The sequence below is a fragment of the Equus caballus genome, chromosome 28 (assembly GCF_041296265.1).
Source record: "Equus caballus isolate H_3958 breed thoroughbred chromosome 28, TB-T2T, whole genome shotgun sequence".
In the NCBI taxonomy this organism is placed as follows: domain Eukaryota; kingdom Metazoa; phylum Chordata; class Mammalia; order Perissodactyla; family Equidae; genus Equus; species Equus caballus.
This window is the reverse complement of record NC_091711.1, coordinates 22,994,046-23,138,224: the sequence shown is the minus strand read 5'-3', so window position 1 is coordinate 23,138,224 and position 144,179 is coordinate 22,994,046. Positions and strand designations below refer to the sequence as shown.

The window sequence follows — 144,179 nt, the reverse complement described above, 5'->3', positions numbered from 1 at the left end:
CCTCTTTGTTTGGGGTGTTTGGTTACGCAGCGCAGTTAAGTGGCATGATGGCCTTCTGGACACAGAGCTTGAATTCAGATAAATGGTTCTGGTTTAAGTTCTCCCCAGAAGAAGGTAGTTGAGATATTATGGGTGTGGCGTGGGCTCTGCTACCCCTTGCATATTTCTGAGCTGCTTCTTACTTAACAAAAAGGGGAGGCGTTTAGCTTGTATTATGCTTTATTTTACTGATGACAGAAAGATGTGCACAATGATGACAGGAAATGCTAAGTTTAGAAACTAAAACTCAAGGTAACATACATGCATAGTCTTTTACTAAAGGAAGCATAAAAGACAGAGCTAAGAGCTGAAACCAGAAAAGAAAATGAATGCTTGAGTCCTGGTTTTGCCACATGCGTATGTTATCTTGAGCCTCGGTCTTCTTGGCCATCAGGTATAACGATAGCTGCCAGCCGCCCTTCAAAGGTGGCCATGAGAATGAACAGCTGTAGTAAATACAAAGATGCTCTGTCAAGTAGGAAGTGGTTTATAAATCTTCCTTCTTTTGAACATTATACTCAATTTATTTTGTTTTCACATACTAGTATCTAGTAATCATTGAGAAGTCATAGCTCCCTTTATAAGTATAATAACAACTACCATATGTACATTTTACAGTTTTCAAATTGCTTTTGAATAAATAATTTCAGTTAAATTTTCCAGTGGTGCCTTGAAATGCATTTCTTTATCTTCTCATTTTGCAGGTGAGGAACCTCTGCTGTCTTCTAAACGGAGGTATTTATAAAGCTGAGATAATGAATGAGTTTTGCTAAGATAGGAACTCCACCATATTGGAATTTTCTTTAAAAGAGTCAAACTTGGTGAATAAATCAGATCTTTGGCTTTTATTATCTAGCATTACAATTTTTCATAACAGCTATTGTCTGTGAGGTTTCGTAGAGCCTATGTCTATAAGCTGTTTCATAACAGCTATTGTCTATTCTTTTTCTCCCCAAGACATTTTAAAATGAGATTAGGATAATGGTCACTTTGAAATTACATCTTGGCCTAGTATTTATGTTTCTAAACCATCAGATTGTCTATTTGATGATGATAATGGATTAAACACATAATTAAATTATCATCAGTGCTTAAGCCGTGAATTTTTAGTTTTGATTATATAGTTGCCTCGGCTGATAATGCAGGTTCTGGGCTCAGGCAATTGCTGTCTTAACTATGTACAATGGCCTAAGTATATGGTGAGTATTGCTTGGCCCCTGACCCAACAATTTAAGCTCCAGTCAATGGTTATAGTGAGTCTTACAAGGCAGAGCATTTCCTGTGTTCTACTTAATTTTAAGTGCTATACTTATTTTGACCACATCTTATAACTGTTCCAGTTGGGTCACATTTTGATAGTGTGAAAGATAGTTGCTAGCGTGAGAACATTATAATAGCTCCCATTTATTGAGAGCTTACTATGTAAGAACCAACACACTCAGTGTTTTACTTGGTTTAACTCATTTAATCCTCACAACAGCCCATTGAGATGAGATCTATTATTATCCCCATTTTACAGACAAGGGAACTGACGCACAGAAAGGTTAAGTAAATTGCCCAGAGTCATATAGCTAGTAAGAGAGCTGGATTTTTAGCTCTCTTCATTTGAATAGTAAATTCCTATACTATTCACTATTATATTTCTTGCACTATAAGCCTTTCTTTAAGTCAGATACCGAGAAAAATTAAATGTATCAGTCTAGTCATAGCAGTGCTCCATCGTCAAAAATCGTATGTGTTTACAAGCAGTCTATGTATTACGAACTCCCTTCAAGAAATATTCTAGTAATCAGTCTTCAGCAGCATGTTTCCCAGCCTGCTAGACGTGTTGAGGATGTGAAAGAAGTAGAAGAAATACTCCCTCTTACTGGACCTGAAGATTTGTAGGAGGAGATGATCTTTTTGGAGGGTTGGGAGGATACAGTTGATTCTGTAAGATCTGAAGGTCATAGCGGGGAGGCAATTGATAGAAGCCTTTGAAATTACTTCATTTCAAGACACTGTCATCCGGATTTCAACTGGGACTGCCAGTCCTTGAAACGTAGGCAGGCTTTACTCTAACCCCAATCCCTCAAACCAAGAAAGCACTACGTCACTCCAAAATTTCTTTGCACAGTCCTATTTTCCACATCTCGTGGTTTCTATTTACTTTTGTGTCATCCCAGATGTAGAGGTCAAATCCTTCACAGGTTTCCACAAGAAAGTCAATCCATAGCAGTTACGGGTTAAACTGTGTACTGCAAAAATTCATATGTCGAAGTCCTAACCCCCAATACCTCAGAATTGTGACCTTATTTGGAAATAGAGTTGTTGCAAATGCATTTAAATTATGATGAGGTCATACAGGGGTGGGTGGACCCCTAATCCAATATGACTGGTGTCCTTAGAAAAGGAGGAAATTTGGATGCCGATACAGACACAGGGGGAACGCTTTGTGAAGATGAAGGCCGAGGTCAGGGTGATGCTCCCACACACCGAGGAACGCCAAAGATTGCCAACAAACCACCAGAAATGAGGGAAGAGGCGCGGAACAGATCTTTCCCTCACAGCCCTCCGAGGAAGCAACCCCGCTGACATTTGGATCTGGGAAATCTAGCCTCCAGGACCATGATAATAAATTTCTGGTTTTTTAGCCCCTTGGTCTGTGGTCCTTTGTTATGGCAGCCCTGGCAGATGAACACACCATCAAGCATTTCCTGAGCTGGGTAGATTTTACTGAAGATATTTGAAGGGAGGCATGTCACAGGGAGGAATTACATCACATGGCCCACAGCCCACAGCATCCCCCCAATTAAATTGCCTCATCTCTCTCTCCACCCTCTCTTTCTCAGCTCCTCCATACCAGGTTAATCTAAATACCCAGCTTCAAATTTGTCCTGCTGTCTTTTTAGAGTAGATTTTCCTTTCCTCTCAAGTTGCGGCAACAACCAACATCTAGGTTCTAGGCTCGGCTTCTAGGCCAACCATTAGTCAAAGGACTTGTCAAACACAGACAGTCCATTCACTCAGAGACATTCCAATGACATATGTTACAGTAAGAATATTTTCTACATGGCCTGGTTTCAAATATTGCCTCTACCACTTACTAGCTGTGTGACCTTGAGCAAGTTACTTCACCTCTATAAAATGAGGATAAGAATAACAATACTCCAAAGTGTCTGTCTTAAGTTTAGTAGCCCCCCAGATAGACTATGAGGTGGACATGTGTGTACAGGTGGTTCCCTGGGGAGGGCTGTCAGGAATAGTACTGTCAGGGAGTGAGCGGAACAGGATGGGGCAGAGAGAGGTTGACCTGTGATCCAAGAGTCCCTGAGGGCTCACCTCATCCTGAGGCAGCTGGATGGCCCTTCAGAGCGGTTTCATATCAAGGCAAGGGGGGTTGAGCCTTTGTCACCTCTCACCACAACAACTAGTCATAGGAAGTGGGCTAGCCCCCGGCGAGCGGTCATAACCTTCAGTGAAGAGGCAGACTGTCTTGCAGGCAGTTTTCAGGTGACACATCACAACATTTACTATAGGATTATTATGAGCCTGAGTTAAGTTATTAGACAAAATGTGCTCAGAGCAGTACCTGGTGTGTGACAAGTGCTGCACCAATGAGAGCTGTAACTTACTCAAGGTTCACGTTAGCAATTCTTAGGCTTATGTAGTTACATACAATGTACAAGATAGTTCCACTTGGATTCTGATTTTTATAGAGGCCCGTAGGTGAGTGAAGTAGATATTTGATCTAAAATGTTTTCTATGAGGAAATTGAAGCTCAGAGCAGTTAAATGTCTTGCCCAATGCCACTGAGTTAGTGGGGACCTAGTCCTCCCTGTTTTAAATTTCCTCCTCCCTGTTAGCCCCACAGCTCATTTTTGAAGCCACAAGAAGCCACGCAGAGGCTCAGCCTCACCAACTCTAATCTTAGGACAGTCCCTTATAATGACTTACAATGCCCTAGTCTAACATCAGGATTCAGTATAAGCATCTTGTGGCTGGCTTGGCCTTCCCTGGAGCTATGATGACGTCGCAAAGATGGCTGACGGGGATGAAGGTATTTCACCAGGGGAGGTTGCCCAGCTGGCTGTCAGAGCCCTTGTGAGGTGGCCTGTATCTTAGTGGGCTCTCTGTGTTGTTGTATATGTCTAACCTTCCACTGCAAAGTCCTGATTGTGTGTTATCTGTGAGTAGAGACGGCTTTCAGAGGAAGATTATACCAAATAAATACAGAAAAAGACTGGTGTTTAAGTCAGAATCCTACTTTTTAAACTTACCCAAAATACTCAGATCCCCAGAACAACACACTTTTCTCCCCAGAGGCACACTGATCAAACGTTTGCTAGGTGAGCATGGCAGCAGAGCAAAGGAAGTTGGTCAATCTTAAGAAATAGACTTCAACTGAGGTATCTGGGGGCCTTTTTCTCTTCTACGGGAGTACCAGCCTGGCCTGCATGAACGTTTTTGTCTGGTGGCCAAAGGCCCTCTCCCCTGGTTAGAGTCATACATGCACTGATAGTCTTTGTCTCTGGGACCCTCATTTTTCCGTGTTCTATGGTTGACCAACTCCCCTTTTAACATCATCACATTAATAACTCTAATGAGTTTACAGGGAAAGCCTGCTCTAGCCAGATGGCCATTCTTTCTCCTTGGAGAGATTTTGCATCTCTCTGTGCTGATTTCATAGCTTAACTCTCAGAGGGTGATACCCTACCCTTTAGAGAGGCAGTGGAGAAAGTAGAGTGTTTAGACCTCAGGCTTTGAAATTGGTTTCCTGGGCTTACATCCCAGCTTGCCTTTTGCGAACAGTGTGACCTGGGACACGTTGCTTTCTCTCCGTGTGCCTCAGGTCCCTCATCTACATAACAGAGATGATGATAGTACAGACTTCATACGGTTGTTTAAGGATTTAATGGAGTAATTCATATAAAGCACTTGGAAGGGTAACTGGCAAAAAGTAATGGCTAATTAAATCTTAATTAATGATATGTATCTTCCATACTGATAATCAGAGCGAGCATTTATTGACTGCTTATATAATCTAGGCACTGTTATAAGCCTTTTACCTGAATGTCATTTAAATCTGCCAAAACTCAGCAGGATGGAAAATATTTTGAGTCTATTTTATAGATATAAGGAAGTGGAGACAGTGAGGTTAGAAACCACAACCAAGAGGTGGAGTAGGTGACCCAGGGTAATAAAGATTATCATCTCTGTGCGTCACCTACGTGTTCCAATCCTGCAAATGAACTTCAACGTTGCCCCCTGTGCTGGAGTCTTTTACTTGGTAACATGGTACCTCAAACTAGTGCCCTCCAGTGCTTCCTCCAATCCCACAAGGGAAGAGCTAGATCTTTCACGTCTCCAGGAAGCTGGAGCTCTACTACCTACTGATCTACTGCTCTGTTTTCCCAGCTTTCCCATCTCACTATCTGAGCAGTACTCAGATGCCTCTTATCCCAGGCTGCCCAGCCTCCTGGGCCTCTCTCACTCTGTGTTGAAGTCCCCTGATGGCCACTGCTACATAAGCCTTCCCCTGCTCCCTGTGGCAGCTCCTTAGGGTACCATATTCTGCCTGCTCAACTGGACTTCCGTTAAGCACAGGCAATTGGGGTCCCTCTTCTTGGGTCTCAGGGCCTGCCACACTCCAAAGTGAAGGATGGTCTTGCATTGTCTCTTGTGTAGTTCTTAACAGGGGAAAACCCTTATAAGCCTTAGGATATAAGTATAAGAGATGTAACTGGAATTGAACCCTTGTCGCCTGACTCTACATTCTTCATTGCAGCTGGGGTTAGTTGTTTGGGTATAGACTGCATGGATGGAGGTAGGCCCTGGAGTCTGAGGCCTGAAGCTCCAGCCGGATGCTTCTGCCCAACGTAGTAAAGGATCCTGAGAGCCAAATGACTAAACCAAGGTCCCCTTAAAGTAAAGGAGGCCCAAATCCCGGTGGTGGCTTATAAGACTGCGGGGTCAGAGAAGCAAGAGGTAGGTGGTGAGAATGAATTATGCAGGGAGAATTCAGAGTTAGCCGAAGACAGTTCAGAGGGCAAGCAGGTCAAGAATGGGCAAGAGGGAGTTCCTGATGACTCTCAGTTATCGTGATTCTTTGTAACTCCCATCTCTCAGATGTGTGCTGCATGGCTTGGGGAGGTCAAGCAAGCTTAAAAGGCTTCTAATCAGCGGGGCAGGCTCAGACTCTTTCTCTTTGCCCACCCTCCATCACATCATCTTAAGTCTTAAGAGCAGATATGATATTTAGCTATAGAAAAGACTCTTCGAGAGCTTCTCAAGCTGTTAAATATTACTGAGTCTTGTTGTTGAAGAGAGAAGATAGCATCTTCTTTTTGTGATTGGTGAAAGCATGTTACAAGGCTCTGATATCGCTGGGCTTTGATACTGCTCTTGGGCAGCTTTGGAGGATGGGGCACTCTGTATTGTGGCCTCAGGTCCCACATTCAGTAATGCTTATAAAGCATTGAGGGGCCAGCCCAGTGGTGTAGTGGTTAAACTCGCACACTCCACTTTGGTGGCCTAGGATTTGCGGGTTCAGATCCTGGGCGTGGACCTACACACCACTCACCAAGCCATACTGTGGCAGCACCGCATATACAAAAAATAGAAGAGGGTTGGCACAGATGTTAGCTAAGGGACAATCTTCCTCAAGCAAAAAGAGGAAGGTTGGCAACAGATGTTAGCTCAGGGCCAATCTTCCTCACCAAAAAAAAAAAAAAGCATTGAATTGCTTCATGACTATGCACTTTTGTCTACACTATCCCCTCTTTAAGTTGCACCCTTCTCTCTCTTTAAGACACAGCTGGATCATTCTCTGCCTTTGTGCTTCCTTGTATTGTGAAGATGCCTCTATTGTAATAATAATGCCTGATATTTACTGAACGCTAATTACACATCAGGCACAACTAATTTATGAGCTAAGTAATTATTGCTATCTCCATGTAACAGATGAAAACTAAGACTTCAGGTAAGTTAGTAATTCTCCCAAGGTTATCTGTGTAAACAAAATTCAAACCCAGATGTCTGACTTCACAACCTAAGTTTTAACCACTGTGTAAGCTGCCTGCAGCTCATGCATTCATCCGTTTATCCATCTTGCAAATATTCATTGAGAGCTTCCTATATCCCAGGAAACTCACAGCCCTGGGAATACAACAGTGAACAAAACAGATAAAATTACTACCTTTACAGAGCTTGCCTTCTGCTGGGGGAGACTGACAATAAACAAATGCATAAATATGTAATGTAATTCCAGGAAGTTGAAACTGCAGTGAAGAAAAATAATACAGAAGAAGAGAAGAGGACATCAGGGAGTTGCTATTTTAAGTGGCAGAGTGATGGAAGGCTGCTCTGAGGAGGGGACATATGGGCAGAGACCTGATTAAATGACATTATTTTCTGCACCACAAAAAATGTGATCTCTTTTAAAAGACAGGGCTTGGCTTATTTATGTCTCCCCAACATGCTTCCGGATTTACAGTACCCAAAAGATGGTTGTATGATGAAAAGAGGAATATGAGTAGGAACGCCAAACAATGCACTAGAAAGTCATATCTGAAGTGACAAGTGATTAATGGGAGCATTTTCCTGTGGGTTTAATTGGAAGGGACTGCAGTGAACAAATTTTTCTCTTAACTCCTTGCATTTCAAGGCACAGTGACTTCCCGGCCAAGAAATACAAGCTATCCCCTCTCTCCAGTGTTTTCTGTGGGTTGCATTTTCCTTGGCTAAATATATTTCAATACACACTCCACAGCAGGGAGCCCGGTCTGCTTTCTCTTCCTTCAGGAACTTTACAGATAGGAATGACTGCATCTGTCTACTGAATATTCCTGTAAGTGCCTACAGCACCACAGATCTCGAAAGCTGAAATAATCCAACGGGGATTGAATTCTGAAATGGTCCTTTACTGGTCAAGGTAGCATGTCTGAGACTTACGTCCGGACACCTCAGTGATTTCATCCTCTCACACCAACTCCTAGAAAGAATTTGCTTCTATTTGTGAATGCCAAATAAGGGGCAGAGGCTCTTGCAGTTTCCTGGTCATTGGAAGGGCATGGAGGGCTTGGACAGTCGTTCAGCTTTCCTTTTATATTCTTTGTCTCCTGGGTGTTAGGATACTGCAAACAAATAACCCAGCCTCTGTCCAAACCAATGTGAAAGCTAAAGGCTAACCCTGCAAATGTAGGGAGTTTCAGAAAAGGAAACCCAAGTTGGAGGGACCTAATGAAATGACAGGAGGGAAAAAATAAGAGTATTTTTATTTTTTTGCAATTTTTATTTAATGACACTGTTTGCCGTTTCAATGTTAATGTAGGAACTTCACACGGAGCCTCTGTAGATTCAACCCAGGTCAAAGTGAATTGGAGAGAGTTGAGGGACAGAAGGCAGGGACAGATGTGGGAAGGGAAGAGCGTCATGCTAAACACTGGGACTGGCCAGCAGGGTTGAACTTTGATGTGGCAACACCCATGTCAGATGCTGCCATTATTTAGCAAACACACTTCTAAATATCCTGATCGGTCTTGAAGGACAATCTTTTCCCTTCTTTTTTCTGTTTCCCAACATCTCTGCTTTCCGGCCGCATATCCTGAAACACACCAGTCAGATGCCAGACTGGGGCTGTCTCGGGCTCTAAAATTACCCCATGTGCCATTGATTAAAACCATCACTGGGAGCCCATCCTGAGGTCTACCTCAGGGAGTTAGAAATAAGTATGTGATTCTCTTTATAGACTGCCATGTAAATTATGAATTTGCCTTTTAATGAAAGACATTTTAATATTTTATTTCTTAGTCTGGCAAGATATAAAACCTTCGGGATGGGAAATAAGTGTCCCTCCCCCCTCTGAAGCCATGACAGACATTGTTAATCAATCTCTGCACTCCTTGTCTTTGGTCCTGGTCTTGGCCTCAGAATACTTTATAAAATAGCGCTCCAGGAGGCAACCACCACTCTGTGGGAGTAGGATTGTAATTGAAACCTCCTTACCATGTGGTATTCTGTTTTACGTTACTACTATATATGTGTGTGTGTATGTATATACATATGTATATGTGTATATGTATATACATACACATATATGTATATATATAGTATTAATATAACAGAATGTTATATACATATATATGTATTAATATAACAGAATGTTATATACATATATATATATATGTATATAACAGCAGGAGGTTTTCACACCTTGCCCTATATATATCATATGCCTTAAAAAATAATATATTTAAAACTAAAAAAAATGTCAAGTCTGCATAGTTAAATAAGACTGCAAAGTTATCATTGGTTGGATTACCCAGTGTTAAAATGCACCATTTAATTTATTCCAGAAACGTCCGTATTAGAATAGATATCAGCCAAATCCCTTTAATGTTGAGGACTACCGTTTTATTGTATTCAGAAAATGCTAACTAACTAGCTTGGAGTTTGGCAAGGACAATGGGTAGGTCTAAAATACAAAAATGTTTAAACAAAGAATGGAGGAGGAGGGAGTGCAGAGAGAAGCATGAGAGACTAAATGAAACAGTTCTGTCCTCCCTGGTGGGCCCCTTTTGCGCCCTCTTTCTGCTCTCTCTTACACACACACACACACATAAACAATCATATTTAGTATTTATGACCACGAAATATGCATTGCATATGGGGCGAGTCTTCACTCATCAGTTTTATTTGTGTCAAATTGTTTTGAGGTTTTCCTGAAAAAGGCAGAATGGGAAAGTTGAAAAGGATTTTGGAATCAAAGGCCTTTTGTGTGAATCTTGGTGTGCCATTGGTGCTAGCCTGTAGAAATGTGGGAAAATAATTTACCATATCAAAGTCTTGGTTTCTTCAGGAAAGTGGCTGGCATGATAATAATATTTATCTTTTAAGGTTTTTATTAGGATTAAATGAGTGAACTTCTCTGACAAGACTTTGAAACCGTCATGCACTGACAAATATGGGCTATTTTTGATAAATGGTATGTGGAGTACTTATAAAAATGTAAAACACAGTCAATATCTATCACTATTCATCAATAGTGTTGTGACCCTTCAATTTCAATTTTGAATTAAAGTTTTAAAATACAGAGCTTTCTGTGCACTGTTTCTTATAGAAGCAATATCATTGACCTTAGGTAATGATTTATAATATTTCTATTTTCTCTTAATTTTCTGACTTTTGATAACTTTATGTACAAATCAGCGTAGATTCAGCAGCGGCTTCTTCTAGACTTTTACTCACAGGTTTGAGAAGCACCCTGGTCCCCAGTGGTTGGCCCATGTGTGGGTCAGTTATAGGCAACATTCAGTGAACTTGCGGAAACTAAGTAGTGTCATGTCTTCATGCTTGTCTAAAATTAGATTTGGATTTCAACTCAGTGCTTTTGTGGTTTAGCAACAGCCAAATAAACTGCAATCAGTTTATTTAATGTTTAGTCTACACTCGTGGGCTGAATGGACTAAACCACTCAAGACGCTCCCACAGAAAGATGGGGTCCTTCCCTGCGCTCTTTCTCAGTTATTCTTCCTTTAGAATATTTGTTAACACAACTAGCTTTCTCTGTCTGTACTAATGAAAGCAGAGTTTAGGTGTGGGTTACTGAAGTGAATGCGATCCGTCGTGAAAAGTTACTTTAAAGTGCAAAGCAGTAGAATTGAGAACCCCTAAAAAAAGATCCTCACCAAAATGTTCTTTCCCTGAGAACTAAGGAGGACCGTTCTCTTGAGTCTCCACCTGGGTCTTCATTTCTTTTGTGGATGGATCCTGACTCTACTCACATCCGTCACTGAGGCCAACATTTGTTTTTTTCTGTGATTTTTGTGGTTTGCCTGCTAACACTCTGGCTGCACTCCTTAACCACACTAGGTCATTACCCGACTGGCTTTAGACTAGTGCTGCCCAGGAATGACCTCTGTTGCATTATCCCATGTCCCAATAGTGGCAAGAGTGGGTTAGAGCATTCAAATGGATTGTGCTGGTACCACAAGATAAGGAAGCACTTCGAGTCTTTGTCCTCCTCTGTAGATTTCTCCTGGAAGGAAATCTTGGATGACTAGGAATTGCTGCTTTGTGAGAAGTCACTGGTTGCCATCAAGACTATGTTCAAGGCTTACTGCCACTTATTGAAGGAGACCAATGTCCATGGCTGACCTCAGCCTTGATGGTCACCTTCTGCTCTTTGAGTGCTGGAGCCACTGCACCCCACTTTGTGGACCTAGATTAACAGAGAATGACTGAGCTAACGTAAGAACTGCAAAGGAGAAAATTAGAAAGAGGAGAAGTGGCGGAACTGTGCACTTCTTTCTTCCATCCCCTCCTTCAGTTTCTTCCTTGCACCCAAGTGCATGATGGGAATGGAAAACGTTATTTCCCATGTCGGTACCTTAGGGTTCAGCTGCTCCTCCTCACACTGAGTGTGTGGATTTACATCTGTCTTAGGCAAAGAGGCAACTGATTTGGACGAGTATCTAGTTATTTTCATTTTGTTTTAATAAATGTTTACTATTTACAAACTGTACATAGGTAAGTAACTACTTCCTCCTGGCACCAAAGCCATTAGCTAAGCGTGACAATAGCAATAGGAATTTGCTGTGAAGATTTGTGTCTATGTGGAAAATACAAGTACAAACTTGTATGGATGGAGAGGGAGAGTTCAACACCGTGAACAGTTGGTAAATTGCATATGTCATCACATGCTGCACAAGTAACTGGATTGCTCTAAATTTTGCCAGGTCTTCTTGCTGATCCCCAAATGTGCCAAACAGACTCTTGTATCAGGCCCTCCTCCCTGCCCTTCCCTCTATCTGGAATACTTTCCATCCAGTTATTTTTCTGAATAACTCCTCCTTTCCTTTTTCCAGATTTCTGTTCAAATGTTATGTCAGTAAATCAGCTGCTTCTAAGCACCCTTATAAAATAGAATCTTCCTATCCCTAATTATTCTCTTTCCCTCTTACAATTTATTTTTCTTCTTGGCATAGATTGCCACCTGGGATATTATACATGCATTGGCCTATCGATTTGCTGTCTCTTCTTACTAGAATGAACTCTTTTGTTCTTTGCTGAATTCCAAGAGTCTAGAACAGTGCCTGGTTCATCACAGGCACTGAGCTGAACGAATGAATAAATGTAGTCTGGAAGCATTCTCTCTCAACCTCACAAGACAAGATTTATCTATGGCACGGCTCCAGGTCTCCCAAGATTTTTGAAGGAAATTAGTAGCAGCCATAGCTACAATTTATTGAATGCCTGTCATTTTCTGGTCACTTGTTACATGGTGTCATTTTATCCTTATTGGAATCCTATGATAGGAGTTTTACCCCAATTGAGAGATGAGTCAAAGGCAGCTCAGAGATGTCTAACAACCTGGTCAAGGCCACACAGCTAGTAAGAGGGGAAACCATGACACCAAATTGCATCCGTGTGACTCCAAAGCCAAGGCTATGCCATTTCACCAGGCTGATTTTCAGAGTAGGAGCTGGCATAGCAAGATGCTGCACTAATTAGTGAGCAGAGCTCAGCTCAATGAGCACTAGCTAAGTGCTAGCTTAGCTAACTAGCTGGCAAAGACCTCACTTTGAATTCTAGCTCTGCCTCTGAAAAGAATAAGGCATCAAGCTGTCTCTCTCTTTAAAAAAATCAACTTTATTTAGGTATAACTAATGCACAATAAAACATATCCCTTTTTTTCCTTTGTTGAGGAAGATTAGCCCTGAGCTAACATCTGATGACAATCCTGCTCTTTTTGCTGAGGAAGACTGGCCCTGAGCTAACTTCCATGCCTGTCTTCCTCTGCTTTATATGTGTGACACCTGCCACAGCATGGCTTGATAAGCAGTGCGTAGGTCCCCACCAGGATCCGAACTTGTGAACCCCGGGCCTTGGAATTGAGCACATGAACTTAACAACTACGCCACTGGGCGGGACCCTGAACATGCCCATTTTAAGTATACAGTTTTAATGAGTTTTAACAAAGTTACACGCTGTGTAACCACAGCACAATCAAGATTGAAAATATTTTATAAAAGATAGAAAATATTTCCATCACCCCAAAAGGTTCCCTTGTGTCCCTTCATAGTGAAACCTCGAGATCCTTGCACCTCCAAGCCCCAGACAACTACTGATATGCTTTGGATCTCTTTAGATTAGTTTGTATTTTCTAGAACTTCATATAAATAAAATCAAGCAGTAGTACTGTTTTGTACTGCTGCTTCTGCTCAGCAAAACGTTTTTTGAGATCCATCCATGTTGTTGTGTGTACCAGTAGAGTTCATTCTTTTTTGTTGCTGAATGCGAAATTTATTTATACATTCTCCTGTTTGTTTCCATTTTGGGCTGTTTGGAATAAAGCTGCTGTGAACATTTATGTGCACATCTTTGTGTGGACATAAGTTTTTATTTCTCTTGGGTAAATAGGAATGGTTTTATAGGTTGTCCATGTAAGTCCACGTTGAGCGTCATAAAAAACTGCCAAAATGATTTCAAATGTAATTGTACCACGGAGAAATTTCTGAATGTTGCGTTGCTCATTTGTAAAACGATGTTTGACCAGATGGTCTCTAAATTCTTTTTCAATGTTTTTTGACTGTAAGACGTACTGTGTGAGATTTCTGATTCCTCCCTTTCTTGAGGCACTAGAATTTGTCATTCCTCCCTTTTCTTTGGCATATCTTACTTTATATGCATTTATTGTATTTTTGTTAGTGTGGATGATGATGATAAGGACAAGAGTGATGAGAGAAAGCTATAATCTTTTTAGAAATTTTATGTGTCAGGCGCAGTGCTAAGAATTTTACCTGACTTTTCTCATTTCGTCCTCACATAATCATTTGCAGTAGATACTATTCTTATTTACTTATTTAGATACCATTTTTGTAATCTGTCTTTGTGATCAGGAAACTGAATCTCAGAGAAGTTAAGTAACTTATCCAAGTTACCAAAGCTATTCAATGGTAGGGTTGGGAAGCCAAATTGGGTCCGCCTTGATCCCTTCCAAATTACTACTTTCTTAGCCCTTATTCTGATTTTGTGATTCGTACTTCTTCATCTTTTGTATGATCCTACAATCTCCCTGGCTGCATTCTGGACCTCTTCTCCTTCTCAGTGTTGTTTACTAGTTTTTCTTCCACACCCTGTCATGACATCAGTGTTCAATGACCCAGCCACTTTCCAGAAGGCAAGAAAAAAAGCAATTTAGAGAGTGAGGCAGGCTCAAGATCATCTTACTATGTCAGCTCCATTAGGTTTTCATTAACAGTCAGAGTGGGGTTTCTCGAATCAGCATAATGCCAGGAAGCATTGCTTTGAAAAAAGAAATGCTTAACTAATAAGATATCTTGTCTTCATTTTATCTGAATCCAGAGAGTCCAGTCATTTCAAAGCATCATAGAGGTCATTGCCAATTTTGCAATGGACAATTAACATCCTCCTTCTCATCAAGTGGTGAAATTACCATGTTAGCTCTTTGCAGGAATCAGAATGTATTATTGGCTCTTCATGCTTTTCTATGCAGTCATCATTAGGCATGACACGGACTCAGATCTTGAGTATTATCATTTAGATTAGTAAAGTAGTGTGTGAACAGCCTAAGCATTTCCCATTCAATTATTTTTCAGTATAGCTTTATGAGGCAAAAGCCAAGACTATCTCAATCTCGTTCTTCACGTGCCCATGTAACGTCTATGCTATGTTATGTGGCTTGTGAGTACACCATTTCTCACCTCCACATTATTTATAGTGCTAATCAACAATACTATTTAAAAAAAACATTTAGGGGCTGGCCCCATGGCCAAGTGGTTAAGTTCGTGTGCTCCACTTCCGTCGCCCAGGGTTTCGCAGGTTTGGATCCTGGGCACGGACATGGCACCACTCAACAGGCCATCCTGAGGCGGCATCCCACATAGCACAACCAGAGGTGCTTGCAACTAGAATATACAACTATGTACTGGGGAGCTTTGGGGAGAAGAAGAAAAAAAACAAAACCAACAAAAGATTGGCAACGCATGTTAGCTCAGGTGCCAATCTTTGGAAAACAAGCAAACATTTATTGACTTAAAGAGTCCTGAAATTGCTTTTCCTGAAATGACCTCTGCTCTACTCTTTGTCTAGTGACGCGAGGAGTCAACTCAAATCCCAACTCCTCCGTGAGCCTACTCCGACTATTTTATTTTCACTCTTCTCATTCTTTGAATTTCTAGATCATTTGTAGTCACCCCTGGAAATTTTAAAATTTAATTATATGTGGGATTTTATCACTTGTGTCTCACTCATCGAGAGGCACTGTGGCATACAAGAAAGAGTATGAAGGCTAACTTCAGACAAATACTGGCTTTACTACTTAAAAACGATGTGACTCTCGGCAAGTTCCATTTCCTCTGTGGGCCTCAGTTTCCTCCTCTGGAAAAGCAGATAGTAGTGCTCACAAATTATGGCAATAATGGCTGTCTCATGAGTCCTTGTAAGCAAGATCTGATGTAATGTACGATAATGGGCATGTGGTAAATGCTAAACAAATGGTAGTCTCTCATCCTTCTTTACCTTACGTAGATTTTTTTTGTAATAGCATAACATCAGTTTATGATATTATACAAATTTCAGGTGTATATCATTATATTTTGATTTCTACATCATGTTCACCACCCAAAGACTAATTACCATCCATCACTGTACGTGTGCACCCAGTCACCCCTTTCACCCTCCTCCCTCCCCCTTCCCCTCTGGTAACTACCAATCTATACTCTGAGCCTATGTGTTTGTTGTTGTTTTTATCTTCGCTGTATGATTTCACTCACACAGCATTTGACTTTATCCATCTGACTTATTTCCCTTAGCATAATACCCTCAAGGTCCAGCCATGTTGTCACAAATGGCAAGATTTCATCTTTTTTATGGCTGAGTAGTATTCTATTGTGTATATATACCACATCTTCTTTATCCATTCATCCCTTAATGGGCACTTAGGTTGCTTCCAAGTCTTGGCTATTGTGCATAATGCTGCAGTGAACATAGGAGTGCGTGTATCTTTTCACACTCATGTTTTTGTGTTCTTTGGATAAAAACCCAGCAGTGGAATAGCTGGATCATATGGTAGTTCTACTTTTCATTTTTTGAGGAATCTCTGTATTATTTGCCATAGTGGCTGCTCCATTTTACATTCCCACCAGCAGTGTATGACAGTTCCCTTTTCTCCATACCTTCTCCAACACCTATTTCTTGTCTTATTAATTATAGTCATTCTGATGGGCAGAGGTGATATCTCATTGTAGTCTTGATTTGCATTTCCTTGATAATTAGTGATGTTGAACATCTTTTCATGTACCCTCTTGGCCATCTGTATATCTTCTTTGGAAAAACATATGTTCAGATCCTTTGCCCATTTTTTATTTGGGCTGTTTCTTTGTTGTTGAGTTGTATGAGTTCTTTATATATTTTGGATATAAATCCCTTATCAGATATATGATTGGCAAATATATTCTCATGATTGTTAGATTGCCTTTTTGTTTTTTTGATGATTTCATTTGTTCCGCAGAAGCTTTTTAGTTTGATACAGCCCCATTTGTTCATTTTTTCTTTTCTTTCTCTTGCCTGATGGGACATGGGTTTCAAGATGCTGCTAAGACCAATGTCAAAGCACATACTGTATATGTCTTCTTCTAGAAGTTCTTTGGTTTCAGGTCTTACATTCAAGTGTTTAATCCATTTTGAGTTAATTTTTGTGTATGGTGTAAGATAATAGTCTGCTTTCCTTCTTTTGCATGTGGCTGTCCAGTTTTCCCAACATGATTTATTGAGGAGGCTTTCCTTTCTCCATTGTATGTTCTTGGCTCCCTTGTTGAAAATTAGCTGTCCATAGATGTGTGAGTTTATTCCTGGGCTCTTGATTCTGTTCCATTGATCTCTGTGTGTGTGTTTTTGTGCCAGTACCATGCTGTTTTGATTACTATAGCATTATAGTATATTTTGAAATCAGGGAGTGTGATACTTCCAGCTTCGTTCTTTTTCCTCAGGACTTTTTTGGCTATTCAGGGTCTTTTGTTATTCTACATAAATTTTAGGATTTTCTATTCTATTTCTGTGAAAAAAGTTATTGAGACTTTGATAGGGATTGTATTGAATCTGCAGATTGCTTTAGGAAGTATGGACATTCTAACTATGTTGATTCTTCCCATCTATGAAGATAGAGTATCTTTCCATTTCTTTGTGTCTTCTTCTATTTTTTTTGACAATGTTTTATAGTTCTCAGTGTACAGGACTTTTACCTCTTGGTTAAATTTATTCCTAGTATCTTATTCTTTTTTATTGTGATTGTAAGTGGAATTGTATTCTTAATTTCTCTTTCTGCTACTTCATTGTTAGTGTCAAGAAATGGAATTGATTTTTTACGTTGATTTAGTACTGTGCAACTTTAGTTTGTTTATTATTTCTAATAGTTTTTTGGTGTATTCTTTAGGGTTTTCTATATATAAAATCTTGTTATCCACAAATAGTGACAGTTTCACTTCTTCTTTTCCAGTTTGCATCCCTTTTATTTCTTTTTCTTGCCTCATTGCTCTGGCTAAGGCTTCCAATTCTATGTTAAATAAGAGTTGTGAAAGTGGGCATCCTTGCCTTATTCCTGTTCTTAAAGGGATAGCTTTCAGTTTTTCACCATTGAGAAAGTTATTAGCTGTGGGTTTGTCATATATGGCCTTTATTACATGGAGGTACTTTGCCTCCAAACCCATTTTATTGAGAGTTTTTACCATAAATAGATGCTGTATCTTGTCTAATGCTTCTCTGAATCTATTGACATGACCATGTGATTCTTATTCTTCATTTTGTTAATGTGGTGTATCACGTTGATTGATTTGTAGATGTTGAACCATCCCTGCATCCCTGGAATAAATTCCACGTGATTGTGGAGAATGATCCTTTTAGTGTATTGCTGTACTCAATTTGCTGGAATTTTGCTGAGGATCTTTACGTATATGTTCATCAGTGATAACGACCTGTAATTTTGTTTTTTTTGGTGTTGCCTTTACTGGGTTTTGGAATCAGAGTAATGTTGGCATTGTAAAATCAGTTAGGAAGCATCCCATCCTCTTCAATTTTTTGGAAGAGTTTGAGAAGGACAGGTATTAAGCCTTCTTTGAATGTCTGGTAGAATTCACCAGGGAATCTTCTTAGTCCTGGACTTTTATTTTTTGGGAAGTTTCTGATTACTGTTTCAATCTCCTTACTAGTGATCAGTGTATTCAGATTCTCTGCTTCTTCTTGATTCAGTTTTGGAAGGTTGTATAATTGTAAGAATTTATCTATTTATTCCAGATTATCCAATTTGTTGTTGTATAGCTTTTTATAGTGCTTATTCTCTCACAATCCTTTTTATTCTTGTGGAGTCCATTGTAATTTCTCCTCTTTTGTTTCTGATTTTATTTATTTGAACCTCCTCACTTCTTTTCTTGATGAATCTAGCTAAAGGTTTGTCAGTTTTATTTATCTTTTCAAAGAACCAGCTCTTAATTTCATTGATTTTTTTCTCTTTGTTTAGTGTCTATTTCATTTATTTCCACTCTGATTTTTATTATTTCCTTCCTTCTACTGATTTTGAGCTTTGCATTCTTTTTCTAGTTGTTTTGGGTGTACTATTAGATTGTTCATTTGAGATTTTTCTTCTTTGTTGATGTAGGCTTGTATTACTACAAACTTCTATCTTAGTACTGCTTTTGCCATATCCCATAAAGTTTGCTATGTTGTATTTTCATTTTCATTTGTCTCTACGTATTTTTTTATTTTTCCTTTGATTTCTTCATTGACTCAATTGTTGTTCAGTAGTATTTTTTAAATCTCTACATATTTGTGGCTTTTCCAGTTTTCTTCTTGAGGTTTATTTCTAGTTCATACCATTGTGGTTAGGAAAGATGCTTGGTGTTATTTCAATCTTCTTAAATTTATTGAGACTTGTTTTGTGGCCTACTATGTGATCTATCCTGGAGAATGTTCCATGTGCATTTGAAAATAATGTGTATTCTGCAGTTTTTGGACTTTTGGATTTGCAGTTTGTGTATATTGCCTAAGTACATCCGGTCTGATGTGTCATTTAAGGCCAATATTTCCTTATTGGCCTTCTGTTTGGATTTTCTTTCTTGACGCAAGTGGAGTGTTAAAGTCTCCTACTATTAGTGTTACTGTCAACTTTATGTCTGTTAATAATTGCTCTGTATATTTAGGTGCTCCTATTTTGGGTGCATAGATATTTACAAGTGTTATGTCCTTTTGTTGGATTGTTCACTTTATCACTGTGTAGTGCCCTTCTTTGTCTCTTGTTACAGTTTTCATTTTAAAGTCTATTTTATTTTTTGAGGAAGATTAGCCCTGAGCTAACATCTGCTGCCAATCCTCCTCTTTTTGCTGAGGAAGACTGGCCCTGAGCTAACATCTGTGCCCATCTTCCTCTATTTTATATGTTTGACACCTGCCACAGCATGGCTTGACAAGCGGTGCATAGGTCTGCACCTGGGATCTGAACTGGCGAACTTCAGGCTGCCAAAAAGGAGCATGCAAACTTAGCCACTGTGCCACCAGGCTGGCCCCTATTTTAAAGTCTGTTTTGTCTGATATAAGTATTACTACTCCATCTTTCTTTTCGTTCCCTTTTACATGGAGTACCTTTTTCCATCACTTCACTTTCACTTTGTGAGTGTCTTTAGGTCTGAATTGTGTCTCTTATATGCAGCATATATATGGGTCTTTCTTTAAATCCATTCAGCCATCCTATGTCTCTTGATTGGAGCATTTAGTTCATTGATATTTAAAGTAGCTATTATAAGTGTGTTCGTATTGCTATGTTGTTACTTTTTTTCTGGGTGTTTTAGTAGTTCTTTTTTCCTTTCTTATTCTCTTGCTTTCTTCTCTTGTGACCTGATGGTTTTCTGTAGTATTATGTTTGGTGCCCTTTCTCTTTACTTTTTGTATATTTATTATAGGTTTCTGGTTTGTGATCACCATGAGCTTCAGATATAATAACCTATGTAAATAGTAATCTATATTAAATTGGTGGTCTATTAAGTTTGATCTCTTACAAAAAGCCCTACATTTTTACTCTCCCCACCCTACATTTTTACGTTTTTGATATCATATTTAACCTCTTTTGTTTGTGTGTGTATCCCTTAACCTCTTATCATGGAGATAGATATTTTTAGTACTTTTGTCTTTTGACCTTCATACTAGGTTTATAGGTGTTTGATCCACTATCTTTGCTGGATGTTTGCCTTTACCAGTGATTTTTTTTGATAATTTTCTTATTCTTATTTATGGTCTTTTATTTTCCACCTAAATAAATCCCTTTAAAATGTCTCATAAGACTAGTTTAGTGGTGATAAAGCCCTACAGTCTTTGCTTGTCTGGAAACCTCTTTTTCTCTCTTTCCTTTCTAAACGATAACTTTGCCAGGTAGAGTATTCTTGGCTGTAGGTTTTTTTCTTTTCAGTGCTTTGAATATATTGTGCCAATCCCTTCTAGCCTGTAAGGTTTCTGCTGAGAAGTCAGCTGATAGCCTTATGGGGTTTCCTTTGTATGTAACTTGTTGGCTTTCTCTTGTAGCTTAGGGTTCTCTCTTTATCTTTAATTCTTACATTTTAATTATAATGTCTTGATGTGGGCCTCTTTGGGTTCATCTTGTTTGGTGCTCTCTGTGTTTCCTGTATCTGGATGTCTGTTTCCTTCCTCAGGTCAGGAAAGTTTTCAGCTATCATTTCTTCAAGTAGGCTTTCTGCCCCTTTGTCTCTCTCTTTTCTTTCTACGTCACCTATAACACAGATGTTAGTATGCTTCATGTTGTCCCAAAGGTCACTTGGACTGTCCTCATTTAAAAACATTTTTTTTCTTTGCAGCTTGGGTGATTTCCTCTACTCTTCATCCAGATCACTGATCTGTTTTTCTGTGTCATCTACTCCACTGTTGATTCCCTCCAGTGAACTTTTCATTTCCTTATTGTATTCTTCAGTTCTGATCGTTTCTTTTTATATTTTTCAATTGTTCATTGAAGTTCTCACTGTGTTCATCTATTCTTCCAAGATTAGTGAGCATCTTTCTGACTATTAGTTTGTACTCTTTATCCAATAGATTGTTTATCTCTGTTTTGTTTCATTCTTCTTCTGAAAATTTGTCCTGTTCCTTTATTTGGAACATGTTCCTTTGTCTTCTCATTTTGCCAATTTCTCTGTACTTGTATCTATGTATTAGGTGAATCAGCTATGTCTCCCAATCTTGGAAATGTGGCCTTAAGTAAATGATGTCTTACGGGGCCCAGCAGTGTGCTTCCCTCTAGTCACCTGTTCCAAATGTTCCAGGAGTCTACCCTGTGTGGGCTACGTGTGCTCTTCTGTTGTCGCTGGGCACATGGGGAGGCTAGACTGACCCCTGGGCCAGCTGATTGTAAGAGCCAGTCATGTGTGGCTGCTATGATCACCTTATTGGGTGGGACAAGTCCTGGCACAGCTGCTTGATAGGTTTAATAGCACACAACTATTGTTGTTTTACTGTTAAGTGAGTAATGTACCCAGAGTGACTGGTTGCTAGGCTCAGAGGCTCACAGTTGCTGCAATGCAACTTTGATGTAGCTCTCTGCAGTGTGCAGCTATTGTCGGCTCTTTCCAGAGCATAGATGGGTGGGACGCCTTAGGCATAGCAGCACATAATCGTTTCAGGTATTGGAAGGCAGTGCAGTTGCCCTGTGTTGCTCTTTGAAAGGGCCAGGGCAAAAAGTCTGCTGCAGCTGGCATGCCTCACCTCCTGCAGGCCCACATACTCTGCCAACAAGGGCTCACCCATACATACGCCCTGCCAAGGCAGACCCACATGCCCCACTGCAGAGGCCCCACATACCCCACCTATGTAGGCCCACATGTTCACTGCAGGCTTGCTGGTGGACAGGGCTGATCCCTCAGGTGGGCTGCACACCCTGGCTGCACTTGATTAAACTGGTGCTCTAGTGTGTGGGGCAAACCCCTGTGCTACCAGGCTTGAGGAAGGAATGTAATGGCATCTTTCAGCATACATGTCAGCACAACTGAACCAGGTCACAATAATGGCTCTTCGCTGTGTCTCAGTCCCTGTGGGGCTGGGCCCAGCCATCTCTCACCTGTCTGAGATGCACTCAGAGCTTCAAAAGTGAGTCTCTTTTGCCAATGGACTTTGCACTTTTCTGGTGTTTTTGTGTTGGTTTCTGGAATGGGGGAATCTGTGCATGGGCCCTTTAAGAGCAGGTTTTTCTTTCTCTGAAGTTTGATGGTTTTTCTGGGGGTATTTCCCATTGGTTTTCAAAGCCAGCAAAGCCATGTATTATGAGATCTCATCTCAACTATGCTGAATTCAAAGGTTGTGATGTCTGTTGTGGCATAAATCTACTGCTCAGACCCTCGCTCCTCTGGGAAAAGCTTCCCACCTTTAACATTGCTCCTGCTTGTGAAGCGCTGCAGTTGGATGTGTTCTTCTCCTCAGCATATATCCTCAGGTATGTTTATGCCTCTTCCGCCCCTGTCAGTGCTGTCCTTGTTGTGGGGTTCTTTTTGTACAGTTTCCAGATCTCTCTCAGAGGAAATTGCTCCACAGGTAGTTGCAGATTTGTTGTGTCTATGGGAGATGCGTTCAGTCCTCCTATGCTGCTATCTTTCCAGAATCTTCCACCCTATGTATATTTTGAATTCCCTGAGGCAGAGCCAGGTCTCATGCCTCTGGACACACTGCATCCACTCATTCATTTATTAAAAATTTATTTAGCACCTACTATAGACTAGGCAATGAACTCAGGATTGTGAATAGAGTCATGCACAAACCAACCATGCCTTTCCTTGTGGACTTATGGTCTAGCCAAGAATGTAGACATATTGTAAATGAAAACATAATTGCCTAGTTTCACAAACATTTGGAACATCAAGGCATGCTCCACACTATTAATAAAATCAAGGATGCAAAGTAATTTATTCCTAAACTCTTGCTGGAGAACAGAAAAATCATACTTCTGATGATGCCTCCTTTCACTCCGTGACCTTCAAATTTGTACTTATTTCTTTTATATTTGCCTCATAAATATTTTGGAATTGACTAAATAGAGGCATATTATAGACAGAGTCTAGATTTTCTCCTTTTTTCCAAACGTGTTACAATCATAATCATTTCAAAGTATTCTACTGTAAGAAATGTCATTTTTAAAGTCTGTATTTCAGAACTTTTATAGTTATTTGGCCACTTTTGCAATTTGAAGCTTTCTGATTGGCTGAGATCGTCATTACTGTCTTTATAATTTCTATTAAATATAATTTGAGTGTCTACCATGGTTGAGCACCGTGTTGGGTACCTAGAATGATTTTGCATTGAAGGAACGTATGATTTAGATCTGAAATCAACACACATGCATTTAACTGAAAAGATAAATTGTAATGCACAGCAAATCTATTTCTAGTAAAGGAAGGCTAAAAACAATGAAAATTACTAGATAAAATACAAAATCCTTTCAAAAAAACATTGAGGATCTAACATGGAAGAGTAAGGAGTTAGTTAAGAGCTAGGATTTAGAGAGGTGAGCAGACCACCTCTTTGGCCCTGAGGATATTTGCCAATCTGGTTTGCATCAAGCTGTCAAACACAGCTGTGGGTTTGAAGGGCTCAGTATAAAGGGAAAAGGAAGTGGAAGTAAAGAGACTGCCAAAAACTTGCCAAATCCACAGTTAATGTGGTAGCATCTGGTTCCTTTCCCAGGGCACCAGATCTGGTCACCACCACATATGATAGAGCTCAGATGGGTCAGTAGAAGCCAAGTGAAGTCAGAGACCACGCAGCCTAAACTAAACATCAGTGTTTGGTGTAGGGAGAGAAGGAAAGCTAAGTGTGAGGCAGTGGACGAGACCAAGTGCTCAGACCAGAGGGAGCTGGTTCAGAATGGAGAGTGGGAGGCAGAACCTAGATTTTGTTTTGAGGAAGATTGGCCCTGAGCTAACATCTGTGCCAATCTCCTTCTATTTTATATGTGGGATGCCTGCCACAGCATGGCTTGATAAGTGGTGTATAGGTCCGTGCCCAGGATTCAAACCAGAGAACCCTGGGCCGCCAACGTGGAGCATGCGAACTTAACTGCTACACCACCAGACCAGCCCCAGAACCCAGATTTTTACAGTTGGGGTTGGAGCAACCGGATTTTTTAAGGCCAGTGAGCAAGGCTGAACACATAATATAAATCAATAATGAAGAAGATTATTCAATATATAGGGCTTGAATTATAAGCAATGTTTGATAAAAAATTAAATTTTGGCCTCCTTCCCCCTCCTCCAATTCAAGCTATACTAAAAAGCTAAATTTAAAACTCCAGCTAGTACCACAAAAAAAAGGAAAAACACTTCAAATAAACATGTTACCATGTGTTTCTGGAACAGGGAAGATTTTCCATATCTGAAAACAATGGTAAATACCAAGAAGAGAAGATTAAGAGAAGTAACTCTATTAAAAGCAAAACAATAATTATTATGCTGAAAAGGAAAAAAATATTGAGAATGTATTTGCAGCAAATATAACAGAGGGTTAATATTTTAATACACAAAGAACATACTAAATCTGAATTGAAATGTTAAGATCCCAATAGGAAGCAAACATGAAGAGATATTTCTAAAAAATGAAGATAATTATATAATAAATGAAAAGGATGTGATAATGTAATAATATTAGATAATATTTATCGAACATTTACTATATGCTAGACACCATGCTGTATACTTAGTGCATATTATTTCATTTAATTCCCACAATCCTTTAAACTAGATTCTATTAAGAGTCTTAGTTTATGGATGAGTAAACAGGCAGAGAGAGGCCAGGTGACCTTGGGGCTGAGGTTTTGTCTGAATTCCTTTTGCATTCACTCATAGCCTGTTGTTATTCTCATTATCTTGATCAAGGAGAGAGTCAGTAAACATTTATTGTTTATGATAATATATAGGAACAGTTTCAGAATCATTGCACTTAGACAGCGTTACCTTTAGCAGACCCTAGCATATTAGAGATAACGTGAGCAAATAAAGAGATATTTCAAATGATTGAATTAGAATACAGTACTATAAAAATGGCAAGCTTTTCTATGTAATCTATAGGATCTGATAAAAAAAAAATCCTACAGGATCCTAGGACTGGAACCTCAAAATTTGTTTGGAACCTTAGGCAAAGATATTTGGAAACAATTTTAGAGAGGATGCAAGAAGACAAAATTTTTTTCGTGTGTTTGTGTGTGGTTCTTTGTTTGTTTGAGTTTTTTGCGGGATACTCTTCTGCATTTTTTTAAAGCCTCCTCTGCCTTTTTGAAAAATTATCTTTCTTTTTAGCTCCTAAGGTCAAGAGTTTAATTTTCAATTAACTTTATAGAGGTCTATACACACTGCAAGGATTTGGTAAATGTATTTGACAGAAGATAATTTAAGAAGATTTTGTTTATTGAAGCTGACAAAAAAAGAATAAGACTTGCAAAGCAATTGATTCCAACATCTGTCATATTTGGACAGACTGTTTAAACCACAGTTTGAATACAAATTGAGTTTTGGCTGGCAAACAGGTTCATATTTCAGAAATCGTTTACCTCAAGAACATTTTGAGGATAAATGTTTTTTACCTTTTCCAAACATTTATGCTAATTCGAGCATGGCCAAGGTTAGAAGCAGGGAGGAGAATGCTCTTGGAGGGGAGGAATTGAAGATACTGGTGAGAAAATTGTACCGCTATTATCCCAGTGTGAAGCCTTGCATATCTGATTTCTCCTTACCCTTCGTCTCTCTTATCAAATCAGTCAACCAGTCTTATAAATTCTTTCTCTACAATGTCTCCCAAATTATTCCCTTTTTCCCCCCATTTGCATTGCTAGCATCCTAATTTAGGCCTCAACCCCCTTACTCCTAGGCTATTATAATAATTTAATATTTTGAGGCTTGCCTGGTAGCATAGTGGTTAAGTGTGCATGCTCTGCTTCGGTGGCCCGGGGTTTGCAGGTTTGGATCTCAGGTGCAGACCTACACACCACTCATCAAGCCATGCTGTGGCGGTGTCCCGCATACAAAATAGAGGAAAATTGGCACAGATGTTAACTCAGAGACAATCTTCCTCAAGCAAAAAGAAGCAGATTGGCAATGGATGTCAGCTCAGGGCCCATCTTCCTCACACACACACACACACACACACACACACACAGACTTTAATATTTTATTTCCTTGAGTCTGGTCTTTCTTACCTTCAATCTGTCTTGACTAGGCCACCAGACACATTTTTGTAAAGGACTACCTTCTCCATATCACTCTCCTGCACAGAATTTTTATTGCTTTCTCCCAGCGTCTAAGTTTGAGCTCCTTAGCCGACTTTGGAGATTCCCACATCTGATTGGTGACTCTGCACATCTGGTCTAATTTGTCTATTTTTCTGGCATTGTTTCCAAAATTCCTGGATGGTGAGACATTCTCACTTACTGCCTGCTTATTACTCTCCAAGCGTATTTTACATTTTCCTGGCTGTGTGGTTTTGTTCAGGTAATTACCAGTTTTCTCAAACTTGGTTTTCCATTTTTACAATATATTTTAGGAAGATATAGGGTTTGTCATAAAATTTGTCTAGATTCTTAGGCCTAAGTGTTACATTTTTCCCCCTTTTAAATAGACTTTATTTTTCAGGGAAGTTTTTGGTTCAAAGCAAAATTGAATGGAAATTACATAGAGTTCCCACACAGCCCTCATTCTCACATGCACAGCCTTCCCCACCATAAACATCCTGAATGAGAGCTGTACATTTGTTATAATTGATAAACCTACACTCATACATCATTATCACCCAAAGTCCATTAGGGTTTACATTAGGGTTCACTCCTGGTGTGGAACATTCTATGGGTTTAGACAAATGTAGAATGGGGTGTATCTACCATTATATTATCATGCAAAGTAGTTGCACTGCCCTATAAATCCTCTGTGCTATTTATCCCTCCCTCCCCATGATCTCTAGCAACCTTGGTCTTTTTACTGTATCCATGGTTTTTCCTTTTCCAGTATGTCATATAGTTGGAATCCTATAGTATGTAGCCTTTTCAGATTGGTTTCTTTCACTTAGTAATAGGCATTTATGTTTCCTTCAGGCCTTTTCATGGCTCAATAGCTCATTTCTTTTTAGCATTGAATACTATTCCACTGTCTGGAATATTTATATTTATCCATTAACCTCCTGAAGGGTGTTTCTTCCAAGTTTTGGCAATTATGAATAAAGCTTCTATGAACATCTGTGTGCAGAAGAAGAGCCTTGCCCATTTGCAGGCATAAGTAATATTTACCTGTTACTCCTGTCCTTCATACAATGTGTAGTTTTCAACTAAAAATTATGAGATAGACACAAAAAAGCAAAAAAAAAAAAAAAAAAAAAGAAAGAAAAAAATCCCACTGATTATCAAGAGGCAAAGCAACTACAGAACACAGGTATGACCAAGATGTTGGAATTATCAGACAGGGAATGTAGAATTACTATGATTATTATGTAAAAGGATCTAGTGGAAAAGATGAGTAAAAATCATAGACAGCTGGGGAATTTCACCAGAGAGATGGAAAACTATAAAAAAGAATCAAATCAAAATCGTAGGAAAAACCACGGTGACAGATAGGATGATCACCCTTGACTGGGTTATCAGGAGGCTAGATGTAGACGAGGAAAGAATCAGTGAACTTGAAGATAGGTCAATGGAAATCACCCAAAGTGAAACACAAAGAGAGAAGAGTAAAATATAAAATTAAAGAAAACATCGAACATCTCAGAGTTCTGGGAAATGTCAGATGACAAGAAATGTGCAGTGGAAATCTAGAAGGAGAAAGGGAGAGAATGTGGAAGAAAAACTTGAAGAGTAAGAGTCACAGTGGGCTTCTCATCAGAAGCTACATAATGCAGAAGACTATGAAGTGACATCTTTAAAGTGCTGAGGAAAAAAAAATCAATTCAGAATTCTTTACCCAGCAAAATATTCTTTTTTTTTTTTTTAAAGATTTTTTTTTTTTATTTTTTTTCCTTTTTCTCCCCAAAGCCCCCTGGTACATAGTTGTATATTCTTCATTGTGGGTCCTTCTAGTTGTGGTATGTGGGACGCTGCCTCAGCGTGGTTTGATGAGCAGTGTCATGTCCGCGCCCAGGATTCGAACCAACGAAACACTGGGCCGCCTGCAGCGGAGCGTGTGAACTTAACCACTCGGCCACGGGGCCAGCCCCCCAGCAAAATATTCTTAAAAAAATAGATGAGAATTAGGGACTTTTGCAGACAAAGAAAGACTGAATTTATTTCCAGGATAACTGTATTACAGGAAGTATTAAGGGAATGTCTTCAGAAGAAGGACTATGATACTGCATAGAAACTTGCGTCTTCAGAGAGACGAAGAGTGCTGAAAATGCAGTTTAAATATAAGTATTATTTTCATTATTCTAATTACTAAGAAATCAACACTCGTCCAAAGCAAAAATAGTGGCAATTGATTCTGGGTTTGTAAAAGTGAAAGGTATGACAATAATAGCACAAAGAATGAGAGGGAAGAATTGGTAATCTACTATTATAAGGTGCTTACACTACAGGTTGGGGTGTTATAATATTATTTGAAGGTGGACTCTGATCAATTAAAGAGTAACATTTTAAGCCTTAGGACAACATGTAAAGAACTTTTAAAAAAAGATATAATTAATAATTGGATAAGAAATATCCTCTTTCTGGTCATTTCACTCAATTCAGTATAAAATGTTTATCATTCTGCTTTTTTAATTTGCTTTTCATTTATGGACGATTTTTCTTTCAATAGCCTCTTCTTAGATCTGCCCGCAGTAGTTTCATATTATAGTGATTTTTAAGGACTATGTACCTTGACATTCTGTACAAATGAAATGCAGATTTACATTTGAAGAAAAATAAAATAGGATTGGGGCTGGCCCCACGGCCTAGTGGTTAAGGTCGGCACACTCAGCTTTGGCACCCTGGGTTTAGTTCCCGGGTGTGGACTTACACCACTTGTTTGCAGACATGCTGGTGGCTGCAACCCACATACAAGCTAGTGGGAGATTGGCACAGATGTTGGCTCAGGGAGAATCTTCCTCAAGTGAAAAGAGGAAGATTGGCAATAGATGTTAGCTCAGGGCAAATGTTCCTCAGCAGAAAAAAAATAATAAAGAAAAATAAAATAGGACAAAAACAGAGGCAAAAAGCCTGTTTTAAGCATCTAACTTGAAAAATGATAATGCCAGTGGGAAAATATCTTTGCAATATTCCCTTTCTGTGAGTACATGTACAAATTTGATTTGCAGTATAAGCAGCAGACCTTTTGAACAAGGAAAGAAATTAGTATATGTAAATGCATGATCTATGATACATCAGAGAATGGAAAAACTACATGTTTGTTCTAATAAAACAGAGAACCAATATAAAATAAGAGGTGATTATTGACAATCCCAGTCCAGAAAGAGATGAGAGCAATTCTCAAATAAGGTTTTCATTTGGCCTTTCTACATCCATATTCATCATGCCTCATTTTTAATAAAGTACACATAAAGAGTAGGGCCAAAATTTGGCAATTAAATATCCAGCATTCAATTATTTGTCCCTCTGGGTCGAATTACGACGGTCTGTTGTTTTGATGGCCAACAGGAAACACTCAAGTTTAACTGCACTTGGCAAATACATGTACAGGATTTGGAATTAGACTGGATTTGAAAGTAGACTTGTGCAAGTTGCTACATGCTCTTGAACCTCAGCTTCAAATGGGGAAAACGTTTAGAGATTTTGCTGGATTCGTTAGTAAACACAGGTGGAACCACTAGCAACACGTGATAGGGGTTAATCTTATCCAAGACAACAATAGGGTGGAAATAACCTGGATGGGGAGCGTGGACACAGCTTCTCTGGTCCTGATTGGAGGATTGACTTCTGAGGGATTTTAGGTGGTTTGTGCCACCTTTCTGGCCTTCAATTTCCTCATCGCTAATATGAGGAAGTTGAAATAGATCAGCTATTTAAACCTTTTTATAGCAACCAAACCATTTGTTTAAATGAATCCTAGACAAAAGGTCAGTGTTTGAAAGTGATAGAAGCAGAGCTGCTGGGGTTGAACTGAGAGTGGAGCAGGCACCATGCCCTCAGCCCCCCAGGGCTGTCCGAGGCCCCTCCTAGGATGCTTTGGAACAAGTGTTTCTGCTTTATTGATGTTGGTCAGTGTACCAGTTTTTATTAAACCAGTTGTTTTTGTGTCTCTCTCAGAATGGGCCCGAACCATAGTCCTTGTTTATAAACAAAAGTGATAGACTGACATAATTCGTTTTATTACAAATTTAGTGACCTAATCTGTTGCTCAGAACTCATTCTATTAACGAATGAATCAATACACCATAACAGTTTGATATATACAGAAGCTTCAAATCAGGCCCCAGACAACCATAGCTATCATAGCTGGTAATGTGAAGACATGATATATATCTATATATTTATTTCTTTATTTTTATTTCTTTTGCTGAGGAAGATTATCCCTGAGTGAATATCTGTTGCCAATCCTCTTCATTTTTTGCTTGAGGAAGATTAGCCCTGAGCTAATGTCTGTAGCAATCTTCCTCCACTTTATACAGGGGTCACCGCCACAGCATGGCAGATGAGTGTTGTAGGTCTGTGCCCGAGAGCTGAACCCATGAACCAGGGCCGCTGAAGCAGAGCATGCTGACACTTCACCACTATGCCATGGGCTGGCCCCAATATATATATATTTTTAACCTGTCTCTTCATTTCCATCAGAAAGGTGACATCAGCTTTATACAGGTCAAAACAGAATTCCCAAAGTGAATAAGGTTAATTAAAGTTTTTGTGGCAAACCTTCAATTCTAAATAAAATTTAATTAACTGTGTGCTAGACTTTCTTCTCATTTTAGCTTCAAACAACCTTTTGTAAGAGGTGCCATTATTGTCATTTTATAGAAGTGCAAAATGTAACTCATCTTGAAAGAATTTATCTGAAGTCCCATTGGCTATTAAGTGACAAGGCCAATATTTGAGCCCAGACTTCTTGATTCTATATCCAGTCCTCTTTTTACTAAGCCACAGAGCCAGTGAAAATTGAGGCAGAACAATACACAAGCTTTCTTTATGGAGAACGTGTTACTGTTCTGCTCAAGAATTCCAAGTGGCTCAGAGAAGCTCTCTGAATCATCTGATGACACACAGTTCATAAGTATTCAGGGCATCCTGGATTTTTCAAAGGCCTAATGGGTAAATACCCTTCATGTTTCAAATTATAGTGCAAACATTTGCCATCTGACATTAATATTTATTGATTTTTTTGAGGTTCAGTGAATAGTTCTCATGATAATTCCTAAATCTTTAGAAAAAGCTTGCATTCATAAATAACAAATTGTGTTATTATCCACATCTGTTCTCATTTTCTATAGGCTTAAAAATTCTCTATTCTGGGAGCCAAAGGAAATGCCTACCCACCAGTGTCTCTATCGAATTCTGGCCCATTTTCTCACTTAATGCTTTATTTGTGAGTGAAATGCTTATCCAAAATAAATAAGGGACCTACAAAACTGCAGTGATTAACATGCAATGAGTCTCAGATTCCATTTACTTATGGAAATCGAGTAAAAGCCGACACTTTAGTAATACTGTTGTGATGTCAGCTGCCCGATTAGGCTGTTAGAACTGCAGGAGTGACTACTTTAATATCACATTAGCACATCATTAACTTGAACCATGCCAAAGCAGTATGAAAATGAGCAATTTTCATTCTTTAAAAGAGACAATGTGAACTTTTCCTGCTGCTTAAATGTGTTTTATGTGTGTGTGTCAGAGTGGGGGTGGTAAGCGGACATGTAGAGTGGAGTGATATTTTAAATTAATCACAAGTTGCTTTTGCAAAGTGTTTGCATATTTAGAAGTTAAAGCTAAGTATATTTTTAAAGTAGAAAAAACAAAATGGATTCTTTTATATTAAATTTTTTTTGCATACCCTTGCTAGCTGCCTGAAAATCTTTTCTGGAATGAAATCGGTTAGAAATTAGCAAACAAATGATTAAGTGAAATACTCCTACTTTATAATTTCAAATTATATTTACTTATGGAAGCCGTATTAAATGTATGTTTTGAATAGATGAATAAAAAATGCTATTTTCTATTAACTATGCAGCCAAATTGCCTTTTTAAAATTTGGCACACATATTCTATTTTATTTTTATTATAATTTCAAACTGTAGAATACTTTAACATTTCTAATGGACTTTAACATGTGTTAGCATTATTTCATTTCACATAATCTTGTAATATGCTCAGAACAACTATCTATATCTTCATTTCATAGATGAGGAAATTGGATTTTGCCACTTTAATGCTAAAAGATCTTCCTTAGGTAACACAAATTCATTTGACCACACATCTATATGACCTTGGAAAAATTACTACTCTATGCCTCAGTTTTGATATCTGTAAAACAGGTTAAGTAGATACATTTTGTAAGATCATTGTGAGTAATAAGTGAGACTATCCATAAAAAATGGTAAGCAGCTCAGAATGCCAATGACATTCTTCACAGAAATAGAACAAAGAATCCTAAAATTTATATGGAACAATGAAAGACCCTGAATAGCCAAAACAATCCTGAGGCAAAAAAAAAAAAAGTTGGAGGAGTCACACCCCCTGAATTCAAATTATACTGCAAATCTATAGTAATCAAAACACGATGGTGGGGCCAGCCCCGTGGCCGAGTGGTTAAGTTCATGTGCTCCGCTGCAGGTGGCCCAGTGTTTCATTGGTTCAAATCCTGGGTGTGGATGTGGTACCACTCATCGAGCCACGCTGAGGTGGCATCCCACATGCCAAAACTAAAAGGACCCACAACTAAGAATATACAACTATGTACTGGGGGGCTTTGAGGAGAAAGAGGGAAAAAAAGTAAATTAAAAAAATCTTTAAAAAAAACAACAACATGGTATTGGCACAAAAAAATACGCATGGATTGATGCAACAGAATTGAGAGTCCAGAAATAAACCCATGCATCCATAGACAGCTAATTTTCAACAAGGGAGCCAAGAACATACAATGGAGAAAGGAAAGTCTCTTCAATAAATGGTGTTGGAAATATTGGACAGTCACATGCAAAAGAATGAAAATAAGCTATTATCTTATACCATACACAAAAATTAACTCAAAATGGATTAAAGACTTGAATGTAAGACCTGAAAACATAGAAACTCCTAGAAGAAAATATAGGCAGTACAATCTTTGACATTGGTCTTATTGCTATCTTTTTGAATAACATGTCTACTGAGGCAAGGGAAACAATATAAAAAATAAAAAAGTGGGACTACATCAGATTAAAAAACTTCTGTGAAGAAAAGGAAATCATCAACAAAATGAAAAGACAACCCACCAACTGGGAGAAAATATTTGTAAATCATATATCCAACAAAGGATTAATTTCCAAAATACATAAAGAACTCATACAACTCCACAAGGAAAGAATGAACAAACCTATCTAAATGGGCAGAGGATCTGAACAGACCTTTCTCCAAAGAAGATATACAGATGGTCAACAGACACATAAAAAGATGTTGAACATCACTAATTGTTAGGGAAATGCAAATCAAAACTACAATGAGATATCACCTCCACCTGTCAGAATGGCTATAATTAATAAGACAAGAAATAACTTTTGGAGATGATGTGGAAAAAAAAGGGAACCTTCATACACACTGGTGAGAATGCAAACTGGTGGAGCCACCATGGAAAACAGTATGGAGATTTCTCAAAAACTGAAAATAGAAATACCATATGATTGAGCCAGTCCACTGCTGGGTATTTATCCAAAGAATATGAAATCAACAATTCAACAATTTTGATGCACCCCTATGTTCATTGAAGCATTATTCACAATAGCCAAGACTTGGAAGCAACACAAATGCTCACCAACAGATGAATGGATAAAGAAGATGTGGTATATATATACACAATGGAATACTACTCAGACATAAAAAAGACAAAATTGTGCCATTTGCCACAATATGGATGGAAATTGAGGGTATTACGCTGAGTGAAATAAGTCAGACAGAGAAAGACACATACTGTATGATTTCACTCATATGTGACAGATAAACAAACACAAAGATAAGGAAAACTAATCAGTGAATATCAGAGGAAAAGGGGGTGGGGGAGTGTGAAAGGCTTAAAGGGGCATATGTGTATGGTGACAGATAAAAACCAGACTATCTGGGGGATTGTCCCAGTGGCATAGTCGTGAGGTTGCTGCACTCTGCTTTGCTAGCCTGGGGTTCACAGACTCAGATCCTGGGCGCGGACCTACACATGACTCATCAAGCCATGCTGTGGCAGTATCCCACATACAAGATAGAGGAAGATTGGCGTGGATGTTATCTCAGGGACAATCTTCTTCAAGCAGAAAGAGGAAGATTGGCAGTAGTTGCTAGCTCAGGGACAATCTTCCTCACCACCAACAAACAAACAAACAAACAAAAAACTAGACTATTGATGATGAACATGATGCAATCTATACAGAAACTGAAATATAATAAAATACACCTGAAATTTACACAATGTTAAAAGCCTATATGACCTCAGTAAAATGAAAATAAAAAAACCAAACTCAAAAAAAGTGGTAAGCAGCTGTAAATATTAACTGTTGCTGTTATTATTGCTTTTGAAAAAAACAAATTGTAAAGATAATTATATTACAGAAATACAGAAAAGTTTTGAAACTGCTGCAATATATATATCATGAAAACCTGTATAATGTTAAATGTCAATATATTTTCTTTTTTTAAGAAAGACTAATATTATATTTTGTTTTCTTATTAATTTTATTTTTTTACATTGTGTTAACATTGGTTTCTAACATTATATAAATTTCAGGTGTACATCATTATATTTTCATTTCTGTGTAGATTACATCACGTTCATCACCCAAAGACTAATCACCATCCATCACCACACACATGTGCCCCCTCATCTCTTTCACTCTCCTCCCTCCTCCCTTCCCCTCTGGTAACCACCAATCCAATCTCAGTCTCTGTTTGTTGTTTTTATCTTCTATTTATGAGTGAGATCATACAGTATTTGACTTTCTCCATCTGACTTATTTCTCTTAGCGTAATACCTTCAAGGTCCATCTATGTTGTCACAAATGGCCAGATTTCCCCATTTTTTAATGGCTTAGTAGAATTCCATTGTGTTTAGATACCACATCTTCTTTATCCATTTGTCCCTTGATGGGTACCCAGGTTGCTTCCAAGTCTTGGCTATTGTAAATAATGCTGCAATTAACATCAGGGTGCATATACCTTTATGCATTCAAGTTTTCGTGTTCCTTGAATAAATACCCAGCAGTGGAATAGCTGGATGGTATGGTAGTTCTACTGTTAATTTCTGGAGGAATATCCATACTGTTTTCCATAGTGGCTGCACCAGTTTGCACTCCTACTAGCAGTGTATGAGAGTTCACTTTTCTCCACATCCTCTCCAACACTTATTTCCTGTCTTGTTAATTATAGCCATTCTGATGTGCGTGAGGTGACATCTCATTGTAGTTGCGATTTGCATTTCCAAATAATTAGTGATGTTGAACATCTTTTCATGTGTCTGTTGGCCATCTGTATATCTTCTTTGGAGAAAGGTCTGTTCAAATCTTTTGCCCATCTTTTTTGGGTTGTTAGCTTTTTTGTTGTTGAGATGTGTGAGTTCCTTGTATATTTTGGAGATTAACCCTTATCAGATATATGGTTTGCAAATATAGTCTCTCAATTGTTATGTTGTCTTTTTGTTTTGTTGATGGTTTCCTCTTCTGTGCAGAAGCTCTTAATTTGATGTAGTCCCATTTGTTTATTTTTTCTATTGTTTTCCTTGCCCAGTCAGACACGGTACTTGAATATATGCTGCTAAGACCGATGTCAAAGAGTGTACTGCCTATGTTTTCTTCTAGAAATTTTATGTTTTCAGGTCTTACCTTCAAGTTGTTTATCCATTTTGAGTTAATTTTTGTGTGTGGTGTAAGATAATGGTCTACTTTCTTTTGCATGTGGCTGTCCAGTTTTTCCAATACCGTTTATTGAGGAGACTTTCCATTCTCCATTGTATGTTCTTGGCTCCCTTGTCGAAAATTAGCTGTCCGTAGATGTGTGGGTTTATTTCTTTGCTCTTCGTTCTGTTCCGTTGATCTGTGTGTCTGTTTCTATGCCAGTGCCATGCTGTTTTGGTTACTATAGCTTTTTAGCATATTTTGAAATCAGGGAGTGTGATACCTCCAGCTTTGTTTTTTTCTCTCAGTAGTGTTTTGGCTATTCAGGGTCTTTCACTGTTCCACATAAATTTTAAGGTTCTTTTTTCTATTTCTGTGAAAAATGTCATTGGAACTTTGATAGGGATTGCATTGAATCTGTAGATTGCTTTAAGAAGTATGGACATTTGAATGGGGCTAATTCTTCCAATCCAAGAGCACATAATATCTTGCCATTTCTTTATGTCTTCTTCAATTTCTTTCAATGTTTTATAGTTTTCAGTGTACAGTTCTTTCACCTCTTTGGCTAAATTTATTCCTAGGTATTTTATTTTTCTTGTTGAAATTGTAGATGAGATTGCATTCTTAATTTCTCTTCCTGCTACTTTGCTGTTAGTGTGTAGAAACACAACTGATTTTTGTGTGTTGATTTTGTATCCTGCAACTTTACTATATTCATTTATTATTTATAAACCTTCGTTGGTGTTTTCTTTAAGGTTTTCTATATATAAAATCATGTTGTCTATGAATAGTGACAATTTCACTTCTTTCTTTCCAATTTGGATCCCTTTTATTTCTTTCTCTTGCCTGATTGCTCTGTCTAGAACTTCCAATACTATGTTAAATAAGAGTGGTGAAAGTGGGCATCTTTGTCTGGTTCCTGTTCTTAGAGGGATAGCTTTCAGTTTTTGTCCATTGAGAATGATATTAGCTGAAGGTTTGTCATATATGTGCCTTATTATGTTCAGGTACTTTCCTTATATACTCATTTTATTGAGAGTTTTTATCATAAATGGATGCTGTATCTTGTCAAATGCTTTTTCTGCATCTATTGAGATGATCGTGTGATTTTTATTCTTCATTTTGTTAATGTGGTGTATCATGTTGATTGGTTTGCAAGTGTTGAACCATCCATACATCCCTGGAATAAATCCCACTTGATCATGGTGTATGATCTTTTTAATATATTGTATTCAATTTGCTAGTATTTTGTTGAGGATTTTTGCACCTATGATCACCAGTGATATTGGCTTGCCAGTGTCTTTTTTTTGTGTTGTCCTTGTCTGACTTTGGTATCAGGGTAATGTTGGCTTCATAGGATGAGTTAGGAAGCTTCCCCTCCTCTTCAATTTTTTGGAAGAGTTTGAGAAGGATAGATATTAAGTCTTCTTTGAATGTTTGGTAGAATTCACCAGGGAAGCCATCTGGTCCTGGCTCTTATTTTTTTGGAGGTTTTTGATTACTGTTTTAATCTCCTTACTGGTGATGAGTATATTCAAATTTTCTACTTCTTCATGATTCAGTTTTGGAAGGTTGTTTGATTCTAAAAATGTATCAATTTTGTTGGTTGTATAGCTTTTTGTAGTATTCTCGTATAATCTTTTGCATTTCTGAGGTGTTCTTTGTAATTTCTCCTCTTTTCTTTCTGATTTTATTTATTTGAGCCTTCTCTCTTTTGTTTTTGGTGAGTCTAGCTAAAGGTTTGTCAATTTTGTTTATCTTTTCAAAGAACCACCTCTTAGTTTCATTGATTTTTTTTCTACTGTGTTTTTAGTGTCTATTTTATTTATTTCTGCTCTGATTTTTATTATTTCCCTCTTTCTACTGATCTTTGGCTTTGTTCTTTTTCCAGTTCCTTTAGGTGCACTGTTAGATTGTTTATTTGTGATTTTTCTTGTTTGTTGCAGTAGGCCTGTATTGCTATAAACTGCTCTTAGAACCGTTTTTAAGGTATCCCATAAATTTTGGCATGTTGTATTTTCATTTTCATCTGTCTCCAGGTATTTTTTTGATTTCTCCTTTGATTTCTTCATTGGTCCAATCGTTGTTCAGTAGCATTTTTGTTTCAATCTCCACATATTTGTAGCTTTTCCAATTTTCTTCCTGTAGTTGATTTCTAATTTCATGCCTTTGTGTTCAGAAAAGATGCTTGGTGTTATTTCAATGTTCCTAAATTTATTGAGACTTGTTTTATGGCCTAATATGTGATCTATCCTGGAGAAGGTTCCATGTGCATTTGAAAAGAATGTGTATTCGCAGTTTTTGGATGGAATGTTGTATATGTATCTACTAAGTGTGTCTGGTCTAATGTGTCATTTAAGGCCAATGTTTCCTTATTGGTCTTCTGTTTGGATGATGTATCTATTGATGTAAATGGAGTGTTAAAGTCCCCTACTATTATTGTGTTACTGTCTATTTCTCCTTTTAGGTCTGTTAATAATTGCTTTATATATTTAGGTAGTCCTATGTTGGGTGCATAGATATTTACAAGTCTTATAGGCTCTTGTTGGATTGTTCAGTTTATCATTACATAGTACTGCTTTTTCTCTCTTGTTGCAGTTTTTATTGTAAAGTCTATTTTGTCTAAGATAAGTACTACTACCCACTTTCTTTTCATTGCCATTTGTATGGAGTATCCTTTTCCATCCCTTCACTTTCAGTTTGTGAGTGTCTTTAGATCTGAAGTGTATCTCCTGTAAGTAGCATATATATGGATCTTGTTTGTTCTATGCAATAGGTCACAATATGCCCTTTTTTTTCTTTTGAGGAAGATTAGCCCTGAGCTAACACCTGCCACCACGCTTCCTCTTTTTGCTGAGGAAGACTGGCCCTGAGCTAACATCCATGCCCATTTTCCTCTACTTTATATGTGGGATGCCTACCACAGAATGGCTTGCCAAGTGGTGCCATGTCTGCACCTGAGATCCAAACTGGCAAATCCCGGGCCACTGAAGCAGAACATGTGAACTTAACTGCTGCGCCACCAGGCTGGCCCCCACCCTATGCCTTTTTTATTGGAGGATGTAGTCCATTGACATTTAAAGTACCAATTGAGAAGAATGTAGTTATTGCCATTTTGTTACTTTTTCCTTGGTGTTTTAATAGTTCTTCTCTGTTCCTTTCTTCTCCTCTTGCTCTCTTCCCTTGTGGTTTGATGGCTTTCTTTAGTATTATCTTGGGGATCCTTTCTCTTAGTTTTTTTGTGTATGTATTATAGGTTTCTTGTTTCTGTTTACCATGAGGTTCATATATAATAACCTATGTATATAGCAATCTATATTAAGTTGATGGTCTTTTTAATTTGACCTCTTGCTAAAAGCTCTACTGTTTTACTCTCCTCCTCCCACATTTTGTGTTTTTGATGTCATATGTAACCTCTTTGTTTGTGCATCTATTTCCATTACCCTCTTATCATGGAAATAGATAATTTTAGCACTTTTGTCATTTGACCTTCATATTAGCTTCATCAGTGGTTGGTCTGTACATTTTCTGTATATTTGCATTTGCCAGTGATTTTATTGCTTTTTATAAAAAATACTTTTCTTATTCCTGTTTGTGGTCTTCTCTTTTCCACTTAAATAATTTCCTTTAGCATTTTTCCTAAGGCTGCTTTTTTGGTGATAAACTCCTTTAGTCTTTGCTTTTCTGGGAAACTCTTTTTCTTTCCTTCCACTCTGAATGATAACCTTGCCTGATAGAGTATTCTTGGCTGTAGGTTTTTTGCTTTCAAAATTTTAAATATATTGGGCTATTCCCTTCTAGCCTGTAAGGCTTCTGCTGAGAAGTCAGCTGATAGCCTTATGGGGTTCCTTTGTATGTGACTTATTGCCTTTCTCTTGTGGCTTTTAGGATTCTATCTTCATCTTTAATTCTTGACATTTTACTTATAATGTGTATTGTCATGGATCTCTTTGAGTTTATCTTGTTTGTGCTCTCTGTGCTTCCTGCACATGGATGTCTGTTTTCTTCCTTAGGTTAGGAAAGTTTTCAGCTATTATTTCTTAAAATAGATTCTTTGCCTCTTTGTCTCATTCATCTCCTTCTTGGACACCTATAATATGGATGTTAGTGTGTTTGATGTTGTCCCAGTGGTCCCTGAGACTGTCCTTATCCTTTTAAATTCTTTTTTCTTTTATCTGTTCAGCCTGGGTGATTTCTTCTAGTCTTCCATCCAACTCACTGATCTGTTCTTCTGTATGATTTACTCTGCTATTGAATCCCTGTAGAGAATTTTTTATTTTCAATAATGAATTCTTCATTTCTGATTGGTTATTTTTTATATTTTCCAATTCTTTATTGACATTCTCACTGAGTTCATCCATTCTCCTCCCAAGATCAGTGGCATCCTTATGACTGCTCTAGTGGGTGGAGCAGACTCCTGGGCTAACAGGCCAGGGGAAGAACTCCAATGGCTTTTGCCTGCGTCTGTGTCAGCACATCTGTATTAGGTCACAATTATGGCTGCCATCAATGTCTCAGTCCCTGGAGAGGTCTCACCTCTCACCAAGATGCATCCAGATCCTGTCAAGTGAGTCTCTTTTCATCAAAGGGGTGTGCACCTTCCTTTCTGGTGATTTTAGGTTGCTTTCCAAAACAGATGAACTTGTACATGGGCCCTTTATGAACAGGCTTTTTTTCCTCCTTATGTCCAATAGCTTTTCTGGGGGTATTTCCTATGGTAGTTAACAGCCAGAAAATCCAGATATTATGACACTTGTCTCAGTTGTGCTGAGTCCAAAAGCTGCTTCTTGTGGTAATGCTCCCCAGTTCAGATCCCCCACTCCTCCAGGGAAGGCTTTGAACCTTAGCATTGCTCCTGGCTGGCTGTGAAGCACCACAGCTCAAAGGTGGCTTTTTTCTCTCCAGAGAGGAATTTCTGCCTCTTTCACCTCAGTCAACACTGTCCTTTGTTGTGGGGGTTCTTTTTATTCAGCTTTCAGTTGTCTCTCAGGGGTAATTATTCCAAGAATAGTTGTAACATGGTTGTGTTTGTGGGAGGAGGTGAATTCAGAGTCCACCTACATCACCATCTTGACACCATTTCTTCTTTAGAGTGATTTGTTTGCTGATAATTGCTTCCTGTACCCTTTACTCAGGGGGTTGATTTTCTTTCTTGCCAATGTGCATCCCTCAGTAGTTCTTTCATGCGGGCCTGTGAGGAGTAAAGTTGTTGATATTTTGTGCATATGAGAAACTCTCTATTTTTCCTTTCATTCCTAAATGATGGCTTAGCTGGGGGGAGACTCTCTTACAAGTAAGAGAGCTGATGCCCTTCTGATTGTCATTCCTTTGTTGACCATCTGTCTTTTCTCTCCAGTAGCTTTTAGGATCCTCTCTTATCCTTGCTGTTCTGTATTTCACTATTATGCATTGATGTAGGGATTTACCTTTTTTTATTATGTTTGATATTAGGCAACCACTTCGAATTAGATACTCACATATAAATTGAAGTTAATGTCACTCAAAATATTCTTTTCCACCATTTCCTCTATTCTCCTCTTCTGGAACTCCTATTAAGTATATGTTAGAACTTCTCATTCTATACCTCATGTCTCAAATTCTCAATAATCTTTTTCCATCACTTAGTTTTTCAGTTAAATATTTCACCTGCCTCCTGGGTGATTTTCTCAGATCTATTTTTTTTTTTAAAGATTGGCACCTGAGCTAACAACTGTTGCCAATCTTCTTTTTTTTTTTTCCTGCTTTACCTTCCCAACCCCCCCATACATAGTTGTATATCCTAGTTGCAGGTCCTTCCAGTTGTGGGATGTGGGATGCGCCTCAATGTGGCCTGATGAGCGGTGCCATGTCCGTGCCCAGGATGTGAACCTTGGACCGCTGCAGCGGAGCACACAAACTTAACCACTGGGCCATGGAGCCAGCCCCTCAGATCTATTTTAATGTATTCTTTCTTTAGCTGTGCCTAGTCTAATTTTTATTTCTAGAATTTTTTGTTTGGTTCTTTTTAAAAGCTTCCTATACTTCTTCTTCTTCTTTTTTTGGTGAGGAAGATTGGCCCTGAGCTAACATCTCTTGCCAATCTTCCTCTTTTTGCTTGAGGAGGATTGTCCCTGAGCTAACATCTGTGGCAGTCTTCTTCTATTTTGTAGGTAGGTCACTGCCACAGCATAGAATGATGAGCAGTGTATAGGTCCATGCCTGCAAACCCTGGGCCACTGAAGTGGAGAGCACAAACTTAACCAGTATGTTACCAGGCTAGCTTCTTTTTTTTTAAATTACTCTTTTTACTTTCTGTTCCTTTCTTTATCTCCTTGAATATTTAAATATACTCCTTTTAAAAACTCATTTTAAAAGCATTGTTTGTTCTATTCTGAAGTTCCATGGGTGTGATTTGTTTCTTTCTTCTTCTGATTTTTTTCCATTTGGTTTCCTTTGGGCACAGTAGGTTTTGACTGTGAGCACATTTTGGCATGGATAATGCTACATTAGCATCCCATGTATGCCCTAAGTTGTGTAGAGTTTCTGTCGGAGCAATGTCATAAGTGCTTTTGTGCAGCCCTGGGGAAGACCATAGTCTCAGACCAGCATTAGCTCAAGTTCTGGGCTTGGAATTTCCATCCTCTTTGGGTCATCAATTCAGGTCCTGTAGGTGGTACAGGCTCAAGGCTGCAGAGTCTGGTGACGTACTCTGTTTTTATCTATGGCCTTGAATGGGCCTTGGTCCTGCTTTCTATGGGGAAGTTTGCTTGGTGTGGTGTACTGAATCAATGCTAGTATAGTGTCTCACACAGAATAGGTGCCAAATAAGTGCTTGTTGAATAAAAGTTTGCAGAATCAGGTTTCATGAACACCACTTTCATAGGCCAGAAACTCTTCAGAACTTACTGGCCTTAGTTGTTTCTTATGATTATTTATATTCCATGTGTTCTTTAAAAATTATATTTGTTTATATGAAAGTTTCTTGATAATGAAGTTATATCCTTTGTTAAATTATTTGTAAATTAAAAAATTAAAGCTGACACCTGACACTCTAGAAATTAATGTCTAAAGGCCTTTTTGCTAATTCTTCTTCTTACCTATCCCCAACCATTTAAAAACAGTTTGAAAGTTTTAAGAACCATGATGTTTGCTGTTTTTAAGCCATCTGGTTAGACAGTTCAAATATGTAGCATTGTTTTATGCCAAATTACTAAAAATCAGGCCTGATCTTGAGTTAGAAAATATGGTAAATAGTCTGTAAAAATAGCCTGAATATCTCGACTAACTTTTAGTAATAGTTTGTTGAAACTTATGAAGGAACAGAATAAGGAGGTTGATTTTATCAAAGGACATTACACACAGAAACTTATTTTCATTGAGGGCAAGCTTAATAATGTTTCAACATAATTATGGCTGCTAGTACAGGGTATAGGTAAAAAGCAGCTGAAAAGAAAAAAGCCAGCATAACTACAGGAAATTTAGTTAGTCTATTAATGTAGCTGTCCCAATGCTCTCTTTAAGCTTACAGAATTTGCCTTCTGATATAAAAGCATACTCAGCAACAAACAAATAGTTTTGAGTTCCATGCTTGGTGGTGTAAAAATACAACAGCCCTTGTCTTTAAAGAGTATAACAACATCTTCATTAGCTGCATCATTATTAATCAAGTGGAATTAGTGATGTGCCATTAACTATTTATTTTCATTGAGTTCTGATAGATATAGGTCATCAACCCTACACCAAACAGCTAAGGAATACAGGGAAAAGCTAGAACTTACCAATGTAAGAATCAAATTCTTGCCTCAGTTTTACCAGTTGGAGGCTGTAAGAGATTGGGTGTTAAAGCTCTTTATTCCTCTGCTTCCTTTCTTGAAAAATGGAGCTAAAAAGGCCTCTCCTACAGAGTGATAGTAGGGGTTAAATGAGGTCATATCTCTGAAGATGCTTCTCCAACTCTAAAGCAATGGATTTCAAAAAGGTCTCTGGATCAGCAGCATGGGCATCACCTGGGGACTTGTTAGAAATGCAAATTCTTGACTTACTCCGGGTCCTGGTTCCAGTTCCTTCCTGAAGCCCTACTTCTTAGGACCCCCTTATGTCTCTGTGATAAATTCCCTTTTCCACTTAAGTTAGGCTTAAATGGTTTTCAGTTGGTTGCAATCAATCCAATCAATCACAGAACCCCCCCCCCCCCCCAACTGGTTGATGGAAAACATCTGCAGGCAACTCAGCAGCTCTCACTTAAGATAGCTGTACTCATGACCACTTTCTCTGGCTGCCCAGGGTCCTCTTGTGTCCTATCAACTCTATTTCCCCATCCTTTCCTCTGTAGGAAACTTGGTTGTTTGGATGCTCAATTAGATATCTCCTTACCTCTTCACCCGCTCTCTCCATCTCTACACACCCGCACATAACCCACTCTCCCATGCATGCTGTGCAGGTCTCATCAATAGCATTTTTTTTTTTTTCTGATGAGGAAGATTTGCCCTGAGCTAACATTTGCCAATCTTCCTATTTTTTTTGCTTGAGAAAGATTAGCCCTGAGCTAACATCTGTGCCAATCTTCCTCTATTTCATATATGGGATGCCTCCATAGCATGGCTGATGAGTGCACTAAGTCCACACCCTGGATCCAAACCCATGAATCCAGGCTGCCAAAGCACAGTGTGTGGAACTTTAACCCCTCAGCCACCAGGTCAGCCCCCTCAACGAGCTATTATTCTTACATTTGTGACGTTCCAGGTCCTGACAAGCTTCCAGTCATCCTTCTCAAACATCATTACTGCAGGTTGAAATTCATTGCTCTGAAACAGTAAATTACTTTTTCAGTGGCTCACGCAGTTAAACCAAATGTAAAATTCAGTGCTACATCTCTATAATGTAAACCTTAAACATTCCACTTTCATCTGTTTTTGTTCCAATGCATTCAACATCCCACTGGATACCAAAACTGATACACACCATATCTCATCCCATAACCTCTCAAGGATAGGTAAACAATATTTAAAAACAGAATTATGGAAACAGATTTGGAAGATATCCAACTTTTTCCAAATGCAAGTGTCCCTGCTACAACATTCCTGTTTTTTGCTCATCTAACCTCTTACACACTGTCAGTGATGGAGAGTTGCACAGCTTTATTAATGAGTGTTTGCTTCTCTTAAAATAAAACCTACCTCTTTGCCATATACCAATTCTGCTCAGTGGAGCGCTTGAGAGCAAATATACTCCCTGTGCTCTATGATAGCTTCATCTCTAAATTTTCTTTTCTTAGGATAAATAATATCAACCTCTTTTAACTGTAAACCCATTACAGAGTTAGAATTACTTAATATCCCTCTTTTGAACATGACCTGATTTCACAATGTCTTTCTTTAATGTTGCCCTTCAAAATTGAACATAATAATTGGAACGCAACCTGGACATCTATCTCTGTGGAAGCATATTAGGACCATATTTATTTTCCTAACGTTTCTGTCACCCTATTGGCTTTTAAGATCTTTTTCACATGTTATATTTTCTAGTCAGGACTCCTGAATCTTGTATTAGGGGATTAAAACAAGAAAAGAAATGTAGGACTGAGGTTGGCCCCGTGGCGTGGTGGTTAAGTTTGTACATTCTGCTTTGGTGGCCCAGGGTTCACTGGTTCGGATCCCAGGCATGGACCCATGCATTGCTTATCAAGCCATGATGTGGTAGACATCCCACATATAAAGTAGAGGATGATGGGCACAGATTTTAGCTCAGGGCCAATTTTTCTCAGCAAAAAGAGGAGAATTGGCAGTGGATGTTAGCTCAGGGCTAATCTTCCTCAAAAAAAAAGAAATAATAATAAAAAAGAAATATAGGAATTATATAACTACCCCTACAACAATAATATATCATTGAGAAAATTGGTCACCTCTAACTTTCCATACGCCCTTAACCCATCAACTTAGCCACAACCTACCCTGATATCCGCTCCATTTTTTACAGGATAAGATGACCTTTCTTTTTTTTAAAATCAAAACTAATCTCTCTACCCATGTAATTCATTCTTTTCTTCTCCCTGTGATCTTGTCTTATCTCTTTTTTTCTTCTTTTCTCTTTTACTTGCTCTGCCACCTACTGTATCGAAATCTCTTCCATTACAAATGCAACAGCATCTCTCTTGTAGCTGCTACCTTACCGCTCTCCTTCCTTTTATTACCAAGCTTCTTTTTTTTCTTTTGAGGAAGATTAGCCCTGAGCTAACTACTGCCAATCCTCCTTTCTTTGCTGAGGAACACTGGCCCTGAGCTAACATCCATGTCCATATTTCTCTACTTTATATGTGGGACGCCTACTACAGCATGGCTTTTGCCAAGCGGTGCCATGTCTGCACTGGGATCCAAAACAGCAAACCCCGAGCTGCTGAGAAGCGGAATGTGTGAACTTAACTGCTGCAATACTGGGCCGGCCCCCCAAGCTTCTTAAAGAAAGTGCATGCTACACTTACTCACCTCTCATTTATTTTTTAAAATGCAGTTTAATTTGTCTTTCATCTCCACCACTCTACTGAAATTGTTCCTATTAAGTCTAACAATTGGTCTGACTGTGAAATTTGGTCATTTTAAAGTCCTTCTCTTATGGGTGGTATTTGATACTGTAAATCACTTCTTCCTTCTTGAAATTCTATTTCCATGGCTTCCATGACCCACGACTCTTGTAGCTTTCCCTGTATCTCTCTGAAATAAGAAAAAGAGAAATCTTCTCTTATTTCTCTATGGATTTCTGTTTCTCTTTCTGGCTCTTAAAGCCTGGAGGGCACACAGTAACAATGGACTAATTAAAGTCTTTGACTTCTCTCACCAGGGTCTGGGCCTCCAGTCTTCCCCCCTTCCTCTTTCCTTCCTTCCTCCCCGATCACAATCATCCTCCATGTGTCCTCATGAGTGATCCACGTGAAATACAAGTCTGAACATGTACCCATCTGGTTAAATCTCTGCTTTAGCTCTTCGTGCCTACGTGATCAAGTCCAGGTCCTTTACATGACTTAGTGTCCCCGTGGCTCACTCTGCTTCTCTAGTCTCATCTCTCACCATTTCTTGCTCTGCATTTTAGTGCTCAAAATTTTCTGCATACACCGTACTAGTTTTCAGCTGTGTGTCTTTATCATATTGTGTCCTCTGGCTGGAATAAAACCCCTCTCAGCTCAAGAGCCTATTTCACTGGGACACTTGCCTTTTTATCTTTTCACTCTCCGCTGGATGACTTAGCTATTACTTCTCTGTGCTTGTATGAACGTGCCTATCACTGCACTGTTTTGTGTGTGTGTGTGTGCTTCTCTCTCAAATATACTGAATATTGTGAGGAACTGGGATAAAATATTTTTTTAAATTATTTTGCATCTATATCTCCTAGCAGAAGACCTGGATGAATGCTTAACCTCTATATGGAAATTTGCTATTTACATCATTCTACATTTTCCTGAATATCATTCTACATTTCTCTTTTATTATAGCTAGTTTGTTTTAATCCAACATTCCAGGCTGTCCTGCTCTTTTTAGTTATCCAGTTGACCATCAATGCTATTCATTATCTTGCCATTCTCTAACTGGCAGATTAGATATTCACACCACCTTAGTCTCTAGCCAAATCATTAACAGAAAATGTTGAAGAGGATGAATCTTATGCTAGAATTCTAGAGCTGATGAGTGGTATCCTAGCACCTAATGTCTCATTATTCTTTTTTTTTTTTCACAAATTGTCAAAATAAAGTCATCTTTGCCAAATAGCTCAGTTGCAGATGGAACTTATACATCTGACTCCAGCTACTGTCTTTGATCTCCTCCCTCACAAATGTTTTACCTAATGTCTTCATTAAAAAGCAATGTAAAGTAAATATTTAACTAAACCTCATGTTCCAGCATCAGGCTTATTCTTTCATCATTGAACACCCAGCAAAGAATTATCAGGAGAAAGGGTTAAATGGGTTAAATATATTTCATTTTTTAATGAGGAATATAAGAACATTGCCACTTTCCACTGGATATACCAGAGCCTGTGTATTAATAATCACAAGACACAATTTTTATTTATTATTACTCCAAGGAAAAATATTCCATTATTTGTATTGAAAAAGTACACCATCACATCTTCTAGAATCTCATAAAACATGGTTTTAATGTTGATTGTAGAAAACTAAATATTGATAATTAATATTAGTTGAGTCCTTACATGTACCAGGTATTTTTTAAGGTGTTTTATATATATTATTTATTCCTTAGAAAAACCATATGAAGGGGGTATAATTTATCTGTTTTGTAGATAAGACACTGAATCAGACAGGTTAAGTAACTTGTGTAAGGTTATACAGTTAGTAAATTGTAAGGCTTATCTGGCTTGGTTCTAGAAAATTCGCAAGGATTTGAGACAAAGTTCTCACTCTTGTTGCCACGAATTCTAACCATCACTGTCCTATCTAACATATAGCCATATTCTTTTTAAAAAGGATCATTATCTCCTTCAATACAATGCACCCAATTCTCTTTGTGTGCATTTCTGTGGGTGAGTGGGCAGAGTTCCTGGGCTCGAAGTATAAATTATGGAAACCCCAGTGGGTGGAGAGGCAAAAAAAAAATAATGCTCTCTGCCCATCTTGCTGTAATCTAATTTGTTTCTGATAGGCTTAGAGGGAATTGGGGATGGAAAAAGGGACATCATTATCTTCTTTATTATAGTCATCATTATCATCTTCATTGTGGTAGGAAATGTTCTGCCCCCTCCCTTGGCCCAAAAATAGGTACTTGGCCTTCTTGACTGTACTAGGAAGATAACACGGGTGTTTCCCTCCACCACCGCTCACCCCCAGATTCACTCCTCCTTGCCCGGGGAGGAGTGAATCATATGCCTGAAGGATGGCCGACCCAGTGGAGAGTCCCGTGGGACTTGCCCTTCTTTAATTTGAGATCTTGTGTATTCTATGTCCTAATATTATTGCCATGCAATAGGTGACTTAGTTAGTCATGGCTTCTCCATCCTGCCCTTGGGTGGGTAACACTATTTTAGGGTGAAAGTAATACAGAATTCCTTTTATTCAGGGGTCTAAGCTGAATTTCTAAATTTAAAATTAAAAGTGGTGCTATGACCCATTTGACTCCTTGAGTATCAGCTGTGTGCCATACATTATTCTGGGTGCTAAGGATTCCACAATGAAGAAAACTGGCAATCACCAGTGACCCTGCCCCCAAGAAGCTTGAATTCTAGTCAGAGGAGACAAACAAAAAAGTACATAATATCTCAGATAGTGATGAAGGATAGGAAGAAAAGCAAAGCAGGCGAAGGAGAATAGAGTGTGCCTAGTGTGGTGGGATGGTGCCATTTCATGTAGGGGTCAAGGAATGCCCCGATCATGTGGCATTTGAGCAGAGTGAGGAAGTGAGACGTGAGGCTACCTCAGGAAAGAGTTTTCTACATAGAGGGAAGAACAAGCTCAAGGGCCTTGTGGCAGGCCTATGCCTGCCATTTTCTGGAGAGCTACAGGGAGGCCAGGGTGGCTGGAGCAGAGTGATTGAAAGGGGAAAATGTAGGAGATGAGTTCAAAGAGGAGGCAGGAAACAAATACATTTAGGTCCTCAAAAGCCAAGGTAAGGAATTTGAATTTTACTTTGTAAGAGATGGGAAATCAGAGGGTTTTGCGCAGTAGAATAACGTGATCTGACTTGTGTATTAATAAGACGGTTCTGAGTTTAGTGTGGAATATTTACACCATGGGGAAACTGCGGATGTGGGGCAGATTATTAGAAAGCTACTGTAATAGTCCAATGGAGCGATGAAGGTAGCTTAATTCTGGGAGGTAGCAGTGGAGGGGTAAGGATTGATGTTATCTGGACGTATTTTCAAGTTGGAGGCAACAGAATATGCTGTTGGATTGAGTATGGGGCTGGATATTATCTATGTGGTAATTGACTTTTTACTAAGTAGTTCTTGTAAAATTTATTCTGAAAATTTAAATATCACATAATTAGAGAGAGTAGTAAAATGAATTCCCATATACCCCTCACACGGAGTCCCACTTATCACATTTTTGAGACATTTGTTTTAATCTGCTTTTGATTCATTTTTGTATTTGCTAAATTATTTTAAAGCAATCTAGATATCATATCATTTCACCCATATATACTTCAGTAAGTATTTCTAAATATTATGAACATGTTCTTACATAAGGCTATCCTCATACTCCAATAAAATTAATAGGAATAATTCTTTGGTATCAAGTAATATCAAGAGGATATTCAAATTTCCCTGAATATTCTTTTCTTAACTGAGATAAAGTTTCCTTAGAGTGAAACACATCAATCTTAAAGGTACAATATAGAGACTTTTGAAAAAAAAATCTTTAAAATCAATGCCCTAACCAAACATATAGGATACTTCCGTTACCCTAGAAAGTTATCTTGCACACACTTCGAGTCAAATCCTACTTCTCTAGGCAACCACTACTCTGATTCCTATCAACATAGATTAACTTTCCCTGTTTATGAAATTCATAGAAATGAAATCATCCAGTGTGTGCTCTTTCATGTTTGGCTTGTTTCCTCAAGAAAATGTTTTTGCAATTCATCTATGTTGTTTACATGTATCACTAGTTCATTCTTTTATTTCTGGGTATTATTCCATTTTATGAATATAAAATGGAAACTATTAAAAATATTTCCATACTTTAAATTATTTTCCATATTTCATCAATAACATATGTACCACACTTTGAGAATCACTGCTCAATATTACCTCTCTTTGGACCACCTTAATCAAGGACAAGTATAGAAACATCACGAATGGAATGGAGGTCATTTGTTGACCATGACTATACTGGGTATTATGAAAAATACAAAGATGAGTGGAACGTGGTTTCTCAATGCACATACATACCCATGGGGAAGCAGACAGGTAAGTAGTCACTTGTGACAGAAAGCAAAAGTAAAAATATTTTATGCAAGTATGGAAGTGATGAATTCTGAGGGTGGGTGGAGTATAGGGCGGGGAATCTGAGAAGCTCCTCTGCAGGAAGTGGACTATGACTCAAGCTTTGAAAGAGGGCTGGAGGGCCTACGGGAGGTAAATGGGGAATAGAAGTTCAGTCCGAAGGAAGGGCTTACAAAGTCACAATGGTGTAAGGGTGTCTGATCTTGGTCCACCCAATCCGCGTGGGGCAAGAACCCTTGGGATTCTCTTCAACTCTGCCTCACCCTCACTCCTATGACATCTGTCACTAAATCTATTGGTCACACTTTTACAAAGTCTCTTCAATCATCCACTCTCTTCTACTCCCATTGCCACTTTACCTTGTTTCTTTTTTCTCAGACAATTGCAACTGACTTCTGACTTCTCTGCTTCTGATCTATCTTCCTTCTAATTGCTCTGTAGACACTGCCATTAGAATCGTCTTTGCCAAACCCAAAGCTGATCGTGGTATTTCTTAGAACCTTGATTCTAGAATGCAGTTTACATTCCTCTGTCTGCTCCTCAACACCCTTCAACAACTCATCTCAACACCCTTTCTACTCTAATGTCTGTCTTTATGCTCTCTGAGTCACCAGGAATTTTACGCATAATAAACAATTTTGCACCCTAAATATGTCTTCTTTTTTCCCGACTCAGCGTCTTAGTTGAATTACCAATCTCAGTCTTCAGGGTTTTTTCCCTTCTCTCTGCTTAATTGATCCTCTGAGGCCAAATTCAATGGTCCTTCCTTCTGGGAGCTTTTCTCAACCTCCACCCTGTCAAAATTAATCAATCTTTAGACATTGCTTTTGCCATGTAGCCCATGCTTTTTATCATAATGATTTATATTCGTTCCCATTTCTCCACTGGACTGTAACCTCATTGGAAAAAAAGGCCATGTTTTGGTTACTCTTGGCCCAGCAGAGTGCCCTTTCCACTTCTGGCTCTCATTATTATTGTGTAAAATCATTCTCTTTTACTTATAAGGTACACTGTTTCCTGGAAGCAAACTTCAATAAATTTTAAACCATCCTTGTCAAGACATATAGTCTGACACAGTGCTGAAAGTCCCTGAACATGGCTAATTATATGATGAGTTATAAAAATTAGGTCCTAGTTATAAAAATTAGGCCCAAGCAGGTAGCTAGTTTATCATTTGGGAAATTCATAGCCTCGACTTACTTGTAGACGCGCAAGATTGTTTTCTCCTTTTTTGCTACATCTATTTTTGAAAATGTTTTCCTTTATAACTTGAGGGAAGTATGTCATACTTAAGAATAAATTATCTGACTCAGGTGAAAATACAAGATTAGGCTAAAGATATTTTCAGCATCCAGAAATAGGACACGCTGAGGTCTTGGGAACTGTAACATTCAATTGCGGTGGAGATATATTAAATAGACTGAGAAATCATGTCTTATAAATGAGTGCATATCTAGTATCTGGTCCTATGAAGCACTCAGCCTGGCTAAGATTCTCATTATAGCTTAACTGTAATAATGAACTAATGCTGAATGAGGGGCGGGTGAGTAAATCATCGTGTCCCCAGCTTTGGCCTGAGTCATTCAGCTCCTGGGAGCTCCCTCCCTTTGTCATTAAGAGAAAATAATAATTGAACGTTCCTTCTGTGAACAAGGAGACTGATAATGAAATCATTAGCTACTTCAGTCATGTGACTTCATGCTCTGAATGACTTTCTTAAAACATACTTTGTTGTAACTCATGGTATGAAATGTATAAAATATTTAAATAAGCATTGAAACTGAAATCAGATCCAAGTTTGTGCTTTAAAAGTCATATGAATTTTGACAGATGAAAATTCTCAACCTTTTTCTATATTCATGTTAAGAAATACTTATGCAATTTTCATGTACACCTCCATCTCTCCTCCCTGATCCAGCCCCCAAACTAGTCACATGCCAGAGCAGATATTAAACACTGTAGCAGAGATATTTACTTCCATTGAAGGAATATGTACACTTATTCAGAGTACACTTCTTCAACCATTAAAAGTTGCTTTGAACAAATAAATATCTAAAGGCACAGAAGGATATCTATAGAGATGTTCTACTCAAAAGTCAGAATTACTTTGGTTGCAGAAAAAAACATGATTTTTTTCATTAATGGTAGCACAGAGCAGGGTTTGCTTTTTATAATAAAAGTATAAGTTATGGAAGTATTTCAGGTAATGCAAGAGTATATTTGTATGTAAAAAATGAATTACATTGTCATCCATTATGTGGATGTTCTTTATTTATAAAGTGATGCTCTCAGAAATGTACTCAATCCTAATTTTTTGAATTTTCTCTTGCGTATGTAAAGATGACAAAACTTTTCTTCATTATTTACTGGGAATAGAACAAAAGAACAAAACATAGTTTAGAACCTTATATCAAAAATATCAAGGGGGCTGGCTCCATGGCCTAGTGGTTAAGTTCAGCATGCTCTGCTTTGGCGGCCCAGGTTTGCTTCTTGGGCATGGTCAGCAGCCATGCTGTGGCGGTGACCCACATACAAAATAGAGGAAGATTGGCAACAGATGTTAGCTCAGGGTGAATCTTCCTCAGGAAAAAAAAAAAATCAAGAATAAATGAAGAGTTTTTTGGTGGCAAATGCTCAATCTATTTATTTCCTAATTAATAGCTACATAAATTAAACTAATTTTTATCGATAGACTATATATTAACATATAACATGGAAAGTAAATAAAAAGAAAGGTAAATTTTGCTTTAAAAGTTATGTTGTGTATAAATGAGAAGCTAGGAGGAGTTACTTCTAGAAATCTTGTCAGACGAGGACTAGATAAAGGAACTTGGAATTTTGTTCTGAAAAAAAGAGGACTATAGAGAGAGAGAGAGATAAAAGTTTTGAATATTTTAAACTTCCCTGGAAAAGCCAAATAGGGCTGTTTTGGACTATGCAGACTGGCTCCTGAATGGTGCGGTTACTCAGCCCACCTCTTCCGGCTAACATCTGGATTTTCTGGGGGAAGCCCAGTCTGGGGGAGGAAGACAGAGTTACCAGGCAGATGGCTGAGGGCTGTGAAACCACATCAAGATTATTAGTGATGGCCTTGCCTTTTATTCCAGTGCTTCTACAGAATCTTATTCGCAGCAGTTTTGGTAACAATAATAACGGGATGTAATCGCTTTATCCTCCTATGTATTTGATAGATCATATGTATTTTAGAATAAGCGTACCATGGCAATAAAGCGGCAGCCATTCTTCAATTATTTTTACTTATCCATTTTAAAATAACTTACCTACAAATGCAAATATATTTTTAAATGAAAAGAAAGGCAATTCTAAGGTACTGATGGAATTGGAATGACTCACAGTCTTTGAAATAAAGGTACGACTTCAGAGAATAAATAGGGCTCTATTGAGACAAGTATAAATTGAATCTCACAAATAAGTTGAGATTTTAATGGGCTTCATTATATCGTTCAACTGAAATTAAAAATCTGAGAAGTTCTTTGAATCTCCTATCATTATTTCCTCCCTGTTTTGTCTTTCTCATTAGAACTGTTCGTTCTTTCGACACGCCATACCCTCTCCTGAGTTAGCGTGATATGTGAAGCTGAGTACATTCTTGGCTGCATTGTGTTTGACACAATGTAAGAAGAGGTACAAAGCAATAAATATATTTTTAAATGAACCTGGAATTATATATATAATTTGCTTTTGGAGCAAAATATTCAATGGTGGCAATGATAATACAATTCTTCACAATACTGGTCTCATGGAAGTTGGCTGTAAATCAAAGTATATAAAAAATCATAAATCATTTCGAGGAAGATCTCAGTTAGTCCCAATTGATTTCTCCAGAGACCGTTACTTATGAATGCTCTTAGTTTGTATCAAAAGCAAAACTTGTAAAGTTTCCATTATTTTCTGATAAAGGCTTTGGAGTTGTTCATGCAAAGGTCCTGTCCAATGTTGCAACTGAATTCTTGCTAGAGTTTGTTCTTGCTAGCAAATGTGTCAATGTATGTTGACACATTTATTAAAATCATTTGTATTTGATCTCTCTCTCCCTCTATCCTACCACCATTCTCTCTACCCTACAAGCAAGCAGCAAATCCTTCTTTCTCTTCCTTTCTTTTTTTCCTCGATATTTCTGTATGGAATTACATTTCTGAGATCAATTGTTTATTGATATTTTACTATGGGTGAAGACTCTGCTGCATAGTTCGGGGAATTCAGTGAAGAACAGGACCTGCCAAGAAACACACCATTTTGAAGGATGGTTGTGATGTACATGTACACACAAGTACACATTTGACTGTAACACACTGTTTAACATGGCATAAGGAAAGTGCTGTAAGAATTAGATAAAGTAGTACTTATTTCTGATACTTGTGATTATGAAAGTCTTTATGAAGGTTATATTTTGGCTCAGCCTTGAAGTATGGATCGTCTGTCAAAAGGAAATGCTAGGAAGGAGAAAATAATAAAATTTTTTTCTAGATTTATTATTTAGTTTTCATCATTAGCTGTATGGTCCATCACAAATTTTTGTGTGTGGTATAAATTAAAAGTTAATATTTATTTTTTGCATATATCTATCTAGTCATTCTAGAACAACTTGTTGACTAGGCTTTCTTGTATCCATTGAATTGTCTTGACTTCCTTCTCAAAAATCAACTGATCTGGTGCCATGTCGGCACCTGGGATCTGAACCAGCAAACCCCAGGCCACTGAAGCAGAACATGTGAACTTAATCGCTGTGCCACCAGACATGGCACCACTTGTCAAGCCATGCTGTGGCAGGCATCCCACATACAAAGTAGAGGAAGATGGGCATGGATGTTAGCTCAGGGCCAGTCTTCCTCAGCAAGAAGAGGAGGATTGGCAGCAGATGTTAGCTCAGGGCTAATCTTCCTCAAAATAAATAAATAAATAAATATAAAAATCAACTGATCTTATTTGTGTGGGTTTATTTCTGGACTCTGCTCTCCTCCATGGATCTATTAGTCTACCTCACACACATACCACACCACTGTCTTGATTACTGTTGTTAGGTAGAAAGTAGGTAGCTTATGTCCTCCAAAATTTGCTTGCTTTTCATTCTTAAGATCATTTTTGGATATTCTAAATACTTTCCATTTTCATAACTTTTATAAAAAGCCTGCTAGTATCTTTAAAAAAGCATCAGAAGTTTTGCCTACTTAGGTAGGCAAAAATTTCTTAGAGGGACTCTGTAAAGCACAAACATTAAAAGAAAAAATAGGCCAGCCCAGTGGCGCAGCAGTTAAGTGCACATACTCTGCTTCAGCGGCCTGGAGTTCGGCAGTTCGGATCCTGGGTGTGGACATGGCACTGCTTGGCATGACATGCTGTGGTGGGCGTCCCACATATAAAGTAGAGGAAGATGGGCATGGATGTTAGCTCAGGGCCAGTCTTCCTCAGCAAAAAGAGGAGGATTGGCAGCAGATGTTAGCTCAGGGCTAATCTTCCTCAAAAAAAATAAAGAAAGAAAAGAAAGGAAAAATATGATAAATTGGACTTTGTCTAAATGAAAAACTTCTGCTAATCATAAGCATGTTAAATTAAAAGGTAAGATGCAAACTGAGAGAAATATTTGCAATACATATATCTCTTAAAGTATTTGTATCCACAATACATAAAGAACAGCTATAAATCAATAATATAAAGAAACCCAATAAAAACTGGAAAAAGACTTGAAGTGTCATTTCTCAAACTAAGATGTACAAATGGACAATAAGCATATAAAAGGTGGTCAATATCATTAGTCAGCAGAGAAATGCATATTAAACCACCTTGAGTTACCACTTCACTCCAATTAGAATGGCTAAAATTAAAAAGACTTACAATAGCAAATATTGGTGAGAATGCAAAGCAAGTAGAACTCTCACACATTGATAGTAAGAATGTAAAATGGCAAAACCATTTTGGAAAACTGTATAACAGTCTTTTATAAAGTTAAATATATACAAACCATAGAAACAAAAAATTCTCTTCCTAAGTACTTATCCCAAATAAATGAAAACATGTCCACAAAGAGACTTGTACGTGAATATTCATAGCAACTTTATTCATAATAGCCTCAAACTGGAAACAGTCTAAATGTTTATCAACAGGAAACCAAATAAACAAATTGTGGTACATTCACATAATGGAATACTAGTCGGCAATAAAAAAGGAACGAACTATGGATGCATAAAAAACATGGACAAATTCTATAGATATTATGTTTAGCTAAAGAAACCAGACACAAAGAGTAGATTATATATGTTTCTATTTATACAGAAATCAAGAAAAGACAAAACTAATCTATGTTGACAGAAATAAGAACAACATTTGCCTGTGGCTGGGGTTGGGGCGGCTTGGAAAGGAGCACAAGGGAATTCTTTGGTCCTGGAAATATTCTACATCTTGATTTGGGTATGAGTTTCATGAGTGTACACATTTGTCAAAACTCATCGAACTGTACACCCAAACTCTCTTCATTTTAAGGTATATAAATCATGTCTTAATAGAAAGATATATTCAATAAAGTAATAAGATGTAAAATGAAGAAGGAAAGCCAAATATGCAAGTGTGTTCGTGGAGAGTTGGATGGAGAGCAGGGATGAATGAGAGCTATGGCTTGAGGGCCGTCAATGTTCACTGAAGAGCTGGATTTTTCTTTATCTGTACATGTGCTGTCCAAGGTGGATGTTGAGGGAGGGAATGAGATGATTAGAGCTATGTTCTAGGCTGATTCACCTGACTCAGGTGTGAGAAGTAAGAACTGTGATGAGGCTGTGGATGAGGTGTAAGAGACCTGCTGGAGAGACTAGGAATTAAGATGGCGGCAACAGGAGTCAAAAGGAGGCAATAAATTTGACAGGTTATCACTAAGGAAAAATCCACAAGAGTCAATAATAGAAGTAACACTAGGAAGGAGGTTAAGGAGTAAAAACTTTAGGGCCCAGCCCAGTGCCTGACACGTAGCAGATGCTTTATAAATATTTGTTGGAAAAAATGAATAAATGAATGAAGGAAGTTATAGTCTGAGAAATTCAGATAAGCTTGGTACTATGGATAGAAATAGGAAATGAGGAGAAGTTGGCTGGAGGAAATGAGTGGTTGATATTTTATTTTAGACATGTTTTAGTGAAGGTGTCTGCCGGACATAGAGATGAAAATGCAGAGTGGACAGTTGGAACCACTGGTTTGAACATCTGGAAAGAGGCCATGGTTGGATATGGAGATTTTAGGATGATTAATGTAGAGAAAATAGCTTAATTTGGTGAATATAAGAGAGATCATCTAGAACATATAGAAGGAAGGGAAGAGAGCTGAGAACAGAGGCTTGGCAAGGCAGGAGTGGAGCTAGGGCTGAGGAGCGAGGAAATGGAGGCAACGAAATAGACTGGGCAGAAATTGTCAGGGATGTAAGAGGAGGACAATGCCAAGAAAGCTATGGGACACAAAGGGCTTCTGAGGGACTGGTGGTCAGGACTTACCAACCAGTAAGAAAAGATGGATAGAAAGAACAGACAATTAACACACATAAGAAACACAAATGGCCAACAAACACATGAACAAGTGGTTTACCTCACTATTAATTTAAAAAATATAACAAGATGCCATTTTCATTTCTCATATTGGCAAAGATTTAGAACAAATATATAGCATTGACTTAGTTGGACTGGATAGCCCGAGCTTGTAGGAGTGAAGGGGCAAATGCAGACTAGATTTTCTACAAGGTGGACACTGGCTTTGCCCATTGCAACAAAAAGTCCGGGTGCTGCAGTCTTCCTTTCGATCTACAAGTAATTCTTGACTCCTCCCTTTCTGCTCCCCTTCCACACGTTCTGTTCTATCAGCCTGCCCTATAGACTCTGATCCTAAATACCTTTGGAATCTCTTCACTTCCCTAGATCTCTGTTGTCACCCCTTGGTCCAAACCACTAGCATCTAGCTTTTGTTCCAGCAACTCTTCTTGCTTCTGCTCTCAAGTTCCTGCAAACTGTCCATTCTCCACATCGAAACCAGAGAGAGCGACCTTTTATTAGCGTAATTGATATGATGTCAATTTTCCTGCTTAAAACTCTGCAATATCATTTAACTTGGCTTAGAAGAAATCCCAGACTTCAAAGTTTCACATCGTCTGTCTCCTGCTTCCCTCTCCATACTTATATTCTTTCCTGCTGACTGCTGGGCTGGTTCTAAGTTAAACGCTAGTGCTCGAAACTATCATTTTGGGGAAGAGAAAGCTTTAGTTTCCCTAGCCACTTGCAGAATGCTTTTCTCAGGTGGCTGTCATGGCAAACTGTTCTGACCAGTTGTCACCAGATGGACCAAAGAGTCTCAGAAGTTTTGCATTCTTTGATCAGTTCCCTTGCACTCATGAAGACGCCAGCTTGACTGAGTTCCTTATCCAAATGACTCTGCTTTCAGAGAAGCCACTGTTTTGTCGATTTTGAAATTTAGAACAAACCCTAATTCTAGCTCTCTGTCTCGTGTTCATGGAACACCTCAAGCTAAATTTATATTTTCAGGACTTTTCTTCCTTTTCTGGACTCTGTCTCGTCTCCAAATTGTTAGTGGTTTCCTCTGTGCTCATTTGAGTAGCCACATGATTATGGGAACCTACAAATTGGGAGGAGAACTAGCTATTAAGATGGGGCACGTAGAGTTCGGAACAACTTATTAACTGCTGGGTGTGGCCCACACGATCCTGGCAAGCTCAGACTCACAGCGCTTCTCGCTGAATTTACCCCAGGGAAGAGGCTTAGCTAGCAGTTCTCTAAAGAGCCCAGGATTCGGTGCCAGGTGTTTTCCTTGTAAAATAGCTGACCAGCTTTACTCAGCGCAATCAGAGTCTTGGGTTGCCTCCCACGAGGAGAAACTGGTGACCCATTTCAGCTAGTATTGCAGGAAACTTTCCTTGAGCCCTAAAACAGTTTGGGGGAACAAGGGAAATATCGACTGAGTTTTTGAGAATCTTTTTTCTTGTGGTAAAATACACATAACCTAAAATTTACCATTTTAATCATTTTAAAGTATACAAAATTAATGGCGTTAAGTGCATCCATGATGTTGTATGACCATCACCACTATCTTATTCCAGAACATTCTCATTCCCCTAAAAGAAATCTCACACCCACTAGGAGTCACTCCCCATTTTCCTCTCTGAATGGCCCCTGGAAACCACAAATCTGCTTTCTGTCTCCATGGATTTGCCTATTCTGGACATTTCCAATAAATGGAATCACACAGTACATGGCCTTTTGTGTCTGGCTTCTTTCACTTAGCATGTTTTCAAGCTTCATCTGTGTGGTAGCATGGAGCAGTACTTCACTCCTTTTTATGGGTGAACAATATTCCATTGTTTGGGTCCAGCACATTTTATTGACCCATTCTGTTGATGGACATTTTGGCTTGTTTGCAGCTTTAAGCTATTGTGAGTGGTGTTGCTATGATGTTTGTGTACAAGTTTTTGAGGGAACATCTGTTTTTAATTCTTTTGGCTATACCTAGGAGTGGAATTGCTGAGTCACATGGTAATTCTATATTTAACTTATTGGGCAATTGCTAAACTCTCTTCCACAGCAGTTAAACAATTTTAAATTCCCACCAGTAATGTATGAGGGTGAGTTTTGGAGAATTTTGAGAGTGTTTTGTAAAGGTGTCTGTGCCAATAAGTGAATCATTAAATGACATTTGGATGGTGGTAAAAGAAAACTGATTCACATTTTTTAAATGAGTTGAATTTATCTCCTCCTTCCAGGTTAAATTTGCCCTCCCCCAGGGATGAGAATGGACGATTATGGCTAATTTTGAGTTGGGTCCCAGGAAGTTCTGAAAGCTGCTTGTCAGGGCACCTGTATGTAAGAAGATTACATGTGGAGTGTTTTGAAATGGTCACGGTTTAGCTGGGCAGAAATATAACTTTACCTTTTCTATTACAGAGATTGACTTAGCTCGGGTGCCTCCATTTCTGCTGATGTTAAAAATCTCTTAATCTTGCCACTGAAAAGTAATACAGTCTCTTCTGCTTTAAACAGTAACAAGTAGTTAACTTGTTAATTCCACTCAGGGTTTAAACTCATTAATTCAAAGGTCAAGTTGCCACCTAGGGCTGTTCCAGGCCTGGCTCTCTCCACTGCTTCCCTCCATCCCAGGAAGTTACCAACATCATGGCATTGGGGTAGGTGTGGTTGGTCCACACATTCTTCTCAGGTCCCCACCACCTCTGCTTGGTCTTTTGGTGTAAACCTGGTTCTTGCTATATCTGTCTGAACTGCATTAGCCAGGCCTTTGGAAATGTACCAGAATTTTCTACTGGAATCCACAGCCTTCCCCATGCCCTGTGGCAACAAGATGTGGACCCACTGAAACTTCTTTTCTCCAATCCTAGACCTCCTCCAATCCCCTGGACCCCTCAACATGTACATCACTCTCAGGCCTGTAGCCTGTGAGTGACGTGTTATAAATCCACTGGATCCCATAGTATTTGCCCATACCATAGTGTTGTTATACCATATCATATCATACCATAGTGTTGTTATAAAGTGGGTTCATTAATCTGCTGCAATGTTTTGTGGGAATCTCATTTGGGTAGCTTGAATTCTCTAAGCCCTCAAGTAATGGTGCTAGTTGAGACCCCCAGGATAAGAAGTCAACCTCATACCCGGAATATGTGTTGTCAAGTCAAAATGCATTCTTTGTTTCTTCCAATACAGAAGGGGTCCAATGGAGGAAACTTATCCCACCAAGTAGATTGTTGGTGTCCTTGAGAGATGATCCTGTACAAAGGGATTAGCATTAGTCAATGCTGCTGACAGGTTGGACATTTAGTGCAGCCTTGGTGAGTAGACTGTGGGCCCATGAATAGCCTCTTTCCCTGCCACCATGGTTCTACATTTATAAGCCCATTGTGCCATCACTGGGGTAGTGGATGACAGAGGCTGACTGACGTCAGTTGCCCAAGTCATTCTCTCTACTTGGTTATTTAGTGCCTCTTCCTTGGAAGATACTCTATGATGGTAGTAACAATGCAAGGCATCAAGAAGCAATCAATTTGATATGCCTGACAGAATCCAGATCCTGTTGGGACTTTTGTACTCATAGTCACTTTGTGCTTCATGGCCAGGCATCTAGTCTTTTCCAGGGTCAAGTCCCACACAGAAGCAGTTTTTGGAAAGGTATATTAATTTCCTGCTGCAGAGGGACAGCCTTATTTCAGAACCCTAAAGGTGATTCTCCTGTTGTGGCTTGCCTTAAAGTCACACTGCAGCTTTTCTTACCTTTGATACATCTAATAACTTAGGGTCTGTTGAGTCAAATGACCCAAATGTCAAGACCACCTGCACCACAGCATTTCCTGCTCTGGCCTCCACTCAAAGGTGGCAGCCTTTCCTGTCACCTGGTTTATGGGCCAGAGCAGTGTTCAGATACAGGTAGCCTCCAAGAATGAACTTGAACTAGAGGGGGTGTCTCTTCAATTGAGAGCAATTTCCATTAATGTTGATAGCCACAGGCTGTCAGCTGGTAGCACCCCTCTCAGCATCTGAGGGTAAAATTCCTTCAGTCCCAAAAAGGGATCCTGGCAGCACTAAACAGAGCCCCCTGTGGCTCAAAGCAGTGAGGCTGACAGCTGACTTACCAACAGCTGCAATGGAAGCCAGATACAGTGGTATAATATAAAAAATGTGCTGAGAAAGGAATTGTCAAACAGCCATTTTATGTCCATCCAATACACTTCATGAATGAATGTGAAATAAAAACATTTTCAGGCACAAACGGAAAAAAGAGAATTTGTTCCCAGCAACCTCTCACTAAGGCAATTCATTCTAAAGCATGTATTTTAGGCAAAAGGAAAATGGTCTGAGATGAATGCAAGAAGAATATGGTTAATATGTGGGTAAATCTAAGTGAACATTGGCTATATAAAATAGCAATGATAATGTCTTGTGGGTTTTAATTAAAAATCTCTGGAACTATTGCTAATATTTGGATTATATATAACACTGAAAAATTTAATTTGACACCTCCTAGAGAAGGCAAAGTAAAGGGTAACATGGGCATAAATTTGAGCAGAAATTATGCTTTAAACACATCTAGTGCCTACTCTTTAAGAAAAAAAAAATTACAAGAACATACAAACAAAAACTACCCTGCGGCATGAAAATAAACAGCTTTAAATACGGACCACTGCATGGAATTTCACATCCCAACATGTGGTTTTTGTGGTAGTTCTTTACTAACAGAAGCTAAAAAAAAAAATAAATAAGACACCATGATTAAATTACATTTTTTCTGGTTCGTCCCCCCACCCCCCTTAGGAGAGAATTCTCAACCACTTGTCTAGTATATATTGATTGAAACCCATTTGGAAATTATTCCATCTGTCAATGAAATGCAGACACCCCCAGAGTGAAACTAAGCAGCTGTTTAAATGCTCAGAGTTTCACCAGACAAAGAAATCCTCTTCCTTAACACTGGCTCTGTTTACACTATTCTGAAACAACCACTCATTCAGGAAAAAATCCGGTATTTCCAGGTTGTGTAAACACAACCATTATTTATAAGGAGATTTATAAGAAGACCCAAGCCTAACCACTTCCCAGTGGAGGAGCTGCTAAGCGCTGGTTATTACAGTTAGACTTTCATGTGTGTGTACGTGTGTGTATGTTTATGTGTGTGTGTATTTTGGTGAATTCAGAATTACTTACATTTGTGGGCCACGCTTGAAATTCACAGTAACTCTGGTTCCCTTTATGACACAAAATCAACTAACAAGCTTGGACTAAATAAACGTCTTACAAGCAGTAGTATAATTTATAATTATAAACAGCCTATTTATACCATACAGAAATTAGCAAATATTTTCCAGTGAAACAAAGGCTTACCTTTGTCATTTTGGCTTAGTTATTTATTCATTAACTAAGGAGGAAATTGAGTAGCATGCCGACTCTGGATTCTGACAGCCTGTGGTTAAATGCCAGCTCCATTAATGGCTGCCCGTGTGGCATTGGACAAGACTCTTCTCCCCAAGCCTCAGTTTCCACACCTGTCAAGTGGCAAAAATAATATCCCTCACAAAACAATGGTGAGGGCTAAGAGCATTTAAAAAAGTGTAAATCATTTGATGCGATGCTTGTCACATAGCACTTGATACAAGTTATTTATTATTTTAAATCATGAAACATTTTGCTTGGTTTAATATCGATGATCCCCAATAAATTAATTTTCACCTTTTGTAGCTTTTGGCAATGAATGATTATGTCCACAGATTTTCCAGAATTGAAAAACTGCTGCCAGTCACTAAGTTTCTTTCAAATAACAACCAGGAAATTCCATAGCCAATTATTTTTAATTACTTGTGACTATACTTTACGGTTAATGTACACCTGCAGGCAGCCTGGGAGGCTGAGCTGTTTAAAACCAACCACTTCACAGTAGCTACCAGTTAGGATCCTGGCAGGAAACAGGTGACGCGTCCAAACGGGGTATGGAGAAGAGTTTAGTAAAGGACTATTTACAAAGTTGTGGGCAGGGTTTAGGGGGGAAAAGTGAATAACGAAGTACTCTAGAGTTAGTAAATGTGGGGGAGCAGATACTACCTGTAAGCCGGGATGGGTGGTGGAAAGGCTTCAGGAACCTAGAATAAACAGCTGTGCAGAGAGGACCTCTGGACAGGGGCTGCAATTGGTATCGAGACAGTTAATGCTGTGATCTGGACAGGAAGGAGCTGGGGGATAACTCCCCCAACCTCACCCTCTTCCTGCTCTTTTAAGCCCCTCCCTGTGCTTCCAATTGGCCAGACCCTAGCTGAGAAGCCTGAGGTCAAGGGAGCCTGCTGATGAAGTCCATGCAGATCAGTCTTCTAGAACATAGAACACTGAAGAGTGGATTTGGAAGAGCAGAAGACAGCCAGCATAGTAGATATTGAGGATTTCCCACAGCCAAGGAGGGAACTGTTAAAATTGACTTCGAATATGTTGCAAGTCCAGACCATCTCTGTTCAACTAGATGGTGCAAAACTCTGGACCCACTAGGCACATTTTCGTCAGCAGGAGTGCATGCAAAGTGTCCCCATGGGGAAGATCCTGGCTTGCCTGCAGGTCATTATCATGTGGAGACAGGGTAAACTTTGACCAGGCAAAAATACTATTAGGTTTTGTGAACTTCAAACCAGTAAGTCCCCAAATTAGAAGAACAATTTGATCCAAATCTAGGGATTTCTCGTCTAGGTGGGCAGAGCCAGATTGTAAACCTACAATGAGTAAATCAACAAACGTTAGGATGACCACAATTTGGGGTCACACATTTTGCTTGATTGCTGAGATGAGTTCTCTGGCACATACTATGTTTTGTGTTCTCCAGCCCCTGTAGAACCTTGAGATTCTCTGTAACTTTAGCCAACTGTTTGAGTACATCCCCCTGAGAGACCCTGGGCCAGAACCGCCCAGCTAAGATGCTCCTGGCTTCCTGACCCTCAGAAACTTTATTAGGAAGTAATAAATGTTTGTTGTTAGTCAGCAATGAACAATTCTTTCAATAATATACAAGACGTTTTATAAGAGGTCAAAGGCATTGATTAAAAACTGATTAATGGGCAGACCCAAACAATATGAGCATGAAACCCAGGAGAAAGGAATCAGAGTTGGCTGGGAAAATTAGATTTAGCTGTAATGGACAAGTAGAATGAGGCATAACTGACTATATCTTCTGGAAAAATATAGCTACTAACAGAGAGATAAAGAAACAGTCACTTTCAGAGCACTTTGTATATTATTTATTCTTTACAAAAATTCTGTGGTTCTGTGATATACATTGTTATCTTCATTTTACAGGGAATGACACTGAAGGTCAGAAGTCGAGACACCTGCTCAGAATCACACAGATGGTAGATGACAGAGCTCCAATCAGAAAACTCGAGCCCGTCTGACTCCCAAATTCACTGTCTTTCTGCACTTCTGTGTGCTACCGTAAAGAACAGGAAGATGCATTCAACCAGGGAGGTCGTATTGGGAGATGAAGTAAGATAAACAAAACTGTCAGGGGGAAAATTCTTCAGTCTTTTGGAAGGAAGCGGGGGGTGGGAACTGCCTGTGGTGAAAACAAAACAAAACCCAGAAAAGACATATGGCTGATTAAAAGGAGGGAGCGAAGCTGGCCTCACTAGAGAACAGAAGATATTTTGGGTAATAATAGAGCTTAGAGTGAAAGAAGGCCCATCTGTAGCCATCTCTTCAAGGCCAGCTCTAGATATGCAGAGTATGGGCGGCTCTACCCTTTTGCAGACTCCTTCTCCTCACCCACCCCTAAGGGGTCACCAGGGAAAAGCACAGCACCCGTAGCAACATGTAGAAATGTGAACATGGCCAAGACAGCATTCCCTGGCTCGGGGCAGATCGGGCGGAGAGCAGGTCTTGGAAAGTCCTCCAGCGGGAAAGTGAAAGAAGGTAAAGGAGAATTTTGCTAAGAAGATGCCACTTGGTGCCATCATTTTCTATTTCTGAGTGTTTGGTCATATTGCACAGCTGACACAAAAGCCACACTGAGTAAAATTTATATGGCAAAATATTCTCGTTTTACTGGAAGTGGTGAAAAAGGATGTAAGAGATACATTTGGGGACCTTAAGTTTGAGGGGAAATTTTTCAGCTACGTGACATCGTGGGTAAAGTGGTTAACCAGGAAAGTCTCAGAGCTAATTCTGCCAGAACCGAGGTGGGGTATTACATATGAATGGTTGTGACTTCACAATTTCTGCCCAAGTGTGAATCTTAGACCCCAATAGAAGTGGAACATCAGCTCTGACCACTGCACCATGTAGCGCATCAGCTGCTCTGTCATTTCAGAGAAACAGAAAGCATAGGGAGAAAACACGGGGCACTCATCTTAGAGGGACTCGCTGCTCACCTTAGCAAAGCCCAGCCCTTCTTGCAGAAGTGTGTAAACTCAGGCCTCAGCAGTTTTGCCTGACTATTCTTTGATCTTAGCGATACCATCTTCACCTGGGTTCCCATGAGAAAGCAGCATCTAAGACACAACTTTTATGAAAGTAGTTTACTTGAGGATGTCAGCTCCCTCAAACTGGGGGCCATGAGTGGAAGACTGAGAAGAGTGAAATGGGGTAGGAGGGATTGCCAAAATAAGGATGCATCTTAGAGCTGGTCATTGCTGTGGGCAGCTGAGGCTTGGTTCCACTGTGACTCCCTGCGGGGTCGTGTAGAATGCACCTCTGAATTGTCAGTAGAGAAGCAGAAGAGCAGGTATTTACCCACTGTCTCCAGCTCTGCGTTGACCAAGGTTTCCCCCACAGGAAGTCAATCATCCAGATTTATGCATGCATTGGAACCAATCTGGTTCCCATAGGCATCTGATGTCGGGGGTCAGAGAAGTCTGAGGGCAGAAAGCAAGAGAAGTGGGTGCAGCTGAGACAGGGTGCTGACACCTTTTACCTGTCCAAGGCTGATGTGGCAGCCATGGATGGAGTAAAAGATTTGAAGTGCAGCTACTTGATACAAATATCACCTTAAAAACCTGCTTAAGCAAAGGTGAGAATTTTGAAAACAATCCGAAGGCTCTAATTCAATAAAACATCTTCTTGCTTGTGTAGGACAAGTGTGCAGGGCACACAAAATACTGAGCAACATATGAAAGAAGACATATTTTAATTGAACCATTCCTTTGAATATTAATTCCTCTTCAGGAGTGAATTCCCCATTACTTATTATTTCTCTCTTTTTTTTAAATATAACTATATTTAAATGAATTGTTTGAATATTTTCTTGTAGCTCTCATTCTGTTGAGTGGGTTCAGTAATTTTCATCAAATTTTGTTGGGCTTTTTCTGAGTCCTCAGTATCCCCCCAGCACCACGGCATACAATCTATACACACCTAGGTTTAGATTGTTTTAGATATTGAAAGGTTGAACTCAGGTAAACTACCAGAGTCAACATTCCAGTGCTTTGAGAGAGCAAACTCAGATAAGCATCATCCTTTTACAGGCTGAGTTTTCAGTCTCTGTGTGCATCAAGTTTTAACAACCACTGTGACAGTTTCCTGAAAAAGGATTGCTGGCCTATGCTTATATTAAATCATATCAGGAGACCTTAATTCAGAACAAATGCCATTCAGGAGGAAGCTTAGGAGAAATCCTGTTTTATTCACATAGAAATTCTAAAAAAGAAAATCTGTCATTGTTTATCTTCTATTTGTCAGTTGCTTTATATACATAGTACTACAGTTTCTCATAAGCACACAAAAGAGATGTTATTATCTCTGTTTTCACAGAAGAGGAAACGGAGGCCAAATAAGCTGAGTTGCCGGAGTTCTCATGATCGGAAAGAGGCAGAGTCAGGATTTAAATCCTGGCATGTCTGGCTCTGGAGCTCTGTTGTTTCTCCCACACCTGGGGCCTGGCCACATGCACTGTGCTAGTCTTCCTGGAAATCAAGCATACCCAATCCACTGCACCTCACCTTCTTATGTAATAACCTGGAGGGTAGGGAGAGCCATCTGCTTTGAGAGCAACATATTTGAGTCCATAAGGCAAGTAAGTTGGCAGAGAACAGAAGGATTGTGACATTGCCGTTTGGCCTTCCTGACTTACTCTGCATTTATAAAATAGAACTACGTAGGCCAACATGTTGATTTCACAAGCCTATCATTATCGTTCTTTCTGAAATAAGCATAGTCAGGGACATCATGTACAAAATAAAGGATCCTTGTTTAGGGGGATGATGTCAGGCAGGAGGAGTTTTTTTTTGTTTTGTTTTGTTTTTTAAACTCCCGCCTACTAAAGCACTAGCTTACAAGTGACTTCATGAAATATACTTTTGTTTTTTTTTTTTAAAGATTGGCCTTGAGCTAACATCTGTTGCTAATCTTCCTCTTTTTTTTTCTTCTCCCCAAAGTCCCCCAGTACATAGTTGTATATCCTAGCTGCAGGTCCTTCCAGCTCTGCTATGTGGGATACCACCTCAGCGTGGCTTGATGCTGAGGTCCGCACCCAGGACCCGAACTGGTGAAACCCTGGGCTGCTAAAGTAGAGTTCATGAACCTAACCATTCAGCCACGAGGCCAGCCCCTGAAATATACTTTAATACTGAGACCAATGAAGAAGAAAAACAAGGGAGAAAAACTTGGGATTAATGATAAAAATACAAGATCATAAGATTATTTAAAAGGTAATACAAAGCAGTGACTCCAAAACAAGGCTGATCATCCAAATTCACCAGAAAAGCTTTAAATATTTATAGATACCTGAACCCAACTCTGGGCAGAGTTTCTAGGAAAAAGTCTCAGGCATCTGTCTATTAAAAATCTCCTGTGCTTATTCTGATGATCAGTTTCAGTTTAGAGCCACTGCTTAAGAATTTGTGAGCTCATTTATGAGGAGCCTATCTGTGTATTTTAATTGTATGTGTAATCTTGAAGAGTGAGCTAATAATTTTTCTTTAGTCTGAATTCTAAATGCTCAAAACGGTCTACATAGTAGACTTTTTTTTGTCAATAGCCATTTAGAAATCTGTTCACTGATAAGTCAACTAGTAGAGAAAAAGTAAAACAGATGTCAATCAATCAGTTTACCTCACTATGATTATATTTTAGTGGGAAAGAAAAAAAGACACTAACGAAGTGGTAAGTGTGACCTGAGAATTAGCTAGGCAGTTGTAATGAAAGGAAAATTTTTTAAAAAGATAAGAGGAATTCCAGTTGGTTCTCAGACTTTTCCAGAAGCCCCTAAAAATTTCAAAAATGTTCAGGAAGCTCCTGTTGATTATCTCAGCTGCCTGAAGCACTGAAACTGGGGAGCTCACCCAGAAGCTACTGTGAATTTTGTATCAGGTATATGCACTTGCTTCTAGTAATAGCCTCTCTTTTTCTTAGTGAGAGAGAGAGACTCTAATCCAAACTCAAATACAGAACATATGGAGAAGATTATTCTGGGAGACGTAGTTCTCAGATTCTTCTCTGCTATACAGGTATGGCAAGGAAGGAGTGGCAACAGAGAATCTAGCATAATCTTTAAACGTTTATAATAGGAAAAAGCAGAAAAATAAATAAGGGAATTCAATAAGGGAAACAAATCACATGAGGTATTTCAACAGAGAGAATTTAATATAGCAAATTTTTTAATCAAGTGCTGGAGGGCTGAACAAGGAAAAAGAGAACGTTAGAAGAGATTGTTACAAAATAGTACCATGCTTAGGGGTGGAGGAAGAAAAAGAAGAGGCTGAGATGATTAGAACTAGAAACTTCATGGAGCAGTCTACAGAGTTAGAACTCAGAATTCCAAGGAAAGTGCCACCCATCTGGCTGCTGCTGGTATCTCAGGGTCTTGAAGGAGGGACTCACAGAATGGGGCTCTAATCTCTGAGAGAGTGATGCTGCCCAGCTGATGTTGGTACTTCGGAAGATTGAGAGAGTTCTTGTGTTGCTGCGACTCAGACACACCATGAGTAGGCACTGTCTAGCTGGTGCCATGAAGGGGCACAGTAAGGCTGGTAGAGGGAGTGCCCCAGCAAGCTGCAAGCTGTAAGCTTTTATCCTTCTGCTGCCAAGATAAAAGGCCATGGTAGGGTGACCTGATAGGAAAAATAAACAAGCATAAACAAGTCGCTTCTCCTCTTCTCCTCATCCAGTCTCCTCCCAGTTCCTCCTATTGATGGAAACTAACAGTAGACTTTCTGACACAGAGAATTGCCTGTTGTTTGCAGAACTGTCATCACAAAGCAGAGCATAAGAAAGTAAATTTCAAATCTAATACCTGGCACGTTATTCAGCACAAATGTTTGAAAAATAGCAATAGAATAAGCCAAAAGAAAGTACAGAATAGAAATAATAAAGGGAAGAACAGAATTATTTAAAATAGGACATGAACATTTGATGGAAAGGACCAACAAAACAAAATTTTGGTGCTTTGGGAAAACATAAAATAAAATTCTCAAAACTTTGAGTAACAAAAAGGGAGAAAGAAGAAACAATATTACAAATAAAAAAAAAAGTAAAGATGCAACAAGGTAAGAGATGCAATGAAAATTTTATGTCAATAAGTCCAGAAACTTAGATAAAGCAAATGTCTCATAGAAAAATATAATTACTAAAACTGATAGATGAGGACACAGACACTTGAATACTCCTAAAATATCAATGAAATTGAAATAATAGTTAAAAATATCCTCACACACAAAAAGGGTTAAAAACTCTAGGTTCAGACACACAAAAAAATAAATAATCCTTATTGTTTGCTTACTTTGGTTTTTATGCCCTTGATTTCTGTAAACGTTTCATATGTGCCTGTTTTATATTCTTTACCTAATAATTCCAGTATCTACTGTCCTGTGAAGTACCGTGAAGGCGGAGGTGTCCATAACTGTTATTTATTATTTCTGTTGATGCTCACTCATGGTAGCTTGCCTTCTTGTGTGCTTGGTGTTTTTGGTTTGAACTTGCTGCTTGATTTTAACATGTGTGACGTCCATCCATCTACATGATGGTATCTTTTCTCCAGAGAAGGTTTGCTTCTATTTCTGCTTCTGTTTTCACAAGCACCAGGAGACACACTGATTTGGGATGATTTCAGCCTGCCTACAGTTTTAGGCTCAGCACTAGAGTATCAGACTTGACCCTGCCAACTGTGTGCTGGCCCTAGGCTCGGTATCCCAATTGTCATGGTGCTAATGGGATCCATGCTTAGGGCAAGCTGCCCCACCCACCTCCCAGTTGCTTCAGCCCATGCTCCCCTCTAGTTCTGTCCTGACTAACCCTTTTCTGGGAAAGTCACAAAGATCTCCCCTCACTTTAAAAATCAACAATACCAAAATGGTATGTCCTGGATAAAGCTTAGTTGTGAACACTGGGAGCAGAGGAAAGGGTTTAAGGACGGAGTGGAGGCTTCAAAGCTATGGGAATGGTGAGTATGGGAGGCTTATTTTATATATTTAATTTATTAGTATCATTATTTAAGAATATTTACATATGATACTCTTTCGTATGTATAATATATTTTATGAGAAGCTAAAAATATCTAACAGTGGTTTCACTAAAATCTCTCTGTGACATTGAGAGAGGACTAAGACATGAACAGCAATATCGTGCACACCACTCTGCTCTGACTAAAGACAGTGCCCTCCCCACAGACATAAGCGCTGTAGAGAACAGCACTGACCCCAAACAGGAGACCTGCCCAGATGGAGCTGGGTAGACAGGAGGAAAATGGTGAATGACATATGGTAGCCTTGTGGGGTTTTTTCATGGTGTACATATGAGATGACTCCTTGGGACTCCCAGAGGAATTGGGGTGAAGTTCTCAGAGATATAGCGGGAATAGGTCAGGGAATATACAATTCCAATTGTATATTGTGAGTCTACAAACCACTGTGGCCCTGGGTTCATGGATTATGCAAGTTGCACATAAATAATAGCCCTGATTCACTTCCGGTCTTGAAAGCATCTTTAAAATCTTTGCTTCCCTATAGTGCCAACTCCAGTTGTCTTTTCTCTTGTGTTTCAATTCTATGTAGTTCTCTTTGGTTGCCCAGTAACATACCGTGGAGAAACAATTTACAAAATGGAGCCATGGTGCTAAGAAACATTAATCCCACTCTTATGGGGAACAATTTATTCTCAGGGTGTGGTTTTTTTCACCATAGGATCAAGACTGTTGAGATAGCAAAGACATCTGTTAAATTCTTATCTATGGGTCAGGATATTAAAATGCCATGTAATTGGAGCTCCTGTTTAGAAATATTAATAACTATTGCATTGAAAACCGATCTAGTAGTAAATGAGAAAACAGCAAGCCAGGAGGGTTTGTATAATTTCACTCAATTCTATGTTCTACCCAATTTACCAAACAAAATATAAATTATGTTTAAAAATCAGTCATGCAATATTTCTGGCCACTTTTCATAAAAATGGATTATCGGTCACAGTTCTCTGAAGCTTTAACTCTGTGTGACATAGTAACATTCTAAGACAGTGCTGTGAGCCAGACTTACACAGGCGTTAGCCAGCCAGGCATGATTTGAGGGGACCCAAGAGCTACCTGCCCCCAAACATTAGCTCTACTCACTTGCCTATGAAAGTTGGATTCACTGCCTACTTGTCTTCTGGAGTTGAAAGCCTTTTTGTCTTTGTCATTTGCTTTTCCGTCGTCTGTTCTTTTTTGTCATCAGTGAGCAATATCCAGTTTACAAACCAGAAGAGACTGTTTTCTGATTAAGTCTATCACTTACTGTTATCATCTGGCAGACAATCTAATTCTGAACTCCTTTGCTACATGGAGGGTAGTAATAATAGTAACGGTGGTTGTTATTGTTGCTTAAACTGAGATATAACTTGCGTGAAGTGAAGCAGTGTTCAGCTCAATAAATTTTTACATGTGTGTAAACCCAGGTCACCACCACCCACAGGCTCCTTCCTGTCCCTTTCCAGTCAATACCCAGCTCTGTCTCCCCACCCAAACACACTAAAAAGCAAACTCCACTCTGACTTTTATCACTACAGCCTGGTTTGACCTATTTTAGAACTTTTCATAAATAGAATCATTCCAAATGTACTCTTTGATGCCTAGCTTTTTCAACTTCACGTTATATCGGTGACATTCATTCATGTTGTTGCATTTATCAGTGGCTTGTTCTTTTTCATTGCTGTGTACTTTTCTATGAATATACCACAATTTATCCATTCTACTGTTGGCAGACATTTAAGTTGTTTCTAGTTTTTGATTATTTTAAGTCAAGCTGGTATGGACGTTTTTGTACATGTAGCTTGGTGGACATATGCACTCATTTCTCTTAGATATATACCAAGGAATAGAATTGCTGGATCAGAGGGTATGTATATGTTTTGCTTTAGTAGAAAATGGCCAAATTGTTTCCCGGGAAGGTAGTTTTGGTGGGAGGTGTACTGGTGGTTCTCTGTTTTCCTGTCTAGATCTGTTCTCTGTTTTTCTCTGTCCTACTCTGTGCCCTTAATCATCCTAGTTCCTTTGTACTTTCGATCCAGGTTGGATTCAGCCAATGGGAAGCCCAGCAGTTGATCGGAGAATGGGAATTGGGAAAGAGAGAGAGACATCAGAGTATAGGCTTCTATTGTCTCTCTGCTTCACCGCCATAGAGAGGGGCTCCATTCTTCTACAGCCATAGCTCCTGTCAGACAGCCCCTCTTCCAAGGCTCCAACTCTCACCAGTCCCACTGGCACCATCCTTCCCTTTTGCCTCTTTAGGCCCCATAGGTGATTATGGATGCTTGTTGTTGCTAGTCCTTGGCCACTTCTCCATCTGGCATAGTGCTCTTAGCCCTATTTACATCCCTGAGAAAATAGTTGTTCTACAAAAATCTAAAATCTTTGAGTATACTGTCTCTTCTTGTATTGATTGTGAAAGATAAAGCAGGAAAAAAGGACAATTTCAGACATGTCAGAATATGTTGGAGCACTCTTGGTAGGAGGGTCCTGCGCAGCATGACAGAATTGACACAGGAAAGAGATTGTACTGAAAGTAGTTATTTAGGGCAATTGAAATCAACAAATATATTGAGTGTGGACCTGAACTGGGTGACACCAAGATGAGATTCTCATCCTCAAGTAGTTGTGTTGGCAAGCAGACCTTGACTTTGATCTTGGCTTTATAACAACCCTACTAAGCCTGGTTTTTTTTCACCTATAAAGTGGAAATAATGATTCTATCTGTTTCAGGTTTACCAGGAGCTCAACCACTAGCACACCTTTGAAACAGATAGTCAGGAAAATCAAAGTAACCACACACCAAAGATGAGATAGATGTTTCATGATTTCATTAAAGGAATTCATCCAGTTGTGGTAGGGTTACCTAGGAGACGTTCTTGATCTACTCTGAATCTTGGAGGCAGGTCCCATACATCCTGTAACTTCAGGAAAGCTACACCCACCAACCAAGGTTAGAGAGACTTGTTTCAGGGGTGGCAGTCCAGTATAGTGGTTAAGACAAAGCAAAGACTGGGAGTCAGATCTGAGTAGGAATCTAGACTTTGTCTCTTATTGACTATATACACTTGAGCCAGTGCTGAATATTTCTCAGTTCTGTCCACTGTCAAATGAGGGTAATCATTCTTATACCTTTTATGGTAACTGTTAATAATGTGTTTTTTTCACATACGGAAAGATATGTAAACATATATTTATGAACATGGTTCTTCCTGCCTCAGCTAAGAGCTAGTTTAAGCTGTTAGACAATACAAAGCTGCAAGTAGTGGTTGGCGCTCTGTGTAACACTGCTGTGAGGACAATTTTGAGAATAGGCATGTTGGGGTCAGGGAGGGAGATGCATGGCAAGGTCAAATACCAAAGCTGAATAAACATGAAGGTTGGGAATGGTGGAGCTGACGAGGGACGTGTGCATCTTGAATTAGATTCTGATTCTGGGACAGAGAATTAGGATCCACTATGCCCAGGCAGAGGAAATCTGAGAGATAGATCGTTAAAGTATGTAAACTAGGTTGGATCTGTGTGCAGAGATTTTTTGGATTTTGTATCTTTGAACAATAGTCATTTGGTAAGCGCTTCCTTTTGTAAGTCCAGCGCTCTGTTCTTGCTGTCTTCATTTTGTTCGTCTTAGAGACACAAAGTTAAGGTCAATGCCTCTCTCTGTCTCTGTCTCTATTTGTGTGTGTATGTGTGTGTCTTTCTTACATTAATTAGCCAGAATAGAAGCAAGGACAAATAAAGGGATTTCTGAGAAAACAAATCCCAGTTTGTTTGTGGGCATGCGTGCCAAAGCAAAGAAGTTTCAAAGGCAGCTCAGGCTTTGGGCAAATTCTAATAGCACTGAGGGTGAGGAAGCAGGCAAGGAAGCAAACAATGTGATTCTGGCATCCTGCTGGTGATTCAGAAAATTCTGACTCAAAAACAAGAATTATTTTCAAAGGTCTTTTGACAGAGCCGACAGCTCCTCAGCTGTCAGCCACTCTCCAGAGACCCTAATGAGCTCTTCCTTGTCAGGTCTTTCTGTCTAAACAAGAAATTGCTAGTCTCTCTGTCTGCCACCTTACAGCGAATGTCCCTACCTTTGCTTATGCAGAGTATAAATTATTATTTAATGCAAACACTTGTTCAGGTTGAGCAGTACGTTGTTTCTGTCAACCTACATCAATGTGGTCCTTAATGTGTCAATGACTCAACAGCAGAGTATGTGTGTAAATGGGTGGTCAGAAAGTGTGTTTCTATTCGTAAGCTAATAGGTATTCCTGCAGAAGTTGCTGCAACTATCTTCAGGACTCAATATTTCTGAAGCTCTTGGAGATGGTCAAAATGCTTTACCTATTTTCCACTGTAAAAGCAAATCATAAAGGGCAATAAAGATGCCATCCCAGAGAAAGGATGCTTCTTTAAATATATTTAATAAATTTCATTGTTCCTTCTATACAATATTCAAGATCCTTACCAAATTCCATATAAAGAGCCTGCCATTTCAATTTTAGAGTTCAGAAACCCCTTTTGAAATTGGTTTCTTTTATTAGACAATACAAACAGCACCATTTTCTAAAATAACCTTTTTTGCTAATTTCCTCAGGTTCTTTGAAAAAATTCTGCACCGGTTTCCCCTGTCTCCTCCATGTTAAATGATGTTTTCCTGTCTTTAGTTTTAATATCTTCCTCAGTATAACATAGGTGATCAAAAGCATGAACCTTGGAGCAATTCAAACCTGGGTTTGAGTTCTGGCCAAATTCTTCTTGGTTCTCTTTTCTCACATCCATCATTTTTCTATTATCTGATGTGTCATCAGTGTATCTGGAATTCATTCCTACTCGGTCATGAAGTTTCCTTTTCTTTGATTAAAATCTCCTCAGACTGCTCAATTATTTTAATAAATTTGCCTCATATGTTTGAGAAGGAGAGAAGCTATTATTTTATTAAAAAAGAAGAAAAACTAAGTAATAACAACAAGCCCCCCCAAATCCTCAAACTATATCCTTCAAAGTTTGTTTCTATAATCAAATAAAGCAAGAAAAAAAGAAAAAAAATGATAAGAAGAGAAAGAAAGAAATAACAAAAGCAATCAGTGTGTACATTTTATAACCTCAAGTCTGACTTCTAGTACAGCCACGTAACCACTTACTGGACCAACCCTCCTACAGATAATAATTATAACTGTGGACCAAATTTTAAAAATTTTTTATGGCACTATAGAGCGAAGAAAATCGGGCAAATTCTGGGCAGAAGTAGACTCTTGGATGAATGAAATGATATGAGTGAGTGTCTCATTTTTATAGGTGGCACCAGTCTTTCTGGCCTGAAAAATGAGGGAACAGAGATCAGGAAAATCACAGTTGCTGGGAAAGTGAAGGAGGAATCCAGAAAAGGAGACATCCAGGGCTGAGAAGGTCCAAATTCTGTGTAAAAATTCCACCAAAATCTTAGACTGACTCTTGACTCATACATTTGTGGGACAGACTTAAAGCAGTCCAGCTGAGGATAAAATAAAACTGAAATTTTAGTTGCCACCCAAAAGACAGAATTTCTGGTTCAAAAGAAACAAAATGAATTGCTTGCTAAAATAAGAACAACAAAAATCATTCTCGAGTCATTCACTATGTTCAGGACACAGTTCAAAACTGCTAGATGTACACAGGCTTGGGAAAGAATGAACCAGTCACCAGAGAAAAGATAATTAACCAAGACCAACCCAAAGGAAAAACAGATGTTGGAAATAGCAGACTAAGAAGTTTAAAGCAGCTATTACAAAGAAGCACAATGAAATAAAGGAAAATATACTCACAAGAAATGAAAAATAGAAAACTCAGCAGGGAAATTGAAACTCTATCAAAGAACCACATGTAAATTCTATAATTGGAAACTTCAAATCTGAAATTAGAATATACTGGATAGGCTAACAGGAGAATAGAGATGATAAAGAGATGAATTAGTCAACTTTATTTATTTATTTTTTCCTCCCCAAAGCCCCAGTACATAGTTGTATATTCTAGTTGTAAGTCCTTCTACTTCTTCTATGTGAGCCACTGCCACAGCATGGCTACTGACAGACGAGTGGTGTGGTTCCGCACCTGGCAACCAAACCCAGGCCACAGAAGTGGAGCATGCCAAACATTAACCACTGGGCCATCAGGCCTGGCTCATTCAACTTTAACACAGAAGAATATAAGTTATCCAATCTGAGGAACAATAAAAAACAAAAAAGAACCGAGTTTCAGGGACTTGTGGAAAAATATAAAAGGGTATAGCAGATGTGTAACTGGAGTTCTAGAAGGAGAGGGGAGAAAGAATGGGACAGTAAATGCATTTTAAGAAATAATGGCCAAAAATGTCACCAATTTGGTGAAAGACATAAATTTTCAGTTGGAAGAAGCTCAGTGAATCTAAAAAGGACAGAGGCAAAGAAAACCCCACCTATGCACATCAGAAGCATTCTGCTAGAAAGTCAAAGTTGAGAAGAAAGTCTTGAAAGCAGCTAAGGAAAAAGGACACATTATTCAGCGTGGAACAGTAATCAAATTCCACTAATTTCTCAACAAAAACTATGAAGGCCAGAAGGCAGTGTAACAACACGTTTACAGTACTGAAAGAATAAAACTTTAACCCAGCATTCTATACCCCCCCTGAAAATCCAAATATCTTTCAAGAAATTGAACAAAATAAAGACATTGTCAGATAAAAGAAAATGAAATGAGTCAATTACCAGCAGACCTGTGCTACAAAAAGTGCAACAGGAAATTCTTCAGAATTAGGGGAAATGATTATAGATAGAAACTCAGATCCTCAGGAGGGAATTAAGAGCATTAGAAAAGGTCTGGATAAACACAAAGACTATTTTGTATTCTTAATTTCTTTATAATATATATGGCTGTTTAAAGGAAAAGTTCTAATATTGTTTATGTGGTTTTTACTGTATGAAGATGTAATATATATGACAATTACAATATAAAGGACAGGAGAAAGGGATTAATGGACCTATATGGGTAAAATTTTCTGTATTTTTTGTGGAGTGGCAAAATATTAACTTTAAGAAGACCTGTGAAAGGTTAAAGGCGTATATTATAAGTCAAAAGCATTCACTAAAAAATAATACAAAGAAGCTAAAAAGCCAATAAATAGATTCAAATTCTCTTCAAATTTGGATTCTGAGATCCTCGAAAATACTTGATACAGTACAATTTAATTATGCTTTCCAATTCTGAATCTATACATTAATCTAGAAAAAATATGCATTTCAAGAAGGTTTAGGATGAGTGCTGTTTACTTTAAGACCAAACAGAGTATTCTTGATGAAGACTTCTATAGTGGGGTTAAAAGACTCTGTGGTTCAGGATTTTGGTTTTAACTGCTAAAACCATCTGCTCTTTCCCATGAAAATCTCTTTGACCTTGTTTCCTTTGTCCCATATTTAACGTGCCCCTGGGAGAAGATTTCTGTCTCCCCTTTATTCCCAGTCACACACAAGGAGTGAATCTGGAAGTTTGTGGGAGGAAAGTATATGGTTATCACTGGGAAAATAAACAAATGGGCCTGAAATTCCTGGAAAACCCATGTATTAATTTTTTCTTCTCATGCAAATAGATGAAAATAATAAATTACAATCATTACTTTAAACAAGGTATGACAATCAAGGTCACTGAGATCTCATCTGTAAGATATTTGCCTATCTCATGAGGGGTAATGAATAGCGTATGCAAATTCCTTTTTTGTTTATCATATTTTTGATATATCTGTATCTTTATATATACATATCTATATTTATACACATAGATGAAGCAGAAATGTGCCTATTTCCAACCAAAACAAAGCAAAATAAAGTTATAATATCATTTCACCATGGACAGAAGTCATAGTTGGATTTTACCGTAAATGGTTGGAGGTTGTAAGTAAATTTCATCTGGGTTTACAATCTACCCAGAACACTCTTCCCCTCTTGCAGAGTAAGGGAGGAAGAAAGGTCAGAAATGTCTTCCCCTCTTATGGAATGGAAACTTGGTGTTTCCTGCAGAGAATTAATTATAGTCTTGGCATAACCCCTTCATCAGCTTCTCTCCCTACTATGAATGAGAAATTTCAGCTTTTGGGCTCAGAACAATTCAAACAGCTGAAGTACAAGTAATATCTGAATGCTGTTTGTGCGTTATATTAACCAAGGAACACATGCACATAAAACATTTTCGTTTGGGTGATTTTATAAAGTGGTTTTAATTCTATCTATATCCAGCATCATTTTTCCTATGACCTTTTCCTCATCTCATGCTTAAAAGAATCAGGGAATGGTTCAGTCCAGAGAGAGGAATTTCAGCCCAATAGTTCCATGACTTGTTGGCTTTGCCTAGCATTTAATCCTAAACATGAAGGATGCAGTGAAGTACAAGTTAAGCCCTATGGGAGAATGACGGTTTTAAAGTAACATGGGATGAAATTTCAGTTCCACCCAATTCCTAGCTGCTGTGACCTTGAGTAGTTACTTAACTTCCTCAAACTTTGGTTTTCTAATCTTTAAAATGGGGTAATGATAGTGTCTGTGCCATCAGTTAACCATAAGTATTAAATCAAATAAACCATTTAAAGTACTCAACACAATGCCTAGCACATCATAAGCAATCTATAAATGTTAGTTAATATCATCATATTTCTGTCCATTTGACTTTTTCCATCTCAGGAAATTTCCTTTTAGTCTTTTTGCAATGAAACCAAAGTCACTGTTAGCTCATCCCATCAAACATCCATTAATAATGCAGATAGACAGGTTCATGTTTCATAGCCAGAGGCCCAAATTACCCACAGCCATCTTGTCCAAAAGAGGGGATAAAAATCAGCAGGTTGAATTTTTTCCAAACTTCAGCCTGTAGCCTTGAGCATCTTAGATCCTCAGCTGCTTCAGCAGAAACCCAAGTTTAGCTGTTTTAAAAAAAAATATAAGCTACTCTCCATTCAATGATGAAAGAATGTCAACAATGTATTCTGAAGTGGATTTTTGTGCAACTCTTGATTTATAAATGCACAAAAAGTAACAGAAAATGTGAGAATATTCACAGGTTGAATTTACATGTTTTCTAATCCTCATGTCGGTATATACTATGTGTATAAATTTCTTGAAAACAAACCACTTATGTATCTTAATGAGATGAATATAAGAGAATATCCAAAATACAATTATTTTGAAATGTATATATTTGGCAAAATACAATCAAAGTCCAGGTGGGACCGTGATCAGAGAGATGACCCACTAAATTATAACTATTTTTCTGTGATATTGACTCCAAACCTCTCTTCGATTTTGATGAAAAGTCATGATTTTCTTATCTTTCTTTGTATCTTCTCCTGCTATCCTTTCATTTATTTATCTTTCAGTAAAATTTCACCTTCACCCAATCATCAGAAGACACTTTTTGGTTATTTGCCCAACTTACAACAATTCCTTTTCCTCTGGGAACTGGCCTTCCATTTACCTAGAGAATGTATTCAGGAGTCGTGTTTTTCACGTGTAAGCCTGTCCTCTTGTTGAAGGCCAATTGGACTTTGGGTGGACGCATGGTTTAAGCTGAACCAATCATCCCAGAGATTTGAACTGGGAACAAAAGATAGTCTCTGAGGAGTGGATAAATAATAACATATTAATGTGTTAAAAAGATTTAAAGCTCAGGAGCACTGAGACACCCAAGGGGACAGAGCAGCAGAGAAAGTCAGTTAGCGGAGAAGGACAGCATTGAAGTAGACATAAAGGTGTAACTTGAGTTCCTGACAACTTTCTAGGACATGGTTCTAGGCTCCTTGATAACCACCTGCATTCCTGCTCTAACTGTGGTACATTCATTGACTCATTTAATAACTCATTCACTATAAAGTTTTTGAGTGTTTACCAGACATTGCGCTGAATGTTTTGCATACTTTGTCTCACTGAATTTTAATTAGAAGTCTAAACCACAACCAACCATGAAATAGCAAAACAATGCTTATACTCTGACAGCATCTCAGGGAAACCTGGAGAATTGATTCTGTCTATCACTGCGAATTTTCAAGCGAAATCCCAATTGTTTTCTGACCACTCTCAGCTAGGTGAGCTGAAGCAAAAGTTCCTATTTATAAAGTGGAGTGCTATCTTCCAACATCGCACTGCGGAGCAGATGATAATCTCTGGCCATTATGACCTACATAAGGTCTCACATATTCACTGGAGAATTTTGATGTGAGCAAGAAAAGTCACAAGGGAGCGCAAATATGATTTTTCGCTTTCACTTGTGAAACATCAATGACTAGTGATATAAGGCTAATGGTAGCCAATGCATTATGGAAACAGAAAAAAAATCTCCTCACCTACTGTTTCCTAACTTTCTACGTCTATATAGCATAATGGTGCAAGTCCATAAAGAGCAGTCTCCAGGGAAAACATATTTTTTAATTATCCTAAATATAAGATGTGGAGAAATTATAATTTGTTCTATGAATAGGCAACTTTACAAGAGAAAAGAATGCGCCTACTCAGGTAATAGATGTAAGTCTCTCTCAGGTCACTGCTGTTTCTTTTCTACTGAAGAAGCAGAAATGTTTGTATCAGATCGCAACATTAAACTTGTATTTCATTTCTCATATTAAATACCAGCCATCATTACCTGGGTTATTGTTGGAGGGGAGACACAGCACTTTCATCACCCACCTTCCCTGAGGTCTTGTTCTTCCTACCCACTTAGTTTTAACCCCCAGCACATCTGGCTGACATCATGACTTCTCTGTCAACACCGCTCAAACCTTACCTTCTCAAAGGAGTTTGTCCTTACTAGTGAATTCCATAGCCCCCTTACAGCTCATTTAGAATAAAAATTCTAATTCCTTCCCATACTTTTAAGACTATATGGGATCCTGACCCAGGCTTTCTCTCCAGTTCTTTTTTTTTTTTTTTTGAGGAAGATGAGCCCTGAGCTAACTACTGCCAATCCTCCTCTTTTTGCTGAGTAAGACTGGCCCTGAGCTAACATCCATGCCCATCTTCCTCTACTTTATATGTTGGATGCTTACCACAGCATGGCTTTTGCCAAGTGGTGCCATGTCTGCACCCGGGATCCAAACCGGTGAACCCCGGGCCGCCTAGAATTGGAACATGCAAACTTAACCGCTGTGCCACCAGGCCGGCCCCTCTAATTCTTACTTTTTGCTACACTTCCCTTTGGACTCTAATAGGTGCTCACACTTGAATTAGGGAAAAATTGTTGTATTAGTTTGTTAGAATTGCTATAACAAAGTACCACAGACTGAGGGACTCAAAAATTTATTTTCTCACAGTTCTGGAGGCTAGATGTCTGAGATCAAGGTGTTGGCAGCATTTCTTCTGAGGCCTCTCTCCTTGACTTGTAGATGGCTGTCTTCTCTTTGTGTCCTCACGAGGTCTTCCCTCTGTGTCTGTGTCCTAATCTCCTTTTATAAAGACAATAGTCACATTGGATTAGGGCCTACCTCATGACCGCGTTGTACCTTAATTACCTTTAAAGACATCATCTCCAAATACAGTCACATTCTGAGGTACTGGGGAATACGACTACAACACACAAATTTTGGAGGGACACAATTCAGTCCATAACAACAATATTCTTTAGCCATTGAGGAATCTTCTTTGTGAAGTTTGGACAGGCCACATTAAAGTCATAAGGTACTCAAGAAGAGGTGGCAAAAAAGGTGACAAAAAAATTCAATGACTCATAGAAGCTTGGAGTATGACAAAATCTTGAGCACTTGTGGCCTTGGCTGCACAGACTTGAATGGAAGCTCTCATGACCATTTTTTCCAGAGGACCATCTTCAGGGAGTTAGTGTGGGAGGGGCGCTGAGCAGAGATCAGTATATGAGATCAGCAGGCTGCGGGGACAGCCCTGCGGCTCTTCAGGAAGTTGGGACCAACTGAAGGGGGTCTCAGGAGGAAACTGCATCTAACGTTGTTCTACTAAGAAAGCGAGTCTCATGAAAAATGGCTGTGTAAGAAAATCCTTTTACTTCCATTTATCATAAACTATCCAATGAAATGACTATGCAAATAGCAGGCAACATGATGGATTAGGAGAATATTATTAAGGAATTTAGAAACTTTTTAGGTGGTTCTTGGGAAATGTTGTTGAATAAATAAATGCCACATTGTGGAGCTCAGGCAAAAACCCAAAGGATTTATCACATTATTGAAAGGAAAATAAAAGATGGAGAATTTAATATTCTGCAAGATTTAGTGAGGCTGCCCCAAGTACACCAAGAGAAGCTCATTTTTAAATGAACTGTTTCCTCATGTGGGAAAACAACAAACAAAAACAAAGATAAATGAAAACAATGAATTTTTAATACAAAACAGCAGCTAAGTCAGGGACTCTGCCAGGGTGTTGACTAAAGTTGCCCCATTCAAAGAAGGGGAAACTCTAAGTACTTCTGGCTTACAGCTAGAATCTAGCTTTATTTACATTGTTCATGGAGAATTTTGAAAAGTTCATTAGGATTGATGTCTCCTCTGAAAAAACAAAAAGGAGCAGCAGATCAAAGACATTTCCTGTATTTCTAGAATCGCTGATTCCTACATGTTAAGGCAAGTGCTAGAAATTGACTTTCAGATCTCTGTGTGCATCTAAGTGTGTTATGATTCCACTATGCACTTTTCATCCTTTCTTGTGTTATTACCCTTTGTTCTAGCTCAAGCCATGTTTAGATTAAGATGTATTTGATGCAAGATAGCCCAAAGAGTTAGAAAGGGTTAGAAGTTTTCCTCTATATTCTGTAAGTCTCTCAGGAGTCAACTGGGAATATACTTACGGCACAGGCTTCATGGAGCAGGGACCAGAAATTTTGAAGCTGGGATTGCTACAGGGGACATTTTAGAATTTTGCCTGAAAACACTCAAATGGCAACCTCTGGCTCCCAAACTCCTTTATGGGGAAAGCTGAATAACTATAATTTCTGGTCTGTGCAACAATGACGTGAATATATGTGTGGCTTGGGAGGGAGAGGTGCCTTACCTTTGGCATGAAAACTTGAAGAGAATTCAAATTCTTCATTGATTAAAAGGTTGAAATATGAATATAATTTCTGAGAGTAAAATACCTTCTAAAAAATATTCCTAGTAATTAGGCATGCCCTGGGATTTGTTTGCAGAACAATTCAAAACTTAAGACTTGTGTATTAATTCCTGTAGGAATTTGATACATTTTATATGGTTTCCTAGATTTAAACATAAGGGGATAATTTTAAAAATTACTTTTCTGACCTAATTTATGCTGAGCTATGACCAGAGATAATACAGATTGTTATAATATTCTTTTATTAAGACATTTAAATCTGCAGTTGAACCTTCCTATCAATGTGTTTGAAGGGCTGATGAGTTATGATGTAAGCAATTAAGGCAATTAAACTCTGCTAGACACAATGTTCTGAGAAATTATTTACTTACAATCAATGCAGCATGAGATCTATTTTTCTCATATTGGACTAACGAGAACAAATGTCATCAATAATGTTACTTTTTAGCAACACATGTCTTGGAATAGAAAAAAATACCCTTTGATTTTCTAGTTTTAATAAGTTTATGCTTAATTCCACTCTCTGGGTTATTCATTACCATGCAGCCTAGACAAGCAATTAAAATTTTGTCAAGAGCACATCTTCAACCTGCACATGGATGACCTTTGGCAGGTCCTTCATCCTCGCTGCTACTCAGTGTCCTTAACTTTCTGATAAAAGGTTAGACAAGTTTCTCAATCATTGCTAAGCACCCAAAATAGACTTGATTTCAGTTGGTCTGGGGACAGCCCGAGCATCTCTATGCTTTCAAAGCTCCTTGGGTGAGTCTATCGTGCAGTGAAGGCTGAGAACCACCCAACTGGATAAGGTTAGACTTCTAGCTATGCTATTTTAAGGTTCAACAATGTTTCTTATATAATGGTCGATCATCAACTTTTATTATTGGAGATGAAATTTGCAGAGTTTGACCATGATGAGAGTTTGGAAGTGAGGATTGGAATTTCACCCTACTTTTTATATGAGAATCCCTAAAACCTTGTATGTGAAATTGGTAGAAGGACCCCTGGTGAAGGGAAGGAGCAGTGATGGCAGAGCTGACTTGAGAGGGTGTCATGGATTCCAGGGACCTTTGGGGGCCTGGAGTGAAAATCACTGCAAGAAAGTGACAGGATCAGTACTGAATGGTAAGCCTTATACTTTTCAGATATGATGACACTTAACTGGAGGAATCTGTAAATCCTAGAATTTTCCTGAAAAGAAGTGAACTAAAATATCTGAGTACAGTCATGCGCCATATAACGACGTTTCAGTCAACGACGAACCACGTACACGACAGTGGTCCCATCAGATTAGTACCATGGAGCCTAAGTGTGTAGTAGGATATAGCATCTAGCTTTGTGTAAGTACACTCTACGATGTTTGCACTCTATGATATACACTCTATAAGTACACTCTATGGTCGCCTAACAATGCATTTCTCATACCCCCGTCGTTAAGTGACGCATGACTGTAAATACATTGATATTTTTTGAATTATGAAAGAATACAGGCCTGTAAAAACAAAGTAAAAAATACAGCATAGTAGGAACAAAAAGTAAAAGTCCCTTCTCTCTGCCAAACTCAACCTGCTGCATTCCAGAAGTAGCCACTGATTATACTTTGTTGTGAATCCTTCCAGATGTTTCCTTTGCATAATAATCCTATAAAATATTCATGAAATCTATCCAATGACACATTTTAAAAAATAAGATTAGAATCATCGTATTATAATGGTGTTCTGTGACTCTTTATTCCCTGAATCTAGTATATTGAAAGGATATATGATATATGCTAAACTGTGAAACTATGGCTCCTTCCTTTAAAAGCTGTTCAGGATTTTTGTTGAGAGGATGTACCCCAACTTAATAAGCCAGTTCTCTTGTGGTGGACATTTTCATCATTTCCAGTTCTTTGTTCCTATGAAATATTCAGTAGTGATCATCCTTGTTCATATATGTCTGATCAATTGGGCAACTATCTCAGTAGAGTAGATCCACTGACGTAAAATTCTTGGGACAAAAAACTTAAAGTGTAGATCAATTTTGAAATTGTCCTTGCAAACTGTGATATCAGTTAATAAGGCCATCAAAACTATTTGGAGTTTCTGTTTTGTCACAACTATACCAACCTGGGGAACTGTGAAGATTTTGGAGCTTCGCTATTTTGATAGGGGAATTGTTATTCTGTAGTGTTAATTTGCATTTCTTTAATTACCAGTGCAATTTTTTTAAACCAGGAAATTTACAAATAGACTCCTACTCACCTACCTACCAAAAGAAAATTACATAAGTCTTCTAGTTAGATGGTAATGAAAGAAAACAACTGCAAGGATATATTGGAGGAATTTAGGCAGAATGCAGGCATTAATTTGCATTTTCTAATCAGAAATGCATTTATTTTTCTCTTTGTCCTATGTGGCTTTCTAATTTGAATATTCCGCAGCAGAACCAGGCTGACTGAATACTTAGATTTAACAACAATAGTTAAACATATTCCTTTCTTATGATTCCGCTCCATCTTTCTAAGGTGAAACATTTCAAACAAAGTAAATCTTAATTTTGAATTCAGATAGCTCACTGTTGAAATTATTATGAACACAGTGGAAACAAAAAACTTTTCAGAATATTTTACCTCTGTAGACAAATCAGCACTTTCAAAGAACATTAGCATGATGTGGGCCCCGTGCGTCATTTCCATCACCTTCTTTCTCCCTCCCCAGCCTTATGAAAGCAAAAGTTAATGGATAGCCTAAATAGAGGATGGGCCTCAACATGAACTTCCCGGGCTGGCTGGCAGGCACCATGTTTTCCAAAATGATCTGTCCTAGAACAGTTGCTCTCTCACCAGGCTTTCCTTTTCTCTTTTTCCTGTCCTCCCCTCTCTTAGCCTTCGTAGGCTCTCACCATTCTTCTAGCACAAACCCCTCTTGCTGCAGGGAGCAACCTTTCTCAGCCAGTGCATCACATATTTGCTTCATGAGACACCCATAAAGGGGAGACCCCACCCCTCAACTCACTGCAGCCTCACTCTCTTTCTCCCTCTCTTCCTCCCTCGTCCGTCTCAGCCACAGGGTCTGTGCTATCTTCCCCTTTGTCCTACATTAGTTTATCAAAAATCTGGTCCCTTTAGTCAACCGTGAACGTCTAAGAGCATGTACTTGGATCAGGCCACGGCTCTTGGCACCAAGCAGAGTGGTATGCATGATGAATTATGAAACCCCATTTCTGGACAAGTTTAGCATCTCTGGTTCTGCCAGGGCACTGGACCAATGAATGGGAACATGTGTGACAAATCAGAAAACCCTTCTTGGGAATGCTTGGGTGGAGAAGTCTGCAGTCTGCTACTGTGACAAACTAAAGACCCGATGAAGGCGCTTCAGGGGTGACCTGAAAACAAGCCACTTCTCATTTATGTTTTAAATTTAGGGATTGCTTAAGATTTAGCTAATATAGTCCAGGTTCGATTTTTAAAACACCCACAACAAAATCCTTCTCTGTGTTTGGTTTTATACATCATCTCTGAACATGAGTTAAATATTTGCTGCTGCCGTAAACACAAACGCTAGTTCGATGAGAAGGATTAATGCTTTCATCTATTTTAGACAGCAAGCACCATGCCTCCTTTGGCATGCCTCTCCGTCTCTGGGAACTGGCTGTGCAGGACTCGCTGTTACACTGCACAAGGATTTCCATTCTGCCCATGTGAATACTCTGGGTATAGATTTTGCACATATGTGACAAATTCAGCCACTACCGGATTTTCACCCTCCCGTTCTCTTTGCTTGTTATCACAAGACTAAGAACCCGGATTTGTTAAGCCAGGCATTTTAGTGTGAAATATATACATGTACACATGAGCACTCCTCCCATTTCTCAACACTCATGAATTATTCAACTTGGATTTTTCCTCTGTGCAATAGGTGCAGATTCTCCTTTTCTCTCTTCTATCAGAAAAGAGGAGAGAGCGTTCTCTCTCTTTTTTTTGTATATATCTACTCTTTTTATTATTATTATTATTTAAAAAAAGGAATGTTTGTTAACATCATTTTTAAATAGCTTGACACAGACATCTCACACCAGAGATAGCTTTGTCCTAATGCTTCCAGTCCATCGTCTCCATCCAATACTAACCTACGTTGCCTTGATGATGAGATAAAAATACTCTAATCCACTCAACGCTTCTCTTTGGCCCTCTCTTGATGCATCATTCAGGGAGAGAATAATCTTACAGCATTTGGCTTCATTCATATTTGCTATTGCATTTTAGTACATATTTGCTCAATTTACCTGGGTGCCCTGTATTTTATTTGGGGACCCTTGCTGATACCCTGGTCTATGCCGATTACAATCTTACGGCACCTCTCTGTGTCTCTAACAAACATAGAAGAAAGAAAAGTTGGATAGAGACCATTGCAATAAAGCCTGAGAAAATTGTACACTTTTTGCAGCAAAGGGCTATATTCGTTCTGTTCCCTGCTGTCTCCTCAGAGCCTAGCACCCTGGGAGTGTTCCACAAGTATTTGTCTAATGAACTAAAGCATGACAAATATTGTGCAAACTGTTTCCTATGTATGTCTCTGCTTTACCCTGGATCAAGTCAAATGTTTTTTGTAAAGGACCAGATAGTAACTATTTTAGGCTTTGTGGGCCATATGGTTTCTGTTGCAATTGTTCAATGTTACCAGCATGGTAATAGCCATAGATGGTATGTAAACAAATAAGGATGGCTGTGTTGCAACAAAACTTTATTTACAAAAACAGGTGATGGGCTGGATCTCGCCTGCAGGCCAAAGTTCGCTAACATTTGCCATAGACACAAGTCCCCTCCCAAAATGTGAACGTGGTGCTGGTCTGTCCCTGCTGCTTTTGGGTGGCAGCGGTGGTGGGGAGAGTAGAGAGAGCTGTGATGGCGAATATAGACCTTCTCTCTCCACAATTCCCTTTCCACCAACAATCCCAGGGAGAATACGCATATCTTCCTTTTAATGCCCAAACTTGCTGACAGTCTCAGGCAGCCTTAAGTGTTGCTGTTCAAGCATCAAAAATAACCAGTAGCAAATAGTGTCGGAAATGATTTAGTGTTTTTCAGTTTTCTTGTTAATAAAAAATTAAGTGAAGATCACAGGGTGGGGCAACTCTCCGTGAGAGTCAATGACTCACATGGTAGCCTCTCCAGGGGATCAGATAGTGAGTTTCTGTTTTCCGAACATTGCCCAGGAACCCTAAGTTTCCAGATAAGAGATGTCTAGACACCACAGACTGGAGACTCATGAGACTTCTGGAATCAGAAGGAAGTAACTAACGGGTCTGTAGGTTCTGATTAGTATTTAAATCTAAGGGCATCCAAGGGAAGCTTCTCTCTCAATCAGTTGAACTGGCCATACCAGAGAGGGGCCAAACATTGTCCAACTTTAATTTTAAGAGCAATGGGAGAGGGATTCCCAGGGCAGGTGGAAGATGATCCAGCACGCAGGGCAGCGAGAAGCTCCATGTCGGGGAGTGCTGGTTGCTGCTGGGATCTGAGACAGTTGCCTGCCTCCTGTGTTTGTTTTCATGGATTCACTGGTGCAACTTCTCTGATCGGAAGGGAGAGGGGGTTTCTGTGAACACAGCTGCTCAACTGTCTCGTGCAGGTGCAAATAAACCACTAACACAGAGGAAGCATGTAAAGAAAGAAAAGGTCTTTCTTGGTGGAAAAGGACTATTTGGTATGGCCAGCCATTCCTTCTTTTCTTTCCCTTTCAAGCAAAGATTTCTCTCTACTCTCCTTAACTCTTTACCTATTCAGGCATAGAGTGTTTTCCCGTTTTATAACTATCTCTCTTTTTTTCACACTGGGACAGGATCTGTTTTTTTATATATAAATTGTTTTATATATAAATGTTGTATATATTAAATGTTTTTCATATGTGTATTTTTTCCTCTGCTCTTTTATTCAGATTCCCTTCTCTCCACGAAGTACCTATTCCTTCCTCAACACTCTTCATCTTTGATGACTTAGCCCCGATACCACTTCCTTCAACACAAAGTCTTTCAAGACTTTGAAACCTCCCCTGTCTATGCTGTCTCTGTGCATATGTCTGTCATTGAATTCGTGGAATTATATGATAATTCTCCATTTGTGTGAGTTCTTTGTATTTAATCATCTGCGTCACCCTCCCTAATCAGCATGGATTTTACATAGTCAGCCTTCAATAGAATGAATAAGATTCGAAACTAAGGTTCATAGAGGGTAAATGTGACCAAAGCTAGAGAGGTAGAAAGTGGCAGATGGAGGATTCTGGTCTGCATGCTTGCCAGTTCCCCGAACCACAGCCTCTTCAGATTAACCTACTTCAGGAGTTTAGGAATGCCTGGCCATCTGCGGCAGGCAGTGCAGTAAGAACATTATTCTATCCTTTCTCCTGAATTCTTCATCTTTTCCCTTATCTTCACCCTCTCAGCCACGACAACCATCTCGTTCCTTAAGAAAATCATCCAGTGCAGCTCATGGAATGTATTTCCTCAGTGCTTTTCTGCGTGGGCCTCTCTCATGGGAAGGATCTCTTCTTGTCCCTGTCCCAACTACCCCATCTCCAAAGGCCAATCCCTCTCATTTGATCTCTCTATTCATTCCAGAAATGGGAGATGCTCTACTCAGCCCTCTTTCTATCACAGAGAACTGTTAATATACCAGCAGATCACTGAAATGTTCCTAAGGATTGACTGATACCAACACAGAGATTTGGGTCTCTTCCCACATCAAGAGGGGCCACTTAAATAGAGGCCACTTATTTGTGACTTGTTGGTTTTCCCAGAATTGCTTGCAAGAATGGACTCCATTCATTTTATACACACACACACATACATGCGCCTCCCCCCGCCCCAATACCACTCACCCTAGAAGACAACTGCATAGAGTTAGAGTTGCTTGAGAAGGAAGCTGATAACAACATCTTGAATTTAGACCAGTGCTGTCCTATAGAACTTTTTTTTTTTGAGGAAGATTAGCCCTGAGCTAACATTTGGCACCAATCTTCTTCTTTTTTTTGCTGAAGAAGACTGGCCCCGAGCTAACATCCGTGCCCATCTTCCTCTACTTTGTTTGTGGGATGCCTACCACAGCATGGCTTGCCAAGCGGTGCCATGTCCGCACCTGGGATCTGAAACAGCAAACCCCAGGCCACCAAAACAGAATATGCGAACTTAGCCTTTGTGCCACCAGGCCGACCTCATGTCCTATAGAACTTTTTGCACTGATGGAAATGTTCTATGTCTGTGGTATCCAATACAATAGTTACTAGCCCCTTGTGGCTAGAGAGCCCTTGAACTATGGTTAGTGTCACTGAAAACTACCATTTTTATGTCATTGACATTAAAATTAATTTAAATTTTAATAGCCACATATAGTTAGTGGCTACTGTATCAGACAACACAAATTTAGAGCATCTGCTCTCATTATTTCAATATAGGGGTTTATATCACTCTTACTATTTGATGTTTAATGATAGACAAAAAACATAAGCAAATTGTTAATTTAGTTACTATTAAATTAGTATTTATATGTTATTTATTAAATAACATACATATTATTGTATTTACTAGTATAAATTAATTATTTATTAAAATTAAAAGTAAAAAAATTAATTTTGTTTTATTAGAATACCTCTCCATAAGTTTTCCACTTGAGATCAACCTTGACAACAATTCTTGGGGTACCCTGAAAGCTTGATAAACATTTTTCTGTGTGTGGTTTCTTTTTTTTTGAGGAAGTTTAGCCTTGAGCTAACATCTGCTGCCAATCCTCCTCTTTTTGCTGAGGAAGTCTGGCCCTGAGCTAACATCCGTGCCCATCTTCCTCTACCTTATATGTGGGACACCTACCACAGCATGGCTTGCCAAATGGTGCCATGTCTGCACCCAGGATCCAAACCGGCCAACCCCAGGCCGCCCTAAGCAGAATGTGCAAACTTACCTGCTGCACCACCGGCAGGCCCTTGATAAACTTTTTGAGAGGAGAAAATGACTAGTTGCTGAAAAAGAAAAGGAATCCCTAAGTATAATCCATATATTCCAAATATTTTTCAAAAACCTTCTAAAGTTGTGTTGTATGTATGAGGGGAAGGAATTTATACTTTATGTGGGAGCTCGTTGAAGGCTTAGAAGAGGCTGGAGCCAGGGACAGAGTCCCGAGTTCCAGAGCCAGTGGTAGCGCGTGACGTCGGGTAAGTCACTTAATCTCTCCGAATTTCTGGTTCCTCATCTGTACATATGGAATGATAGCAACATCTACCCAAACTATCCCACACGGATTCTGGGATTAAATGAGGCAAAATAGAAGCAATTGCTGTGTCAAATACTATGCGGATGATAGTTGTTGTTGAAATTTTAATCACTATTATTATCACTCTGTAATCCTTCCAAAATAATTCATTGCGAGCATCAGCCACAGTGGGGAGGAACCACTGTCTTCACCTTTTATTGTAAAGTCATTCTGAAAAAGGGCGAAATTTTACTGCTAACCGTGGTGGGGTTTGCTTTCATATTCACCCCCAGAAATATCTGTGTGTGTGCTAGTGGACTCCACATTTAAACAAAGCAATATTGTCTAGAAGACTAAGTCTTAATATATATGCCTTTCTTTTCTGACTAAGGCTCTTTAAGTTAAGATTTCCCTCTTCTGTTTTTATAATAAAAAGATATTTCAGAAAAAGCATGATAAGCTTTTCCCTGCATTTCTCATGACTCACCCAGTATCTTGTTTTGTAATCTGTCCTTTGGCCAAAGCCTTCAGGGCAAGCGGCATCTTCAATCTGCGGAAGTTAAAGACTGAGAAAAACAGAGAAAATCACCACATTTAGTCAAGATTCCTTACCCACAGTAAGCATTATTGTTTTTACTTATGGGGGCGCTAATAATTTCAGTTAACTATCTCTTTTTTTTCCTGCTGTTGTATAAGGGTGTAGGTCAAGTCGGTCCCAAATGACAGTAAATTATTCCAAAGGGTGGGGGATATGCGCCCCTCCTCTTATTTTCCGTACTTAGGGAAAGTCTAAGCGAATTTTCAGTTTCTCCCATCCAACCCAAAGAATATTTTTAATAGGGAAGGAAATTTTTTTATTATGGTCACCTATTAAAGTTTCTATATTTAAATGTCCCACTCTTAGCTACTACATTTGATTTATGTTTTCCAATTTCTAGGCCGAAATCTAAATACGCTTTTGCTTGACAAATAAATGTAATGATTTTCAAAACAATCCATTTTGGTTTATATACTTTAATGCATAGGAAACAATTGATCTATGGCTTATTGTGTTGTAAGCATTTAATAATGAAAGTGCTGTTTTATGCTAAACAATGAATCAGAGAATGCCTTGGCAATACTATTCGTGCCATTTTGAGGTTATATATTTCATACTTTAACAGTCTAGCCAAGCCTGGAGTCTAGATATAAGTTTGCTATAAATATATTTTAAAGATATTATGCCATTCTCTAACGTATACCATAAATACTTGTACCTGAAAAGCTTTCACTGCAAGTTCTCTAAAATGTTAACGCCATGGAAGAATATTCCAGTATGTGTTAATATCAGAGGAAGCCATCTTTGCGTTACATGAATCATGAGGACATGAGTTTAATCTTTAAGATGTGTGTCCGTTGGTCTAAGATAGAACATGCATGTAAGACTCTGAGAGGACAAAACTGAACGTGATGCGTCCTCTTAACTTGATGGGAAATCTAGAAGGGCTAGAAAAAAAAGAGAAAAATTAAAAATAACCATGAGAGTACAGCTAAGCTGTATTCAAAGAAAAAATAGCTGCTTTGATTATGTCTAAGCATTCCCACAATTATTCTTTGGAAGCAAATCTAATCTTTCAAGTAATCTACAGCTGCCATTGCTGAAATGGCCATTGTTACAGCCTGTTGGGAGGCTGGTAGGTGCAGGACACTGTCATAAGCATGTCGTCTCAGTTATCGCTCTGACACACTTTAATAATGTGGGTTATGGTCCTTAGTTTATGCATAAGGAAACTGGAACTCAAAGAGGCTTGATCAAATCAGCAGACTAATCATCCTCAGTTTTAACAATCAGATGAGGGTAGATTTTTTCCTAATGAGTGAAGGACACACGGAGCTTGTAAAGTAAAGCAGCAGGGTTAAACCACCATTTAAAGGGACTCTCTCTCTCATCTTCCTGCCTCTGCACATCTTCCCTCCATTCTGTCTGTCTTTTTTTTTTTTATTGAGGTGTAATTGACATGTAACATTACATGAGTTTCAGGTGTATAACATAATGATTCTATATTTGTATGCATTGCAAAACGATCACCACAATAAGTCTAGTTAACATCTGTCACCATATATAGTTACAAATTTTTTTCTTTTGATAACTTCTAAGACCTACTCTCTTAGCAACTTTCAAATATGCAATATAGTATTATTAACTATAGTCACCATGCTGTACATTACAGCCCCAGGACTTATTTATTTTACAACTGAAAGTCAGTACCGTTTAGCCACCTTCATGCATTTCACCCACCCCCTAAACCCCTGCCTCTGACAACCACCAATCTGTTTTCTGTATCTACGAGCTTGGGTTTTTTTTTTTTTAACTTTCTACGTGTAAGTGAGATCATATGGTACTTGTTTTTCTCTTTCTCTAACTTATTTCACTCAGCATATTTCCCACAAGGTCCATCCCTGTTGTCACAAACGGTAAGATTTCATTCTTTTTTATAGCTGAATAATATTCCCATTCAATCTTTCCCTGTGAAAATTTTACTGGTTCTCCAAGGCTGGGTCCAAATGCCACCTCTGCCCTGATCTTCCAGTACATAGGTCTCACTTTTCCTTTTTCTCTTAGTGTAGTGTCCATATTTCTATCAGAATACTGGCAATCATGCATTCATTAAAAGAACACTTATTGAGTGATACTTGGTACCTAGTATAATAGTGAATTGTGACGAAGTCTATCATTCCTTGGGTGGAAAATCCTTGACTTACTCATCTTTGTATGTCTTATAACACCTAGAATAGAGACTTGCTCATAGGTACTCAACAGAGATTTGAACATGCTGCCATTGTGACTGCTCACTGAGCCACATCCAACAACCTTACCAACAATTTCATTTTTAATAAAATGTATTACAAATGACGTACTTAGGATACTGTCCCATATATTAAAGAGTTGATAGTTGGGGATGCCCACAATTAGGGACTTAGTTATGCTTCAGTTGCTAGCACAAACTGCTTGGGAACGCTGCCAATATTCATTGCTAAAGTTTTCCCTTTTTTAAGAGTTTTCTTTCCATTCATCTAGGAGGGAAAACATTTATTAGATACTACTAAGACTGTAATACTTTGTAATTTCTGCTCGTTTTTAGTGATAGGAAGATTTTCAGAGCTTTTGTGGGCTGCAATAGCTGGTAATGAGAAGAATGGAGTTGGAACACTCAGGAGCAGAAGCAGTTAGGTCAGGGACGAATCAAAATTATATAAAAATATGGAATCTTGGGGCCGGCCCGTTGCCGAGTGGTTGAGTTCGCGCACTCTGCTGCAGGCAGCCCAGTGTTTCATTGGTTCGAATCCTGGGTGCGGACATGGCACTGCTCATCAAGCCACGCTGACGCGGTGTCCCACATGCCACAACTAGAAGGACCCACAACGAAGAATATACATCTATGTACCGGGGGGCTTTGGGGAGAAAAAGGAAAAAAATAAAATCTTTAAAAAAAAATATGGAATCTTAAGGTTTCATAGTCAGGATCTTATGAAAGTCATCCCTAAAACCAAATACTACCCATGGTCCATAGCAGGGCATGTAACAATTAATGATTAGAATTACATCCAAATGTCTATGTTTAAGCTAATCATTTCTTAAAGTAAAATTTAAAAACTTGCTGCAAATGTAGGCACGTAATTCTGGCATTTATGTTGTCTGAGACTGATTTCATGTTGAGAATTGCAAGGTGTGGAATTTTGACATTTTCTGAAATGTAGACTAACTGGAATTACGCATGGCTGTTTTAATCAAGGTAAAACATCTCATTTAAAAGTAAACAGGTGACTAAGCTTGGTAATACATATTGAGGCTATATTCCCAGCCATAAAATTATTAATACTTCTTGGCTAAAAACGTTCTTCTCCATTGTTATTAATTTTTAGTTATTAAGCATAGGCTGTAAACATTAATGGCAATCTCTTACATTTGAGTAGAGCTTATAAATTCTTCAAAATATTTTCATCTAGATTTTTTTCTAGGGGAAATTAACATTTATTTAGAGTGTGTGAGGACCTGGAATTGGCCACCCCAAGATATGTCTCTTTGGTATCAGGATTATTTGAGGCTGATTGCTTTTGATAAACTGGGACAGGCAAGGAGGCTCTGAGGAATGAAACTTGCCCTTTGTTAGGACACGTTTACATTTGTAAGGTAAATCTCTATCTGTAAAAGGTGCCTCCCTCTCTGTACCAGGAAGAAGAAAGGAGATGACCTTCTCTCTAAAAAGTCTTAATCAATACCAAAGGCAAGGACTTAAAATCTGCATTTTATTGTGCTAGTCTGGTAACCTCCTGTAACTGACTTCCCTCCCCCTCCCAACGTTGGCATTCCTTAGGGATTAAGCATCTTTCCTTAGGTTAGGAACCAATTGCTGCTGCGCTCACCTGTGACCTCCCAGCTCCGGACATAGACTTGCCTCCTGCTACGCCCACCGAGATAGCAGACCATTACCTGCTGTGTCCATCAAGCACAGTGCCGACAGGGCAATCTTTTGACTATTGTTGGAGGGACGTTTCAATCACATGTGAAACACCCCGTTTGGGGGCTATATAACCACTGTCTGCACCCCACTTCTTCGGTGCCCTTTCTTCCTTCGGGAAGAAAGGCCCCGGGCCGTGGTTCCTCATAAAGCTTTGTTTAATTTTCTCTTGCTATTCTGTCTCATGTGAATTTAATTCGTTCTCCAGCCAGACGAACCCCCATTTGGGGAGAGGAAATGTCCTCCTCCCCTACAAGTGCTAGTGATGTAAGGAAGCTTATATGTTATCTCATTTTCATTCACAAAACAACTTTTTCAGATAGTTCCTGTTACCTCCGTGGTAAAAATTTAGAAAGCAGACAGACACATTTCTAACTTATTTAAATTTGCCCTGTTAATACAGGACAGAAAGCAGATTCAAATTTAGATTTGTTTGATTGCAAAGTCTTTGTAATTTCCCCTCAAAAACTGATAACAAGGAGGTCTAGTGACTTACCCAAGGTCACACCCAGCATTCCCTCTTTTTGTTATTATTATATTCTTTATTACTCTATGCTTTATACATTTACATTAGAAAGTCAAGATTGATTTGTATTGTTTTAAGATTTCCCTTCGCTTATAAAGGTTAAATTTGGTTTTGACAGGAAAATCTGCCACCAAGGACTGCTTACCCAACTAGAAATTCCCTGTAAAGCCTGAAGCGAGTATCTGAGTAATTAACCTGCATGACATAAACACTCTTTTTCATGTGGTCACGCTGTCTACAGTAAAAGTTATCTTAAGCATCATTTTACTAATCAGGAAGTACTCTTCTGGAATTCTCTCCACTTGAAATCCCCTAAGATTGAATGAGATGCAACTTTGGGGCTCCAGTGGCATGCTGATGATAACTATGACGTGGAGTTAAATTGTCTCCAATTAAATTGTCACCTCTTTAAGAAACAGGGACTGTGCCTTCTTTGCAATTGATTTCCTGCATCTCAGATATTATGCAAATATGACAATTATACAATATGCGTATTTGTAAAAATTTGTTGGAGAAAACTCTAGACGCCAGCAGTCAAATCTACAGCCCATTCTCTGAAATGATAAATGGCAAAACTTCAAGGATACCAGTACCGTACAAGCAGGTTTCAATGATTAGCTATTTATCACCTGAGAAGAGTTAAAAGTAGCAAATTTCCTTTGGCAAATCTTGTTATATATATGTGTATTTAGCTTCAAGAGCAGAGCGCTATACATTTGCTCCTTGGAATGGTGTAAAGTCAGAGAATAATGTATTGAGTCCACTAGGTAATGGAAGTTAAAGTTAGGTAATAGAAACTTCCGGAAAATTTTGAGTTCCAACCTTCAAACAAGACTGAATACAGATCTCTTTATGGTAAAAGCCATGTGTTTCCCCTCGTCCAGTTCAGTGAAATCAAAGATGGGAACCAGGGATGTTTACTTGGCTCAGCACAGACCCAGGTGGCATTTAGTAGATTACTGCTGCAATGTCCTAAATGGCACTTTAGTGCTTGAATGAGTCAGTGTGCCTCTGAAAATACCTCACACCCAGGGACCAGAGGGATCAGGCTAAGTAAACATTAGCAAAATCAGTTGATTACAAAAAACATCCAAACTCTCAACAATCTCATCAACAATCCAGGTCAAGAGATCCGGGTGGGATTGGCTGCATGGTTGGTGAGGAAGCGTGTGGGCATCAGTCTTAAACACTGAGGTAATGACTTGTCTTACTTTCTTAGGAGCACGCAATAAACATGGATCCTTTTATGCCATGGTGCCCTCCAGGAGCCATCTGGAATTTAACCCGGGAAAGGGCCCTATTTGTGTCATTTGCTGGGTGCCAATTATTCAAAGGCCTTTATTTTATAATGGATTTCAATTGACACTATTTCCTCATTTGCCAATTATCTGAGATGATAACTCAAAAAAAAAAATTAAACCTTACATTCAATCTTGATGACTTAACATCCCAAATGTTAGGAATGTAATTTGAAAAAAAATGGAGTATACAACTAAGTTAAAAGAAACTTGAATTTTTTCTTGAGATGAGATTGCCAGAGGAGATAAAAGCAAAAATGCAAACATTGTCCTGATGAGTGAAAGGTTTTAATACAGGCATGACCAGTTTGACCAAAGCCCTCATTCTAGAAACCTATCATAAAAGAAGTCTATCTGTCATTACGTGAATTCCAAAACATCTGTTCCAGGGAAAAATGGAGTGGTGCCTGATGTCTGTGCTGTTCCAGGCTCAATTTTGCCTTGACTGAAATAAAAATAGCATGGGAATCTGAGAAGTTAGAGAGGCCCTATCAGACAATTAAAATGGCTTTTCTGCGAATATATTGCTAAATCCTATGAAATGATTTGTTAGGAATGGGTATAGTTGATCTGGCACTTCTAGAACTTAGTGTATTTCTGAATAATTTCTCAACTATTGGTGAAGATTTAAATATGACATTTCCTTTTCAGAGATTGAGATATTAAAATGCGCATTCAAGTCTAAGATACGAAGTAGAACATTCTTAAACTAGTTTTGAAATGTGATCTAGAAATGGGATTGAAATGTTTCTATAGTTTTTCCTTTCAAGAGATTTGTGTTTAAGTTCTGCTTTTCCAAAAAAGTATAATCATTCATTCCTAAGAATTAGAAAAGAATGGAGTTTTAAAAATCTTCTATAAAAAGCATTAGATAAAATTACAAAATAGTCTTTCGTCAGCCAATCTAACACTAAGCAGCAAAGAGCATAGCTTTGATTAAACGCTTTTTCATTTGCTGTGTGTGTGTGTGTACGTGAGTATCAGTGATCTTAGGTTTTTAAAAACATGTTTGCTTTTCATAATGCTTTATTTAAATGGTAAAAAACCAACAATAAGCACCAATGACGTTAGCGAGACTAACACTGCTCAATGAGAGCTTCGACACAAAGGAGATAAAAGCTAGGAAAGAAAAGGAAGAAAGGAATGGACCCAGGGACGTGGCGGAGGGTGTTGCATTTGTCATTAGGAAAGAAGCACATGTGACATGTCATATATTTCGTGTCAAACTGGTCAAAGACATTATTTTAAAATGGCATGTGGTTCATTGGGAAGCATTTTACTTCCATTCTCATTCTCAATTAAGTTCATTTTTCTTTGCGTTTTCTCAAAGGGAGAAAATATCCCATCTCTTGACGGACCTCCAGGGAAAGGCATGGAGGTGTGAGCATGAGGACTTAAATAGCCAAATTATGTCGGAGGCACAGATTCCATTATTCACTGGTAACCTACCCCATCCAGCTTTCTGTGGAAAGTAGGTCCTGACCACTGCACAGTCTGGGCCATTGTTCAGTTCTGATTGCAAAACATGTTCACTTAGAAGAGTTCCTTTTTAGACACAGTGAACAATGATTATTTATGAATGCAAAGTTCATATTTGAGAGCAATTTTTTATTGATATCATGGATGGATATTTTTCTTTAAAGCACAGTTTTGAGGTTTATTATTCCCAGGAAACATATCAAACTATATATTTGAAACGCTAAATATCAGGATTCCTGCTTGGGTTACCAGAACTGTTTTCCACCTTCTGCAAAATCAGAGCACAATTCCAGGATCAAGCCATCTCATTATTTAGTAATAATGATGATAGGCCTGATTACTGTAATAGTTATGGGATAGAGACCACCATTAGGCAAGTTATATAAGTTCTTGAGGCCTCAGTCTACCCATCTGTACAATAAGGATAATAATGCCCCTCTTAAAATGTTTTTATGAGGATTAAATGAGAAATGCATGTAATTACAGGCCCATAGTAGGTGCTTAATGAACGATAGTTATTCTTATTAGTATTATGCCTTACGTTGCATAGGACTTTTGTCACTTTGAGAGAGATCTGATGGGATCAGGTGGAACTCCTTCCCCAGGGAGCCAAGCCGGCAAAGAAATAAACAATACTGCTCACAAAATGCCTCTCCATTAAGATGGTAATAGGTGCAGCTCTGCTGTTCTTGGTGAAATAACCCCAATGATTACCATGCTCTTATTCTTCTCTGTCAGAAGTAAGATTATAGCTCTGGGTCAGTTTGACTTAAATCCAGTTTCTGGTCATCAGAGCCTAATGCTTAGTACCTTTTAAAAATTAGAATTCTCCAAAAGAAGGGAACTTCTGATATGGTAGTATTTTAATAAGCTTTTTCATGTACTATTTTAAGCTGTAAAATTATAACAGTATTGGCAATTACACAATTTAATTAATATTTTCTTTTCTTTCTTTCTTTTTTTTATACTTACGGCTGGGGATAGTCCTGAAAAAGGCATTATTTTAAAAATTGAATGAATAACCGAACACAAGTGATTTATCCTTCCCTGCATTGTGATATTTGGAACAAAACTGAAAAGGTAGATTTTTAATATTATAAGTGATTAAATTATTTCTCCTGATTTTTTTCTCTGTACTTAGCACATCATGTTAGTCAAATTTCCATCCTCTGAAGTGTTTTTTTTGAGATATAATTGACATATAACATCATATTAGTTTCAAGTGTACAGCATGGTTTGATATGTGTATATAATGTAAAATTATCACCCCAATATGTACCTCTGAAGTTTTAAAATGAAACCAATATCTATTTCTCTAAATTTTCAAGAGTTATGTTTTACTGACCTAGGCATAAAATACAGAAATTTCCAAAATAAATTGGCTAAAACCAAAATAGATTATCTGGAATGAAAGCTACTCCTTAACCACCGTCATGTGACTTCCGTGGATCACCACAGGTCATAGGTTGGGTCACCATAGCTGCTGTTCACAGTATGCAATGTTCAACCAGTTATACTCTCCAGGGTTCAACAGTTCGTCCCAGATAAGCATCTCCAGTTAGGTGTGCTTTAGAAACTTGTCAGGAAAATCTTAGAAGCATTGTTTCATTAATTTTCTCATTATTTCTCTTTGTATTTATGGTAGCAGATATGTATGAAAGGGCTCAAAACAGTATATCCAGAAAGAAAAAAAAGGCCCATTTATTAATGTAAGCATGGAGTGGAAATTCTCCACGTTGATTATGTCTTGCTTCATCATCCACATAAACCAGGGATTTGGGGTCAGGCCTGACTCCAAAGCTCACACTGAACTTTCCAACTTTTGGCTGTCCCTTCTAGAATAACACAGAGAGAAAGCAAACCAAGAAATCAAGTCTTCACCTCTCTAAGCTTCTATATGCTTTTCTTAGCTATATCCTTCATGTTCTTTTCCCCATCAACCCCACAGTCTATCTTTGTAACACTCCCATTTGAAGCTTTTAATCTTCCTATCTGGGTCTGACATCCCACTCAGGTTAACAATTTCCTAAGTGTTATTCTCCGGGCTATTGTCTCCCTTCAGAGAACACTGACAGTAGGAGAAATGTTGTGCGTGTGTCTAGCCTGTTAGTGTGAATTTTACGTTCACTTTGCCTCAGCGACACCTTCTGCAAAATGAGCCAGGCTGGGTTCTCCAATGGCAACTGTTCAAGTCCTAACCCGAAGACGAGAGGAGAGGAATTAGTGCCTGGACTCCTGCAGCTCAAATGCCTGGCTTTGAAGCCTGTTTCTAGCACCTACTATTCCTGTGAATTTGTCCAGTGACTTTCTCTTTATGAAGCCTCCATTTCCTCATCTGAGGTATGGGCCTAATAATAATTCTTCCTTCACAGTGTTGTTCTGAAAATTAAGTGAGAAAGACACACACAACGCATTAAGAAAAAAATGTGACACATACTCTGTGCTCAATAAATATTAGCTACTATTACTAGCCATTTTTACTAGTCTATAAATTAAGTTTATAAAAATCCTTTCACTTAGAATATTTCAATGCACCTTCGCAAGGAGCCTGACACCAGGATGAACAGTGAGGCCCAGAAATGTGAGTTGACTTATTTAAGAGGAACTGTTGATGGCGGATCAAGAACTGGAACCCTCTTCTCCATCACCGAGACCAGGGTTCTTTCAGCCACACAAACATAATAATACATTTGCAACACAATTAATCTGATGGCTCATACCCCAGATGCTGTTTGTTGTCTTTATAAGATCTTCTAGGAGACTTTGCTGATGTCATCGCTTTTGTTATTTTAAACTACAAGGGTGATAAGAATAATCGTGATTTGTTATCTGAACTACCTAATCTAGGAGCAATGTCTGCATTCATATAAAATTAGAGTAAACTTGGGTAAAGTCTAAAGTCAATGCATTTTTCACTCTGTTTGTCATTCGCACTTTGCAGATTTTCTGAAAAGGTAGGTTGGTTTAGGAAATGGATCCTTGCAAAGTTAATCTGAGGATTAGCATGTATGTGAAAGCTGCTTCTTCTTTTGTGTAGAAATGTGCCACTCCTAGGATATCCTGCAACACTGGTATGAACTATGAGTGTGTGTGTGTGTGTGTGTGCGTGTACGTGTGTGAATATTTGTGGGTCTAATTTTATAGAAATGGAAATAGCAGTCCTCTTTCGAAAGCTACACTAATACATTTCTGTTCAAATACATTAATCGACATTCCTATCTCAAGTATTTATTTGGGGTGAATAAGGTCAAGTGTGGGGCTGACTTATTTGGTCTCTTTACTGAGAAAGAAAGTGCAATCAATTTTGGGTTTACAAGGATAGAAGTGCAGAAAGCTTTTCTTTTCCTTTGTTATCTGCATGACATCTACTGACCTATACCTGGCAATTCTCTGTGACAAAAATGTGCAGAAGAGAATAGTTGAGAGCAGACAGAAAAGAGGGAAAAGTACAGGAAGGGAAAGTACTGGTGCAAAGTGCACATTACAAAGTATGAAATGGAGTGTTTTATTCATTTTATTTTAACAACGGAAAAATGCGTTACTTAGAGGAAATGCAATTTGATGTGGGTCTGGAGCCAACTAAGCCAGAACCATCAAAGAATCTTCTGGACTCGTCCTCTCTTAAACAAAGTTCTTGTTTTGTTTTCAGCAGGAAAAGATGCTATTAGGTATTGAATGCATAGTGTATACCAGGTACAATTCTCAACATGTCAACTGCATCGTGATTCAATTTTCTCCTACAACAATCCTAGCAATCCTTTGCTGTGAGTATCTTGGTTCCTATTTTACAGATAAAGTTTAGAGAATTTTCATAGTTTTCATAGAGCTGACAAATTGAAAAGTCAGAGTTTGAACACATTTCTGCGTGGCTCTGAAACTTGTAATCTTAACCACTGCACTTGTCAACATCTGTTGAGGACGATGTTCATGGGGTGTGTGATGGTTAATTTTATGTGACTAGGCCATGATACCCAGATATTTGGTCAAGCGCTTTTAGATGAAATTAACATTTAAATCAGTGGACATTGAGTAAAACCAATTACGTTCCATAGGGTAAGTGGGCCTCATCCTATCAGTTGAAGGCCTTAATAGAACAAAAACTGAAGTCCTAGAAGAAGAAGAAATTCTGCCAACAGACGGACTTCTGACTTGAAACGCAACACTGACTGCTCCCTGAGCCTCCAGCTTGCCAGCCCACTCTGCAGATTTTAGATTTGCCAGCCTTTGTAATCACATGAAGCAATTCCTTAAAATAAATCTCTCTTTCTATAAATACATATCCCACTGGTTCTGTTTCTCTGGAGACCCTGACTAATACAGGATGCTTCCTCCTCTTCATTCAGGTGAGTTGGCTGAGAGATGAGTCAGAGTATGCTTGCCTGGTGTGACTCTGTAGGTCATGGAATCTGGGTGGGCCTGAAGGGTCTCCATGAGCAAGGGTACCCTTTCTCAAGGGTGTTGGTGTGGCAGCTGAGAGCAGATAGCTCTCTTTTCCTCCAGTGCATGACTATACTTCTTTTCCCTGGTTTACCAGCATAAGAAGGTCACGTTATTTAGTATTTAGTAAATACCATCCAGTTTATCTTGGGAATGTATTCAGAAATTAGTTCACAGTTAGTCCATATGTGATATATAGCTTCTTACAGAAAATTAACATTTCACGAAAGCCTATTGCATACCAGGTACCATGATAGGTCCCTTCTGCATCCAAAAAGATATATTATCTTTCTGCCCCTCAAAAACAACTCTAAGAAATAAAATTTTGTGATCTTTATTTTTCAGGTGAGGAAACTAAGACTCAATGATAATTAGTAACTTGAATTACGTAAGTATAGGAGCTGGGATTTCAAACCAGATCTGTCTGATTTCAAACTTCTTCTTTTAAACAACTACAGTTAATACCCTCTTTTGTATATTATGGGCTCCTGAAAATAAGCACAACCATCTAAAGCATGAAAAATGAAGACATGAGTCTATTTTCAGAGATTAAAATAAATATTATGATATTCCAAAGTAAATCTCTGCTATTAGAATAATTTTTGGTGATCTATTTCCATTATTTTATGCTATTCTTTAATTCTGTACTTTGCTTTAGTAGTTGAATGAACTGTTGACTTGATTTAGTACAATAACTATCCAATGCTATTTTGTCATAATAATTTTATCTCTGTTTCATTCATATTGAATTTACAAATACTATTGTTTTCATTTATTTAATAAAATAATAGGCACAGAGTATGATAAAATGAACCCAGCTATACAAACAAAAATAAGTGTTTTTAAACCTGAACTGTTGACAAGTGAACAAGTACCACATCTGGAGAATTCAAAATATTTCTCCATTTATCAGATGATGTACATACTTCCAAAAGAGTTGTTCATGTATAGTGAATGAAAGTATGTTGGCATTTTTTTTGAGAGATTAACTTGTAAAAGTTAAGGATTGTTTGTTTTTCATAATATCTATTTTATTTGTCCTGCTTCCCATCACAAATTATCTTTCAGACTTTTGGAATTTACTTTGGCGAACCCATGGTTCATTACAAATCCCACTGAGGAAAGTTAAAGCCAGTTAATAAACAGGAGAAAGATGTAGAACGTTTCATAAGCACTCCTTGATACCTTCCAAGTCATGAGCATATTTTCATAAACTATGTTTCACATGTCATTTGGTGATAAAACCAATGATAGCCTCATAAGCATCTATCAAGTTAAATGAGACCACCGTGTTTGGAAATTTATGGCTTAAAACAATATGGTCTTTGATATCTAGCGCCAACTCTAGAAGGCAATGTTATCTCTTTGTCTGGGAAATCAGTGTGGCTGACCAAACCAAGTCTGAAAAAAATTAGATGAGGTTTAAAGAAATTAGACTGTGGCGAGCAGATAACTTTAGTACAAGTCTAAAATAGAATCAAGAACATTGAGCTGTTCTACTTCGGAACATGGAGACATTTGCCAAAACATGTGTCATCCTCACTGTAGTGAGTGTGTTAGAGGCTGGGAACAGTGTTGGAAAGTCCCACAGTGAGGTGGCTGCCAAGGGAGCTGTTTCTCTGTGACCCTTACCCCAGGTAATCAGGGTACTATCACAGTTAGCCCATAAATGTTTCAAAGCAGTATGAACAGAGGGAATATTCCAAACTAGAAAAATCAGAGTAAGTTTCTCCACAGCCTTGGTTTACTTCCAATAAATCTTGAACTCTTTTTCCTTCCTCCCTTCTCCTCCAGAGCTAAAAATGTTCAATTTGTAATAAAGAATATGAGTGTCTACACTGACCCATTGATCTGATGCTTATTTCAGCATGGTTAACTAAGTGGATAAGGTTCAAAAACGTGGAACTGAATTAAACATAATCAAGCTTTATATCCCCAGCATTTTGTAAACTCAGAGAAGTAACTGGATCAAAATGTTGAATTGGTTTAAAGTTTCAGTGGATTTTAATATTAGGGTTGTTCTACTTAATTTTCTGCAAGTTTATTTGAGTGGTGTGAACGAAGTAGACGAGAATTTCTGAAAGAAGAGAGTGCGTAATTGATGTCAAATGTGGAAGTGTGTTGAGTGTGGCACAAGCTTCAGAGCACTATGGAGGAAATAAGACTGACCCACATTCAGAGGACTTCTGTAGAACCCATATACACATCTCCTTTCTGCTGAAATAGACATCTCCTGGGAAAAAACCAAAGTAAACCCACCCTCTTTGATCTATCATTTAAAGGGAGATTTGTGTGATTGTAAGGCAAGAGGATGTGGGTGTCTGACTCACAACGCAAGCAGGCCACATGATGCGGCTGTTGACTTCAGCAGCTGCAGGGACATTTTCCTTGGGTTTCACACCAACAGCAACTGAAGCCGCTCCTGTGAGTAGCACCACACACAGCATCAAACAAGACTCTGTGGCTCGGCGTCTCTCATGGTCCTGCTGTCCACAGGCTCTTGGGGAAAGCTGAGGTCCCTCAACAACCCTCTCCCCTCCCATGACCTGCCTTTTCCTCTAAGCATTTCCCAGCTGTCATGGCCCAATCTGCTCAGAAAGAACAGTGGATTGCTGGGGGAGGGCAGGCTCCCCATCTAGCTACTGGAAAGATGATAAGAGCAGCCATTTTTGTCCTTCCTTGTTCCAACTTCCTTGATAATTATGGAAAAGCGTTGTTCTCTCAAACATACAGAGGGGGCTGGAAGACATAGGTATGCTCGCCTCCCCCCTGCAGACGCTGATCTCACCCTCCCTGAGACCCCCACAGACCAGATTCAGTTTCCTAGGTGATGTAGGTCATCTTCTGCCTCTCATAATTATGGTTTGTGTGCAAATCTTAGTCCTGTTTGAAATACGAAACACGACCCACTAATCTTTTTATTGTCCATGGCAGCTATAAGAGGTCCTGAAGAGAAATATTTGTTAAATTGAGTAAACTACAGAAGCGTTTGAACGGAAAGCAATAAATACATTAACTCATTAACTATTTACTGAGTGGCTGCTAAGCTGTAAGCACTGGCCTAGTTCTAAGAGATGTGAATGTGAATAATACAAGTTCTTGTTCTCAACTGAGTCATATGCCAGAGAGGGAGAGAGAAGTAACAGGGTGTGGCGGAAGTGCAGAGAGCAGAGAGGAAGGAACTCTGAACGGAGCAGTCAAGGTTTCCAGGAGAGGATGACAACTCATCTGGATCCTGAAGGATGAGCAGTGTTCAAGAAGCAGAAAAGCAGAAAAGGGCATTCCAGACAAAAAAGAATGTTCCTTGCAAAACCACAGTCATAGAAGCAATGTTTTAATTAGGAAACTAAGAAAAGTTCAGAGGGCCCGGAGCATTGAGAGGAGTAGGGAGAGAAGAAAGAAGGGTGTATTCATTTTCTATTGCAGCATAAGAAATCACCAGAAATTTAGTGGCTTAAACAATGCATATTTATTATCTCAGGGTTTCTAGGGGTTAGTTAACTGAGGCCTCTGCTCGGGGTCTCACCAGACTGAAATCATGGAGTTTGCTGGGGTCTCATCCAAGCTCACATAGTTGTTGGCAGGATTCAGTTCTTTGAGGCTGTGTGATTAAGGAACTTTTTTTTGCAGGTTGTCAATTGGAGACCGCTCTAAGCTCCTAGGGGTCACCCTCAGGTCCTTGCCACATGGTTCCTCCATAGGACCTGCCACAACATGGCAGTTTGCCTCATCTTTGAGACCTACAAGAGAGCATCCATCTGATACTTCACCTTCTCTTAAGACACTTACCTGATTAGGTCAGGCCCACCCAGGATGTTCTCCCTTCTGATTACCTCAAAGTCAAATGATTTGTAACCAGAGATATCCCAGTGTATTCATTGGCCCTGCCACACTGAAGAGGAGGGTATTACAACAGGGTTATGCACAGGGGGTTGGAATCTTGCTGGCTGTCTTAGAATTCTTCCTATCACAGAGGAAGTATAATGATTGGCAGAGAAAAAACTGAAGAAGGAGTCCAAAATTGAATTTTCTCCAGGCCCTGCTGCTTCTCATTCCTCTAGCCTTGGGTCCATAATTGTATAAATGCTTTTACCTGTAAAATGAGATAATAACCTGTCTTCCAAAGTGTTTATAGCCTTTTATGCTTCCACTAGAATGTGGACAGTTATCCTCTCCACACTTGATATCGCACCCTTAATTTCAGTCATTCTGATGGAGGTACACTCGTGTCTCATTGTGGTTTTAATTTGTATTTCCCTGATGACTAATGTTATTGGATAATCACATTTAGATGTAGAGTAACAGTGCTTAAGAGCATTGGTTTTAGTGTTAGATTGACCCTGGTTCAAATCCTTGCTCTGCTTCTTGCCCGGCAAGACTTTTGACTTCTTTGCAAAAGGAATTTAATTCTAGTATCTTCTTCACAGAGTTGTTGTAAAGATTAAGTGATAAAATATATATAGAGTTCTTAGCAAAGCACAAGGCCCAGTAAAGAGCAGTTTTACTATCTATTAAGATTATTTAATGAACTATGCTTATTGACACAGAAATAGTCAAGTAGGTGATTTGTTATTTTTAGATGGGGGGGATTAAAAGAGGGAATCTCTTGTATACACAAAGGCCACAATCCCAAACATCCCTTTGACTTCAACATATGGCATAGCCCAGGCTATCTTCCCTTGGGGACCTCCTGCCCTGGCACCAGAACATCCTAGACCGCTCAGACCTGGCTGCCCATCCCAGCCCATTTCCCCATAACAAACACACGTGGCTTCCAAGTCTGCAGCTTCCTTTATGTCTCTTTCCCAATGAAACACACATTGCCTGGGCCACACCCTCCTCTCTTTTCTCTTCCCCACCTCTAGTTCCCTCTTTTCATTATTTTCCGTGTATGCCATTGAAAAGATTTCTAAAATTCAGGGAAAGGCAGGCAAAAGTGATTCTTAGGAGTAGTATCCATTAGGAGGTGGAAATGAGGGAGGTACAATCTTTTGGGAAAAAAAAGGAAGAATGAGCTCCTCCTTTTCAAATATCTATTTGATTAAATTCACTAGGCTTTAAAGTAGCGGGTAACATACTTCTCCCCAAAAAGATGTGGGATGTATCAGAATACCTAGGATCTTGGAAGAGGGCATGAATAGTTAAAAAAATCTCCCAGGTGATTCTGATGTCCTCCTACCGACACTCCTAGATCTTATGAGACCCGCTTGTTGGAACCAGAAGAGAGGAGGGTAGAGGACAGAGCCTGGAGCTGTGCAGACATGTAAGAAGTGGCTGAAACAACTAATAGGATTGAGGGTAGGTGTCTAGCAAAACAGGAGAAAAACCGGAACAGAAGGCTCCTGCGCATTCAAAAAGAAGGGGAGTGTTAACATTATTAAATGCTTCAGAGAAGTGAAGTCGGATGTGGAGTAAAAGCAGGTCACTGGAGCTGGAAGCCAAGAGGTCATTGTTGACACTTCCGTGGGTCCATTTGTGTGTATTGTTGTGGAGGGGTGTGTGTGGGGGGATGTGGAGAGGATGGAAGCCAAATTTTATTGGGTCAAAAAGTAAGTGGCTTGGGGCTGGCCCCATGGCCGAGTGGTTGAGTTCACCCGCTCTGCTTCGGAGGCACAGGCTTTCGCCAGTTCGGATCCTGGGCGCGGACATGGCACCACTCATCAAGCCATGCTGAGGAGGCGTCCCACATGCCACAACTAGAAGGACCCACAACTAAAAATACACAACTATGTACCGGGGGGCTTTGGGGAGAAAAAGGAAGAATAAAATCTTAAAAAAAAAAAAAAGTAAGTGGCAGATAAGTAAATTCAGGTCTCTCCTTTAAGAAATAGCTTAAAAAATGGAGGAGAGAAGAGAAAAAAGGGAATGAAAAGATGGCTTGTATAATTTTGGGCAAGTTATTTCTCTGGATCTCAGTTTCTCTCTCTATAAAATGGTGTAATAACAGTACATATTCCATAGGGTTTTGTGAGAATTAAATAAATTAACAGCTCTCATATGTTTAAAGCAGTTTGGGGAACATGCAAAGTACTCAAAAATGTCTACTATTATTATATAATTGAAGGAGAAATGGAGTCACTCTTTTCTACTTATCCCAAAGTCTCAGGGATCATTAAATTTGTCCCTTTCCATTGTTACTAACTGCTGTTCCATTTAGGTGCCTTCTCCAGATGCCAGATCCACTACACCCCTAATTCAATTTCCAATATTTCCTCGGCTCAGCAGGGCCACGGCAGAATTCTTTAATCTTTGAAAAGATTTTTTTTTCCCTCTTCGAGTAGCTACAAGACTAGGATAACACAAAAACACAACCAGTGGGGAAGTTACAAGAAATCTGAAAAGAAATGGTATTAGTTCCCATTGACTTTCATTTCAAAGTAAATTGGAACCAGCCCTCAGTGCTTCGAGCATCACCCTTTGCCTCGTCTTCATCCCGTCTCTCCCCACTCTTATTCTTGTTCCTGTTTTACAAGTTTCCCAGCTAACTATAATTTTTCTTTTTTTAAATCTTGGGGACTTGTGTCTTATTCAGCACTTCTTGCTCTGTGTGCCCTTTTAAATTACTGCCTCCATCGTCTACTTAACCCTATATGGATGTGGGATAGCGCAGGAGTGCGAGAAGAAGAAATAAATGCAGGTGTTATAATGGAAGAAAAGAGCGTGGTACTATGAAAGGAACATTGGTTTTGGGATCAGGAGGGTTTCAACTCCAGGTACAACACTGACTAGGTGGTAACATGACTTGGCTGCCTGTGCTTTAGTTTCTTCATTATTAAAATGGGACTAATAATGTGACCTATGGGATTTAGTGAGGAATAAATAAAGTCATGTGAAAAAACCACTAGAAGTATAGCACCCGTATATACACTTCAGCCACTTTCCACTCTTAGGCTTTCAAAAAGTACTATATATGTGTAATTTATATATTGGGGAATAACTTGGCTACATTCACCCCAAAGTGGCTCATGCTTTATGAAGGAAAAAAGCATATTAGCTTTTTTTTTTTCTGACAAAAATCATTAAAGGGGAAGACATCTACTTCAAATAATGGTGGATGGAAACTTTGAGACTGCCCTACATCCTGTTGTAAAGGGTGCATTTATATAAATGAAAATAGAGTTTGCTGATGCTGAAAACTAACAGAGACATAAAGGAAGCACTCACTCACCCGAGAATGTGAGGCGGGGGGAAGGTGTTGAATCCTGAATGGTAGCCCCCTTAGGTTTATTGATTTTGTGAATTCTATATAACCTAGGAAGAAGTGGGAATTTTTCTGTATTTCTTAGAGGGCCATAACATGGATAAGTTAACTGGTTTTATTTTGCTTCACCTTGAGTGTACAAAAGCTGTAATGTGTATAATAAACAGTGTTTATGCTGTACCAATATTGTTGTATCAACATCCTTGCTCTGACGCCTGCTGCCTGTCTGCCTCAGAGACGGGGCCTCTAACCCCCCTTAGGAAACAGACGGAGGAGGATGAGCTTCCTCCACAGAGCTCAGAGGGTTTACCTCACACGTCTGCCCCAGTTGGGCTTCCTACCAAGACAGGAGTCACCTGAAGAAATGCTTGCTTACTGTGCTTTTCTAATAATGGAATTTTCAAAATGGCGAGTGGCAGGGCTGGATGTGGAGGTTGATATCAGTTCCCTCAGCGCTTCGTAGCCACTAATTCTAAAAGGTCATAGTCACATCCATCGTGGACAACCACCTATGCAGTCTTCATCAGGAAATCTTTTGTTCCAAAGACACACGCCTGCACAAGACTGGTGAACAATCATGGCGTTGTATGTAATTAATACTTACAGGATTAATTAATTAACCCCAATTAATCAATTAACACCTATTTTTGTTATCGTGTTTGGCTTTGTTTGCTTGTTTTTGCATACTTTATGGAGTTTTAAGATATGGGAAAAGCATATAGACATTCTTGCTTTCAGATTCTTCGTTATGGGAACAAGATCCTTGTCAGGTTGCATTGACTCAGAGCAGTTTTCCCATATCTCCTGAGTCACTTCTTTCAATGAAGCAAAAATCATATTTTAAATCATTCTGCCCACAGTAAACCCAGAGTCCTAACACGCCAGAGGTATGTGTCAGCAAGAAATTGATAAGGCTTGAGCCTAGGTGACCTATGGCAGATCGTTCCTATGGAGATGAATTTTCAACATAAAGGAAGCCTGAGCTCAAGATGGCAGCTCTGAGTAACCCCATTGCTTATTTGAAATGGGTGTATAAATATACTACAATCAGGTAACTTATAGCCATGTGAGGATTTACATTTAAAAAAGTAAATTTTCCCTGTGTGACGGTTAATTTTATGTGTCAACTTTACTGGGCTAAAGGATGCCCAGGTAGCTGGTAAAATATTATTTTTGGGTGTGTCTGTGAGTGTTTCTGAAAGAGAGCAGCATTTGAATTGGTAAGCTGAATAAAGCAGATCACCCCCACCAGTGTGAGTGGGCATTATCCAACAGTTGAGGGCCTGAATAGAATAAAAAGGCAGAGGAGGGGTAGATCTGTTCTCTACCTGAGCTGAGATGTCCACCTTCTGCCCTCAGATGGTGGCGATCCTGGTTCTTGGACCTTTAGATGTGACTGGGGCTTATGCTAGAGGCTCCCTGGTTCTCAGGCCCTTGGTTTGGACTGGAACTACACCATTGGCTTTCCTAGGTCTCTAGCTTCTGGAGGGCGGATCTCGGACTCCTCAGCCTTGATAATCATGTGAGCCAGTCCCTCATAATATCTTTTTCTATATAGCTATTTATGTCCTATTGATTCTATTTCTCTGAAGAACCATGACTAATACACCTTGCATGTGGAAGCTTTGCTTCCACTGCACAGAAGAATCAAGGCCCATCTTTCACAGAAAGCCTGATGCTTGGGTGGTGGTCAGTAGAACATAAACAGTGAACACTGACTCAGGGTATCAGTACGGAAGCTGCAATGTTGTTAATAGTTTTTGAATTGTCCTAAATTCAATAGCCAACTTTTCTTGGCCAAACAATGAAAAACTATGATATTCGCCTATGCCTGTAGACGGTTGCTGAGAACTGTAAGTGGCAAATTTCCCAGTATGAATGGTCTTAAGTTGCTTCACACCTTCTCAATTGCAAATTCTCTCTAGAATTTCTCCAAGGCTAGCTCATTATGTACATATATATATACCAAATGAAAGACCTATAAAATTCTTAAATAGCAAGAGGGTTAAGTTCTAAAAGTCGGTAATAGAGGTAGATTTTTAGAACTCAGAATGTGTTAATGGTTGGACTCTCAGTCAACAGCCCATGATGTCCCAGGGCAAGGTAATCGCACTGAACTAATCACAGAAGCTAACCACACATTTCAGTATTTTTCTTTCCTTTCTCTTTGTGCTCACCTCTCCCCAGTAGGCCTTAGCTGATGCCACCCCCAACCCCCTGGGGTCCCAGTCCAGAACCAGCGCTTACAAAGGGATCTTGTGCTGGGGTGATATTTGGGAAGTAGTAAATCCAGTTACAGAGCCAGTGCAGGCTGGGTCTGGCCACCACCCCTCCTTCCCCAAGTCAACAGCTCCTCTCATAGTCATAGCTCCAGGGAGCAGTGGGCAGCAGTTTTCCCCGGGGCTGGGGACAGGTAGTCTAGTTCCAGACTCTCCAGAAGACTGTTAGTCCTGGTGACTTGGAAGTACTGAACTCCTTGTGGTACGTGAGTGGTTTTTCAATGTACTTTATATCTTTTTTTGCTTTTCTTTTTTCAATATTTGATCTCTCATTGTCCTCTATGTGGAGCAGAAAAGATTCATCAAGATGCTATTCAGTTTCTGTGGAAAGGCGAATTCATCCTCTCTTTCAGCCTGAGTGCCAAGACACATCTGTCTTGAGGAGCAAGCGCCGGTAATGAAAAGGGCCGATGACTGAGTTTAAATCTTGGATCTGGCACTTATTGGCTATGTGACCTCAGAAATAATATTTAACCTCACTATTTCTTTTCTCAATCAATAACACCTGCCTGCAAGGGTTATTTTGAGTTGTTGATGAAGTAAAGTATTAGAAAGTGCCCAGCACAGTATTTGACTTAGAGGTAGTCTCATTTCTCTCCCCATCCTAGTTTCTATTCCTTCCCGGCTCTCCTCTTAATTCTGAAATTCTGGGCAATGGGAGAAGTCATCCCCCACATCCAAGGTTTTGGGAGATGGTTAGGAGGCTGGCCACAATTGTGAACCATTGTGAGGTGTTGTGGTTAGTTTCCTTGTCATGATTACCTTACCTGAGGCGATCATGGTTGGTACTAGACTAAAAACTGATGGAGAATCTAACCACTACCCATGGGAATTGGGGAGGGTGGGGAAAGGAATGACAGGGATTCCAGCAAGGATTCCAAAGACATTAGCATGGGGAACACAAAGCAATGGAGCCACTGGGAGTTTGAGTCTGGCCCACCACCCCTCTCTCCCCAAGACAATAGCTTCCTATCAAGTACAGAAATGGAGAGCCGTGGGCAGCAGTTTTTCCACGGGTCAGCGAATCGGTGGAGGGAGCCCCATTCCAGCCCTTGGATTCGTGTTGGGAGCAGTTAGACTGGCCCCAAGACCGAAGGAGATTCAAGAACTCAGTGGGAACAGGAACAGATCCCACCTGCAGCCAGAGGCTTTATGCCATTTCTGATTCCTAATGGAACCCTCACCCAATGAGTCATGAGATTCCTGTTTTCTGCTTCCCGGCTTTGGTCTCCTCTGTGGCTAAGATCAGCCACAGGTGACGTAATTGTAATCAATCCTACCTAAGAGTGGGAAAGAGTATTTCCTGTGCCTGTTCTTAAGTGTCTGCCCCTATATAAGGGAGGTTGGGTACAGCTAAATCAGTATTTCATATAAGCAGTATGTATAGTGTTAAGATCCTGAAAAGTTTGGGTTCAAATCCAGACTTTATTGCTGGGACCTTGGGCAAGTGTCTTCAACTCTTCGAATCCTATAACATCCTATACTTCCTCCACCGGGGCGCTTAGTACAATGCATTCTAACTGTATTGCTACTTCATTGGGTTCCTCTGTCAGACTAAAACCATCCTGAGAGAAGATGCTGTGTCTACAGCAAAGAGCACAGTACTGAAACACGATAGACATGGAAGAAATAATTCAAATAAATGAATGTATTAGATGAAATCAATTCCTATGCCTTTTATATTATTTTACTTCTGATAACGTACCTGACAATTGTGGTAGCCTATTGGATGGCAATATGGACTGCTCTTCATTAGTAGGGCTAGTACAAAGTTGACACAGGAATCTGACACATATACCAAGTGCTTCATTGATACAGGGGAAAAACGATGATAGCAGCATACCTCAAATTGTATAATCGGAAGAGAGAGGGATCCAGGGAATGAATTGTAGACCCTCCAGAAAACCTCTTCTACTTATTTATGGAAATTTCAGGAACATTTCCTTATGGAAGGTTTAATTTTCATAGTACAATTCAAGGCAAAATTAGCTTGCTTTTAAATAATGAAACCATTTCATTTATAGAGAGGAATGACTTCATCCCAGCCAAGTGCAGCTACAATTCATGATATTTCTGGAACCTTGGCATACCAAGCAAGGTGCTTCCTCCTCATGGATGATTATAGGTAATCTCAGTATCACAGCACATATTTTGTAGTAGGTTACAGCTTAGATTCTGATGCAACATATTGTATAGACTACCAAGAGGGATCAGGTGTAATTTAATTTGCAAACTAAAATTCAGATACAGGTAGATATCCTCATAAATGTGTAGGAGGGAATGATATCAAACTCTAGTTTCAGTTTATATTATATTATATTATGACAATGGTCATAAAAAGCACATCTCTTAGAGTGAATCGACAGCAAATACCAAGAGAGAGAAAGCGGAAAGTTGGCATTTCTGATAGAGTCGGAATTATTTCCTTGAGACTCTAAAGGGGGGCTGGGAACTGACCAAGAAGAATTGAGAGATGGAGCCAAGAGGCCCTGTCGGCAGAGCTGCCGAATTCCTTTGCCCGCGTATTAAAATGTAAATGATTTGACTTTATTATTATTATTTTTATTTTTAACAGACTTTGTTCAGTGCCCTAAAACCTTATAATGATTCCTTATTCTTGTTCAACAAAAGGTGCATTTCTTTACCTGATTCTATTCTCGCCTCCCTCCTGGAGAAGTTAATGGAGCAAACAACACTTTGATCAAACAATATGCCAATTTTCAAAAGCACATACCACCCACCAAACCTTACTAAATTACAAAGACTTTTCTTGAATCGTTTGCACTGTCATTCTTTTGCTTCCATGCTGCACAGAACATTCTGATCGAGGCCATGACAACTGGATGCTGAGGATCACCTGAGAATGCTATTCAGCGTATGCAAATGCCCCTTCCAGCATTCTTAGTAAAGCCCATTGGGAGGGCAATGCTGTGACAAAGCATATTTGAAAGAGGAGGATCAACCATGGATATTACAGTGCACATATGGCCACACAAGGCTTGAATATATAATGCTTCTCCTGAAAAATAAGTTGGCAGCCATATAAAACCCGCTGTTAATATTTGATGTAGGGAGGTGCTGCTATGCAATCTGGAATGAGTGGGGAGTGATTCTGGGCGCATTTTTGTTTTTTCACAGCTATTGTCCTGTCTGTAACCACTGCAGAACTGACATTCAAGAGATGGAGCGGTAGAGACTCAGCAACAGCGGTCAAGGGAAGCTTGGTCCATTCTTTACTGACTGCACAGCAAACACTATTAAAGGCAGGGGAAGCCATTTGTTCATGAATATACATTTGATACATATAAATGCTTTGTGCCATGAATATTTATCTCTTTCATGGATTGCAGCTGTTGTGTATTGAAAACTATTAACAGGTTGGAAAGCGTCCTTTAGAAACCTTGGTCTGTCATTTGTGTGCAAAACCATCCCTGGAAATTTATCTTTCTCCCCTTCCTCTTTTGTGGGAAAGATAGAATGCTCCTAGGGCTTGTAAGGAGGTTAGCCCTTTAATAGACAGAGAAGAGAATTTGGTAAAAATGGAAGGTAACCTTCTTGGGGGATAAATATATATATATTTTTTTTACTTAAAGTCTTCTCAGTTAAAACCTTTAGGTAATTTTACAACCAAGACAGTGTTTTGTCTACCAACTGGCACTCAGGTTTGATGAACATTCTATTGTAAACAGAGGTGAAAATATAGACATTAAATACTCTACAGTCCCATGATTTCTAACACCAAGATGAGATTCTTAGGCCTGTGGATATTCTAGTTCTTTAGGACGGAATGGATAATGTTTCAGAGTACAATCTTATGCACCCTCATGCGTTCTATAATCTACCCACTCTTAACTTTTCTACGTTTCTCAAACAAGCCATGCTCTCTCCTGCCTCAGGGCATTTGTTAATTCCATTCCCCTTGTCTAAAATATTTTTCTCTCCTATAATTAGGAGCACCCTTCCAGTTCTCCTCTTAACGCCTTTCTCTTCAAGAACCAGTTTAAACATGTATATCTTGAAAGGTCTCCTATGACCTACCCCCACCTTTAGGCAACACTCCTGTCCTTTGGACAGTCTTTGAGTAGACCCCACCTTAAACAAAACAGTATACCATTTAAATGAATAGACAAATATATCACACATTAAGTATGAAGCTTTTTTAGTTATCCAATACACTACCCAGGTAACATTGGGTTGCATCCCAGGAATGTGGTCTGTGTCAATATTTAATTTTGTTTAAAATGTGCTCAGTGTTAACATACTGCTTGGAAAAACTCTTTCATTAACCAGTGTTTCAGATCTCTACATGTTCTGGACTTACTCACCTCCCATTATTCAGGCTAAAGATAAAGCCCTCTTGGAGAACTCATTTACACGAGGTTAACTAATCCCATACTGCTCTGGAGCTTACAAATCAAATTAGGTCTAAGCTTGCCTCTTTCCTTAGCTATTTAAATTTAGCCTTGAAATTTCTTCACTCAGTTCCTCAATCAAGGTTATTGCTCTTGTCTGGATTTTATCCAAGATCGCTGCACTCTTTCTAACCATAGAGCTCACATTTGAGTTAGAAAATTCAAGTGATATTTGAGGAAAATCCTTAATGCTACCCAATCAATTTTAATCAATAAAATCAAAAGTATTATCTGCTTCTCCTATTAAATATATTAAGAGCTGCTAATAAGAATTTTTTTTTGCATTTGTGTCCATATATAAATCTAGATAGAGATCTATGAACATGGGTATGTCCTATATATCTCTGTCTAGACTATAGAGCTTCATGTAGATTTGCTTGTTCTTTACATCTGTCCGTATCTATCATCAACATCATCATCACCATCATCATCATCATTTGTCTTAATACATTTGGGCTGCTAAAACAAAAATACAATAGAATGGGTCGCTTATGAGCAACATTTATTTCTCATAGCTCTAGAGGCTAGGAAATCCAAGATCCTGGTGCCAGCAGATTCAGTGTCTGGTGAGGGTCTGATTTTTGGTTCCTAGACAGTGAGTTCTCACTGTGTTTTTACATGGCAAAAGGATTGAGGGATCCCTCTGGGATCTTTTCTCCTTTTTTTTTTTTTGAGGAAGATTAGCCCTGAGCTAACATCTGCCACCAATCCTCCTCTTTTTGCTGAGGAAGACTGGCCCTGAGCTAACATCTGTGCCCACCTTCCTCTACTTTATATGTGGGATGCCTGCCACAGCATGGCTTGCCAAGCGGTGCATAGGTCTGCACCTGGGATGCGAACTGGTGAAACCCAGGCTGCCGAAGTGGAATGAGCAAACTTAACTACTGCACCACCAGGATGGCCCTTCTCTGGGATCTTTTATAAGGGCACTAATTCCATGGATGAGGGTTCCACCCTCTTGATCTAGTCACTTCTCAAAGGCCTCACTTCCTAATATCATTTCCTTGGGCATCAGGTTTTCAAGATACAAATTTGGGGGGCACCCAAACATTCAATATAAAGCATCATCTCTCTATATATATTCATTTTGTGTGTATAGATATATCTCTTTATATATTTGATGACTTATGACTGTTGATATTAAGGAGGAATGAAGAAAGTCCAGGCAGCTCTTTACTTAGGGACCAATTATTAATTCCTTTTATTTCTGTGGCTTTTTCTTCTTCATGTCAATATTTTAGCTATTTCATTGTTCATTAAAACGTCCTCCAGGGGGAAAGAAGATGAGCTCTTAGCATCGAGTGCAATGTGCAGTGCTCTGGGGATGCTCATTAAGTGTCTGTTGACAATGCCGATGATGATGATAAAATTTAAATCAGTTAATTGGCTTTGCACTTGTTAGTAACCTCAATGAAACTTTGTGTTAGGTTGTAGGTTAAAACGATTGGAGGATTTTCTCTGTGCACCTGCTGCCTTGTCCTTAAGGCAGACGATGAGTTAGACAATCTCCATGTTGAAGCTCTGAATAGGGATCCTCTCTTACCAGTAGGAATACCCATGGAGAGGGCTTCTATCTCTCCATTTCCCTCATCTTGGAATGGAGTGATAGAGCTAGTAAGGCCTGGTGAAGGCAGAGCAGAAAAATGTGTCTGTGGCGACCGTGGGGTTATGAGAAGCCTTATCTGCTCAGACTTTTCCTACACTCACATTTTACCCTTTGGGCTAAGACATCACTTCTATTCTTCCCTATTGGGTATGTGCAGGAAACTGTAGAAAGAGAGAAGATTCTCTAACTCAGAGAAGGGAACATTTCAACTAATTCTTGAAGAACGTGTAGAAGTAAGCCAATGGACTGGAGTGTTTGGGGAAAAGTGGGTAGGGGTGCTTTCTTCTTCTTGTCTCAGCCAAGAAAGGCAGAGTTCAAAGTCCTGAAAGGGGGCATGAGATTATAAAGTGCCTAAGGAGAGGAACCAGAGGAAGAAAAAGATGAAAGACAAAATCCATCCACTTTACAGTTTCCTCTGGGGCCACTCCATGTAGTCACAGGAGCACCCTTCGTTTTCATGTCTCAGAGCTTTTCTACTTGTTTCTCAAAGATCTTTTTTTATTGTTTTCTGCATTTAATTGCAGTAACAATTTTTGGTGTTTATTGATGTTAATGGCAAATACAACCATAAACAGAAATTTAATCCCTGTGGTACATACAATTCCCTTGTCGAGTATTTTCATTTTATTATTGAATAAATTATGGTCTGGAATTACAGGGAAACCTCCCAGTCTGTTTGCAAAGTAATAATACTACTAGTAAATGCCCATTTTATTTAAAAGTTAAGCCTCATGATATTCAAACGCATTTTCCAAATCTGAAATCAATTTCACAAAAAACATATGGGTGTGCTCTGAGCTTTGAAGAGGAGATTTATTCAAGAAAATGTTGTTTATTTGATGTTACCCACAGATTAGATGTTAAAATATGTCCTATTTGTTTTAAATGTCCTTCCTACATGAAATAAGCCAGTTTCTGGTAAACACATGTCTCCCTGTATCACCTGTTTCAGCTTCTTGTCATAGCCCATATCCTTCTTTTTTTCCTTAGAACTTTTGTGGTCCTTGAGATTTAAAGAAGCTGTGGCTTGTAAGTTCTGTAAAGTCTCCGAAACTCTAACTGCATCCCAAATTCCTACTTTTATTTCCTTTGCCTAAAAATAAAGGGAAAAACAAACAAAATACACGCGTACACACACCGTGAACAAAAATTCCACAGGTTTCCATGACAGAAAATAGCCAAAAAGGGAGAAGCGGGCAAATGGAGTTTATGTTGGACCTTTAATAATAAAGTCAATAAATAACAATCCTCTCTTCCTATCTGAGTTTTCAACTATCTAAAAAATGGGAGTCAGGATGATCACCACAATATCTTTATTTTAGACAAAGGTCTGTTGGAGAGTGTGGCTTACATTTGTGGCAAATGGATTCCCTAATTCTCTATCCCAGAATGGGACGGATTTCTCCATCTGTTCACCAGGCAGAGGTAGGAAAATCATGGTGTTCTTAACATGGAAATAGTGGCAGGAGGAGTCTATGCCGCTGTAAACTTTATGGTGACAAGAAACACAGATTGCTTCTTCCTTGAGAGTAGACTGACTTCCAAAGAGAGTCAGAGGAGGGAGCTGAGAGGAGCTTTCCCAGTTCCTTCTTTCAATTTACTAGTCATGTGAGGAAGAATAAGAGAGCGCATAGGCAAGAGACAGGACTATTTGTCTAGTGATGGTCTCTCTGTAGGGAAACCTCAAGTCAGGGAACAGGAGGAGCCCCTCATCTTAACATTTAAGGACTCTCTTAGCCCTGCTGCCTGAATTTAATAAGACCACTTCGAGTTGCTTAAGGCCTTTGGCAAGCTTCACGGCCACTCTGAACTATTCTTGGTCTGCTATGCCTTTCAAAATTATCCTTAGGATGGTTCTGATGGCCTGGCTCTTGGGAGAGAGTACATTTTGTTCCAGATTTGTTCTTAGCTCAACAAGCATGGAGCCAGATCTGGGTGTTTTCAAAACAGAACCTCTATATTAGTCACAAAAATTAGAGGCAACGAAATCTATTAGATCATCTGCTGCTTTCTCATGCCAAACCCAGGGAATACGGGCTGCATATTCTCTTGAATTTACGCTGCTCATAAGAAGGGCAACTAGATCAAGCTTCCTTAGAAAATAGGCACCCAGGGGCTCATTCTGTGTCAGCATACACACATCCAGGAGTGTCCCCAGAGCACATAGAAAAGCATGTACTTGAACAAAAGAAATCTAGACTGAAAAGATTTTTTTCCCCGTTAAGCCAATTTACTTCCTTAATCAGTTTCCTACCTAGCACTCAAATCATACCCAATTTTTTAATGTTGATTTTTATTTTGCTGAAATTATTCTCATCAGAGTCACTAATTTCCACGTAAAATTTTCAATGAAAATGAAATAATTCTAATCAAGTTTTTTAGTCATATCAACAATGATAACATCTACCAGATTGGAAATTTTGTTTGATGGACATTATATCTACCAAGTTCATTTATTCCAAATCAAATTTTGCAGATAGAAATTTTATCAAAAAGTTTGCTTCTGTCAACTTTTAGTCAACAAATTTTTCTATATGTAATTTTTATTTTGTATGATTATTTTTGCTGTTAATACTTATTATAAATAATAAGTATTTGTAGAAGAAAATAGTTTGTATTTATTTCTTAGCTAATTCATGAATTCCCCTCTGCTCTTCCAGAATTGCTGTATTATAGAAGATTGGACCGCTGTATTGCTAACCCAATTCTTCTGCGTATTTTTCCAACACTTTGAGCATTGCATAAAGTGCCTCTTCTATTGGTGGAGCAAAGAGCAAAAGGCAGGGCCAAATGTCTTGTTTGTCTCCACATTTATCAATTTTGGGGAGGAAAAAAATGTAGGAGGGTTAAAAGAAAAAAACCTCTTTGTTGTCTTTTTTCCATTTTTTTCCTACTTTTCCTCTCCTCTAAACTTTTCAACCTTATCAAAATTTCTCTAACGTATCCTGTTATCCTTCTGTCACTATTCTATCTTCATTGTCTCCTGTCCCAGTATTCTTTCTGCATCCTGTTGGCTTTACTCTCTCTTTCCTGCTTCTTCTAATCTTGCTCACCATCTTGAATGCTCTCCTCTGAAGCATTTAGCTGTACTCTTTCTCCTCTATTGTCCTACTACCATCTCCTACCAACAGCCGCTTCTGAGAGTGCTCAATACTATGATACTAAAGGCTCAGAAAAGAAACTCTTGCCCCTGACACTCAGCATCCTACCCAGATCCAGGAACCACAACCCAAAGATGCTGTGAAACTGTATTTTTTGTTTGACTTTAAACGCAGCCCTGAAAATGGCCTGCTTGTCTGGGCTTGATTTTACGCGCCAGAGGGATAAACATTACGCTCTTGGGAGAAGCTTGCCAGATCAAGGAACTTGGAATCAGCAATTTAGATTTCCTGGACACTCCATGGGTGCTTGTATTCACCCTCCATGCCCTGAAATACAGTTTCTGCCTTTTTCTCAGCTGTTTAAAATATCGTGGTATTGGGTTGAGTTTTTGAAATATTTGTTATTGTCTCTATTATTGTTTACTACAAACTGGGTTTGTTTGCTTGTCTCACAGTTCAGTGGTTTTCAGTTTATTCAGAGTCATACAACCATCCTCACAGTCTAATTTTAGAACATTTACAAAACCCCCAAAGAAACCCCAACTCGTATCCATTAGCAATCATTCTTTATTCTTGTTCCCCAGCCCACCGACTGGGGAACTACTACTATTCTATTTTCTGTCTCTAAAGAGTGCAAAGGAATGAAACTGAACCGCTTTCTTATACCAGATACAAAAATAAACTCCAAACGGATTAAAGACTTAAATATAAGACGTGAAACCATAAAACTCCTAGAAGAAAACATAGGCAGTTAGCACTTTGACATTGGCCTTAGCAATATTGTTTTGGATCTGTCCTCTCAGGAAAAGGCAACAAAAGCAAAAATAAACAAACTGGACTGCATTAAACAAAAACGATTTTGCACAGTGAAGGAAGCTATCAACAAAATGAAAAGATAATCTATTGAATAAAAGAAGCTATTTGAAAATGATAGCACATAAGGGGTTAATATCCAAAATACATAAAAACGCATACAATTCTGTATCAAAAAAAAAAAACAATTAAATAATGGGCAGAGGACCTCAATAGACATTTTCCCAAAGAATATATCCAATGGCCAACAGACATGTGAAAAGAAGCTTCAGCATCACTAATAAGGAAATGCAAATCAAAACTACAAGGAGATATCACTTCACACCTATCAGAATAGCTATTATCAAAAAGACAAGAAATAACAAGTGTTGGTGAGGATGTGGAGAAAGGGAACCCTTGTGCACTGTTGGTGGGAATGTAAATTGGTACAGTCACTGTGGAAAACAATATGGAGGTTCTTCAACTAATTAAAACTAGAACTACCATATGATCCAACAATTCCACTTCTGGATATTTATTCAAAGAAAATGAAAACACTAACTCAAAAAGATATATCAACCCCTATCTGTTGCAGCATTATTTACAACAGCCAAGATATAGAAGCAACCTAAGTGTCCATTGATGGGAGAATGGATAAAGAAGATGTGGCATATGTACAATAGAATATTACTTAGCCATAAAAACATTGAAATCTTGCCATTTGTGACACCATGGATAGACTTAGAGGGTATTATGCTAAGTCAAATAATTCAGCCAGAGAAAGACAAACATCATATGATTTCACTTATATGTGGAACCTAAAAAACAAAACAAACAAACAAACAAAACAAAACAGAAACAAACTCATAGATAGAAAGAACAAAAATGTAGAATAAAAAGAAAAAATGCTCAGGGTGGTGCCATGGGTAATTCCAACAATTAGAGGTTAAGTAGGGAATGATGAACAACAAAAAAAAAAGGATCTTGAGAAGGAGGGACTAAAGAAATAGGATGGCATCTAGGAGAAGGTGGAGTCCTAAATGCCAAGAGAAGAGATTCTTTCAAAGAGGAAGCAGTGGTCAGTTGTGTCGAATTCTGCTGAGAGGTCCAAGTGGTCTGGGAAGTATCTATTATGTTTAGCCACAATTGGTCATTTTGAGCTTAGCAAGAGAAGTTTTAGTTGTGTGCTGAGAGAAGTTAGAATGGGAGGTAGGAAGCAGGCAACTTTTCAAGTCATTTGGCTTTGACAAACAGGTAAGAGAAAGGACAGTAATTGGAGAGAGTTATAGGTCATGGGACCTCTCCTCCTCTTCTTCCTCTTCCTCCTCCTTCTTATTCTTCTTCAAGGTTTCTAGAGCTGCTAGCACATTTGAATACCAATAAGAAATATCCACTAGAAAAAAGAGAAATAATCTAAAGAATCAAGCATTGGAGGTTATTACCAAAGAAGTCCCTGAAAGAGTGGCAGGGAATGGCATTCACAACATAAATGGAGAGATGAGTCTTAGACAGGGACACTGATTCTATAGCTACAGGAAGGAAAAAAGGAAAGCTGGATCCAGAGAAGAAACTTCTTGAATTTGGTCGGGGGAACATGAGTCTGTATCTGATGGCTGCAGCTTGTAGAGAGCGAGCGTAGGAGCTATCTGGAGAGAGGTGGTTAGATTGCTAAGTGGTGCTGAGAGCCCTGTTGATGTTGGTAATCATGAATTTTTAATTATGCCAATTATTTTAGTTACATAATTTTTCTCCTAAAATCCAAACTCTTTAGCATAATGTTTCTCAACTAAAGATCTTCCTCAGAATTACATGAGAGCTTTTTCCTGACCCTCAACTCAGACCCAATGATTCAAAATCTCTGGGCATGAGGTCTGCCATATGTCTTTAAACAACTTCCATACATTGTTTCATTGTTTATAATGCACAGAGCTACTGTCTTGGCATAACATACAAGGCTCTTCATGGTTAGGCTGCTTTCTACCTGCCCACATTTACCTCTCATTACTCTTTGTTTTTAACTCCGTATGCCGAACTCCATGTTATAAGGGCCTTTATTTGCACCATACTTGCTCATCGTTTTGCAGCTACTGACCTTGAATCAAGAGCCAAACAAGTAGAACATCTTGATTACTCATAGCTCAGACTTAATTCTACACCAGTCGTTACAGAACATAGATCAATTCCTACATTCTTTTCCATATCTCTCCCTGGCTAGGGGTCTGGTTTGCATTATTCCTATTCCTTTTTTAAAGGCAGGAGTTCAGAACACAGCAGTTGTAACAGAAGAACGTTGAATATATTGGTAGCTCTGGTGGAAGCACAAAATGGAATTAAGTTCTATTCCATGTATTCTGGAACCAGAGCACCAGTCAAACCAAGGTGGGAGAAGAAAATCAAGGCAAATGAAAGCCAGGAGGGCCTGGCATCTATGAAGGTACAAAGCACCAAGAGGTATGGTTTTTCAGAGACATAGAAAGGACAAAATTTCCAGAACGAGGAGAGACTAGTCAAATGGATCAAATGCTACAGACAGTCATGTCAGATAAGAACCGAGAATGATCCATTGTCTTTGGAAATACAAAAGTCCTTGGTGACCTTGGCAAGAGCATTTCCAGTGGAGGAAGGGACCACAAACCAGATCACAGCAGAGTGAAGAATAAATTTCCTATTAGGAGGTAGAGATAGCAAGTAGCAGGAAATTCTTCAAGGAGTTTGACGGTAAAAAATTCGAGGTAAAGGGGAGTATGAGGTCACAGAGAAGCATTTCTTGTCTTTTCTTTTCTTTATTTGAGGAAGATTAGCCCTGAGCTAACTGCTGCCAGTCCTCCTCTTTTCGCTGAGGAAGACTGTCCCTGAGCTAACATCCATGCCCATCTTCCTCCACTTTATATGTGGGACGCCTACCACAGCGTAACGTGCCAAGTGGTGCCATGTCTGCACCTGGGATCCGAACCGGCGAACCCCGGGCAGCCAAAGTGGAATGTGAGAACTTAACTGCTGCACCATGTGGCTGGCCCCAAGAGGTATTTCTTTATTCAAGATTGGAGAGACTTAACTCTCGATATATACATAAACGTGCACATCAATTTCAGGGACATATCCAGGGGAGCCAGGAAAAGAGAGAAGGGAAGAGAGTGAGAAAGAAGATGATGGGGGAAGGAGAGAGAGAGGAGAAAGGGGAAGAAGAAGGCGGAGGAGGAAGAGGAGGAAGTTTACTGATAGAACAAGGTTCCTGAGGAGGATTGGAATTCAAAGGAGAGAGAGCTTTAAACAGAAAGAGGAAATCTTTTCCTAGGAAAGGAGGGAATGCTGAAAGGACGCAGATGGATGAAACATACTCAAGGTATATTTCCCCCAGGAGACAAGGGTGGGAAGAGCTGTTGTTTTCAGTCTCACCTTCTTTTTTTTTTTTTAAAGATTTTATTTTTTTCTTTTTCTCCCCAAAGCCCCCCGGTACATAGTTGTATATTCTTCGTTGTGGGTTCTTCTAGTTGTGGTATGAGGGACGCTGCCTCAGCGTGGTTTGATGAGCAGTGCCATGTCCGCGCCCAGGATTCGAACCAATGAAACACTGGGCCGCCTGCAGCGGAGCGCGTGAACTTAACCACTGGGCCACGGGGCTAGCCCCTCAGTCTCACCTTCTTGACCAAGCAGACTATAAAGTCCATAAGCAGGGGTGAGGGAGGAGGCATCAAGTCTGGTTTTGATGAGTGAAATTTTGTACTGTAGCCTCTGGGGGAAAGTGAAAGGGAACTGGTGATGAACACAGGAAATATAGCCTGGCAATAGCTGAGGTTGGAGACCACGGATCTGAAATATCTCTGGTTATGTAATTTTACTCTAGCAGCTCTCAGCACTGAGAATTCTTCCTGTATGTTACAGATATTTATATGATAATTTCTGTGCTATATAGCGATATCATCTCATTGGTTAGGCATTTTTCCAAAACTATAATAAATGCCAATTAGATCCACCAAGGACATCACTAGAAGGATTTAGCATGAACCCCACATATGATGAGATCATGAAATATGTCATTTAGGATGTTTTGCAAATTGCACTGCAGAAACAGATGGCACAGCTCTGCAAGATAAGCAGCAATGCCCTCACCAGCTGTCGATTTTATTCGCAAAATTTAAATTACCGTACGATGGCTGCTGGTGTTGATGAAAAGTGTACATAAAATAATCCCACAAGTTCCACAAACGATTAAATGTCCTAGGTTTAGGAGAGGTTGGGGCAAAGAGTACTTCATTATGGTACATGCTTGACCTGCAGAGACTTTCAGAAAATTTCACACTTATCTCTGGACATGCTTCAAAGTGCAAAAAAAAAAGCTCCTCCTGTAACATGTAGGGAGCAGTCTGACCTTAGAAATGTCTCCCTTTTGCCCTAAAGCCTCTGTCTTCACTTTGGCATCTGTGATATTTTACTATCCCTGAATGCTCTGAATGTGTTCTCTCCTTTGGTTTTTCTTTCTTCTATTATCCCCGAAATTTACGCATATGCAAGTTTATATCCTTGGCCTTCTCTTTCTATTCTCTATTAACAGTCTCATCCTTTCTTGTGGTCCCCTGCTGCCTGTATGCTGTCAGCTTCCTTCTAGTGCCCCTAAGCTGTCATTCAGGGAACGGGCCCATGAAAAGTCAAGGATATAGATCTGAAATTTAGGAGAGAGGTGGAGGTTATAAACACACACAGAGTTAGGGACGTTAATGTGTAGTTAGAAGCCACGCCCTTCTTTCTCTTCGCCATTTGACAAACTCCAGCACATCGACGTAGATCCATCTCTAATAATATTAGCAAAATGATAATAATAATTAATTAATGAGTTCTTCTATATGTGAAGCACTGTTCTGCTTTTTCTATTTTTTGATTTCATATTGAAATGCATCATTTTATTTTTAAAATTTTTTTCTGGTTTTATTGAGATATAATGTCAATTACATTGTATCTCATACATATACGTCATACAGCACTGTATGAGTGTAAGGTACACAACATACTGATCTGACTTACATATATTATGAAACAACTACAATAAGTTGAGTTAACATCTATCATCTCATATAGATACAAAGAAAAGGAAAAAGAAAAATTTTTTCTCCTTGTGATGAGAGCTCTTAGGATCCACTCTCTTAACGACTTTCAAATACACCAGACAGCAGCGTCAGCTATGGTCATCACGTTGTACGTTACATCCCTAGTACTTATTTATCTGACAACTGGAAGTTTGTACCTTTGACCACCTTCCTTCAATTCCTGCTCCTCTACCCCCGCCTGTTGTTCTGAATCTCTTAAACGTATCAACTCATTTTATCCAATTCAAAGCTTGGTGCTCTTATTGTAGTTACTTGTATGCATATATTTACCTTTCCTAGTAGACTTGAAACTCTTTTAAGAAGAGTTTAAGAAGAGAGAAGTCATATCATTTATGTTTTTATCCCCTACATGGCTTTTTGGTACTTCCTGCATTAAGTATGTGATAAACATAGGTATGTTGAATGACTAAGTGAATAAAAGAAAAGAAAAAGAAAGCACAAAATTAAAAAAAAATGGAAAACTATTAACTATATACTTGTGTCTTTCTTTTTCATGTAAATTGCGAGTTTTTTGAGGATAAGATTTGTTTGTTTCTTTCGAAGTGCTAGGCACATGGTAGACACTCAATAAATATTTGTCAGTGAATTGGTTAAAATCTTCCAGAAGAGTATTTTACCCTGGAGAATGGGAAATGAAGAGATATACCCTCTAACAGAGTCAGAATTCACTGAGTACTTGCTGCATACTATTTCACACATATTGTGTGTCAGGAGTTCGATTCTTTGGATGTGATTTTACACTAGGTGGTTTGAAGAATGATTTCAGGGTGCTGCTCCATTGCCAAAGTCCCATTTGGAGCTGTGACTAACTCCTTATGCTCTCCTGTTTCTCGTCTGCCCCAGCAATCTACCACTCTGGCACCATTGTGCGACATTCTTTCATCTACTGAAGGCAACCTGTTACGTACTACATAGAAGATGCCTTAAAACAGTAGTACATCGATCGTGGACACTTTAAATGGAAATATGCATGACCAATTTGTGTAAATTATTCAATTTACAAAAAGGTTAATTTCATTTATGGATAGCAGTATGCTCATACTAGGAATAATCACAAAAGTCTACATTGTTTGAAATGGAGAAATAAGATACTCAACTAAATGATACAGATTGACCTATTTTTCTTTAGCTCTTATAAAATCATACAGTGAAAGATGTAAGAAATCTAAGGATTATTTATTGTTCAAACTGACTTAGAGTAAATTTATGAGGAGATATTATTGTAACTGGAATACCTTTTTCTTTTTTTTTTCTGGAAAGCAACCAAGCAATTGTATGTTGATTAGTACATAGCAAGATACATTTGAAATGAGTTCCAAAAACAAATTTAGCTCTAATTTTTGCCAAAAACGATAGCAAATTCTCATTACAAAAAGAAAAAACTCTGTATTTTGAGAGGCTAATGATTGAGTTTGGGCTACATAATTTCAACGTTTTCCCCAAGTGGGGCCACATCATTACTCAAGATATGAAATATATCATCATTTTACCTGGAGAGGTGCCACAAGCCCTCAAGCAAGGTGGTGGCCCTAGAATTTGGACTGGAGACAGCTTGTCTCTTAGGATTTTGTAATTCTGGATTTTAAATTATTTTCTTGACTAGCTGATACCTGGCAAAGATGAATGTTCATTGATATTGGATACCCAAGGGAAGAAAAAACAGCAACATTATCAGACCATCCCCCACAACCTTTCCGACAAGATGAGGAATAACTGGTGTTTCCATACTGGAGTCCACGAAATGAATTGTAGATGTTTCCTGCTACTCCTAACTATGACAGTGTCAGTAGAATAGTGATTTATATCCTTCTAAGCAATTTTTAGACAACTTGATTTCTTTTATAAATTAGGTCTTCTAGGAATCAAATAAATCCCTGCTTAATAAGAAAGAAAAAGAAAATTATCTTTAGGCATGTTTTCTAATGTTGATCTGTATATTTCAGGCCCCAAAGAATCACAGGAATATTTGAAGACATAGACGAAAATTCACACCCACCCTACGAACAGATCTTAGATCTAACGTAATTTAATTCCATAATTCACATAAACCTCCAACAAGTTGGAAATAACTTCTATATATAAATGAAAGGATCAGAAACATTCAGAAAACATCTCTTGCCTTTGAGATTCACCCAGCTTCTACCATGGAATTTCTGGAGTTATTAGGTGATAAAACTGTAAGTATACAGCAGACGGTAATGGATCAACCATGCAGGTCAAACTATATGGATCGAATGTTGATAAATTTGTTGTTTATGAAAAAGCGAACAATCTAGAAACTAAATTAGAGAAAGTTTGACTAGAAACACTTTCCTACCCAGAATCAATTACTCATTGTTAGGCTACTTAGTACAATTGTCTAACAAACCTATTGGAAAGCCATTAGACAACAAGCTTGTGAAGAGATAGCTAACTTAATTAGGAATCAGGTTACTATAAATCACCTCTGCAAGGAAATGCCATTTTATATCCATTTGATTGGAAGAATTAGTGTGATAATTCCAGTTGTTGGAGAGATGTAGATCAATCATGTCTCATACATTGTTGGTAAGAGAATAAAATGGTACATCCACTTTGGAAAACAATTTGCCGTTGTCTTATGGAAATGACCATGCACATATCCTAGGACCTATCAGTTGTTCTCTTAGATAAAAATTCGAGTGGCACTTGCTTACGTGCATCAGGAGACGTGTATAAGAATGTTTATAGCAGCACTGTTCATCATAACAAAAAGAAAAGAAAGTAAAATAGCTGTATAAAATGCAAATAACCATCAAGAGGAGAATGGATAAAACGAATCATTCAAGAATGTGATATTACACAGTAGTGAAAATGAATGAACCACGACTATGTACTACATGGATGAGTCAGACATATTGTTGAGTGACAAGAAAATCTCAGAAGTTGTATATAACATAATTGCCTTTTTGAAAAATTGAAAAAAACAGCTCAATATAAAAAACATTGCTTAAGCATATGCTATAGGTAATAAGATCATTGTTTGAAAACAAGGGCAAAATCACCATAAGAGTCTAGTTAACGTGTCACTTATACTTCAATTAAAAAAAGCAAAAAAAACCCAAGGGAATAAAAGCACAAAAGGCAGTATGATGGATAATTTGGGTTGGAGCGGTAGGCAGGAAAACAGGATGGGGAAGAGTGCAAAAATACATTAATAGTTGTCAATGTTCTAGTTCTTGGCCTGAATATTGAGGTCATATATGTTTAATAGTTATTGAAGTGAATAAATGAGTAGCTAAATAAAATAAAAGAAGGACACGCCTAGATCTGTGCTGATAGTGTGTCATGACTCAGGAGGAATTCAAATCTGTCCACCACAAATTCATTTAAAAACCAAGCCAGTGGAGGATTGGGAGCAGTTAGCTCAGGGCTAACCTTCCTCAAAAAAAAACAAAAACAAAAACAAAAACAAAAACCAAGCCAGAGAACAAAAAAATATTTTGAAAAGCTAGTGTTGATCTTATCTGTGTAATATTTTATTTTTCTAGCTGTACAAAAGAAAGGCAGGATGAATCTGGTTATATTCTTATGAAATATGAAAGCAGACATTTGAATGAATATTGGTGTTTGGAGGATTTACAATCCAACATCATCGATAAATACTCATGAACAGGATGTGTGGCCCATAGCTAGGCACTTGACTCTTCTATATCTAGATTTCATTAGGATTTTGTTTTGGATGAGAGAATGGGCACGAATGTTCCCTCTGAGAGATGACATTTCGTTAACATAACATACAGTTCATTCTGTCAGCAGGGTTGATTCTGCCACGTGGTGCTGTTGGATTTGCATCTTTTAATGATACTTTTGTTTCCTATAATCTCATGTCTGCTCCATTACAATTCCTTTTTTCCTACATATATTTTTTTTCTTTCAGCCTGCTAACAGAGTTACTACAGTCTGTGCGAAGGTGACATTAGAATTATTACTCATATTAAGCCATCAGGATGGGTGGCTACCTGGACTGAATGAAATAGAAAAACTGATCAGTCATTTACTTTAAATGATTTATATCATCTTGATCTGGACAATTTAAACTTCTAAACTCTCAGCTTAGAGCCATATTTCAACAGGCAGTTGTGTCCTTCATAAATATAGTTCCAACCCTCCGGTCTCTCTCCTACGTTGAATGACAGCAAAGTCCAGAGCAGTCAAAATTTATGGCTGGAGCAGACCTCAGATGAGGTGTCACAGGATTAGGGTCTGGGGGGGCATGTGTTAGGGTTTTTTTCTGGGGGAGCACTCTACAGATATAGATCATAATAGGAACATCTTTGTGCATGTTTGCCCGAGTAACTATATCAACAGAAACACAAAAACACCTTTCTGTTCCTTTTAGGCCCTTATTGCAAACTGTAGGGTTTTAAAAAATCTCTTCCTATTCATTTTTTGTTAGTGTCCTATATAAAAATACTGGAACCTCAGGGCAGATGTTATTGCTCACAATCATATTGCATGTATTGCAGTGCCAGCTCCAAGGCCAGGCAGTAAATATTTATTGAATGATTGACTAGCCTCCGTTAGACAATGAGGCTGTTTTAGCAATCAGTCTCCTTAAATGGCGTTATTTACTTGAAAATGTGCTCTCCACATTGGTTTAGATATTTAATTTACATAGGCCCATTGCCACTCTGCTGTGACACAGATCACTTTCTGAACACTCCGTAGCTTTTCTGCCCTCCTCTCAGATCGAGACATGTTGAAAATTGCATCCATTTTCATTCCACAGCACTGCTTTGCCCTACCCCTACCTCTAAATTGCAATTCTTTGATTCTTTACCATAGATCTAACATGCCCCAGCCTGGTCTGTGACTCCATAAAGTCCTTAGCTTTAGGTTGTAAATAGGATTGCAATTCAAGTGGAGTCTTGTCCGCCTGTTTACTGGACTGCTTTTGAGATTGTTCAAACCCAAATAGGCAGCGGAGAGATGGAAACTTAATTTGTTTCAGGCTTCAATGCCTGGAGTCAAGGCAGACTCTCAATTTCCCCTGAGCAGACTACGAAATGCGTTCAACCTTGGTGAACAGCAGAGACTTTGTGCACAGGCCATTCAGAGATTTCCCAACAAGTCAGATCGTACTCAAATGACAGAGTTACCTGTCAAATACCGAATGAGACCCACCTACCGAGGGAGTTGAGCAATTCTTTGCTTGTTCAATACTTTCATCGTCAACTCAGTTAAACAGAGGCGCTGGCACACGTAACAGAAAGTACAGCAAACACTCCAGGTGCCGAACGTGATGGGGTTTTTGGGCTGCTCTCCTCTGCCCTCACCTGCGCCAGTCCCTAAGAGTTCTAACGTTCTTTCTGTCGCCCTGGAAGCTGTTGTGGTTGAGACAAAAAGCTACGAGCTGGGTAAATGGAATTGTTATGCAAGACTGAAGCCACTTGTTTGGAAGAATGAATCTTTAATGTGTTAAGTGATTTAATATGAAAGAATTACTGTTTTGCTAACCACGTAGAAGGAAAGATGGTAAACTGAGTATATGCCACACAATTCAGTGTAATTCTGCTCAGTAGTTGTTTATGAACCCCTATTGTGAAGGCTTAAATTGGATTCTATGTTAGACATTGAATGAGAAGACAACAGATTCCTCTCCTTAAGAAGCCATGGTTTGGGGGTTGACTAATTTGCATAGGCCAGTGATTAACACAAAGACCAGCACGAAATAGGCATCTAACACGTCCTGTGCTACTGTGTTATTATTGTGTTGTGCTATTATTAATGTGATAAATATCATGTTACTGACATGTATCAAGTATTATAGGACTGCCTGACTATTTTTATTATGCCTAAGGGAGGCTTACTAGAGAAAGCAATATGAGCCGATTCTTAAACAGTGATCATGCCAATAAGAAGCAGGGAAAGACATTTAGGCAGAGGGAATGGCGTGCACAAAGCATTGATGGCATAAAAGAACTCAGCCAGTTCAGTGGTAAGAAGTGTCCAGATCCTTCTTGGCAGGCCAGGACACATTTAGGAGGAGAATTGTCTGCAGTTGTCCAGTCCAGACCTGGTGGTCCTTGTTCAGGTTTAGACCCTATTATGATAACTCAAGGCAGTGTAGCCAGAGGGAGAATTTGAAACACAGTCAAAGAATACAGCCAAAGTAAGCAGAAAGCAATGCCAATAGTCAAGTTTGAGGAGCCAGCCGAAGCTGTGGTTAAGATAATGTGTAATATCGTACAAAGTCAATAGGGATGGGAATCAGATCCAAATGCAGATCTAGAAATATTGGGGGGAGGACATTTCATTTGGATCATGCTTATCAGCACCACTGAAAATGGATGAGAGAAAGAAGGAAGAGGACCAGTTAGGAAGCAATGCAAAATCCAAGTAGGTGATAAGAACTTGAAATAAGGCAGCGATACTGGGGTCAAGTGTGAGAAAAGTTTAGGAGGCAGAATGCATCACGCTTGATAAACAATGGAATATGAGATTGAGGAGCCAAGTATGGAAATGCTACAGTGGCGCTCAGGGTGTGGGATGTGTATGGAACCTGTGACTGATCTGTGTTGACCCAACAGCTAGACCACATGAGTCTAGGAACCAAAGGGTGGAAGTAGCATTAGCTTCTCTTGTCATCATTCTTAATGAGCAACTCATTTGCAGGTTTGTGTTTCTCATCACCTCAACCTTAGGTTCTGCCAAGTCAGAGGTCCAAATTCTAAATGAAGGAATGTTTCCACTAGTGGACATATAAGGGATCTGCTGAACTTGAAGAGATGGCTTGAAGCTACCACATCACTTTGCAGTCCTCTTGCTAGTGTCCCTGCAGGCAAAAATTCAGGAAAAAATGACCCTAATAATTGAAAAAAGGTGGAATGTGGTTAGTTTCAAAAGAGAAAAATATAAAAGAACACCATGGAAATCTAGAAGATGGAGAAATTTGGTAAGATTCAGAATTGCAAAGATGAAAGGCCAAAGATGGGCAATGCGTAAAGGTTTATAAGGACAAAGAATAATGTCAGAAAGCTATGTATTATTTTATTGTATGAAAATATTTGCAAATATCCTTTTGAAACTGTCTCCGTTGGATAAGTAAACGGACATCTGTATGCAATCTAGTCATATTATATTAGACGATGATATTGTCTAATCATAATTTTTAATAATAATGAAGGAAATGAGGAAATAGATAACACTTGATAGCAAAATTCTAACACTTTTTTTCTATTGCCACATGGAGAATATTTTTTCTTGTGTATTTGTACCTTATTATTTACAGTTGTGATAGCTTAGGTATTTAAAATGTTTTTAATATAATGATCAAAACATAATAAACGAAGTTTGGAAGAGTTAAATAGATTTGACTCCATTGTCTTGACTTTGTGCTGATTTCCCCCTTGCCCTCATCTAGGTTCAGATTCATATTTCAGGCTAGATATTAGGACAGTCATAGAATAAACTGGTACAAAGCATCAGCTTAACTTGAATTGTCCAACTCCTTTCTAGATAGTTGGTACTTCTGCTTCCCTTCTCCGGGGGAGGGAATAATTTGGCTTAAGCAGTGTTGTACTTACAATCAATATGGTGTTGTGACTAAGAGCATGAGTTCTGAAGTCAGAGGCAACTGGGCATCACGTTCTAGGCATGATATCAGCTGTGTTCCCACGTGTGAGTGAATTGAACTTCTCTGTGTGTTAGGTTCTTCATTTGTAAAAGAGGGTTTTACCTCTTAGGAATTTTGTGAAGATTTCATGAGCTAGCGCAAGTAAAGTATTAGCCCCATTTGAAGAATACAGCGAACTCTGGTAACACAAACCTCTAGTTAGTTGAGTAGTGTTAGTGTCTCTGGTAGTAGAAATCATCACAGTTGTAGTAGTAGTTGTTGTTAAAAGATAATTTTCAAAAAGTAGGTAAATCATGGGTTTCATATAGATATAAAAATGAACATGTGTTAGATTTTATTTAACTCATTAATCAGGGAGGGAACCAAGCAGATGCTATAACCAATTCAAAAGAGAATCCAAACAACAGACACATTTATGGATTAGGAATATCAAAATGAATGCGAAAACGGAGGCAAAACTGGCGTCTCCCATAGTGGAGGAGAGAGAACAACGGAATGCCCACTGGATGGAACTTCCCTGTCTGTATAGCAGGATTCGTTCTGGCCTTGCTATCAGTAATCTACAGCTCACAGAGTTACAAAATAGCTTTCACAGAATAAAATTTAAAAATGGAGATGGGTGTGTTCCAAACAACAGCTTCCTGTTGAAGCACAATTTTCCTCCACATGGCAATGGCAAGTAACATGTGTGATATAAACATTACAAAAAGCAAGTTAAACCCTGGAAAACCTGAAAGAGAACACAGTGTGTGCCTTATTCAAAAGGTGCTGGTGGCAAGAACGCTGGTCCTGGCACCAAATACACCTGGATTCCAGTCCCCTTTTTTCACTGTTTACCAGATAATTGACCTTGGACAAGTCATTTCACTTTTTTGCGTCTTGTTTCCTCATCTGTGAAATTGGACACTGGAGCAAGTGCTTCGTCAAGCATCCCCCAGACTCACATCTGTAGACTAGAAGCGGTGGCTGCTGATGTGAATTTTAAAGCAATGTCTCCTGTGGATAATCTACCCGTGGATAACTGAGACTTGGCTGCAAATGAGCAATGCGATCAGAGTTACCGACCTAAACAATTCCAACAAATGGCAAGTCATTAGGGCCTTTGAAATGTCACCCATTGTACTGTGTATATTTAATGAAATGCTAATGTAATTTTGCTAAACATGCAGAACTTATCATTACACATGATGGATTGGAGAAATGAGTTTCCAAGGGTAGTAAACTGTCATAGAAATAGTGATTAAGCACTACAATTATGGGAACACCTACCTTTGATATTAGAAAGTCATTTTTTTTTCCAGCTTGTGTTAAAGTGGTAAGAGACTGTGAATGTGAGGCAAAGGATGTGTGTTGAAAGTATGATTTAAGAACATTCAACTCAAACTGGTGGCATGGTGTCACCTAGGTAGGCAATGCCCACCCTATGGTACCATGGGCACTGCATGTGACTTTTGTATGTCGTTCCCTCAATTCTGTGTGTGCAATCACGTGGGATATTTGAGCAAATGTTAGACCATGAGTGGCTTGTTTTTATAAAATAATTATTCATTAGATTTATAATTTAATAGTAAAGTAATTATTTATTATATTCTATAATGTTATATTTAATAAAATAACATTATATTTAATACAATTATTTATTATATTTAATAAATTTTATATTTAATAATAGATTTAAGGATATATAATTTAATAGTATTGTATTTAAAATATAAAATTATATTCAATGCTAATTTAATTTATTTGACAATGTAACAATAATATACTTAATAAAATAAGTACATCTAACATAATATCTAATATTAAATATTAAATATCTAATATAAAATGTTAACAATATTTATTATAAAATGTACAGGAAACTGCATAAAAGACATGTAGAGCTTGGTGGATTATTATGAGGCATCTATCACGCAGATTAAGACAGACTTTTGATGGCTAGCCAAGACACCCTGCAGGTGTCCTGTGTCCATCACAGGTCTCTTCCTCCTTCCTAAAAGAAACCATACTGTTGCACTTTAATCACTTTCTTTCATTTCTCCATTTTTATCACGCAAGTGTACATTACTAAAGAGTATAGCTTATTCTGCCTGCTTTTTATTAATGTGCTGTTTAAGTCTTTTTCACCCAAACCTTATTCCTCCATCTTCACTCCTTTCGAAAACAATTTTTGCACGTTTGTGGGAGAACATGGGTCAATGAGTCTGGAGGGTTTTTCATTGTCTGGATTTCATGTAAATTGGTAGTTGGATAGAGACTTGATTAGACTCATGTTCCTTTTCAGTGGGGGGGGGGCAGACAGGGGTCACGATGTGTCCTCCAGTTGGGGGCATGCAGTGCCTGATCGTCTCTATTATGCTGGTAGCCATTGAAGCTCCATGCTCAGATTCATGAATCTTCGAGGGGTGTTTTGAGCTTGATTTTCTGTGTGAGGGACTATTTAAAATGCACGCATAAATCACTAATATGTTAAAACTGTCAGTCCTTGATACGTTATTATGTTGGTAGCACTGAGGTTTGGAAATATTTGTATTATTTCTCTAACGTTAAGTTCAATAGGTTAACCTTGTGATTTCCATGCCACTGTACAATTCTGTGGAAGTTCTGTATCATCTCAAAGATACTGGGAGAGTTCTATTTAAAGTTGCTGAAGGGGGCTGGCCCTGGAGCTGAGTGGTTAAGTTTGCGTGCTCTGCTTTGGCGGCCCAGGATTCCCCAGTTTGGATCCCGGGCAGGGACTTATGCACCAGTCATCAAGCCACACTGTGGCGGCATCCCACATAGAAGAACTCGAATGACCTACAACTAGGATATACAACTATGCACTGGGGCTTTGGGGAGAAAGGAAAAAAGAGGAAGATTGGCAAAGGACGTTAGCTCAGGGCCAATCTTCCTCACACACACAAAAAAGCATAGCTTTAAAAAAAATAAATAAGTAAAACTGGTGAAAAATTGGTCTCTGCCTTGATCTCCCATGTTTACAAATGGCCACGGACATTCATAACAAATATTCTCAACAAAATCTCTTCAACAGTGCTAACCGGGACAATGAATTTTAAGCCAAGTTCTGGAGCAAAGATCAAGTTTCTTATTGTAATGAGTACTGTCTGGATTACAGTCAACAACTTTGCTGAGCACTTACTTTGTGCAGGGGAGAGGCAAAAACTAACCATTGTCATACCCTGGAGTTGAAAATCTTCTCACTTGAGGGTTCTAGACACCACAAAATGTAACTCAGAAGAAGTGTGTACAACGAGCTATTTTCAGCAGAATTTTCATGGACTCAGGTCTAATTCACTAGGAGGTAGTGTATGACTGCATTCTTACTGAGGAAGAAAATGAGTTACTTTCAGCTGATTTCACATACGGAGATGTTGTGCGGAACTAAGGGTCCTTCCAGCTCTGAAATAACATCACTGTAAGACAGGGTTTCTTGACTTTGGTGCTAGTGATAATTTGGGCTGGATAATTCTGCGTCGTAGGGTCTGTCCTGTGCATTGTAGGATGTTTGGCAGCATCCCTGGCCTCCACCCACTAGATGCCAGTAGTACCCTCCCCCCAAGTTGTGACAACTAAATATGTTGCCAAACACGACCAAGTATAACCTGGGTGGAAGGAATCTCCCTTGGTTGAAAACTACTGCTCTAAGAAGTCCTTAATGTGTAAATACACTTAGAGGAAAGAAGGAATCTGCCTGCAGTTTGCATGTAAAACACCTAACTCATCGTGAAATTCCAGCAGTGGTTTGACATTTTATATTTTATAACATACCAGAGGGAAATGGATGTAGCTATGTATACATATATTCATCTTTTTACATTTTTAACATCCCCCAATACTTATAATTTTTAAATACTTTATATTAACAGTTGCTTTCTGATTATATTATTCATACACATTTGTTATGTAAAATGCAGAAAGAACTCAAAGAAGATAAAATGATCTGTAATCCTATCCTATAAATCTAACTATTATTTACGGCTGAGGTTTATCATAAGATTTTCATTTTTCTATATCATTTAAATATAGAGTTATATCACATAAAAGAATATATATATACAGTATTCAAAATATTTTGTGTTGTTTGGGTCATTATATAATGCACATAACCACATTTCTTTAATTTATTTTCTCACATACTTCTTAGTTTTTAAAATATTTTGAAATATTTTGAAGCAAATCCTGGTCATCATCTCATTTTCATCCATAAATAGTTAAAATATATTTCTAAAGGCTAAGGACTTAAAGAAAACTATCCACAATGCCATTTACCTCATCAAAAATTACTAATCATTCCCTAAAATTAGAAAATATCCAGTCACTGTTGAAGGGAAATGAGAATTTGAATTCAGTTAGTGAAGGAAAATACAGTGAATTTAAATTCTCGGGCTACACTGTATTTTACCAACAGAATGATTGTAAGAAGCTATAGTCCTATCATTTAAACAAAGATTCCAGTTTCTGGAAGGTAATATTTTCATACTCTCATAATCCACACAGCTCTTTCCTTGACAGAAGGAGGGGGATGTCTTAGGCAGGAGTTTCTTCTCGGCTTGTCCATTCTCATGGTGGCCCCCTGGTGGTCAGATGGGCTTTGCAAGCATTTTCCTTGGCTCAGTGTGTACAAGTGTGTGTGTGCGTGTGTGTGTGTGTGTGTGTGTGTAATTTGGAGAGAAGAGGAGGGGAGAGGGTACAGTGGAGTAAATGCTAATGTATTTCTTTCCCCATAGACACAAATATTCTGAGGTCCACTGAAAGCTGTTAGACAGTCATGGTCTCAGCCGTCGTAAAACTAGGGATCTTGATCAAAAGTATTTGGGTACAGAAACCAGAAGACCGTGGCCTGAGTCCTCGATAACCACTTCTTTAGGTCAATTTGGGTCTTAATTTCCTACGTTAAAAACTAAGAAATCCTAATAAATGAATTGGCAGGCCCCTTAAAATCCTCCTGACTGTATAGTTCTATAAAACAGAATCTCTCCCATCAATAGCTCCCTCAGAAGGTACATGTTTACATAAATATTCCAGTTAAAGTATTCTGAGTTTGAAATGCTTGGAAAAGAAATGAGAAAGTTCTGTTGTCTTCTGATGAAATAGCTGCAGTACATTTTTTCCGAAAATTAAATTTATAAATGTTTATTCATTCAAAATAATGTTACTGAGGGCCTACCATAGACAATCCAGTCTACTGGATATTGGGGTCAAGATGAGGAGAGGAGATAAGAAGAGAAAAAAGCACATGTAATCTGTCTGAAAAGAGCTCAAAATTTGTACATGACAAGATTAAAATCACCCACTTTGAACAAAACTTGAACTTCACAAAATAAATACATCGTGAAAGAGTTGTTTGAACTGTAATAGAAATGAGCCATGCTTTCATAGGTTAACCTGTATAAAATAAATGAATTACACACACATGCAAACACACACACACATGATCATGTGCAATCGAATTCTTTACCTGTTTTGAGTACAAATTAACAGTAATGGTTGTATTGACTGAGGTAGGTGTTTTAGATGTATCTCACTTAATTGTTATAATTATGCTATCAGAGAGGAATTATTACTATCTTCATTTTACATCAGAGCAAATGAAGGTGCCTAAAGCCCAGGTAATTTGCTTAAGGGAAAACAGCAAGTAAGAGACGAGATTGAGATCCGCCTGCTTTGCTGGGCTCGCAACCACTAGGCTATACACGGTTTCACCTTGGGCACACTTCCCAGTTGAACTGCTGTGATACGCAGCTCAAGAACCACTGTTCTGGAGGCAAGCGCTGGCCAGAGAAAACTACATTTCGACTTTCTTTAGTCCCAGGGTACCAAAGGAGCAAGGTGCTAAAGATATCTCCATTCCTTCAAGATTTTCCTTCAAGAAAGTACTAAATGTGAGATTTACAAGCAGTCAGGGCTAGCAATAGATTATTAATGATCATTATTATTTTTTCTTGGTGGTAAAAAACACATAGCGTGAAATCTACCCTCTTAAATATTTAAGTGCACAGTACAGTAGTTAACTGTATGCACATCATTGTACAACAGGTCTTTAGAACGTTTTCATCTTGCTTAACTGAAATGCTATACCCGTTGAACAGCAACTTCTCGGTTCCCCCTCCTCCACCCCCAGCAACCTCTAATCTACTGTCTCTCTCTCTGAGTCTGATTACTTTAGATACCTCATACAAATGGAATCATACACTGTTTGTCTTTCCATGACTGGTTTGTTTCACTTAACGTAATGTCCTCAAGGTTCATCGTGTCACGTACGACAGTATTTCCTTCTGTTTTAAGCCTAATATTCCATTGGATGTATTTACTATATTTTCTTCATCCATTCATCTGTCAATGGACATTTAGGTTGTTTCCACTTCTTGGCTCTTGTGAGGAATGCTGTAATGAATACGGGAGTGCATATATCTCTGAGATCAAGCAGGGCTGCTGGATCATATGGTAGTTCTATATTTAATTTTGGGTAAACTTCATACCGTTTTCTATAGCAGCTTCACCATTTTACATTCCCACAAGTAGCACACAAGGGTTCCAATTTCTCCACATCCTTGCCAGCACTTGTTATTTTCTGGTTTTTTTCATGATCCTCATCTTAACAAATGTGAGGTGATATCTCATTGTGGTTTTGGTTTACATTTCCCTG

General features: G+C 38.8%; 1 long non-coding RNA gene across 1 annotated transcript; it reads left to right on the top strand.

Moving 5' to 3' along the window:
• The first annotated feature begins 40,555 nt into the window (after nucleotides 1-40,555).
• Nucleotides 40,556-105,280, top strand: LOC138921239 (uncharacterized). The gene is made up of 7 exons (XR_011433658.1): nucleotides 40,556-40,606; nucleotides 61,683-61,807; nucleotides 65,799-65,984; nucleotides 100,855-100,964; nucleotides 101,988-102,083; nucleotides 104,653-104,767; nucleotides 105,056-105,280. It is a non-coding gene; the product is annotated as an uncharacterized lncRNA (long non-coding RNA).
• The last annotated feature ends 38,899 nt before the right edge of the window (nucleotides 105,281-144,179 follow it).